A 116,686-nucleotide genomic window follows, 5' to 3' on the forward strand; every position below is an offset into this window, starting at 1 on the left:
TCAGCAGTTGCTCCTGGCCACGATGCAGATGCTTCCTGTTGGAACTGGGTTTAGTTCAGGACCAACATCACATTTTAGTAGGTGTCTAAGAGCACGGGAACCAGGTGTTGAAGCAGGCTCAATTTGCCTGTTGCTGTGTATCCTCCACCAGCTCCACACTGTCGTTTCATCTGGGGTGTGGGAATGGTCACCAATTACACCCTCAGACACGCTCTGTTCAGAAAACATAACTTTATTATTAGTTGCAATATACATTGTATTCCTTTAAGAATCCTAAACTCATATATGGTTTTTCCATTGAAAATACCTGTGGATGTATATATGTTTTTATATATGTGTGTGTGTATATATATATATATATAATGTATTTAATTGAACTGGAACACAACAGAACAAGAGAGACAACCTCAGAAAAAACTTGTAAAAGGAAATGTGATTCCAATGGGTTTGTGCTGGCAGTGTGCTAAAGTGAGTGGTATAAAAAGGACAGGCTAAATAGAAAATATGATGGGTTAGGCAGTGGGAAATGGCCTCTCAGTGCTACAGGTGGTAGTTACATATATAGTTGATATATACAGTAGTTACACTTTGCTATTGCTCTGTCACAAGTGCCACCTGTTCTCCAAGGCAGACCAGGCTCTCGTGCAGCTCTGCACAGCAACATTCATAAGGCTGGCTGTGCTCTCTGCAAGTGGTACCTGCCAGTTGGAAATAGAGTGTAATTACATTTTCCTCAGCAGCTGCTCTGCTCATTGCTAATCTGGTCAGCCAAGGAAGAATTCCTCCGGGGCTTGGTGAAACCTAACTGGGTCAGTATAAAGGAGCTTACAGGCAGGAAAAGGGATCAGCAACAGCGGAGAGAGCTCAGATCAGTGCAGATCAGTGTCTCACCTGGCCCAGGCTGATTTGTTCCTGGCTCCTTCCCTCTGCACTCATTTCCCCACCTGCCAAAGAGCTGTGGCCCCTCTCTGCTCAGCAGCCAGCCCAGGGGTCTGCGGGGTCAGCACGGGCAGTCCCAGCTTCTTTTGGCTAGGTTCCCCTGTGTTAATTGACTCAGAAGGTCAGTTCAGAAAACTGGCTGAGGGTGGAAATACCTGCTGCTGTGCCATGGCTTTAGGGTAATTTGGCTTTCTTATTGTTGTTGTTCTTTGTAGGTTTTGTTTGGTAATGTGTTTTTTTTTTTTCAAACACAGCTCCTCCCCAACCCAAGTGCCACTGCTGAGCTTCGCTGTAGACAGAAGGACCAGTCTTCCCCAGATAATGTAATTTGTTTCCCTTTATTTCTGTTCAGCTGAAGATGTTTCTTGGGTGAAAGGGCACATTTTATCAAAGGCACTGACAAGGGACTTTCCTCTGCCAGGTTGGAGGGAGCGGATAGGCTCTGACCTTTCTGCTGAAGGGTCACTTCCCTCTCCCCTCCTGCAAAGTGCTTGTCACTTTGGAAGGGATGTAAAGAATGTGGGTATTGATTTAGTCCTCCTGACTTCCTCAAGAAAAGTGCTTTCAAAAATCCTATCCTTAAGTCATCATCTTGCTACTACCCCCGCAGCGTCTGTCACCTCTGGATCACACCCACTTGTTTCCCCTTCCAGCTGAAGAAGCAGGTGAGATTTATCACTGCTGTAGTGTTTCTCTTTGCTGCCTTTCTGTAGCGGTATCTGGCCAGGAGGGAGCTTGCTCAGGCAACAGAAGTTGCCTCAAGACAGGCTGCTGGAACGTGGAAAGCAGGTGACCTTCAGTGTGTCTTCCCAGAGTAAGTGTCACCAGAGGTTTAGCAGGGGCTGCTGAGAACAGCTGATTGCACTGGAATAAATATTTCAATAAAAAGCTGGCATTGCTGGGAGAACTACAGCTCATTCCTCTCTTTAGAGGCAAGAAAATAAAAATGCCAAAGTGCCTGGATCAACCTGTATAAAAGAGCTTCCCTGACTTGGGCCCCTTAGGGCAACTACAAGGACACAATCTGCATCCACACATCTCTCATCCGTCCATGCTGCTGGGACTGAATGGGACTGAGCCCTGATTCTGACTGTTATTGCACAGAGGTCCCTTTCCTGAACCTTGCTAGAACTGCTTCCAAAGGGAGAAGAGGTGGGTGACCCCCCTGACTGTCGAGGGATCCAGCCCTGGGGACAGCAGCTCAGTACACAGCAGTGCTTCTTGCTGCCAGGGAAGGCAGTGAGGGCTGGTTTGTCACTGGGGGAGATGCCCCATCCTCTCCTAGTGCAACATTTGCCTTCTCTTCTTGCAAAACCAGAGGGAGAGGTACAGGTTAAATTCCTTCCTTTTGGATAGTGCCAAGAAGTATATTCATGCTGGGGCCCATCACGCTGAATTAAATCAGCCTGCACAGCCACTCTGTCATCACTATGCAGCTTTTACTCTGTCAGTACAATGTCTCTGCCCTCATCTGGGGTCTAAACTCTTTCCTCTCACCCTGCTGCTAGCAGAGACTCAGTCAGCTCTAAAATTTGGCTTACCTGCACCACAGGCCCCATCCACAGGCTCCTCCACAGCAGCTTGTACAGCAGGGGCTGTGGATCTGTGGTACAACAAGGCAGAGGTTGGATGGATGACCACAGTCTACACTCTGCCTTCAGCTCCCCACACATGCTGAAGGGCTGAGCTCAGCCCCTCAGTGATCTGTCCCAGTGCTGACTAGGAGGAGACTGGGATGGGCTTGGACAGGATCTCTGCTCATGCTGTGGGTCTCATGCTAAACCAGTGGACCATGAGGACACCCACTGCTACTCCCCACCCACCAGATGCTCTGCACTTCTCTCTAGCATTATTTTCAGGACATTTTCCAATTGATGAAGAAAAACAACAGATTATGACTGTAAAGTTATGGTGAGAGGACCGGATCCTGGTAGGACAACATTGTTCCTTGCCAAGAGAAGGAATGATTAACTCCTTCCTTACTATCTTCCCATTTCTTTCCCAGCTTCCAGCCACCTCTATATATATATATCATATATTATATTACTATATTCTCTTATAACTTTGCTTTTTCAGTTTCAGTAGCACAAGTGATTAATTCCAAAAGAAAAATTAAAAAAAAAAAAAAAAGAGACAAGAAAAAAAAAAAAAAAAAAGGAAGGAAGGGAAAAAACCTGTCCCTAGGAATATTTACACAATAGTTCATATTGCAGAGGAGATGGGGTTTGATGTGGGGGAAAGCATGGGAATTGAATGTGCTAAATGGGTTTGATTCCACATTCCTGCTCTTCCCTCTGGGATCCTTCTTGGATGGTGAAAATCAAAGCACTGTTCAACACACTTTCCCCAAGTGCATACTCACAGAGGATGTGCAGGGAGGTGGGGGAGACATCTCTATGCTCTCCCCTGGCCTGGTCTGCCTAAAAAGGTAGTATCCAAAGGGGTCTGATCTTGAAAATCAGCCTTTCACCTTCAGAGAGCTGCCAGCTCCATCTTCAGCCTCTCCTCATCATCCAGCACCTTCGTTAGCGCTCTCCTCTCAAGGACCAGGGTTTTTAAGGTACTGGATGGTGGGGACAAGGGACACAGCTGGCATCAAAACCATGAAGTGGAAGATACTGATTTCTTTTACATACCAATATTATTGCAGTATAAACACACCCCAGTCACCACAGCAAAAGGAGAGATGGGGAAGCTGTGGAGAAAGTTTGGTGGGTAAAGGAGCATCCCACAGCTATCAGTTCTTCTCCAGATTAGGGCAGTGGCCATTTACATCAGCAAATAATGCCCTACCCTGAGCCTCTCCCCCCACCTTCCCTTATGCTGTGTGTGATAAAATATTCCAAAAATCCCTCCATGTTAGCTCTTTTCCCAAGAGATTTCTTGTAAGAAAAACATCTATTCCTAGAAAACCCCAGTAAAAGCTGCAAATGCAATTGCTCTTAAGTATGGCTGGTTTCCCCAGCTGCTGAGACCTTCTGGCCAATCCATGTCAGTATTTCTGTGAAGACAGAGGTAGAGACCTCAGGCAGCTCTTTGTGGAGGGCATGATAGGCTTCCTCATACACCTGCAACCAGGGAGAAGTAGAGATTAGCACAGAAAAAATAAATCTGCATGAACAAAACAACCTTCAGTCCCCTCTCATCAACACCCAGGTCCAACACATCCTGCCCACAACTTGTCAGGTTTTTTTCCGAGATGTAGCAGGTTATGAAATCAAGGAGATGCCACTGGTGGTGCTGGCCCTCAACAAGCAGGAAGGTGCTGTATTGGCTGCCTGACTTCTGTGGGTACCAGAGAACCCTGCTGCCATTCAGGAACATAATCCATGTCCCAGCCCCATACGTTTCTTGCTTCTTATCCCACTAAGGAGGAGGAAATACTTTTCATGCCCTTGGAGTGTAAAGGAAAATGGGGGATGTTCCCATCATGCCTTGGGCAATTTTACTCCCTTTAGTGCTCAGACCATCCAGTTATTTTTCCGATGACAAAAGCTTTCCCTTGGTCTCCCAGTCTCTCTTTCAGGTTTATTTATGTGCTAACAATTGATTAATCAGCTCTGGTTCTCTTGAAATGAGCAGATGCGAAGTGGCTTTTGTTGTCCAGCATTTTGGAAAGACCTTCCTGCACTTTTAACGAGCCTTACATGAGGTAAGGCTGGTGCTTGCACAGTTGGCATTGTTCAGAAGAGCTTTTTGGGTCAACACTTTACTTGCTTATGAGCCTTGCTCAACTTCTACACCAAGCTGCTTCATGTCCAAGACATCCTCTAGGCACACAGCCAGCACTGGGGCAGGCCTGGAGATTGCCCACCACCCCCTGCCCCCAGCCTGGCTGTAGCTGGTGAAAGGCCACCACACTGAGCCCAGGGAGGTCTGAGCTTGGGCTAGCTTCAGATGGAAGGGGCTGTCACCTGCCCATCCTCACTAATCCATCTCTTGGCCTCCAGCTCTCTGGAGGTCAGCAGGCTCCCTGCCCCTGAGAGTCCCTCATGCCAAGTATAATCTCCTAACAGTCAAGAAAACAAGATGACCTTGAGTGTTTTGTCCTGACTCTGCACGGTGTCCATCAGCAGATAGGAGCCCCTGATATCGCAGAGCTTGTCGGAAGAGCCGTGTAGCACCAGGATGGGCAAAGTCAGCTTGGGCAGAGCTCGCTCAATTCTGGCAATGGCATTCATCAGCTGGATGACAAAGGAGACCTTCATGCCACCATGGTAGACCAAGGGATCAGATGTGTAAGACTCCATCTGGCAGGGAGAAAGAGGTAATTTAAGATTAACAATATTTCATGCATATGAGAAAAAGCAGGTAAGTCTGGCAGTGAAGAGTCTTCCCTTGGCTTGCACAGCCATTCCATACTCTCTCAGGACGTCCAGCCATCAGAGTCTAGGTTAAGGTACTGCAGCTTACCAGCACTGCTCACACAACCTGACATGCTCTTTGCTGCATGTTTCTCTCTTATACCACTTGAAAGTATTCAAGCCACAGCTTTTTGAGAGGAGCTCCTGCAGGGAAACAACCAGTGTTGGACAAGACCATTCCCACAGGGGCACCTGCCTGCATTTTTCTCCTCTGCTGTGCCCTTCTGTCATTTCAATGTGATATTAATTCTACAGAGAGTTCTTCAGACTGTGTTATTTGAAAGCTGATGTTCTCCAGGGCATTATCATCTCTGCTGAGGGCTCAAATGTTCTCTTTCACTGTCAGGGGGTGGTGACCATGACCTATACCTACAGACAACTGACAGAGATGACTGCAAAGCCAAGGGGTCATCTCTGGCTGCAAAGTGTGACAGACAAGGCAGCAAATGATGGCATTAGGTCATAGGCAAAAAAAAAGTAGTCAACGACTTGCTCAGCCAGATTGTGAGGGGATAAAAATGCTCAAGAGCTGGTGTAGAAAGTTGCTAGGAAGGAGTAGTTACTGCAGCAGGCAAATCTAGAGTAAATATTTGTATACTGTATGTGGAGACGGCCCACACAGACACCACTATCGCAATATTTACCAGAATGCTTTGATTATGGGCTGGTCTCTGGCACAGCCTCCAGTTTCTCCCAACCCTGGCAGATGTTTATAGAAATGATGGTTATTTATAGGTTAGCTGAAAACAGTCTCCTTCTCTTCTCAGAGGCAGTGGAGTCTGCTTGAATTCTACCTTGAAGGCATTGACTTGAGGTCCTTTTGCCTGTGCCTGCTCTGAGGGGACCATGGGTAGGAGGTGACCCAAGAGGCCACCCAAGGACATGTAGCCATGTGTAGGCACAGGCAGGCACTGCAGGACAGTATGGACAGAAAGGTTTTGGGGCGGATTCTGTCTTCAATTTGCCGTGAGATGAGATTCTCAGGGTGGCAGAACAGTCCATGGTGGGGCTTTCCCATCTGGATGCATTCACTTGCCAGAGGGTTTGAAGCCAGTTTCCCCTGTTGTCATCTCAAATGTGCTGGAGTACAAAGCACTGGAAAAGGAGGTGGCAGTGAGGCACTCTGGTGCTCACAGGTCTTTCCTCATCACTTTCTTATTTCCAGTCCCCACCATCTCCCACTGCTTGAATCCAGCATTCCTATCCCTATGTGCAGCAAGAGAAAGATGTAGGGGGAAATTTGGGACTGTTAGTGGCTGACACCATTCAGACCCAGCCCACAGTACAGAGGGTGGGCCAGGGAGAGGTAGCTGTACAGCCACTCCACTTTGTACTGGAGTTGGACTGAAAAAGTCCAAGTTGTCATAGAACTCACTTAGGGATCCTTGGAAGTGTTGGATTTGATTAAGGCCATTGTTGTATTTTGGTCTCTGTGCAAGATTATGGCTGCTCTGAAGTGAGAGGTAATTTTTGGCAGGGAGACAAAGATAATCATCACACCTCATCATATAGGATATTAAACATGGTATCTCCCTTTCAAAGAAGTACGAAGTACGTGCGTGCTGAGGGTCTGGAAAACTGCTTGTAAGAGGCAACTGCAAAGACCAAACAGTGACTAAGACATTGAGTCATTGTAAACATCCCCTTCTCCTGCTGGTGGCCCTGAGAAGCAGAGACTGAACAGCTCTCAGTCATTTCGGCTCCCATGGACCATCCTAGTGCCCAACCAGCTCCTTGGTGCAGAAACCTCCATCTGCATCTTTCATCTCCTACACTGTTCCCTGCTCTCCAAAATCCTTCAAACAAGGCAAGAAGCTGCCTGTGTTTAGAATTGTTCCCTTGTGAATGTGCTCATGAAAAATATTCAGCTTTGACTTTCAGAATACCAAAGTGCCTCATGGGGTGCAGCTTGCTCTCCTGTTGGCAGCTGGGTCTACCCTGACATGCTCAGCCAAACATGGTGACTTTTCATTAGCTTTTTGAGCAAAACCACTGTCTTGCATTGGCTGCTTAGCAATTGGCTTCAGCCTAATCTGGACCTATGTCACAGTGTTGTGCTAAAGCAACACAGTTTTGAGATGGATGAGTTTTACTATTTTTTAGTTTGGTGGGTTTGTGTGGTTTTTCTGGGTCTTTTCCTTTTTGTTGTTGTTGGTTTGTTTTGGTTTTTTGTTTTGTTTTTTAATTGAATCCAATAAATAAGAGACTTTGCAGGAGGATTCAGGAGGGATAAAAGGGATAAGTGGATAGATTGACAGAAGGTTCCTTCCCATGGAGTAAAACAGTGTTGATGAATTCATGTGAGCTGGCCCCCTCCCCAGCCCCATAAATGCTAGAAGAATGACCTAAAGGGTTTCTTTCTTTCTCTTGTTGTCTGAAAGAGATGATGGTAGGAGTAAAAAAAAAAAAAAAAAAAAAAAAAAAAAAAAAAAAAAAAAAAAAAGACCAAACCCTGTCCTAGCCCAAAATGATCAGGACTGCAGGGGCAGTATCCTGGTCCTAGTCAATGAACAGGAATCCTTGTCAGAGTTAATGCTAAGTGCATGGGGTGAGTGCCAAGCAGCAGCTCTCTGGGGAAGAAGGAAAGACAGGGAATGGGCTTTATGTTTTGCAGGCTACAATCTGCAAACCCTGCAAGCCCAAAACTGCTGTTGCTACATCAAGCTCTGAGACAGGGTGCAAGAACAGAAGGTGATCCCAGCAGAGCCAGTGACTCCTTCCAGGCACTGTCAGGCAAAGGCTTTCCAGAGTCTCTCAAAACAGCTCTTTTTATCTTTATGTAATTCTAAGACAGCAGCAACCATTCAGTTGCTGCATCGTTTCCACCCATTTAGAGGTCTGCATCTCCTCTTGCAACCTCATCCTATGTGGACTTGGCAGGAACAAGGCTCAAGTCAGGGGGGACAATTCCACTAAATCAACAGCAGCTAACAAAGACTAGTGAGGTAAAGAGGTTTCTGCCACCGTGATGTCATTCCTTTTTGGAATAACAGGATTGGTTTTTAAGGTTGCTTCTTGCTCTCTTTTTTCTCTCTTGTGTTTGATACAGCAAACATCAAACAAATGTCTCTATATCATCCTGTGTTTTAGTCCCCACACCCTGAAGACAGCTTTCTGGGAACACAAACTCATTAGGAAATTCTTGGATGTTGTCCCAAAAATATTTCTAGTGAATAGAAAGCTGGTTTGGCAGGAGTATGTGTAGCATATAAATAATGGATGTTTCCAGCACATTGTATGCTTTAAATCTGAGTGTCTTGAATCCAAAAGGAGAGCGGAATGTGCTTAGAGGCAGCCAGAGGACCAAAATACTGTCTTATCTTCAGTAAGTGCCTGGAGCCTCAAATCCTGCTGCTTGGAGGGGGTCAGGAAAGCACTTTACATCACTACCCACAGCTGCTGTGTCAGCCGTGTGCTCACGTATAGACACAGAAGCACAGCACAGGGTGTCTCATTTGGGAGATGTCTCCATTATAGGCAGGCTCTAATGAAGCAGACCTACACCTTTATCCAGTGCAAAAGGCTCTCTCTTGCTCCATGGAAAGGGCAGAGGAAAAACCATGCTCCAAGGAAGCTTTGGAGACTTGAAGCATCACAGAGCAGACAAAGCAGCAGCAAATACGTGGTTAGAAAGACAACACAATAGCATTTATTATAAAGTGTGTCCAGTAGGTTGCTGTGGTGATTCCTAACATCACCACAACACGGAAGTGCTCAGTCAATACTGTGTGCCAATTTCAGGAGCTCTCTGACACTTTCCTAAATGCATTATTATTATTCAGGATATCCCTACATCATCACTTTTCTCCTACAAAGCTATCCAGTGCAGCAGTAGCAGAGGATCCAGCTCTTGGAGGCGTATTTAATGCATCCTTAAATGTTTTAAATTTAAAACATCCTTTAAATGCAGCTGCAGCAGAGTTCAGGTGTCACACAACAAATCAGTGCAGAAGCAGGCAAAGACCCACGTGTCGCAGACACACTCACTCTTCAGGTAGGGAATAAAGCTCTCCAGTTCCTCTCCTCCTCCAGAGCACTGATTGCTTTTATCCTCTAAATACAAATGTAGATGTGAAAACTTTCCTCTGTGTCATTTTAGTGAACCGATTGTCTAATTTAAACCTTTTCTCTGAATTATATGCAACAAGTTATGGCAGCTGAATGTAATTATGAACAGGTTTCTACAGCTAGATTGGAGTCAGCCTTCTTCCCAAGCATATATTTTGTGCAGCCTCATATGGTACTTTCAAGCATATGTCACACGGTGCATCAGCGGATGCACATGATCTCACTCCGTGCTAGTCCTGCCTTCTTTTCCTCAGCTCCTTAGATCTTTGCACCTCCAATACAGTGAAATCTTATGCTCTGTTCAAGGATAAGTGAACTGAAAGTCATTGAAACAAAAACCCTTCTGGCAGTGCCAAGAAACAACCCTGAGCTTTGAGGCTATTCTGGGAAACTCTTTGCTTTCCAGTTTTCTGAATAGGTGAGCCAAAGATGTGGGATATGCTGAGGCAAAATGCACTGCACTCACACAGATGTTGGCACCGTCTTTGCACCTGATCCTTTCTGTTTCAATTCTAATGCTGGTCAAGCTGCCTCCCCAGAGAAAGGCAATTTATTAATTCCTAGTTCAGGTATGAACCATTGCATGAACAGCAGGGAAAGTTACAGCATTTGTCAGTGAGACATGGGCATGGTAGCATAGGAACAAGTGACCACTTTGCACCAGCTAAGCTCTTGAGACACTCTTGAGCACCATTCTCTGTAATTCAAGAAAAACGGTGCTTTCTCAAATGCACCAAGTTCTGAGTTTAGCCTAAGCACCTTCATCCACTTACAGTTTGTGACTCTCTCCTTTCACTGCTCCCACAATGGTGAGAAGGAAAAACCTTCATTAGGTGGCAGTTGCAGAAGTTGCAATTATTTTTGCAGTGATGTAATGAATAGGCTGAAAAAGTTATTACCAGGAGTGAGTGTGAATGGGAGGTAAGTTCCCAGGCTATTGTGGCACAATAAAACTCAACCCCGGGACAGTTCCATGCACATTCACAGTGGTGTCTGGAGCTGTGTTGTTACAACAGCTGCTTCAATTGCAGCTCCTTAAAGTATTATTCTTGGGTGCAGCACGAATATATCATTTGTTTGGAAAGGCTGTAGCAGAGTCAGAGTGTGATCCAGGAGACCCTGTAACAAGTTCTTTGGTTCAGTCATGCTCTTTTCCTCTGTTGGAATGCATCTGGCACAATGTGATCCTGGTTTGGAAGCAGGAAAACAAATCTCCAGGACTGTGGCGTTTTGCAGGATTTCACCACAAAGAGCAGGGGTGGAAAAGTTGACTTTAGCAGTGTGTTTGCAACCTGAGTTGGGTGTTGCTGCTGTAATGAGTGGTGGTGGTGCAGCAGAGATAAAGATATGGCTCCCATGTGCTTCCCACTGCACCCGCAGCTCTCTGTCATGTCTGGTACCCAGAGCAGCTGTGGGTGCAAAACACACCCCAGGGAAGAGCAGCTGGTTTCCCAGAGTCTTCTGTGAACAGTCAGTTCCACTGGCTTCAGAGACACGTCACCTTTCTACCAGCACAGATTTTGCCCTCCCGATTTAGCAAAACACTTGTGGGTTTTTCTAAAAGAAAAAAAGGCGGGATTGGGACAAGGTACCAACTATGCAGTGACTTAAAATGGCTTTAAGGTTCTCACCTCTTTCTTGTTCCGGGAAATTGCATTTGGATCTATCGATCCCAGTGATAGGTTTGGGAGCACAAAGTTGAGCACTTTTGCTGCAAAAACCTGTGGGAAAGGGAAGGAAGCAGTTGAAGAGCCAGTTAGAGGAAGAGAGGGAACATAGAGGCCCAAATCCTGAGCTGATGGAAATCAGCACAGGAGTTAAATAGTTGAGAATTGTCAGCTAACTCTGGATAAAGATCTGTCCTATATTTAAAACACTTCTCTTAATGAGCAAAGTGTTTAAACTGCTCCTGGGAGCAGGGAGTGGGTGTGCAAGACTGAAATGCCGTCAGCTGTCTGTCCTCATGCAGCAGCAAAACTTCATTGTACTGTGCCTTTTCCTCATTCTTCAGTTAATTTCTGAAAGGCCTCAGTTAAGTACTTTGATAGGAAAAGGTCATTTCCAACTCTCAGAGGGCTGGGTTTTGGTGTTTTATTGCCCTTTTCTTGCTGCCACAGTTCTGATTTCAGGCTGCAATGGTAAGTGATGTTGGGTGCCATTTGCAGCTGTTGCCTAGGCTGCACTCATTTTGATAAGCCTATTCTCTGGGGAACCTGTAAATAAACAACAGCCAAGTGTGCATGCATTGGCTAGGAATCCATTGCTCATATGTCTCCTGGGAACAACACACAAAAGCATTGAGCAGCCCAGGCTGGAAACTACTGGTAGAAGAAAGGGTAACATCTTTCATTTCAATAGCAATACAAGCACACTGATACCAGAATTCTCCTCTGATCTTTGATAGCTGCCTTTAATTAAGTGATCACTGCTTAAGTCAGAAAAGACACAGTTAGTGTTCATTGGTCTGGTTTATGGCCCTGTGTTGTTCACAGCTAACACTTGGAGGTAGGCTGTCCCCTATGCCCTGTGTTTCTGAAGATGCCTAATCATTTCTGAAGCACTCCCTGGCACTTCAGATCGCAGATGACCTATGACAAATTAATTATGATATTAGAGGAATAACATAAGGTTGAAGTCAGTCATTGAGGAGTGAAAAGCAGCAAAGACTCATAACAGGTTTGGGAACACGTGTACCTTGGGGTAGATATGAGTAGGAACCAGTGTCACTGTCTGTCAGTATTCTGAGCCCCTCACTGGCTATGATGTTGTGTCAGCAAAATTAATTTTCTCTACACAACAATGCAGGTATGAGCTTATGATTATCCAAGAAGGAATGGGGTTTTCCTCATTTCATGTTAACTCCAGGCAGTGATGATTTGAGCTATGCACCTTCATCTATCCTAGGCAGATTATGGACTCTGAACCTGATGACTATCATCTCTGCTAAACTGGAGAGAATAAAGGAATAAAGAAAAGAAAGTTTTGATATAGTACTTTCTTCCAGTTCAATTACACCTTAGGAGAAGTCCTTTGTAGTGTTACTTGGTGCAGATTCAGTCTGGACAGTGAACAACATGATGCCCAGAAAGCAACAGAGGTGAAATGGAAAACACATAAGGTAAAGAGAGAATATTTTTAGTGAGTCCTTAAACAATAGGCTGAGGGTCAGTACAGGATTAAACATCAGGGAATATTTCATAAGGGGTTGTGCTGCCCAGCTGATTTCAAAGCTTTCAAGAGCAGAAAATTTAGAGGGAGATGCTCTTTCACCCCTGCTCTGCCCTTTGCCAATGTATGTGGCTCCTGTCTCTACAGCCTTTGAAACTGCAAAGATTCAGAACTGAATTTTGTCCAGGTCAGTTGAGAAAAAAAGGGGAAGGCAGCAAGATCCGTCTCACTCTACTGGATTTGCAACTGGATGCTTCCATCAGGACACAGGATTTATAGGGCATTGGTGAAATTGTGTTTCTGTAAAGACCATCATTTGTTCTTCCTGCACAGAGCCTGCAAACATGCTGTGCTTCTGCTGCTGCCAGAGCTGGCTCGGCAGTCAGGGAAGGTATTTCTAAAAGGCTCGCTGTTATTGTTGTCTTGAGCCTGCCTTTCTTCAGGCCAAGGTAAATTCTTGCTCAGCTGGAAACTTCCCCAGCAAAGGGATGAATGCAATGGTCCTTGGGAAATGGCCCGGGGCTGAGAAGTCATACCAGTTCCAAGGGAAAACTAAGCCTTTGCTCCTCAGAAGCACAATCACCATGAAATGTTTTTTGACTCTCAGAGGAAAAAACCACACAGCTTTATGGGAAAATGTGGCTTATACAGGAATACTCTGCTTGTTTTCAATCCTTCCTCTTGAAAATACCTTTTCAACTCACAAAATGATTTCAACTGAGTGTGACAGAGCAGAGCTATTTCAGGAACAATTAAATTTTTATCAGTTTTGAGATGCAACAATAGATTTGAAAGAGAAAGAAACTGACTGTGCTCTTGTAATACTGCATGTGAGAGACTTCTAGGAAAGAGACTGTATAAAGAGCTCCAAAATACTTCAATTAGAGAATAGGATTTCCTACCTAAATAATGCATCATTGCATTTATATCTTACAGGGAAATAAAGCAGCATCTGGTGCAGATCTGCAACAAAACAGACTACAGTAATGCTAGTTCCCACAGAGCAGGTGAGTCCTGGTTTCAAAAAGGGCTTATCATCTAGCAAAAGGTAAAGCTATAGCAATATTTCTCTATTTTCTTTGACTGGAAAGAAAAGGCTAACAGTGTCTCTCATATTCAGACTTCTTATTGTTTTTCTTAATAATTATTCTTTTTCACTTTTCCAAGTAAGAAGAAGCAGGGGCACTGGTGCTCATGGGACACTTATGCCAGATCTAGCCTCACCCATGAAGAATCAATAACCAGCCTCCTAAAACCAGACTTTGATACTCTGACTCCTATTTAAATAAGTTTACTTATTTAAAGTTAAATAATCCAGTAGACTGGATGACTTCAGGATTCCAGTAGACTGGATGACTTCAGGATTCACTTGTCTTAAAATTAGACTATGGGAAAGCACTTAGAAGGAAAATATTGTCTAGCATCCAGGTGGTGCATATCTCAGCAGGGTCATGCATACTAAGGTGAGAGGTCCAAATGTATTTTCTTCAGTGGAAAGGAGGTGATTAGAAAGCACTCTTTTTGGTGCTTGCAATAATTTGTGAGGTCCATAGATGGCTTTGGCTACAGCAGAAGGTGAGACAGGATTATATTGAAAGCTGAGGCAATTTGTCTCCTTCTTCACAGAAGGAAAAAAAAAAAAAGGAGAAATAGCTTAGAAGTAAATCAGAACAAGAAGCTAGCCCTAGGAGAAATGTCTAAGGAGAAAAGATAAAGGAAGGAGTCCTGTGGGAATTAGAGGCTCTGTCCTTCCTGCTGGTTTAGCTGCTCCTTCCCTTTGCTTCCAGCTTCTTTTAGGATTGTTGTTTATTCATTTGAAAATGCAAAAAGGAAGAGAGAGCTGAGGCCCAGTTGCTTTGCAGAACTTCCCTGGGGAATACCAAACTGGGCAATGCAATTGTGGATCAGAAACAGCTCTGGAGGGCAGATGTGAATGGAAGGGGGGATAAAGCCTAAACACAAACCAAAAGAGATGGTCTGGACAAGAACCATCCTCAAGCCAAAGAGGATGCAGATGGGCCAGTGATGCTTTAGCTGGAAGCCTCTTTTGAGGCTCATAAAAGATTTCTGGGACTCAGGAGCTCTAGTTCTGTTCAGAAATTGGTCATCCCCCAAATGTCAAAAATAACCCTGGCCTGACTTAGCCAGCAGCCTGTGTTGCAACTATACCAGACTCTGCATGAGTCAGGAAGAAAGCTGTAGGAGAGGAAGAGAGAGGGAGGCATTGTGTGGGCTGCCACAGGGTGAGGTGAAGAAAGCACAGTCTGCTACCACCAGTACCCAGCTCTTGCTTAAATAGGTTTTTCTGGACAGGTTCAGGATTCACTTCCCCTCTGAAAAGTAGGTAGAACTGTGGGGGAGGCACTTAGAAGAAAAGCACTGACTGGTATCTGGGTGGCTCAGACCCCAGCAGGGTTTTGCATTTCAAGGCCAGAGGTCTTAATACTTTTCCTTCTGCAGAAGAGCAAGGTGACCATGTGCAACGCGGGTTTGCTCTTACCTTGATGGGAGTAGCGACTTCTGGGCTGGCTACCACTAAAGGAGAGATTAACAGCATGCCTGAAAACTCACTGGGTCGCTCACTAGCTGTCAGAATGGAGATGGCTCCCCCCTGCAATGCAAAATAACAGCCCACAGCTTAATACAGGTGCCAACATCTTGTTTGTATAGTAATCCTGTTACTGGAAGGGGTTTAGTCCAAGCAAGCAATTACTTCTGCCCCACTGAAAGTGCAGTGTGGTCAGCAAGGAAGGCTGGAGGGGTAGAAGCACTGGAAGTGTCTGGTTTTTCTGGGGGAGAAGAGATCTGGTTTCTGCTCTCATCCTATAAACCCTCATGTCACACTGAACTCAACTATGCATGCAATGTCCATCAGCTCCTTGGGATGCCTTGTGTCCTCCTTACTTAAAAGGACTAAGAAGCAAGAAGAAAATGTCTGAAGTGGTAGTTCAGGTGGGACTTGAAAAATAAGTTGAGGTTTATCAGCTCGGGATTGGTGCAGCATTGGGAAGATGCTGTGAAGCCGGGCTTGCTATGTGCTGTGCCACAGGTAACCTGGGCAACAGCAATGCTGCCACTGGCATGTGAAAATCTTCACTAATTAATGGGAATCAAATACTCTACTCCTCAGTGTCCCCAGCCCCTCCAGCCCCACAGTGTTGAGCCAAGGGGCTGGCAGCAAACACCCAGCCCATGGTCCGGAGCTGAACGACAGCCAGACTGAGACATCCTGCATGAGGACAGGAGCTGATGGTGAGGGGTGCAGATGGAAGGGATCCAGTGGGCTTGCTTGGGAAAGTTTGCAGAGGATTAGTTGCCAAGGGAAATAATTTGGTGAACTTCCACACTGCTGGAGAACCAGGGGCTTGTTAAATGGAGCAGCAGAGAGAAGCATCTCAAAGACCTCACTAGGAAATTGCTCCTTGTTACAGTGGCTTTGGAGTGCAGGAGCCCTTCAGAGCATGCCATGCCTTCTTATGCAGGAACACTTATTTATCTGAGCACAGACTGACTCTCAAAGTACTTATTCATTTTCCTCTTCTCTGGGAAGGCAGGGAGGGCAGATCAATGACATCAGTGGGAATACTGTTAGCTTGAATAAAGGGATTTGGCTCGTGCTGTCAGAATCAGGCTTCAGATTCTGTACACCAAATCAGTGCCTTTGTTTTTGCAGCCTTAATCCCTGGTACATTTTCCTGTTAGGTTGTTTAACAGAATGAGGCTACAGGGTATTTTCATGTTTCATCCCCGTGCTGCTCACAAAGCTTTGGAGGGCTTAACCTCCTGGTTACTGGTTAAAATGAAAGGAGAAGCCCAGTGCTGCAGGGAGTTGGTGAGACTTACCACATAGCCACGGGAATTAATGGTTGTGTTAAAAAACAGGTTTCATGTTGTAAATGGCACTAATTAGGGCCATGGTGGGAGTAGAAAAGTAAAGGACTGTCTTTACTCAAGGCAGATCTCAGGGTTATAGCATGCTGGCAGATCAGTCAGTGAATGAAGTGGAAGGTTCCTTGTAGTTTTGTTTCCCTGCTGTGGAATGAGTTATTTCCTGCCATCCACATGAGTACCACCAGACTATGACACATGTCCTGGGTGCTGCTGGGAGGGGTAGGGGATGGTGCTTACCATGGAGTGCCCCAGGATGAGAACAGGCAGTTCAGGGTGCTCTTTCTTCATGAGATCAATGTGCTGCAAGCTGTCCCTGATGAAGACGTGGAAATCTGAGACAACCATACGATCACCCTCACTCTGCCCATGGCCAACTGCAGGGGAAAAGGAGAGCACACAGCTAAATCACTTGAAGCAGTGGTTACAGTCAAGAAAGGACCTGGCAGAAATAAACCTGTTGGACTGTTTTGGTCCTAACTTGACCTTCTTCCTGCAGTCATCTCTCAACAGAAAAAAGTGCTGCAGAAATGCAAAGGAAACTGCACAAAGCTGTCAAATTCCATACATACCTGACTTAAAAAAAAAAAAAAAAAATCATAGAATATTAAGGGGTTGCAAGGGGCCTCTAAATTTGGAATTCTATTCCCTCATATTTCTATCTGCTCTTCAAAACCAAGAGTACTGATTTACTTCTTGCAACCCCCAATATGAGGGTGAGGAAGGGCTGTCTTGCCTTGCTGATGGGTCGATGTATGCTAGGAAATGGGGATTTGCCTCAGGAATCATATGCTTTGGGTCTGGCGGCTCACTGTACAGCTGTGACTGCTGTGTAGCATCTCGGCAAGAAAGATTCTGAAGACTATATACAATTGCTATTAACTTAAGGGACTATGAACACTGCCTTTTCCAGGGCCTGAATGTGCATAGGCTTCGCATTCCTGCTTTTTCTCATGATACCCTGCAGCAGAGGGTGGGCTGGAAATCTCCTCTGTGAGAGGTAAGGGGTCAAGTGATAGAGGCCGTAACTGCCTGCAGTGGTGTCTTCCTCCTAAACAAGTTAGTGCAAACTGAACCACACCTGGACACTGTTTCCTCATGCTGTATCTTGGAATTATCTTGCCTAATGGAAGGGAAGGGGAAGATTAAATTGGGAGATGGTGAGTTGCCATGGGAACAGTGGCATCCCTGGCAGAGGTGGAGCCAGCATCACCACCAACACAGCCCCAGGCAATTTTGAGCTTGCAAAGGCTTGAAATTAATACCACCTTGGGGAAGCAGTTTGCATACTTACCTGACCACACATGCATGTTATTGTCTATCAGAAATAGGATTTGTCCTTAGAAACAGCCCCTTTGCTTGTTTCTGTTCCATGCAGGTTGTTAAGGAAAATTGTGAAGTGGAAAATGCATCCCACCCTATGGGTTAGGGTATAGGGGTGTCTTAAACATCTCCCTTCTGCAGAGTGTCTCCTTAGGCCTTCTCCCGTGGGCACTGAGGCACATTTATAGACACAAAGGGACAATGACTTGTTAAAGAAGGTGAAGCTGATAATTGTTGACACACTGGATGGTTCCCCTTCCAGTGATCAGCAAAGAAGAACACTGCTGACACAGCCATAAAGGTAGTTACATCTGCTGGCAGTGGTCATACCAGTGGAAATCAGAAGGTCTCAACTTTTTTGTAAGCCACCCAAAAAATCACCTTGCAAATTAGGCAGAACTTCTAATAAAAAGCTGGATGAAATTCACTCTATCTAGGAAAAACTGAACCCCAAACTTGGTTTTTTGTCCTGTCAGGTGATCTCTGTGGCTGGGTGTTTTGGCAGTGAAGGCTGCAATCAGCCACAGTGGCTGCCAAAAAACCACACACATGTCACACTGATCAATTATAAATAACATATTACCAGTTCTGCTTTCCATGCATACACTCCAATTCCTGCTAAAATATGCTGCAGCAAGCATCCTCCATGGATCAGTGACCAGAAACAAATCAAAGAGCAAATTAAAATACGAGTCATTATAATCTCCAGAAGGGAAATCATGTGTGTGGCTAGAGGAACTATTAATTTTAAACTGGTTTTTGTTACAGATGGAAAGTGAGCTTTTTACAACTTTTATACACATCCAGTCCACTCACTTTATGGTCCTCAAATGTGTTATCTCTGCCTACTATTCAACTCCAAAAGTAGCAGGTTAATATGAGTTGAACAGTCCAGAGAGAGGAACATTTTCCCTAATGGAGCTCTGCACTTCAGGTTTTATTTTATTTTCTCCAGTGCTGCCTCACTTTCTCCTTGTCTGCAGTGCTCAGACAGCTGAGCAGGCAGAAACAGCAGACCCCCGTGGCCCAGGTCTGTAAATGGACCATGACTTCTTGCTCTGGAACTGTGAATCTTTGGTCTATTTTTGGGTGAGACAGAGGCAGGTCTGGAAAGCCTCCTTGGCTCTCAGCGTGGAGAATTACCCCTGCTCCTACCACTTAACAGTGACACTACCACATAACAGTGACACTGCTTGTAACAGTCAAAGTAATGATTGTGGAATCCAAGAAATACCTGTGCAATGCTATGACAAGTTCCTCTTTGAATTTTTCCAGGATTTGGGTCTTTTTATTAATAAATTAATTTAATAATAAATTTAATAATAACCCTGGTTTTAAATACTAAACTCCTGTTCCCCACTCAGATGGCACAGAGCAAAGCCTGAGCAGCAGTCTGTCTGCACATGTGGGAAAGGAAAGCCAAGCAAGTCTTTGCTTTGATACTATCCCTGCCCCTTGCACAAGATTAGCCAGGGGATATTGCTAGGTCACTGTTTTCTGTTCTTCCCCTCCAAGAAACCAAACTTGTTCCCTCAGTGAATGAGTATATTGCAAGTTTGAATCCCCCAGCTGACAAAGGTTCAGGGTGAGGAACTATCCCCTTCTATCAGATGAAAGACATTTGCACAACTAAACATCAAGAGTTAAGAATATTGATGTATTTTTCTCTGATCTTTTGCCTTTAGAGCTGTTAAGAATGAAAGGTCAGGTTTATCCTTGATGTGAAGCTATTAGCTTTGGGTTTTGCTGGGAATGAATCTGCTGTAGTGATTCCACAGTGCCAGTGGCAAAACAGTGGGTGCAAGAGGAGAGGAGCCACCTTCCTCCAGCAATTGGAACTAACCAGAGACTGCTCTGCACCCAAGTGACACAATGCCAAGGGTGACCACAGAGAAGTATCCCAAGAATCACAGCTCCATGAGCTCCTCATCACAGCACTCCCACAGGGGCCCCTGGTTTCAACAGGGCAGTGTGAGGTGCAGTGCACAGAGCTGTGACTGCTGGTGCACATCCCCACGGGCACACTCAGTGTCCAAAACCTTTTAAACTGTTTCACATCTCTCTGGCTTCACACCCAGCTTGTGTGGTTTACTGCTAGTACTGTGTTTGTGCAGTGCCTCAGTGATCATTTCAGGTTGTGTGCACTGACCCTTACCACGAGTCTTTAAAAGTGGGAATCCAAACCACATATTTTCAAGTTGCAAATCTAGAATTAGAAGGTTTAAGCATCCATTTCCAGCCAAACACACCAGCAAAATAACATACTTTGCTCAAAAATCTGAATAAAGGCTGTGATGATGTGGCCAAATATGTCATAGTTATTAAATTCTTCCCTCTGTTTTCGGCATGAATACGTTCAGACTGTGGTTCTGCCACTACAGTCAAGAACAACAACTTAGTCAGTCCTGTCAGAAAGCATGACTTCAAAGCATGATTCTATTTATGATTATAGATCCTCCAAAACTACACATCTCTCTGGATATAATAATACTGATGCCTGCACAGGAAGACAAAGCTGAGAGCTCAGGGATGCAGTATTTGAGGGTGTGAGGTCTCTGGGGAGTCTGTTATAAGCGTGCAGGTATGACTCTGCCTGCATAACAGATCCTGTGACCCTGGAAATGCACACTTCTACAACTCCTTTCATTCCTCAAATTCCATATTCTCTCATGCTGTGGGGCTTGCTTTTGAAAACCACTCCAAAGCAGCCAGGGTCTTCAGCTGACATTGGCTCACCTGTCTCAAAAAAGGTTACATCCTGGTCAGATTTGAAATACACTGAAAAACATGTAACTAAAAAGCACAGTCCAACTTCACACTTCTTTCCCTTTATTGAAAGCCAAATGAGAACTGCCTGAAGAAATAAGCAGCTCTGGGCTTGTTGGGCAGGCTTATTCTGATGAGGGGACCTGGTCTGGATCTACAGCAGCACGATGCTTTTTTGCTGGGGCTGTGAGGCCACGTCAGAGGCGAAGAAATCTGTCCTTAAATGCAGTAAAGAAGACAAGCAGAATATTAGGCAGAGAGGAGAGCTTGGCAGTACCTGTCTCTGCACCCTGTGAGGTGTCTCAGCAGCCAGCCCTCCGAGGCACTGCAGTGATGGGCAAGTGTGGCAGCACACCCTGTCCACCCTCCAATACCTGCACTGGTTTTCTTCTAAACACTAACTTTTACAACAGCCACACACTATAAATATTTGTTTCTCTTTCCAAATGCTCAATCCTCCTGACAAAAGCGGAGCCTGACCCTGGATTCTCAGGTGATGACTGAACTGACCCTCCAACCTTCAGCAGGGACATTTTGCTATGGAAAATAAGGTGATGGGAATGCAGGTTAAATGTTGAGTTCAGCTATGGTGCTGTAAATTCACCAATTTCTGTGCTGTTCCTTAAAGATTACAGTCATTGGAAAGCAGAAATAATGCACCATGTTGTTTTTTCAGCCTTTGCCCCCTATTTATTTTTATATTTTTTAATGGAAAAGCCATAAAGCAAAGAGAGAAGACAGGAGAAATCTGCCTAGGGAACAATAATTTTTCAGGAAGAATTTGTATCTTGGCTTTTCACATATTTTGATGTTTCCAGCTTTGGGGGAAAGGGGATGATTTGGATCCATTTTTATTGTAGTGAGGACACCACCACTGTAGGATGAGATGTTCTCCCTGGCCAACTGATGGTAGAAACAATCAGGAGGAATGCAGGGGTTGCCTCCTGCCTCAGGATTCATCAACACTATCTGTTTTCCTCTCTAGAGGCATAACTCCAAGATTTTAGAGTGGGAGAATCAGGAACAGGCAAAGCCAGGGGTTAGGTCAGGAATTCCAGGCTTACCACTCCTTCAGTACAGACACATTTTGAATTGCAGTGGTACTAACAGAGGAGTGTCAGGAGTTTTCAGTGGTTAAAGGTGAGAAGTGCCACTGCTGTAAAGTCAGTGATTCCCAGACACAGCTGAGGAGCAGCTCTGGTACCACAGAGTCCCACACTGGAAAGAAATGTCTTAATAATGGCAGAGACGCCATTGCCAAGGCTTGGTGCTGGAGCATTTGATTTAATAAGCTGGGGCATGATGTGATTCAATTCCCAAAGTCCTGCGGTAGGCCAGAAAAGGTGATTTTGCTGCTTTAGCACTGGCACTGCAGCAGCAGTGGGCAGCAGCTAGTTACAGCACAGACAGTGGTGTGCAGAGAAATGATTTTTGTTAGAGCCCACAGCTAAGCTCAGGTTGAAGACCCTTTTCTTTCACTGCCTTGTTCATCAATAAGCTTGTTGGAATCTGACAGGTCCATTTGAACCAAATGTCCAAATGGCTTTTGGAAAAGAAGCTATTATGTGTTTACTAGCTTTTGGAAGGATTTTTTTTTATTCCTGAAGTCCTCTTCTTCTATTTTCTGCCCAAAATTGGAGATGGAAGGACCTCTCACCGGTGTTGGACACTGTGATATGGGAAGGTGAGCTCATCTCACCCTTTTTTGCTCTCACCTTACCACAGGTCATGCTGCTGGTAAGAGACATGAGAATAGTTGTGTCCTGCTTGCTGTTCAGCTGTCTGGTATAGGAAAAAATCTCAACATAATTAAAAATTCTCATAGATGCTTTCCCTCTGCAGGTGGCCCACACAGAGGAATGAAGCTGGGTCTGGAGCCCACAGGAGGGAGATGCCAGTGACAGAAATGTGGATGGTTCTTATGGCACATAAGGTCTAACATGCCAGCCTAAACCCTCTCCCCATGATCTTCCTGAGCTTGTGGCAGCTTGCTCAGGTGGGCACCTCACCATGGTGATTCCCAACCTGTCCCAAGACTCCAATGTGTTGGGAAAGGACCACTTCAGCAGCTTGTTTTAATATCCAAACTTCATAGACTGTGACAGTGACCCTTGCCTGCCTCTGCTTTTCTCTCTGCCCTTTATAAAATGCATTCAGGCTTAGAGATAACACTTAAAGCACAAGATACAGCAGATACAGTTTTCCAAAGTGTTTCAGCTTTAGCAGCCAGTGCAGCAGTTAAATGAAGTGTGTCACAAGGCATTGCAGCTGATGCCTGTATTTATGAGCTCTTCTGAAACTCTGAGCAAGGACTGCCCTTTTTTTTTTTGGCACTTGTACAGCACTAGCACCACAGGGCATTACCACAGCAAGATGTAAAAGTAATAATTAACTCTAATCCCAGCATATAAGGCGGCATGGTTTTGCAGAGGAGGAGTTAGGAGAAAGCACATAGATGGAGAATTTGGGGGAAACGATACACAGGGCAACAAAGCAAATGTTCTGTGAAGCCTTGATTTGCTGCTCGGTGACTTTTTAAGGTTTAATGAAAAAATTATTAATGAACTAGTAAACACTTCAAATTGTCATAACAGCTCACTACTGAAAAAACTATACTTGTTTTGTAATGATTTAAGTACACATCTTTTTCATCAAGTGAGCAAAGCTCATTAATTAAACATACTGGATTTCAAAGCTCTCAGTGTTTAATTATTTGTTTAACAAGCAGTACATCTAACCCACCATTCAGACACACAAACAACTAAAACAACAGGAAGAAGCTTCAAATCAGGACAATCAACATCTGGAAAAGTCAACAGACTGTGCCTGTATTGTCAGTAACATGTAAAGCAAATGTTCCACTGGCAGAACAAATACACAGAGGAAGCACCTCAGAGATCACTCTGCAGATTCCTGCTCAACAAAGCATCTTTCTTGTCCTCAGAACATACTTATACCAGTGAGGGAGCTTGTTCTGGTTTGATTTCCCCAATTTCTTTCCATTCTTCAACCAAATCAAGTCTGATGCACAGAGGGCAGTATGAAATTTCTGCCCTCCATCTGTACCTACTCTGCTTTCCTGCATGTGGAGAGCATTGGCAGCAGGGCAGAGACACATGACCAGGAGAAAGCAGGGTAAGCTGTCCTAGGATTTAGGACACAGGTCACAGTCCCTTGACTCTGATCAAGCTGCCATCTAGGTCAGCTGCTGTGCTCATTTTGTAGCTAAATCTTAGAGGTTTCTCAGTGTCCACCCAACCGAGCCTTAGCTGTGCACTCTCATCCTCTCCCACACTCTGGTTTCTACTGGAAGAAAAACCAGTTTGACACAAGCCTGTGGTCTTTTCCAGGAAGGTTACTTTCACATCAAATGGAAACCATCTTTTGGGAACTAAAAGGAGAAGATCCTCTCAAACCACTGCTTCCACTTTTACATTCTTTGAGAACTTGAAATATAGCTCAATGTATGCTTATCCTTACCAACATCTGGGTAGTCCTTGGGCATCTTTCTTTGACACCACCAGTAGGGGTGCAGTGAACACACTGGTTTTCCCACACAGCACATATATAGCCACTAGATACGGTACCCAACAGAATTACTTCTTGCTCTGGGTGTTTTATGTATGAAGCATGTAACTAAGAACTACAGGTGGATTCTGCCTCTGTCTGACCAAAAGAGAGCCTTATCCTGAGGGCACAAGTCCATCAGCTTCCCTCTTCCCTTCCAAGGTTAGGAAAATAATTTTCCTTTCAGCATTTTCTGGGTAGTTTTTATTCACTTGCCTCACACAAAGAGTGCAGCAAACTGAAAGCATTCTCCTCCCACATCAGAGACACATTTGCAGAGATGAGATATTTTTAGAATAGTGCACACAGAGATATATTGTTTGTTGTCTTGGTTAGGAAAAAAAAAAACAACACTCAATTTTCCATACTAAAATTATTTGTGCCTTATTGCTAGGGAGCAGAGAACTACTCCATCTTTTAGCATCTTGCTAAAGCCATTTGAAATCTTTTCTGTACTCCAGGAATGACAAACAAAATGACCTGGTACACATCAGAGGAGTTGTTAATTCTAGCCAACAAGGCAAACTGTTTCTATCAATGTTAAGAGCCAGTTCTTCTCTAATGGATACAAACATGGTTCTTTTGGCTTTAGAAGACTTGCCCATTTCTAATGCTGTTGCTGAATTTGGCTCCGAACTGCCGTTCCTTAAAAGTCTTCCTGGAACATTATGTTGCCCATGAAAACATGCTGAAAAAAACCATCTGAGTGTGTTGCAAAATAAGGAGCTGCATTTACAAACAGCAATCACTGTGGCCAGGCTAGAAACCTAAGTATCTCCTGGGATGCCATGAGATGAAGGGGCCATGACAGTATGAAAATCTGCACATGGCAAGATCATTTCCCACACTGCCTGGGGTGGGGCAGATATGTCATCCCTGTCACAAAATCAGGAAGCTGCTGTAGTGTGGCTGGTGAAGCTAAGGAGCCCACTTCCTCTTCCACAAAGCACATTCACAACAGTATTCCACTTTCTTCCTCAGCGCCTTCTGCAGTGCCACCTCCCAAGCCAGCCCTTAAGAACATAAAAGCAGAGGACAGCTGGCAAAAAAATTATTTTCTACCAGGCTACTGGGATCAGTGGTTTGAAAATGTTGCATAAAGCCATTGCAGATGGCTGAGTAGCTGTTGAGCTCCTCTGCAAAAGAGTTTCTTTTGCTGATGAATGAAATGATTCCTGTCTAATCTCTTCTCCTATGGGATGAAGATCACAACACAGCATAAGATATATAATCAGCAAAGTACAACTTACAGTGGCTCTAAAGAGTCAGAGGCACTGACTAATCAAGCACTAAGGGATTTTATTTAGGGCCTATAATAATTTTTATAAGGCACTTTAGTTTTTAACAGTTATTCTTGCAGTTTTGCATTGTGATTTTGCTCTCTTTCATAAGGAACACATAATTTCCTGAAGTATTGGTGAGGTGACTTTATGTAGTAATGGAGTGAGTCTTCAAAGACTTATTCTGGCATGACATAGAACCAGTATCAATGCCCAGATACTACAGAAAAAAATGTATGGACTTTGCTGGAGTTAATCCAGGGTCTCACAAGCTCATATGACCTATATGCTGCTGATCTAAGAGCAAAGAAGAGCTTTTTTTCTGGTCTCCATGTATGACTTCAGATATCACTAATGGTAGCTAGGGTTTCACCTTCAGTGGAAGAAGCAAGCAGCCAAGGGGTATCTCCCTGGACATTTTATTTTAGCTTTAAAAACATGTATAATTTTATTCTTCTGTTTTAATCCCATAAATTAAAAAAACAAGGGTGCAAACTGTACTTTTTCCTAGCTGAAAACAAGGATGAAAATCCACTTGCGTTAACTTTCTGATCCAAGTTCTAGTTTTAAAACAGCTGGGGCACCAATTCAAAATGTCAGGATTTTCAATGGAAAAGCCAGTGCTGGAGTGGAACTGCACACTCCCCTTCTCCTTCCCTGCCCATTTATTCCCAAAGCACAGCTGTGGGCTGGCTCTCCAACACGCACATGCTATTAAGTCCTAAATGACAGCTTGTTTAACTAGAAAACATTTCCATTTCTTTCCTTAACAAAGGCCATTCATTTCTTGCTCTTCTATTTGCTTAAAGATGGCTCCATTTGCCCTGCCTGAGAGTGTGCACAGCCCTCCTGACTCTTCCCTGCCGAAGAGTGCTCCAAGTGAGTGACCCTGCCCCGGGTGGCTGAGCAGGGACCTTGCCCCACACGCTGCCGCAGCATCCACCCAGTGCTTACACTGCAAAATCCAGATGTGTGCCTTGGGGAGTTCTGTGCTTGAGTAAACCATGAAATCAATTAATCTTGGGAAAGACAGATCTACTTCTTCCCTGCCAACAGCAGTTTAGGCATCATGAAGAAAAGAAGATGAAAGCTGGATCATGTAAAACCTCCTTCATGCTGCTGACGAATGTCTTGGGAGATGGACACAACTTCCTTTTAAGCTCTCTTCAAAAGGTTCCCCTCCATGCAGATGACCCATTGGGGACCCACATCAATAACAACAAAACCAAAAAGAATTTAGAAGAGTCATTTTTCATCTGATTTATTTGCATGTTAAAATAAACACGAGTTCCCATCTAGAGCAAGGGCTCCCAGTGGGTTCTGTTTAGTCTGTGAGATTCTTGGCACCAGAATACAGCATTTCTCGATTCCAAAGCAACCTTGGCACAGAACTGTTGGTTATATAATTTTTAAGCAACTGGCAAATGAATAATAATGTTTCTAAAAAGAGTGACTCGTGTTCTAGGATACCAGTAAGGTGTTTTACCAATTACTCTGCCAAAAGGTCATTAACAAACCTGCGATCTCAAGGCCCTTCATCCAGGGTCAGCTCTCTCCATGGGTTGCACTTCCAGTTCTCAATCAGCCTGTCCCAGAAGTAGCTTTCCCACAGAGTTAAAAAGATTTTCGCTTTTTGATTCACTTCTTCGTATTGCCACATGGCAGTGCCACCCTCATTAGATGGGATTTGTCCCTGTTCCTGACAAGGCACGAAGGAAATACCACTCTCCCAGAGCCGATAGCTTTTTATACCCACTCTGCACAAGCTCAATGGGTGAGCAGCAGGTGGATTATTTGAAATAAGGGCAGGCCTTTTTAATTTGGTTGGGGTGCTTTTTTGGATTTTTTGTTGTTGTTGTTTTTTTTAGCAGGGTACATCCGCACAGAGCTGCAGCTCATTCAAACCCTAACAGATCTGACCGGGAGCAACATAATTAAGGAAAACCTCCTGATGAAGCAGGTCTGCCAGGGCACATTCCTGGGTGGGTCAGTCCTGCCCACTGTGCCAGAGTATAAATGTTGCCAGTTGGTTCATGGCTGAGTGGCATTTAGATGGTGCAGGGGGGAAGTCACGGGGAAGTGGCAGGGCAGAAAATAGCTCTCCTAAATTTGTCTTGCAGCAAAGCTGCTGTCCTTTCTTGACAAGTAGAGGTTGGTTTCAAGTTATTGTTTCAGTTGCTTTTTACCACTTCATACCCTTTTCTCTGTAATTCTCCACACTGCAACTCTGAAATTCTCCTCACTGCATATATATTTACCAAAAAAGCCAGGATCAAACAAGCAGGTTATTGCTTTCTGTGCTCTATTACACATTTCAAACCACGGCTGGGTGACAGCAGACAATGAATCCTGGCTGGCAGGTCTACAGTTCAGTAAACAAGGCACAGATACAAGTGTTGATCTGTTGAAGGTTATAGACCCATGTGCTGGTTTTGAGCTATGAGAGCTACTTCACTATCAGCCAGCAAGGGTGAATTTGCAACTCAGGGAGAGCTCTCTACAAAATCTGGGCAGGAGAGGTGCAAGGTTCATGAAAAGGCACAGGACTGTAGCCATAAGTACAGGTGGTATCAGGCAGGATCAGTTCAGAAGTGTCCTCTGCCTCCTCTCCCTTCCCCCAGCCCTCTACTGAGCTGAGCATGAACTTGGCACCATGACGGGTCAGGCTGGCCGCTCTGTAGCATTAGAAAAGCTGCCAGGATCTGTCAGCAGGCTTTGTCTTGGATAAATTCAGAATCAGAAAATAAATGTAGCATGGAGAATGTCAATTTAAAGAGATCTGGGTTGAGAGCAGTAGTCTTTGTACCATCTACAATTCAGCACATTTTTTTAAAATTTTATTTTTGTAGCTGAACAAGAATTCTCAGATTAGAGAGTACTGCCAAGCCCTGAATAAATCCCAGCATTAGAGATGCTGTGGGTATAACACTTCTCCCCATGAACTGAATCTGCAGACGGTATCTTCAGAGAAATTAACCCTCGAGTGCCACAAGGACAGGCTCTGTAGCATCAGTTTCAATGCTCTGGGAAATCTCACTTTGTGGTTAGAACAGGTTTCTCCTATTGATGGAGCAATACTGATGAAGGATGGAGTAAAGTACAGGCTTAAAATAACTTAGAATGGCTGACACAGTAACTTTTCTGCATTGCTGGTGAAGTGGTCAAGTTTCCAGGTGCAATCCTGAAGACAAATTCAACCAAAGGATGTATAACTAAACTACCAAACTAGTCAAGCAGCTTGTAATTACCTGACATCTGATTGTTTTCCATCCACAGCTCATTCCTTAGCCGTTCTGAAAGCATGTGCTTAGAATTTGGATATAAGGAAAAGCTAAACAGATGCAATTTAACCTTTCTTATTTTTCTCTCATCCCTTTCAATATTGGTGAGATGTTTTATTATAAGCTGCTCTATTCACTGGCTGAATCTTTCTCTCAGCCTGTGAAGAACCATTTATAGTAATGATTTTGCATTCTTGGAGCTCAGGGCTTTTCAACTGCAAGCTCTCTGGAAGTGGGTCAACATCACATTCAGATATTTTCATGAATAACCTGAGATATACTGAGGTTAAGTGTTATTCCTGAGAGTCAAGACAAACCTGTGGCAGAGCCAAGTGGCAGTTTCTGAACACCTTCTTGCATAGTCTACTACTGTGATACAGAATGAGCCACATCGTGATCTGAATCATGCAGGATTGATCTGTAAGAGATACCCACAGCTAAAACTGCAGGACTGTTGTAGCATAACAGAACACAGGCTAGATTAAAGTGATGTGAAATCCAGGGAAGTCTTCAGAAATATAAGCAGAAGAGCCTTTCTAGTGTAGGTCACTAAAATTTGGCCACAGCTGGCACAGACCAGGACATGCTCCCATCTGAGGACTAGATGTTACTTACAGAAATGGGCTGATGAGTTCTAATTTGATGTCTTAGTACATAATGAAACCTAAATCCCCCCCATGGCAGTTGCCTCCCTCACTTCCAGAGTGCACAGAAGACTTCAGCGCACAAAGACTTCAGAGCTCCACACACATCTTCAGGTAAGACTTCTTCCAGATGGCCTTAGGTTTTGTGAGACTTTGAGCAATCCTCATTTTGTTATTCCAAAGAAGGCTCAAGGCCAAAAGGAGTGTTACTGGGATGCTGGAGAATCTCATCTGGGTTGGAGAATGAACCAGAGGTTAACCAGATGTTTTTCTTTACTTTACTTTACCAATGGCCTGAGAAGTGAAGAGGATCGCACTGCTAGAGGCTTTCAATTATCAAGGTTCATTTCCTAAAATTCTGAAATCATTCTCCCAAAGCACCAGCTATGATTTTATAGTTCTCTGTACACTTTAAATGCTAAAATGGTATTTTATTCTCAAAATACTAGTCCAAGACATGCTAGTTTTTTGCTAAAAGAGGAAAAACAGCCTTAAAACCTATGAGTCAAATCCCGGTCCTACTGAAGTCAATGGCATTTAGCTACTGCCTTCAGAGGATGCAAGCATGTATTCTGTGTGTAGTGGTACAGAAGCAATTAAAGCTCAAGAAATTAAGAAGTAAATCCCCGAACTACATAAGAATCACATTATAAAAACAGCTTTAAGTTAGAGGCATTCTGAGAGAAATGAGAGGCTGCAGTGCTGAGCTGGGCACACACAGACTGGCACCATCCCCGAAGGGGAGAGAGGCAAAGCTGGTGGCATCTGATCTCTCAGTACGGATCAGGTGATGTCTCAAAGAGGAAAGGAGAAACAGAACCAGAAAAGGCCCATGGGATGTGTGGTACAGAAGTGAAAAACATCAGTTAATGACAGCAGTTTTTGTACATGCTCTGCCAAGCTCCAGAGACAACCAAAAGAGAAATGTTCTGAACTAACATGCTGTGGGTAACTACTAGATGGAGAAGAGAAAATACATTGGTATACAGCCCTAATGTGGGCAGGAATACACTGGCACAAAACTTGATGACCTTCAAAGAGTCACAGGAGCAAGAGCCTGGAACAGCCTGCTTAGCAGCAACAGTGTTTGCTAGCGATCAAACTTGGTTAAAAACTCATCTTTGATCATTTGTGAAGAAGACAGAAGGGTCCTGTTTGCAGGAACAAATGCCTAGAGAATTCAGGGAGTGTCTTCCTGCCTGTGATACTAACTGGAGTATGTCTTAATAATCAAATAAATTATCTCTTTTACATTCAAAATGAAAGTGCAATAGGAGAAGCACTATTAAATTAAATCCACCAGACGTTGTATAACCAAACCTGTTTCTCTGCAACAGTTGGACTTATTGAAGAGGGAAGAACCTGAATATGTGAATCAAAAAGGATTAATTTTCCTATCATTCACTGATTATTTTCCTTGTGGGGCTTGTTGCTGAAATATGCACTTATTTGGAGGCACTGATAGAGAACATTCTGTTTTATAAAAAGTCTCTACCTCTTTTGTTATTAAAAAAAGTCTATCAGTTTTAGGACTTCTGAGAGTCCCTTAAAGTGTCTGCTCATGGTCTGTAACAAATTAAGTTACTCACAGGAAAATCAGCAGGGAAGAAATCCACCAGCTGGAATTGGACATTCCAGCTCTGGAACAACATGCCACACTTTATGAATGAGCAAATAAACAACAAACACTAGAACCACAAACGATGAAAAGCAGTATAGGGGCTGCTTCTGCATTTTTATTTTGTCAGGTGGAGCTCTGGAACTCAAGAGCTTGGGTCATGAAGGAACAGGAAGCTGTGGAAGGTTGATGTCTCAGAAGGAGCCTGGAGCTGGCTTTGACCCTGCACCAGCTCCTAGCATTTCACACCATGCCAACACATGTGGTAGGTATGCTTGGAGTAGGCCCAGGGAATCTGTTAATAGCAACTTTTGGTGAAAAATAGGCTGAGGGCCACGGTTTTGATCAAAACACACAAATGCATGCAGCTTAAGTGAGCCTTCCCATGACTTCAGGAGGTTATAAGGAAAAAACCATTCTCTTACCATAGGTTTTGGAAAGTTTTTCTGCTTTAGTGAATAATTTCCCCTGATACTGTGACCGTTCAGTTCAGCAAGAATGATTTTATTCTCAGTTTCCAATGTAGGCAAGGTACAAAGAGCATTAGAAATGAAGACAAATGGCAAGTTCAGGCCAGTTATTTACTGGTTATGTTTTATTTCTCTTTGTAAGTCTGCCTGTCCTTTGCCTTTGCATGTGCAAATAAGAGCTTTCTTTGCACACCACACTCCTTAATAAAGCTCTTCTCCAGGTTAGGGCTGAAACAGGTACTAATCTGAGCTCGACTAATCTGAGCTGGACTGTGCTCCTTTGGCTCCTGTTATTTATCTAAAAAGATACTGAAGGAACCCGAAAAATGTTTTAATCCAACTGGAGTTATATAAACAAAGTATGTTTTTTCCCTTTACTTTTCATAGTGTGTTCAGTAACTTGAAACAGTCATTTGTATCTCAATAGGATGACAAAGTCCACACCTGCATGAAGATACATTTGTAGGTGAGGAATCATTAGTAGTTAGCTTCTGAAACAACTTCATCCAAAGTAGACATATTGACAAACAATAGGAAAGCTAGACACGTTAATGAAACACTGTTGCTATGGGAAAATTGTCCCTGTAAAGGTGGAAATAAATACACTTTCTTTTTCTCATATTGCAAAAATGTCAAAAAGCATTTCCTTGAAGATGAAGATGTCTTTAACTGTAGGTACTATTAAAGTCTGCTTTTAAGAAGGTCGTTTTTTCCACCCATTTCAAAACTCTCTATATTTTATTTTTGGAAGCAACATCTCAAATACTAGCAGCTAGGATGCTTTTCAGTTCATAGAAAATAACTGATGCTGGGACAGATAGTGATTATTTAGTTCAAGTCCCTACTCAAAGTGTTTCTCATTCAACCAGGTTTTTCAGGGCCTTATTGAGCTGAGTTTTAAATATCTCCAAAGTTAGAGATGTCCTCATCTCCCTGAGTCCTGCTCCAACATTTGACTGTCCTCATGGTGAAAACATTTTTCCTTGTACATAATTTGGATTTCTTGTGTAACTCAAGTCACTTCCCTCTTATTCCATCACTGGGCACCTCCAAGAGTCTGGCTCTGCTGTCACCACATGCTCCCACTGGAGACTTGTAGACAGCAACAAGATCCACTCTTCTAAGCCTAAATAAGGCTTCTTAAAGCTTCCTTCTCTCCTAAGGCTAAATAAGCCCAGTTTTATCAGCCTCTCCTCGCATATCTTGTTCTCCAGTGCCCTAATTGTTCTGACAGCCCTCCTCTGGCCTTGGTCCAGTATGTCAATGTTTTCATTTTACTGGGGAGCGAATTGGACCCAGTGTTTCAGATGTAGTCTCAAAAATGCTGAATGGAAGAGAATAATCTCTTCTCTTTGGTTGCTGGCTATAATCTTTCAATACAGCTCAGTATGGGGTGGCCTTCTCCACCACAAGGTCACATTGTTGACCTATGTTCAGCTTGTCTGCAAGGATCCCCAGGTCCTTTTCTGCAAAGCTGCTTTCCATTCATCCAGGGACCAGCCTTTAATGGGCTGAATGGGCTTTCTCCACCATGGCTGCAGAACACCCCAAGCGCCTTTGTTGAAACTGCATGAGGTCCCTGCCAGTCCCTTTCTTCTGCATGTCAAGGTCCCTGTGAATAGCAGTCTTCCAGCATATACTCACTTTCCACCCTGAAAACTGGCTGAAAGTGCTCTTCATCCCATCATCCACATCATTAATGAAAAAGGTCCACTGACATTATATGCATATTTGTTATTCTTTCCCTTAAAGAATACAGATCCCTCTGATGCTTCTTGAGGTCAAAGTCCCTGATGATATGAACTAATGTTCTGTCACAGAAGTCAGTAAAGGAGCAAAGTTTGAAGCAAGTTTGACATCTGTCCAGTAGCCCCAGATAACAGACATAGCTGGCACCATGAAAGGATCTGTTCTCTCAGTTTTAGCTCTAATAACCATCTGGTCCTTGTCCTTCCACCCTCAAGCATCTTGCATGCAGACGTACGCCTACAGCCTGCAGAGCTGGTTATGGGAGAGCAAGTAAGCTGTTGAAAACATTGCATGAGGTTGCCAGCCCTTCTGTACTAATATGAAATGCAATTACAAGTTGCAGCTTGAACCTGCTTTCTGACATAGTGACAGAGTTATCCTGGATTTACATGAGCAGCTGTGAAAGCATAATTTGACCCTTCATTTGGGGATTAATTTACACAGGTAAAGACTGAGTACAGATGACAACTGCACAGGATCTTGAAACAACAGAAGCAAAACAACAGATTATAAGATGAAATGAGCTGAGTTCAGTCAGGTCTATTTCCTGTTTAGTTTCTCAAATTCACCAAAGTGAAACCTTTTCCAAAAAGAAGAAGTTTTATTCCTGATTATTTGGACTATTCATTCAAAATGCCTATCACCTAGATGCAACATGATCAGCACCACACACTAATTCAGTGGTCCACTTCTCTTTATCATGGAGTGTACCTCTTATCTGAGAGGCAGAACTGTGGAAGGGAAACCAGAAGGACTCAACCCTCATGGGAAGAAAAAGCCTTTAAAGTTTCCTGAATGAATGACCTATCCTTCTTCTGTCACGTTGTCTGTCTGTCAACAGTTAACAGTTAACAGTGGCAGGTTGAGGAGCAAGGTCTGGGCAGTGGGCAGAGCTGACAGTCCCATGCTCAGCCATTGTGCTCTAAAGGGAGCACTCTGTTCCTTCTGCTGCCGTGTCTGCACTCACTGGGACTGTTGTTCCAGCCTCACGCCTCCTTGTGTGAAGGCCAACAGTGAGGCTTTGTTCAAGAAGCAGCTGCTTAGAAGATGTCCTGTCTCATGGAATGACCTACTGACATTTCTCTCCCTGCTCATTAGTAAGCAGGGAATAATTAGGAGAACTGAGGTGGGTTGCCTGGCCCATTTTGTTTGGAGTAAAAAGCCAGGCCCTCAGATCCCAGTGTGCCCCAAAAGGGATTCCCTCATAAAGTGGGGCTTTCAACAAAGCCAGGGGACCTGGCTCTCCCACATCTTCTTATCATCTGATGGAGTTAGGAAAGAGAATGGCCCATGCCAGACGGTGGATGAGACAAGACTGGAGTAAAATGTGTCCCAGCTCTGCTTCCCTCAGAGATCACGCTATAGCTCTGCTGGATGACAAGTGAGCTCAGTTCAGTCAGGGCCTGAGCCAAAGATTGTGTTCGACTGGATGACATGTTGTTTATCCAATAACCTTTTGTTCCAGGGCAGATACAAAGCGGTGAGGAAATGGTTGAGCAGTTGGGAGGAGCAGAGTAACTGAGGAAACCACAACCATTGTTTTGAAATCTTTGCTGCAGCCCAACATTATCATCTACTGATGTCCACATATAGGGACGGTAATGAAGGAACACCTGCATTGTCTTTCCCCTTATCCCAACAGCTGCAACAGCTGCCTGCATCCAGCTCTGGGTTATAGCACAGAGCTTACCAGTCTGTCTTACCTCATTGACTGTACCACAATTAAATCTGACTTAAAAAATAGTAATTGGTCAGGGTCAGATAAACAAACAGATTGCTTTGAGCAGCCTGGGTGTGGTTGGCAAATTTTCATAGCTCAGAGTAGATGCCACTACGTGTCTGATTTCAGGCACTCTTTCTTCTATGCAACTATGCTAAAGGTGTATCCAGTCCTCACAATTTCCAAACTCCCTTGCCTAAAAGATAGGTGCAAGACTATGTTTTCCCCACTTTTACATCAGCAGGGAAGTCCATGAAACAAATCAGGTCTCATACCCCTGAGTGGAGTAGAGAGGAAACACTCCTGAGTATCCCCTTCACCTTTCCTAACCCAAACATTTAAAGCAAAATACTATGCTGCTGCTGCGTATGTGTGCTCCATCAGACACATCAGCTGTGTGGAGCCTTACTGTTTCTTTATTTTTAGTTTGCTGTGGTCTAGCTGCTTCCTGACCTGACAGTGTTGTTTCATCCGCCTTCACACACAAAAAAAAAAACAAAGGCTGCATTTGCCTTTCCAGGTCCTGGCTTGTGGCCTCCTCTAGAGCAAGAGATACCACAGGTTAGTGCTTTCAAGACTCACCCTGAGTTTTCTTTCTGTTGTGTAGCTGCTCCTCCCAAATGGAAACAACCCTAAGTGTCCTGAAAGATGCCATGTGGTGCATGCAGAGATTTGGGACCATGTGATCCCAGTGTGGATGAAGGGTGAGGGCTGAAGCAGTAAAGTCACTGCAGAGATCACTTCGCCAGGGCAAGACTGGGCTGCAGAAGTCTGTATTGAACTCCTCAAAAATAACAGGAATAATGTGGAAACCTCCATTTAATAAAGCCCATCTCAATGTGCTTACAATTGCCTGTTGTGCCACAGGATACTCCCCTTGGGCTACACTGTGTTCTGATACAATTATGGGCACATTTCAGCATCATTTTGTTACAGGAGGTGTATCCAGAGGACTTTTTCCTGCATGAGCTGTGGTCACTCTGGGAGGTACCATATCACAACCAGCAAAATAACCCAGGCTCATGCAGCAACCTGGGAGAAAGCACAGGTAAACAGACTGTCCAGTTGAAAAGCTGTGTTTAAGAGCTTGTTCAGTGCATGGGAAAAGCTGCATCTTAGTTGCAGCAGTAATTTTGCCTATAATTTCAAAGAGGGTAAAACTGAATGACCTTCCTGACTCCATTCCTGGAGACTGCCCTGAAGCCTGCCCAATCACAGTGTCAGGGAATGCTGCTGTCCAGAACATTCCTGCATGCTGATGTACATGAGCTGTTACTTCACACTTGCAGTGCTACCCTAACTCTCATTCTTATTAATTCTGACATCCTTCTCGGTTCCCCCTCCTGGTTTGACCATGTTTAGTTCTTTTTAATCTTTCTGTGTATACCAATCCTTCCCAGTGCTATGAATAAATAAAAGCCTTCTGTTCTCATCAACAAAATGGTCTTTTAATGGTTGCAAGAACAACACAGCAATCATTTGGAAAAAAAACCTAAACAAAAGCAGCTAATATTTGATGCATTTAAAAATCTCTGCTCCAGCTATTTTCTACATTTTACAAATAAATCCTTCACTAAAAAGAGAAAGCTGTGAGAAAATTAATGGAGAGAAGAAGCACCAGTGGGTGTCTGAGAGGGACCTGCTAAGCCATCAGAAATGCTCACCACACACAAAGCAGCAGCAGCAGGGCTGCCAAAGCAAGCTGAACTTCAGTTAGAAACATCTAAGGAATGTGAATAAGCTGTCAGAGCTGCAACCTTTCCCTCTGCTTTGATCTGACATTAAACATAACTTGAGAGTGGGAAATTCAACAGCTTCAAAAACGGTGAAAGGGTCAAAGGTCTTCACGTACCAGGACAGGTAGAGGGTTTATTCCTCCTGAAGAAAGCAGGATGGAAGTGAATCTGATGGCTAGGAATGGCCACCAGGGTAGGGCTGAGTATTTCATCTTCCTCATTTTCCTCATGTATGACAGACACAATGCCCTTAAGTCACATGAGCAAGCCCAAGTTAAAAAGAGAGATAATTTCAATTGTGATTAAAAAGCGTTAGAAAAAGATAAACACATTTTTGTGGTCCCTGTATCTTGGAAATGTGTTTCTGACTGCTGTTAGTTGACATACTTTTGAATGTGAAATTGTGGTTTTTCTGGGCTCTGGCCACGTAATGCAACCATAGTGCATTAGATCTCAGCAAATGAGATGTTATAAGAAGAGAGACAAGGATGGCTGGAACATCATGTGCTTTACCAACTCAAAATGCTTGGTATAAGAAAACAAAGCCACATTCTCTAGCCTTTATTTTCATTTTCCTTGGCTCTCAGCTTTACAGATCCCTAAAATGACTGTGTTAATACTAAAGGAACTGCAGTCTGCAGCTGACTGAAGAACTGTAATATCACTTCGCTTTGATGAATCCTCCACAGGTATTCTTTTTAAGAGAGCATTCCTAAGTCGATTGCCAATAACCTAATATGTTTGTCTCTCTTCTGTCATCAGCATCTTAACACAATAAAATAATAGTATACAGAAATGAAGTTGAAAAAGTGAGATGTTGTTTCAAAATACCCAAACTTGCAGAAATAGCAAGGTCATCCCAGCAGCCTTAGTTCTGCCTTCATGAAGCTGCATGCTAAGCAAACCCAGAAATCATGGGAAACAGTTACCTGCCTGTTAAAAACACCTTATAAGAGACCACAGGAAAAGAATCCTGTATTACATAGAAATTCCATTTTCCTCTTTCACAGGGTTGATATTAACCAAAGCCATTTAATATTAGATGTAAGGCAGAGGTTAAGAGGTCTTCTGGAATTCAATTTCCACTATTACCATGGATATGTATTTCTAATACATATCTATGAGATCCAGCAGTCTTGTGATTACAATGAAGTATCCCAAAGAGTAAATGTTCAGATCCTGACATACTGAGAGAAGTGATACCTTACACAGGGCCATACTAAGACACAAATTGGAGTGCAAAGTGTTTGTTACTTTGTGAAGCACCTTTTTGGTGAAGGCTTGCGTAAGAGGAAACACTGATGCAAGAGCCTTTGGCAAGATTTCGAGCCCATGTGTGAGCTCCTACAGGGTCAGCAATAAAAATGGAAATTATTTTTCCTTCTTTTGACTGAAGGATAGACACGACATAAATCAGTCAAGTCACGCATACCACAACCCTTGAAACTTCCCAAGTCATTTGGGAAATCACACTTGCCACACTGTGAAACTGCATTAATGATCTCATGGATAATGCACCTGTATTGGGAATTTTATCCATGAGAATACCATAACCAGAACAAATATCCAGGTCAGGAAGCCTGTACTGAGCTCATACAACTGAGAGCCATGGTATGAGGTAAGGAACAGACAGCTATTACAGTGCTAACACAATTGAATAATTGATATTACCCAAAGAATATCCAAAGGAAGGGACACAAAGGGGAAGACACTGCTGAAGTGATTTGGAATAGATAAAATAGTGGAGAAAAACTTTATACCTCCCAGTCTGACCCGAGCAGTTTTAGCAATGGAGGCATTTATGTCCTTCAGGTCTCACTGGTATTTAGCTCAGGCTGTAACTTGTATTTCATCAGAGTTTATCCCTGGTGGTTGCCTCTTTAAGTGCAAAGATTATTATACAGAGCATAAAGATGTTAATTGTCTTTCTAACTTACAATGAATCAAGGCTCAGTTACATCAGCTCTTTGTGTAACACAACTGTGTTTCCATTGTTCTGTTTTCAGGTTCCTTTTCACTCTCTACTCTTTGCTGATCAGGAAAATGGAATTTACGAACAAAACTGTAGGTCTGACAGTGAGAACAAAGTTGTTAACTGACCTGAGAAACCAGATTTGTACTAATTGCACTGCTTAATCCAGCAATATTACTGTATTAAAAAAAAAAAAAAAAAAAGACCCACCTAAAGTATTTATGTTTCTCTAGTGAAAAAGATATTCAATAAAAAAGAGAGCAAATAATCACACAGCACAAAACATGCCTGACAGGGACATGCACCTCAAAGACCTTTCTCCATTAACAGAGGAGGCATTCTCTGTATCAAATCCATGCGATAAATACAATGCTTTATCATTTCTTCTAGATTTGTTGCTTTAATTATTGCTATTTTAACTCTACTCCTTAAAACCTTTATCAAGCTTTATGGGAATGAGAAGCTAAGGCATGGTGTTAAGCATGCACAGAGAGCAACTGCAATCCCTGACAGCCTCATGGAGACTGAACAAGTTGCTTGTGTGTCCTGGAGTTCAGTAACTTTTTGCATGGACTGGGTGTGGTCTGCTCACAGCAGCTGCAGGGCAAGCAGCATGTGGCCTGTTCCATCCCCCTTTCCATGAACATACAGATAAACAGAGGGGGATGGAGACACTTCTTACTGGGATTACTGCAGGCTCCTGGTAGCCTACCTCCAACTCAGAAGGAAGTGTATCAAAGTGACTCAACCCACACTTAGAAACACTCTGCCTACACACTGAGAAAGAGACTGAGGTGGTGAGTAAGGATATTTCTGCATGGGTCAACTCTTTGCAAAGCCAGCCTCAAACATGGCATGTGATCAATTGTTTAAAAAAAAAAAAAAAAAAAAAGGTCACATGGGTTTTAATTATTTTCCTTGCAAGCTGTCTTGAGGACTAGATATTCTCTTTTTCAGAGAAAACATACGAGTCATTTCTACACATCAAGTACTGTGACCAAAAGTGAGTCACGAGAGCAAGAGCAAGGGAAAGCCCTGGTACCCAGATTAAGTAAGGTTTTGCCTTTCCTCTCACAGATAAATGGTGCAATGACTCGTGTACATTCCGGATCTTCAAACTCAAATTAAACAGTCCTGTCTTTGAGGAGACCTAGGGGCAGGTTTGAGTCTTGGCTTTAGCCAAGTTAATTGCAGTATACTTCCCAATGTTAGTGGATAATCTGCCCAAAGAACATCAAATTTACACCAATATTGCCATTTCAACCTGTCAGCTCAGAATCTGGCCTTGCATTTTGTCTGCTGTCATCATCAATCCCATTGACTCATTTTGCTGATACTGATACTGACAGAGTGGCTGTCACAGGAAACAGTAGTTTGCAATGATAAAATCAAAGCAAAGATCTCCAAGCACAAAGAAGTTATGAAGTTGCAAGTGTGACCTGTGACAGTAGGCTACCAAAGACCCAGGATAGATGGTTCAAATATGTTACTGGGATGTCCTGCTCCATGCCCTGCAGGGGACCCGGTGACACGCAGCACATCTCCATCACAGCATGGGGCACAGAGCAGAGATCTTCAAGCCAGAAGAGGGAGGAACAGTTAAGTTTAGCTGGCCCAGCATTGCCCCACCCTGTTGGCTGAGGGCCAAAGGGGTGTTGCTGTATTGTCACAGCCTTGCACTCACTCAGGCTGGTTTCTCCTCAGAGCTGAGGCATGCACAGCCAGCTCCAGTCTCTCTGCTGGACCATGGAGATGTGCTCAAAGTGTCTGTGATGCCTTCTTGTCTCTCTATGTTCCAAGGGTGCAACTGTCACATTGTATCAGTATATGAAAGCTATGCTGAAATTTCAACCTCCCATCTGGGATCACTTAGGACATTGACTGTGAATCCAGCAGAAATGGTTCCTAGTCCCACTTCCACAGAGAACAATAACACTTCACGCCCAAGAGACAGGTGAAAGAGAAACAATCCCTTAGAGTGAGGTCAAAATAGCACCAGCAGTATTGTCAAGGGCAAGGCTGAAGAAAACTCAAAGCAAACAGGGTGCAGGTCTTGACAAAGCTACAGATAATCCCTTTCTCATTTATGTCTAGTTGTAAATATTTTATTGGTTCTTCTCTCAAAGCTGAGTAGCTGTAATGGCATTTATTTCAGCAAAGGCCTGAGCTGCTGTTAATCAAGTACAGTTTTAGGCTACTCACCATGGTCATGGGCAAAGACAAACAAGTTGAGTCCTGTCAGCTTCTGGGCCAAGTCGTCATAGCGGCCGCAGTGCTCCCCGGCGCCATGGGCGATGAACACGAGGGCCCTAAATGGAGCATCAATGGATATAAATCATTAACGTGGCAATCAACCCACAAAGGCCTCAGGGCTGCAAGGGAAACCAGTGCATTCAATTCAGCAACAGCATCTCAGGTATCAGCAAACACCAGGCAGATGTAGAATTTGCAGAGGTTGAATACAGGGGAAACCACTGACCTGCCATCAACCTGGCCTTCAGCAGGTTGTTGTAGGATGGATTACAGGGAAGGCAACTGCTCATGGGACAGAGCCACCGTGGTCTGCTGCAAGTTCAAGATGCAGATGGGCATCAGCATCAGTCCCTGAGCTGGGTGACTCCATGGGGCTTGAGACTCTACATGGCTCCTCCAGGGTAAGTGATGCCATCTGTTTCTTTTGGGACTGGTATCTCTCTGTGAGTCAGATACCAACACTGGCCTTAACTTTATAACTTGAAACATTGTCTGATGCTCCAGAACACTCAAAGGTGGAATTTCAGACAAAGAATTGGTCTCCAGAGTTTGGAATTTTATCTTTTGAACCAGTTATGGTAATTTTACCATTCCAGTTTCTGCCCCAAAACAGTTGCATCACTTCTATGATTAAAGTGACTCTACATAGCCACTGTGCAGAGAGAGATAATAAAAAACTAGTCTAATGGACACTTATTTTTGCAAATACTTATCTTTGAATATTACAGTTTTATGAATAATACCTTACTTTTACTGGAATATCATCAAATGAAATTGACTGAACTTGAACCTCCCTAGTGTTTCTGCTAGATAAAAGGTGTATAGAGTTGGGCTAGAACTATAGCAGATGTAGCAATGAGATTACAGAAATTCTGCTGGATTTGACAGGTGACTATTTAAAATCCAGCTTTAGCAACACAAACATAACTTGTTTGTTTAAAAGGATCGTTTGTTGATGCAACATCGGCAACCACAAAACAATTTGAAGGATACAAGTTTTACATTTTCAGTAGATGAACAGTGAAATATTACAAGAACTGGCAACATAAAACAATAACAGTAGTTAACAGCTCGGGAATTCCTCAGCTTTACCTTGATTGAGGTTTTGAATACCTTTTTAGACAGTGTATTCACAGCAACAAACTGGTTAGATCTTAATACAATTAAATTTAAAAAACATGTTGGATGATGTAGAAACTCCTGTCCTAGCTCTTTAATTAGCACCTGCTTCAAAGTATTTGCTCTGCTGGACAATTTGAAAGAGCATCCATCCAGACCAGAAGGATTGTACAGATTCCACTGCAAACACAAGAGAAACAAGGCAAAGATGCTCTGGTATCTATCTGACACCAATTAGCAAGGGTGAGGTTAGGTCATGTACCATATTTAACTTGCTGTGCCTTACAAATCCTCTTTAGTGTCACTGAAGGCTGCAAAACAACCTGTGTGGAGCAGTCATTCCTTCCTATGTCCTTGTCTCTCATCAATTTATTTGTCAAGTTATCAGTACTTGACAAAAAGATGCAGTACTATGACTTTGTCTGTCAGCATCCTTCTAGATGCTGAGCCCTGATTTTATGTGAAACCAAGTGAGAAAACATAAAAATCCAAAGCTTCAGAGAGGCAAGGTGTTCCTTTTGTTATTATTTGTCTGAAAAATACTGACTCAAACCTGTTGGCATTGTTTGTGCCTTACTCCAATGACAGTAGCTGTTGAAAGGATTTAGATACTTTCCAAAGTTTTGTCCTATCAATAATCATAAACAAAGCATAAAATTTCCAATTTGTTACACTGAAACAAAATCAGCCTTTCCTGTTGTTTAATAACATGTGAGAGTGGCTTTACTGACTAAAAAACTAGGTCACATATACACAGCTCTTTAGCTCCAGCTTTCAGATATAACACAAGGGCTGTACATTGAACATGACCTCCAAAAATTGAAATTAGTATTGAGTTTCATCTGAAAAAGGATTGAAGGATTTGGCTCTTTCACTTAATCTCTAATTTTCCATTACAAAATAAGTTAGATTTGGCAAATAGTACCTGAAGGTAGTGTAACAAATAAATAATGTAACATATTTTCACTAGCAAGCTGCCAGGAAAATACAACAATTAGATTGACTGACAGCAGTTCTTTCCTGCATGTAAACATTTTTGCAGATATCCCTTCTCTTAAGTCAGAGTCTTCTCCCTTCTTACCACGATGGCTGGAATAACAGAATATCAGAGACTGCTTTCAACACAGTGATTTTAAATTAATATAGATCCTGCAGTGTTTGAGATTTTGCAGGACTGCAGTGCCTTTCTGTGCAGCCTCAACGAGAATTTTGTCCAAAAAAGGTTTGTGTCGTGGCCATGTATCAAACTGGTAATGGGAAGAAATTTCTTCACCTCCAGCTTTTGCAGCTGTGCTGCTGAAATCCTTGGAAGTTGGCACGTATCTGGTAGAAAACATTGCTCACAGCCTGCAAAGCTCTCTGGAAAGTGACCTGTGCCTGAATCCCGGCTAATTCTAATGTCTCTGACCAGAGGCAGGGAAAGCTCACGTATCTTTGAATGTTTCAGCTGCTTTTGGCTGATGGAACTGTGATTGCTGAACATCTCGAAATAGCTTTGGCACCTGCTCAGGAAATCAGCTCCTCACAGAGCAGCAGGACTCCCCCGCGCCCAGCGGGTGTGTCTGCACACAAAGCCAAGGTGCGAGCTGGGCATCGCTAAGAGCCCACGCTCTGTCTCACCCAACTCTGCAACAACAATCACGTGCTATTAAAGGAAACCACTTTATTGACTGCTGTTTGCAAAAGCAACAGATGGTTTTTGCAGATTCCTGCCCTTCCCGTAGCCTTTATCACCTCGTCCTCCTCCTTCCCCCTCCCCACTGCAGGTTTCTGCCTCCTGGTACTGCACAGCTTGGCAAACAGATGCAGTTGCTTATCACAAAAAGAAGGCAGAATAATATTTGTCTTTGCTGTTCAAATCAACTACTGACTGTACTTAGCTCTCTTCCGTGAGGAGATGATAGGCACCCATGACATGTCCCTGCTCCCACATCTCCACGTGTGCTGGTGACCCCTGACTGGTGTCAGTCCCTCCCGTATTGCAGCTGCAGCCGGTTAAGCTTTGTAAAACACAGCAATACCACACCCGCAGTCAATACAAAGCACCTGCAAACACCCTGTCCTTTATTAGGGAGGGTGGGCCGTGTCCAGCTGTAACACAGTCAGGTGCACAAATCCACAGGAATGCGTTGTTTTTCTGTCCTGCCTCTTGGAGAGGCCACTAGTTGGTCCAGGCTTTAGCTGTGTCCAACACTTAGGGCTTGAGTCCTGCTGGGCCTAGGATCCATGTTCTTGCTCTGCTTTCAACAAAATTCACGTTGAAACTGAACTAGACAAAGGAGGTTGCAAGCAGGATAGTGTGACTTTAACATCTTGTGTTCTCTGCGGACAGAGCCACTTCTCTGGGAGCCCGTGTATGCTCTTTTATTGCCAGAAAATAACCCAAAACATTAGGACGGAACCAAAGAACGGAAGACAAGCTTCCTGTGACTGCATATATAAAAAATGCAATCTTCTCCACCCCATTCAAAAGCATCCCTCTTCAGAATAATATTTAAGCGCTTGCCTTAACCTCAGGAAACTTTCTTCAACACATGAAAGTCAACAGAACTCTCAAAGTACAGGATGAAAGTTAAAAAATTATTTATAAATGCTGTCCGGAACAAGGACTGATTTAATCACACTCAGATGTGATTTCCTGAATCAAGCCCTCACAACTTAAGCAAATACCATGTTATTCTATGTTAGACAACTGTGCTTTTCATTTGGTCTTATGGATGTTGTTACCAGAACCAGATCAGCTTTAACAAAGAACATCTGACTTGCATAGTTTTGAATTCCAGACACTAAATTCATAAAGTAATTTTTAAAAACTAACTGACAGGAAAGCTCTGAGCCAGCTAAACTGCCAGAAAAATGACTGGCGTAAGTACTACATTTTGTTGCGTTGTTTGAGCTGATTTATCAGTTCCTTTGTAGCTGAACAATTAACTTTTATTTACCAAAAACTGGTGATGTTTTTGGACAAGCAGCTGGATAGTTGCTCACAGATCTTTCAGTGTGTTGAAAATGTTGTGTGTGTATTTTTCTTTCAAAGTACATTATAATGGAAAGTCCCTGAAAAGTGTTCATTCTTGTGTTAGCTGGGTGAATGGGCCTCGCTATAAGGATTAGCTGTCTATCATAAAATAAAATTTGTTGATGTTTAGGTGTCAATCTAATTTTCTACCATTGGTATTTGCTTAAAGATTACAAAAAAACCCCCAAAAAACCCACCACGTAATTTTTTTTTTTTTTTCACTATTGGTGATCTTTTCCTTTTCCCTGGAGGGTTCTTCTGCCTCTTGCTTTGGGTGTAAGACCCGCAGTTTGGAAGGGGGTTATCTCTGTATCTGCTTTTTGAGTCAGTTTTTGCATTCTTTTTTCTGGAGGTGATTTGTGCCCTGAAAAGACTTAGGCCATGTGCAGGGGCTACAAAAAGCTATAGCAATTTTGGTCGTTGTAAGAAATAAGAGACAAAGTTCCTGAAGTCAGTCCAGTGTTGTTACAGTAAAGTGCCTTTACCATACCTGTTGTAGGGCTGTCTCTGTTAAATACCATTTATCTCAGACCTACTGTGATTGTAATTGCAAATGCCTTTCCTAAATGTTATCTCTGTTAAATGATACTTATCTCGGACCCCTTTGAATCGCCCCTGCTGCTCTGAATGGCAGCTGATGACAACACCCAACACACAAATAAAATACCCCCATAGGCCTTGGCCCCCAGAGGAAGTGGATTGATATCTAAAAACTAAAATAAGCAAGCCATTGCCCAGACTGGCCTCCAAACTACATCAGTGAGCAGACAAGAGCATTGGGCTACCTGCTGGGGCTTCATGTCTGGTCACCATAACTTAGAAAAAAAAGTACCCTCTCCGCAGGACCACCCTAGACTTTCCAACGAGCCAGTGTCTTCCCAGGGACTCTGGTGAGGACAGAAGGCCCAGCTCTGCCCTGCACCAAGGCTGAACACCTCCTCCCCTGTGTCGTCCATCAGGAGCAGCGGCCGTGTGCGCAACCCCTCAAGTCACCCACCTAGAGCTGATCTTAATAAAGGCATTAAAAAGGAGCTGGTCACCTTGCTCATTTGTTTTACTCATTGTTATGTATGTTTGTGACCTACACAGTTAGCCAAGAGTTCAGCCTAGTGGCTCCACTTAGACAGGAATATTCATGGAGTCAGGTGTGTCTCTTCACTCCATCCTTCTGCCTCTAGGAAACATCTGAGTTACGTCCCCCTGAAGGTGCAAGAGGGAGTGACTTTTCTCTCAATTCCAATCCATGTTTCAAGGAGGTGTGACACCCAAAAGCTTTTCTTGGTCTCTTGCTCAGGTTTTTGCATTCTTAGCCTCTGCCCTACTGCCCCACAGCTTTGCCATGTTGGCCCAGGCTCAGGGGAGCCACCTCTTTCTAGCAGCTCTACCACTATTTTTCCCAGTTCAGGGAAAAAGCAAATCAGAATGTCAATAGCCTGGAGCAGAGTCTCTATCAACCTTCTTTCAAAATCACAGACCATACAGCATTAGCATGGATACTTCACAGAGCTCTGAATCTTGAGTAGTTTATCTCTGGGGTTTAACTCCGAGAAACATGCATGAAGGAACATGTCAAAGGAACCTGCACTGTGCTCACAATACACAGTTTCTGCTTGACTATACAGAGCTTGTGGGGGTGGAGGGTTCTGTACATTTGTGTTTGATGTGGCTTGATCTAGATTAGTAGAATCAGTAGCTTTATTCCTGTCTAGATCTTAAATTGGCAATTAAAAAATAAGCCTGTTCAGCAAGTTCTGCTTCCTGCTTTCTTTCCTCGTTTCCTCATTTTCTCAGGCTTGAAAATTCCCATGCAAGCCCCACCAAAGGGGCTGCTGTTAGTTTAAGCACCATCTTCCTGTCTTACACCATAGAGATTTAGGGCTCTATCTTAAAATCTGTGCCTGCTTCTGTAAGCAACCCTCTTGCAACATGTCTGCAAGCCTGGTCTCATCATACATCTCAAAATCACAATTCCTCACAAGAACAGAATCAGGAGGACATTTCAGAACTCCCATGATGTTCAGAAGAAGTAACTTGGCTAAGTTTTCCAACCACCTCAGAAAGTGCAGACATCATTAATCAGTAGAGCAGAGACAGTTAGTACAAATATATTTCATAATGAAAGGTTCAACAGGATCCAGCTAGAGCCAGCACAAAACAATGTGGAGAAATAGTTTAAGCTGATTTATTGTAGTTTTTCAAAAAGCAAGCTATTGCTGATAATAACTCATGAGCAGTCTAATACAGGGAGAAGAGATGAAGGAAATTTCAGATGGGGGTAGAAGAGAAAGAATTATTGGGTCCTTTCAACTGCATAGCTCTGGGTAAATCTCTGCAAATGTAACATTTAAGATCAACTGTTTTTAGTTTCAAGAAGGCTTTGAAGTAATATTTCAGGGGACATGAAGCTGAGATCAGAGGTGAAATGCCTGGTGTGTAGCTTAAAATTCATGGGTTGGATCATTCCAACCCTTTCTTGGATGAAACTGAGGAAGAAGGGGGATTCTAGGGTTACATGGACTGCCCCAGGGAGACACTCCTCCACTTTGGTATCAGAGACGGGATTTGCCTTGGCAGAACTGACTGCCAGACCTGCTGCTCTGAACCTGCAAGACAGAGAAGATCCCTGGAGACTTGGGCAACCCAGGGTTGGATCTGAGCTTTCCCACGGCTGCTGCCCTTGTACAGAGCACAAGAAGCCTTCAAAGGAGGATTAAGACTTCTGTTTCCAACAAGGCAAGAGGTAGGCATTGCCACACACACAGCACTGAGGACGGGATGATGTGGGAGGACAGAATTGCTCCAGGACCTGACTGGAGGAATGCTGAAACTGGACATCCCAGTCCTGTGCTTCACTCTGCTTCACCCCTTGCTCAGTACAAAGGTTACAAGGGAGATGAAATGGAGGTCATATCTCCCAAGAGGAGCTACAGGGATAGATGCACAAAGTAGTCAGCGTCTGTCTGAAAAACGTGTACAAAACATTGCTTAAATAGAAGACATCAGCTGCAAAATTCAAGTAAATCTGAAACAATCCCCGAATTTTTTAGATTAGCTTTAGTGGAGGGAGAATATGCCAAGAAACGAAAGAGTTTCTGGCACAGATCCCCTTGGAAATCAGGAAAAGTAAAATATTTCTGGTTAGTTTTATTAAAAATTCATTTTGACTAGGAAGCAAAGTCACTGCAGATGAGTGATGGCTGCAGGGCCACCACTTTTAATGGAGCACCAACAGACAGGGAGTAAAAGCAAGAACAGTTTTTAGAGTCTCTCCCTCCTCTTCATTTGCACTGAATGTTTAATGACTTCCAAAAGGATAAAAATGAATGTTTAGCCAGTCATGTAACAGTTTCTTCTTGAAATCAAAATGCAGATACTGCCTAGTGAGCCAAAGCCTTGGAAATAGAAAGGCCTGTGTAGTGACATGGACTGTCCTTTCCAAGCATGAGAAAGCTGCAGTTGAAGGGCAAGAAGCTTCTGCACTGTCACTATCAATTAAACTCAGCACTACTGACTAGTTCAGGACTACATCTGCTCTCTGAACAAAAAAAGGTTTTTTTTTTTTGTAGAAAAGTATGTCTGTGTTTCAAAGTAGCTGTGCAAAACCAGATCCTTTTTACTGAACTCCCTTGAAGTCTTGGCATATTCAGAACATTGGAACCTGTTCCAGTGACAAGTCATTATTGCTGCTGTAAGTTCATAGCCAGACAAATCCAATTCAACCCTTCAAGGGGAGCTTCCTAGAAAGGAACAAGGTGTGCTTAATTAAGGGATGTACACAAGCCATGCAAGAATGCTCGCTACATGGCATCCCAGCCACATTTGTACAATTTAATCTCACTTTTTGGCATAGCACAGAAGATGGAAATGGACAGCAGTATTCATGTCTTGAGGTGAGGAGTTTTGTATACACCTCTGTAGCTTCCAAATGATGAAAATTATTTTATTTTGTAAAGCCGTCCCCCTGGTTAGATCCACACAAGTACATGGTAATGTTTAAATCCTTAGGAACATGCTGCTTGCTCGGTTATTTTCAAATATTTGTTATGAAGGGCTTGTAGTTTGAGAGGAATAATCAAGTGCTCCAGAGAACGCCACATCTAAATGTTAAGTGGCATTTGCTGGAGTCCTCTAAGATAAGTCTGCAGATTTCTCCTGGCCTCAATTCTTTTGCAAAGTACTTTTCATGCAGGACAGCACTTGTAGTCTGAACCCAGGTGCACCAGAGGTTCTTCATAGTCAATCGCCCCCCAAATCAATGGTTCTTAAAAAAGGGCTTTTCCATTATTCAGACTCCAGCCATGACTCTGGATCACCTCCAGTCTCAAGCTGCTATTTCAGGGAGTGGATGGTACAGACAACTCATGACCAGCAATACTGAAATAGTTGCTACTGGAAGAATTCAGCTCAGCACCCCAGCACCTGTGCAGAGAAGAGGCTGAAAAGCACACACCTGGCACAAGAGGGTCAGAACATTTCTGAGATATTCCTGCATGACTGAAGTACTTTGAACAGGCATTTGGGGATTATGCTCACTAGCTTGGAATCACAGAATAGTTTGGGTTGAAAGGGACCTTAAAGATCACCTAGTTCCAACCCACCTGTCATGGTCAGGAACACCTTCCAGAAAGATAGCTGTAAATAAAGGAGCAAGAAAGGACATGACACTTTACCTGTTCTGTGAAATCAAGGTACTATGTTATTGTAACTTTTTAATGAAGTACTGACTGTGCAATTCCCAGTTGTATGGCAATGGTTTAAAGAAATACTTCAATTCCCTGAAATAATTAGACTTAATAATTCTGTTTGTGGCCAGGCAATTCCACTACTAATGTGGAACCCTTGATTACTTCCTGCACTGAGTCAATTGCCCGTCTTCACTTTTACCTTCCTGATCCAATTTTGTCAGCAGTCTGTGTTGGCAAAGATTTTAATTAGTTATTCTTAACTAACTGACAAACTCGTTATAAGTTCTGATGTCAGAGGTTACATGGGTGTCTAAATTGCCAAGTTTTTCCAAATGATTTTCCAAAATCTAGGGTGGAATTATGCCATAAACTCAGAGAGAGAAACTCAAGGATTGATTTCTAAATCATAAAGGGTTTATGCATGTTTTAACATATTTTGTGATTAAACACATTAATTTCCAATGAAATCTTGGCACATCCCAGTCCTGCACTTCAGCCTTGCCCAGCTATGAGACGAATCTTTGCAGCAAGAGGCTTTATAGGCTCTGTCAAAATCAGTATCAGCAGCTACTCCTCTGGGAAATTAGGAATGTCACAGGCAAAGCATTTGCCAAGGCTTTCAGCATGTTCCAATTAATTTACTATTCCATGTTTGCTGTAGACCTGAGGTAGGAAGGAAAGCTGAATGTAAGCAGTCAAACATGAGACATGGAATGCTGCTAAGACAATGATGACTGCAACAGGAGCTTTAAAGGCTGAAATGTTTATTCATGTTTTGAACCAAAGTGAATTTCAGTTAGAGCTGAGGTGCAATGGTTTACCTACTGATGACTTAAGAGTTGGATACAGACTTCACCCTATAGCTGCCAAATTGATATGTGTTATTTCTTGGCTGCACTGAGCTAGTCTGGATGACCAAAGGCTTTAGCTATTGCAGGCTTGGCTCCTAAAATGTTATTTCATTTCTGACACCAAGGCAGCTTCACCTCTCGCAGTGAGGGCTGCCATGCTAACACAAATAAGGAGCCTACCTGCCATGAGTTTTAATCACTGCCTCTTTGATTTGCTCTCAAAAAGGGCCAGATGTAATAGTCTTAAGCTCCAAAATGTGAATGGAACCTGTCCAACTTGAGGTGCAACTACTAGAATAAAGATGGGTGGTAACAACAAAAAACCAGAGTATTTCGTTAGATGAGTCCTTGGCTGCAATCATTTTAGGTACAGGCAAAGAAAGCCAAAGGCATGTGAGATGTCTTTTCTGAAAAAAAGCTTAAAATAGAAAAGGAAATCAATACTCATTTACAGTATCTGGCAGTCACTGAACCAAAACATACATGTACACCTACAGCTGAGCAGAAATAACAGCATTTATTTAAACCACAAGCTGTTATTCTGCTGCAGGAATGCTGTGTTTCATGTGGAACACTTCATCAGAGACTGTACCACGTATTTCTGACCATTTTTAAAAAGCCTCAACAATATCCAGAGGAAATACTTTCAATACCACAGTTATTAACCCCACCAGCCGGGTAAGCTTTGGCTCCTTTGATTCCTGGCAAACAAAGAATGGGAGCTGGTGTGGAGGAGAATGTGCCCAGCAGGAAGCAAACCTCTGATGGGCAGAACCCTTAAATAATGCTTCAAAAGAGAAACCTACACCTGTGTGTAAGAATGAGGCAATATTTTCACTATGCAAAATTACAGGCTTCAAAGGAAGGAATAGTGTTTAACAAATCAGCATTCCCAAAAGTGAAATGAAATGTAAACAAAGTGAATCTGCTGACTGCTTGTTTTTTTCCATTCTCCAGCTCTGAGGAATGTGACCAGTAAATAAAGAGGATAAATAATAACAGCAGCTGGCTTTTGTACAACACTCCTCATACAGAAAATGAAAAATGCTTTACAAATGGTGCAACCAGGCCACTTACAGAGGTGACACACGGCAGAGATGAGTGGCACCTCAAGAAGTTCTCTGATCCATTACGCCATCCCAAGCAAGGATCAACCCCTCTTCCCACTGCCACATAAACTGAAGCACAGAGGTAAAAAAGCCTTCCCATGGCAAAGCAGCATGCCAGAGACAAGGATGGACACACAGAATGAGTAAAAACCTGACTCTAAAGCAGCCAGCAGGAGCTTAACAGCAGAGTTAAGATATTACTATGGGTTCCCTGTGCTACATGCATGGGACCACAGTGAACCTGGAAAGAAAAAAGTAAATTTTAAAAAATCTTTCAGTGCTAATGAATTTGTGGGCATCTAATAATGTCAGAGAGATGCTCTGTGCATTTTCAGGACAACCTGAGTTGAGATGCTCCACACTCCTTGTCTGGAGAGGGAGAGAGCATGACTGAATGCTGATTGCTTGAATGTTTTTTTTAATAACATGAGATTATGAATGCTGCTCAGAATACAGATTTTAATGCTCCAAATATTGTAGACTAGCTCTCACATAAAATTGAGAAAATTAAGAAAAAGCTTAACCATTAAGTCAGCTAGATGTTATCTTACAGAAATTTAATTACTTACTGCTTCCTTGTCACTCTTCATGCCTTTTGCCCAGCAAATTAAACCATTGCAAATTTCTGGAATTGACAGTTGAATTTGAAGGCCCACTGAGATAGTTTTGAAAATAAAAGTTTAAAGTATGTTGAAAAGTTATAAAAATAAGCTTATCTTGTCTGTTGGTGAACCAACTAACCTAGTGACATCTACAGCAACTTAAACCAAATTCTGTTCTAAAGAAAGGCCAATGATTTAGGTCTTATTCTCTCACTCTGCAAGCTTCAAGCTTGAGCAAGGAAAAAAGAAAACATACAGAGGGAGGCATTTATCACGTGTCAGACAGACATCTGAAAAAGATCAGCAATCTTTTTGGATAACATATCTATAGTGGTTTGTACATTTTCTCCTTACCTATCTATACACAATACAAAGCAAACGATTACTACCCTGTTACTGCTTTAGCCCAGCCATCAATATTTTTTCCGCCTTTTTTCCCTGTTCTTTCTTTTCAACAATTGCTGCTGAGACAATTTACTTGTAGCAGGACAGCAGCAAACAACTAATTCATTGCTTAGTAGATTTTATTTAAAATCTTTCTTCAAACATCAAGCCTTCTTCAACCATCAGCTGCTCAAGGAATAACCTACTTTCTCTAGCAACTTTAATCTAGAGACTCCAGCCCCAATTTTTATCGCTTGACTGGATGACTACACATTGTACAATTGTAGACAAGGAAACAAAAGTACAGAGAAATTTTAAGTTTGATTCTGTAGATCATGGTCGTGTCTAATGACTGTCTTGACCATGTTCTGTCTGTTCTCTGCTTCTCATTGACTTGTTTTTTCTGTTTTCTGACACTAAATTCTCTACGTCTAGTAAGCTGCCTTTGCTGTCAGTTCAGTATGGGAAGATTCAGAGGCTTCCAACATCAAGTGAGTGCCTGCCAAACAGAAATGAAGATAGTTCCTGGCTGGCAAGCCAGTGTCTGACACAGAAGTTGGGACTCTTTCATGCCAGTAGAAGTACTCATGAAGTTTGGTGTTACTCAGGCTACTGGGACATTGAAAACTGCTACAAAAAAAGCTAATTCCTTCAGACACAAACATACTGCATCTGCCTAAGAGGAACAAACACATTCTCAAGCAGAGAAAGGCCAAGACCAAGATCTATTCCCTCTTCTGCTGATTGGGCTATCCCATAGGAGCATGCTTGGAGGTGAGTGAATCTGACTGCAGTTTTGTGGCCCCCAGGACGGCTTTCACCAGCTGTTCCCTTCCTCACTCCAAGGCCACACCTTGGTACCACTATCTGGGCATTGAGTCTGGTCAGCTTAGGGATGCCTTCCTGCCACCACTGCCCAGTGACTCCTCTGAGTCTGGTTGCTTTAGAAGATGTTTATGGTTGGGACTAGCCCAAGGTTGGTATTTGGGACTGCTGAACCAGTATTTTTCTTGCAGTTAACATAAGTGAAATTGCAAGAGGAAACCCTGGAGTAGATATAATTTTAATGATGTCTAAAAACTTTACTTACCCTGGTGTTTGCTAATTTCCTTCCTTCCTGTTATGGATAATAAGCCCTACTGACGCAGCGTCAGAATGTCTGTGCTGAAGAGTACAGGACAGGGATGGCTGGGTGTAGTTAAGGATATAACTGGGGTGGGATGAGATAAGGGATCTGTCTAAGCATATCTTTAGGAATCCCATGGGCAAAATGCAACATTATCTCCTTGGATACCTGGAATAATCAGCCATTGCTATCAGGGTTGTGTCACATCTCTTGGATAAGGGACAACAGGAGGTTTCAAACACTGATGGCTTCCATTCAAGTGGGAACACATTGGGACAATGACATGCCTGAACCTAGGGAAGGTAGCTCAGCCAAATACGTCTGCAGGGACAGCTCTTAGAACAATGCAATTTCCCTAGAAGAACACTGAGATCAGATCTTTGTCCTGGCTCAAAAAAGGACCAAGTCACAGCAGTCTGAAGGGAACTTGCAAGGCCAACTCTTCTGCTACAGACATCTAGAAAAAAATACCCTCTTCCAGCCAGAACAGCTGTACCAGCCAGTTCTTGTAGTTATATTCATAGTGATCTAAAAGAGCTACTGTGTGTTCCCAAAGGATGTTCCAAGAGTGCTGTAGAGAAACTGAAGCAAGGAACAGTGTGCAGCTCTTCTATTATTATCACTAAATCCACATATTCCTTATAGCAGTCAAGTAAAGTGCTTTTGCATCTGGAACCCTGATATGATCCCTAGTTGTCTGCTTCAGCTGTTGTGTCACTACCAACAAATACCTGGTTCAGAGCATTCCCAGTTTGATGAGCTGAAGAAGAGGTCAGTGAAGGGTCTTCCCAGGATAAAGACACTTGGAGGGACCAGTAGATCTCTAAATGCTGAGTGACCAACTTGGGCATCCATCGGAGTGGTGGCACAAAGTCAACACTGATCATCACACTTGTATTCCAACTAAAAGCAAATGAACTATTTGTTTTACAGATGCCAGGTTTGCTTATCCTTCAGTCTCTGGCAGAATAACGAGCAGAAAAATGATCTTTACAACACTATCTCTAGACCATTTTTCTTCTTTTCTCCTATTTCTACCACGGCTTCTTATATTCACTGTGCTGGACAGCATTGTTTCCAAATCATCAGGTGGCACACAGAACTAACACTGATTTTTCTTTTTTTGCTGCTCTCAGGATCAAGATGAAATATTACTGCTTTGAGACTCACAACAGGGAACTCCAGAAGTCACCTTGTTCCCAGACACTGATGCCACAAAGTTGTACACCTGTACTCAGAAGCAGATCCTAACAGGGCAATGAACAAAAGGCATGGTTTAATTACAATTGTTATTCTATTTGCTATTCACCTTTTTCCTTGGGTTCTGTGGAATACAAAGCAGATTTGCTAGTGTTGGACATTCCTGTGGAGGCTGAAAAGAAATCATGCTACTGAAGAAGCCTGTTGGAAGTATCTGCAGTGAGAACCAAAGCTGCTCCCCTGTCTGTCAGAGTCCCTCTTACATGAAGCTGGTTTGCTAATTTGCCCATGCTCTGGAACCACATAAAAAATCATAAAAGGATGCCCTCATTCACAGTGAATAAGACAGTCACATGGAGCAAAGATAACAGAGGCATTAAAGGAACACATACACAGCGGATGAAAAGAAGGGATGCTTTAGAAACTCAATAGCAATGCAGCAAGCAAAGCCTGGAATGTTAATTTGACAATGATCATTGTTATTTCCCTTTGCAGTGTGTGTGATGGGATCAGAAAAACAGAGGGAGCTGAATTCATGCTATGGCAAACTGTGCTGATGTAAGTCACTTTGCATCCTACATATTTGGCTTTGTTTTCCACTTGACCTCATTAGTAGAAACAAAGTGTTCTTCAAGAATGACACTGAATTAGAAACTGCTTTAAGTATTTCTAGAGATTAACACAATACATTATAAGTAAAGACATTATGATCAGTGACTTGATTTCTTTTGCTTTGACTTCACTTTGGCTTATTTATTTATTCATTCACTTTGGAAAGGTCTGAAAGTCAAATTCAATTTTGTCATTTGCTCATGCTGGGAGCTATGCTGTTCTTCTGGAAATGGCATGGAAGTGCTGGTAATGAGATGCCAAAACCATCATGCAATATCTACAATTTAAGGGCCAGTTCAAATACAAAAGCAGTTTGTATTTCTGCACCACAGGCACATCTGCAAAGTCTTTGGGGAACAGAGAAATCTGTTTTCTCCTTATTGGCTTGGCCTTTCATTACTAACAAGTCAGAAAGAATGGCAGGCATTCTTCAAAGAGTAAAAGAAATGTAAAAAGTAAATAGAGAACTGGGTGCTTTTTGTTTGTTTAATTTTGTGTTTCTAAACACATCTCAGGTGTAGAACTGAAAGAACTCTTACAAAGGCACTGTTTACTTGGACAATTGCAATTCTGTTTACTTAAACTGTGGTCACGATGTCTAAAGTTGAGCCAACCCATTCCAGTGTACATTAACAATGGCCCAGGAATGCCTCTGTGACCCACAGGCAGAGAACCACGGATCCTGGCAACTCTCTTAGTCCACCTATAGAGACCACTCTGTGAGAGACAACACTCAAGCACCATGCTAACTAGCCGGGTAATGATTTCTCTTTGGTGACTGAGGAAGCTCAGATTCATAGATGTCTGGAAATTACACTTTCAAATGTATCCTCTAGCTTCAAGTGTCTCAAGCGCCCAGCTTAAAGTGACTGATCTACCAGGAGAGACTTGGACATCACTCTGTCTGAAGTCAGTGGCAGCTGCAGCTATAAGCACCTTTGAAAAAATTACTCTGAGTCAATAAATCTCACAGAATTTACTTTAGGTCAAGAAGAGGGGCTAAAAGTTCCCCAGAAAAAACTATTTGGGTTTAACTATGCAGTGACAAGAATGGAGGAAGCATCTAGAAAAGGCTATCAGGATACAAACCACAGAGGAAGAAGGCCACCTCTGAAGTTCCCCAGGCCCTTTAGAGGCCTCAAAGGAAATGTCTTGACTTCTCCCAACTTTCCTTCCCCTTCCTCATCAGCGTCTATTCTTAGCAGCTTTGTCTGAGAGCTGGGAATAGCACATGATTGCTTAATTCCTCACCTCCTGTTACCTCATATTTTGTCTCAGAATGCTCAGGGTGGTGGCAGAGGTTTAAGCCTTGCATGGAGCTGTTGTTAATATTTACACAATGACTGCTTACCCATTAAGTAGGGTTTCTTTGGCTACTAAGACGTGCTACAGGCATGAGATCAGTCCTGTTCGGTTCAAGTGATTAAATTTCTCCAAACAACATTACACAGTCCTAAAATTGCTATGCCTTGCCCAGATCTTAAGCATTGCATTCAGCAGTGAGCACTTGGTGCCAAAGAGTTACCCGTTTTCATGGTCCACAAATTCTGTGTTGGCATAAAACATGAAAATGACAGCAGAACATACTGCTTTTTCTTCTCTACTGCATTCAGTAAGACCACTTAATTACACTTTAAGATAGAACTGGCTCAACAAGTTGGCCAGCTTGCAGGGCTGCTGGCTGGGGAAGCTGCACCTGCACTGCTGCCAGCAGGCAGCAAGAGAAGATGACACCCAGGCCCCAGCTCTGCTGTTGGGAGTGACTTCCCACAAAAAAAAAAAAAAAAAAAAAAAAAAAAAAAGTGGAAAACACTGTCTTTCTTCTTCCTTAGTCCCATTACTCCTTACTCCATCTACCCCATCTAATCATTATGACATCTGAGTGCCTTTGTGTGTCAGCTTCCTGTGAAGTAATCACCTAAATCCCCCTCTGAAACAAAGCAGACCCTGCTGAGGAACTCACAATAGGTGCCTTTCACTGGCAGGACAACCTTGGCCTCAGTGGCACTTATAACAAAGCTTCCATATGTGCACCAGTATGGGCTGATCAGTCAGATCAACACCACACAGGATCAGAGCTTGGGTATTTGTGAGCATGAAGCAATAAAGCCTCACAAAATTTCTCCATCTTCTTGAAAAAATAATTTTTGGTGTTGTTTTTTATTTCTAAATATGCTATAGCACATGAATCTGCCACAGACTTTTATCCACATTTATGAGTCTGTTTAAGGAGATAAAAAAGAAGCACGAGCTCCAAGGGGTGATGTCTGTCAGTTATCCCCACTTTCAGAGACTGCCTGGCCATTGTCTGCTCTTCAAACCCAGACTAGGGTTACTTTTTAATATTTCCTTTGGCAGACATCCTGGGTTTTCCCCCTCCCTGGGGGAGGGATCAAGGGCAACAAGTTCTATTCTAATAGAAGACAAGTCAGTGATGATCTTTGGGCATCTGCAGTGAAGAGGTATTTCTACAGCTCTAGATGGGATTAGGCACATAATGGATCAATGAAAGGTCCCACCATTTGATGGTTATAGCATCATTCATTAGAGTTAAGATTTGAACCTGAATCAACAATTGAGTTAGAAGATTGAAAGAATTGCTTTCAGTATTTGAAATAAATTGTAACAGGCCTGTAAAAGTCCCCTGAGGTGTCTCTTTTTCTCTCCCTATACATATATAGAGAGACCAGTTTTGCTGAATGTTTAAAATTAGATGAAAGTTGCCCAGCTTCTATACAGGAAGAAGAAAAAGCAGAGCTTCTTATGTAAATTGAAAGGGAGCAAAATAATGTGGTTTTGGTTTGCCTATCAAAGCACTTCAAGAGCATTCTTGATCGCAGAATCTAGGCGCTGACTTGTTATTCAGTCACTTACCATCTCTCTCATATGCAACAATTCATGAAGAGCTAATAATAAACAATACGCCCCCTCCTTACACATAAACATGCAAACACACATTCAGGAGCTCCTTGTAAATGAACAACACTGATCCCATCCACTTTTCTTGTCACAAAACTAGGACAAGCTCACTCTTAATTAACTGCTTGGTGCACAACCACTAAAAAAAATTTAACTACCCAGAGGACTTAGACACAAAGTTTTCGCTCTCAGCTCCTTATCATTTCTAGAACAAAGACCCATCCACCCAATACTAATTTGGTAAGAAATTAAATGTGATAAAAAAGCAGTTTTCACAACTGAGTGATGAATGGTATGGGTAGTTAATCATTAATTACCATTAATGATTAATAATACAAAACAGCCTGGTTTCACTGTAGAACCTTGATTTTATAGCATTATTTTTCTGTAAGGGCAATCTTCAGGTTGATGCAAAGACTACGTAATGCATCAGTGCCAAAAACTTTTGTCCTTGTTTCTGAAAGGCAGCAAGTAGAAGCAAGTATAAAATACTCCATAGACCAGGAGATCTAGAACCAGACCTCTGTCCTACAGCCCATCCTGTGCAATGGAGCTATGGTGGGGTGGCTGCACTGTCCTCCCCTCTCGGGACAGTATATTTTGTTGCTTGCTCGCCCTCTATATTACCTGAGTGCTAATCCAGCCCCATGTTATTCCCATTGTCCTTTAGTTTTGTAGGCATAAACCCCAAGGCCAACTAACTTGCACCTGTATCCGTCTTTCAAACCAGCTGCAGGCTGGTTTGGGCAGAGGATGGTGTCTAACCTGTTCATCAGGATAAAGGGTCATCAGGATAATGTTTAACTCTCTACAACAGATTGAACAACTTTTTCCTGTGACTGTCTTCTAGCTGTATAAAATCAACACAGCTCTTCCTCTTGGCTTGCAGAAAAAGAAAACAATTAAATAATACCCAGATTTTTATGAAGTAGATACCTACATAACTAGTGGCAGCATAATAAATACATGCCAAGCCAGCAGATACTGGAAGAAAAAAGATCATAACTATGGGAGCCACAGCTGATCATAATTAGCACAGCAAGCTATTAAATTATTTAAATTATGATGAAAATATTAGGAAAAAATCTCTATCTGAATCTTTGTGTTTATTACACAGGTCAGTTTTGAAATTACAATTGCTGGTGAGAGAGCTCCCTGAGGCATTTGCTAAGTATAAATAATTTAAAATCAGTCAAAAAGCAATGCGGTCAAACATTATGCCTGTTGCCCTGCTGTAACTATTGAAACTGAACTCAGATGCTTACGTTAAGTTTGTTGACACTGAGAAAATCAGGAAGAGTGAACATCCCAAAGCCTGTATCCCTGTCCTCACTGACTGCCTGTGCTTTTAGTTTGGGAATAGTTGTTTACTGCTGATAGGCAGCAGCCACCTGCCAGAGCCACTTGGTAGAATATTGAACTGCCAACCAACCAAGCCAGCTGTGCATGGAATGACAGTAACTCCATGTTTTATATCTGCAAGGCTGACTCGAGCAAGTAAAGGTTTGAAAAATGCAATCCCTTCAGAAAGGACTTTCTCAGTTGAGAGAAAGCTCTTTTAGGGGCTCTATAAAATGCCATGTACATGGCCCTGTAATGCCAGTCAAGCTATAAATAATAATTACATAAAGAGAGTCGTATTTAGTGATAGTAGAAAGGACAGTAGACAGGGATAATAGAAGGGACATTTGCTGGAAAGCTCACCTGGGAGATGCTGCAGGCTTCCAATACCTGCAGAAGAGGTACTGCCCATCAGCATTGATGATATGGGGCAAATCCTTGTATGGGATGTTTTGAGGACTCCGCTTTGACGAACTTTCCTCTGGCATTCTGGAAGAATGACCTGCAAGGTGTCAGAAGAAACAAAACATACTTTAAAAACAGGTGAAGACAAGATAAAAGCTGATGAGCTTAGCAGCCAGAGACACTCAAGAAAGTCAATCAGTAAGGCAAGCACCACTGATGGGAGGCTGTTTCCAAAACCCCAGCCGAAGAGCCTTCAAAATCACTACTTTAAAACAGAAATGTAGCAACTTTTTTTGTTCAGAAAAGGCTCACATTTAGAGGTAGAGCACTGGGATGGGTAGGGCGGGGGGAGCAAGAAGAAGGGAAGATCAATCCACCATCAGTACTTCATTTACAGCTTTCTATTCCACACTTCTCCCATCGGAGTTTATTTTGCATCATTTTGTGAAACGGATCCGAAGAGAATATTTTAACTGCAATCAGGAGCAAATTATGCAGCAATCGCTACAGATATGAAAAGACAGCTGCATAAAAGATTTATCTCTGGCGGAACATGTCCAAAGAACAGTGGAGGGTACACAGCAGAGGTATCTGCCACCGTGTCATCATTAAGATCTTCTCACACATCTCAGACAGGAAGGTGGCGGCGGCGAGGAGCGAAACATTTCCAGGAGAATTTGCCACAAACCTGCTTTCATCCTGTGCAAGGGTTTGCATTCTAGTGAGGAGCCGGCATCGCAAGTCAAACGCAAGCAGACGAGGCTTTTTGCATTCTCGCTGTGGAGCTGCGTTCACAGCCCGGCAGCCCCGCGGTTCCCGGCGGGCGCCCGGCGCCCCTCGCCCCGGCTGCTCTCCACGGCTCGCTCGCTCTTTGAGGAAAGTCGCTTTGAGGAAATTCACCACTTCTCGTTCATCACTTTTTTTTTTTTCTTCTCAAACAAATTGCGTGTGCGGGCTGAAGTGGCGGTGGTGGGAGGGGAGGCTGGGAAGGGCTGGGGAGAGGGAGGGCTGTCGGGTGGGAAAGCTGCAGTCCACTTTCCAGAAGCTGCTGCACGTACATCAAAGGCACCTTGAACACATGCAGCTGGAGCAGCTCACAAAGTTCCTGCCGCGGCAGGTTGTTTGCAACTTTACTTCCTTCCTGCCACTTACAGTTCGGAGGCCGCGACGACGGGGGGAGGCGAGGGAGGGGGAGACCTTTTCTCAAAGCGATCCCCGCTGCGAAGCCATCTCTCGTGTGAGCGCAACTTCCCCAGCCCCGCGCTGCCAGGCGGGGAGCAGGAGGGAGGGGAGGAGGAGGAGAAGGAGGAGGGAGGATCCAAGCACCGACGCGATGCCAGGTCTCCAGCCCCGCACACGCATCCTCCTGCCGCGGCCGGGCTCGGCGGCCCCGCGTCCGCCCGCGGAGCCGAAGCGCGGTGGCTCCCCCGCACGGTGCGCACGGGCTGCTCCCGGAGAGCGGCGAGAGAGCGGCGGAAGGGCGGCGGGTGGGCGGCTGGAAGGATGGAGGACGCACGGATGGAGGACGCACGGATGCATGGATGGATGAAAGGATGCATGGAGGGGCGGGCGGTGCTGCCGCACCCTCCGCTGGGCCGGGCTGGGCCGGGCTGGGCGGGCAGCGGCGGAGCCCCGCGGTGCCCCCGGGCCGCCCGGCCGCGGGGAGGGCGGAGGCACGGCCGCCCCCTTCCCCGGTGGCCGCCCGCGGGGGCTCCGCACACGCTCCGCCGCCGCCCCGCTGGGCTCATGCGGCCCCCGCGGCGCAGGGGAGCGGCTGCAGCGCTCCCGCAGCCCCCGGCACCGGCATCTGGCCGCAGGAGCGGCCGCTCGGCTGCTGCGGGCTGGGGGACGGCGGAGACACCCCGGAGGCGGGGACGGCTGCTCCCGCACAATCTCAGAGAGGACATCGTGGAGCCATGCTGCCTCCTGGGCATCCCGGTCCGAACCGCTTCTTGAGACGCCGACACCAAAGTTCGCTGTTTGCGTTTAATGTGCATCTCTTCAGGCTTTGAAGCCATACTGGGGAGATCGCTCAGATACTAGTTCAGAGAAGTGCCCAAGCTTTGCACCCTCATTCGGGGTAAAGGCCATTTATAAACACAGCACATGATTTATACTCACATAAATTATTATATTACTATAGATTATATGCAATACATGTGCTGCTACTCTGTAATGTGAGATCTATTTGGTGATATATGATATTTGCTTATAAAAATTGTCACAGCAAGGTTCCCTGAAGCCAAAATAGCTCCCCAGCTTCAAGGCATCCCAATACAGAATTTTGTCATTTAATACTGCTAAGTGCTTAGCATTTATTGAGCACAGATTCATGCCTTTTACATTTCATCAGCTCCTTTCATTTTTACATGTCTACATATGCTTAGAGGTCTCAAGCCTTTCTAAGAAGAGGCAGCTATTAACCTTATTTTTAAAATGAGGCAACATGGTCATCAAGTGCAAATCTGTGAACAAAGGCTGAGGAAAGGAAAGAAATACATGCTAACACTAATAGCAATAAATGCAAAACCTCTGAGATGAGCCATATAAAAATAAAAAGGAAATCAAAACCAGATTTTATTTTATTAATCTTTCAGTGTTATTTATATTAAATGCCATGGGGGGTGTTAGTAATAAATGGCAAAAGCAAAATTATGTGTTCCTGTAACTGCTGTTGTTTGGGAAAAATAAACAAAACCAACACTTATGGTTGTTTATAGTAAGTGAGATTTAGGTCAGATGACACTTAAGCAGAGCCCTGGGAGCTATACCTGGAGCTGTACCATTTACTAGGCCAGTTACTATCTAAGCATGAATTAAAGACCTATCACAAGCCAGCTCCATAGCTGGTAGAAGCAAGGACATATATAACTATTTAAATGATCCAGATCAGATAATAACTGAATTAAGAAGAAAAGAAGGAAAGGAGCCTCTTCCCCTGCTCAGGGCTTATCTGCCAGGAACACTTTACTGCTTCCCTACAGCCATCCATGAAATCTCATGCCAGGAATAGGCTCCTGTCCTGCTGTGGTGCTGGGAATATTACAGTTCCCAGGGCCACAGAAGGGTGGAAGGAGTTGAGGAAAAAATATTTTTTTAAACTTCTGGATAAAAATAGCATGTCAAGGAAAAAGATCTTTGTTGGGACACAAGGGCGAGATCCTGACTTTGAGAGCCTGCCCTGGTCAGTGCAGATATATGATTCCCTTGATACCCTGTTAACCTCAGTGTTGCTAAAATTGGAGGCAGCATAACTGGTGCAGCCTGCCCTCTCTGCAGGCCCAGATCCTCACCACAGGCCTGGAATGAAGACTCAACCAACAGCTCCTTCTCTTCTCACCAGCTTCCCTAAGACCCCAGGAATCTGAAGCCATTTCTTCCCATGGAGAATACACACTTCCCCATCTCAGTGTTAACAACATAAAAATGAATGAGGAACCACTGCTAACTTGTTGCTGTATTATTTTGCAGAGTTTTAGCTGTGAATGGAAAGCCACCAGAGAAAACTGGATTGGGTCTGAGGACTTCATGTACCTGATACCCAGAGTATACACCAGGCTTCAGCAGAGCAATTACTGCATACTGGCTCCCTGTGAGAAATCAAAGGGATGCCTGAGCATGCAGTATTTATGAGATTGTAACATCTTCTCTTGTCTTGGTAGAGTGGAATATGTTTCAGAAATACAGTTTAAACCAACTTCTAATAAAAAATAGATTCACACTTGGTGAATCTTTACACTAACTCAGCAATTACTCAATCCTTGTAGGAAAGGATATTTGGTTTAGTAATGGCTGAGCCCTGCCTAATTTAAGTGTCTCCACTGACCCCCAAAGAATGCACAGGAGTATAAAGAAAAAGGGTACACTTTCAGACAATGCAAATTTTAGGAAAAGGATCAATTGCTGGAATGTCAGAGTAAATATATGTAATGAAACTTTATATCACAGCAAGTGAAGAGACAGAAGAGAGAGAAAAGAGAGAGGAAAGAAGAGAGGAGAGGAGAGGAGAGGAGAGGAGAGGAGAGGAGAGGAGAGGAGAGGAGAGGAGAGGAGAGGAGAGGAGAGGAGAGGAGAGGAGAGGAGAGGAGAGGAGAGGAGAGGAGAGGAGAGGAGAGGAGAGGAGAGGAGAGGAGAGGAGAGGAGAGGAGAGGAGAGGAGAGGAGAGGAGAGGAGAGGAGAGGAGAGGAGAGGAGAGGAGAGGAGAGGAGAGGAGAGGAGAGGAGAGGAGAGGAGAGGAGAGGAGGAGAGGAGAGGAGAGGAGAGGAGAGGAGAGGAGAGGATGATGGGCAAGAGCACAGCAGGTTGGTGTGTAGCTCTGATAGTTGGATAAGGAAACAAGGAACAAGGACTTAATTTGCAGTTAGGCTTTTGTTCCCAAAATGAATTTTTAATGGATCCCATCCTGTTAGCATGCAAAGATAAATAGACTATGGGATCCTTCTGCTCTTGTTGATGACACCAGGTTCCTAAATTTTAAAGCAGTGGTTTTGTTTGAGAAGTAGATTTGGTAGGCTATGTGTGCTAAACCATTTGAGATTTCTGCTCACCAGGACCACAAAGTGAACTTTTCCTGACAAGAAGGAGGAAAAAAAAAAATCAGAGGACGACAGAATAATAAAATACATTAGGAGTATGTGGTTATGGAAGAATGTGATGCAAAACCAGAAAAATGCTGGAAGTTACAGTAGCCAGGGAGCAGCTGGAGAGAGCAACAGACAGCACAAGCAAGAGAACATGTGGGAAATGATGGGAAATGAAGCATGAAGAGGAAGAACTGACATCAAGTGAAAAGCAGAGAAGCCAATGCCACTAAAGCTGTCAATTTAACGTAATTGATTTGGATTTTCCCCTCTTGTTGGCTGATTTTTTAAAAAATTATTATTAATCCCTAGATGGAGTCCATTCATTCACCTTTCCTTATTTCTGTAATCTGCCTTTGCTTTCCTATTGTATTCCTGAAGTATGGGAATGAGTCAGGAGTGGGGGCTGGGATGAACTGTTCTCATTTTCCTGTAAAATATCTATTTTAATGATTTGCAGCCAAAAGAGAAGCTTAGTGTTATCCAAATCAGATTGAGGAAGAAAATACTAGAGGAAAATACTGTATTGATCAGGTTAATCTTAATGTCAGGAGGAATTATAAGTAGCTCAAGATTGTTCTACAAAATTCTACAGCTTCATTGACCTCCTCACAAATTAGTGTGAAATGGAGAAAGGTTGAAGGGTAAGCACAGGAAATACATGAGTCTCACAGAAATTGTTTGCAGGCTTCCACTGATTTGTTGCCCCTCAGTAATCTCACCTTCCCCAATCAGTAGGAAAATTATTAGATTAAGCTACAAGTGGTTTAAACTTGTAAACCCAGATGTAAACTACAGTCAAATAATAAAGTAGATTTACCATAAATTTTAAATAAAAGGAATTAGTTGTAAAAATAGTCGTAATATTTTGTAGGTAAGAAAAATTTGCAAATCATGCTGTCATGAAAAGTCACAAATCTGTGACTTGCAAACAGTAGCTGTATGAGTGGAGTGATTAGTATCTTGCCTGTGCTCCCTATTTGACAGGACAAAAAATATAACCTTAAAAATACAGTAAGTGAATATCAGTTTCAGCCTTTTAATCTGATGTACAGAAGATTACCTATCCTACATAGATGCTAATTTGAGAACTGCTTGTTTTAAATTACAGAAGCAATGCATATTTTGTTGGGTGGTTCACTTGTTTTGGGGTGGGTTTTTTTGGTTTTTTAAAATTAAAAATCCCACAAGATTTTTAATACCAGGTTCTGAGACATTCTTAGTATGAAAAGGGAAACATCTTCCAAAGGCAGGAAATTCAAAATGAGAGTGGAAATTCTGCCGCCTTTTTGCTTGAGAACAGCTCTGCCTTGGGAATGAATAGGTTTTTACAGAGGTCTGGAAGTGCATAGGCTCAGCAGAAGTGTCTCAGCTCAGTTCTGCGTGTGGCCAGCGCTAGAGGGCACAGCCTCAGCTCTGCTGGACAAGGGCTGCATGTGGGCATTGCAGCCCTACCAAAAAACCCTCAGCTGGGTTGGTTTGGGTTGTTTTTATTCATTCTACCCTTTATCAAGAGGTTTTCCGTAGGCCCTTTTGTCCCTTTTTATTTTTGCAATTTCTAAATACAAGTTTCCTGTACTGGTATGTAATTAGTCCAATTCTCCCTCTGGATTTATTCACACCACTAGACTGAACTTCAGTGGTTTACCAGAAGGGAAATCCTGCCCTTGTCAACGTGAGCACCGACAGCTTAAAGAATTTTTTTACAGAATGGCATTTCCTTGCATATGGCCACAGTAATGTTCAGAAATGTTGGTCACCTTGGCAGAAAAAGGATTTTGAGGGCAGAAAACATAATCAAGAAGAAACTGAAGGAGAAGACTCAAACCTTTGAATTTTTATATGCATAAAAATCAGAGTAAGACGACATTATAAATTTTCTCTAGCAGGAATTATGGTCTCAGTTTTGAGGACTAGCTGACCATTTCTTTTCTCATTTTTATTCCTAAGGTTGACTGTATAATCCACTCCACAAACCCAGCATTATTATACCAGGGCTAAATGCTACAGCCAAAAGCTAGCACTACCCTGCCATGGTTAGAGTGGCGCTTTATTTTGGTAGCTGAACTGGAAGCACTGACTGGAGAAGGGTTGTTAATGTGCTGCCTTGCTTTTCTGGCTGCTTTGCTATTGACAAAGCATCATTTATCACGCTTTGCATTCCAATTTTTCTTTGCAAGTTTTCCAGCTCATCATAACGTAATTATGTTTCTGTTTCCTTCAGCCAGGGGCCAATACTTTCTTTTGCTAAGACAACAGCTGCATTGCACAACCTTGATGAATCCCCATAAGGGTAAAATGAGTCTATGGTGCTTATTTCTGCCTTGGCAACCCAAATGTTCAAGCTCTTTTTTTTGTGACAAATGCTGTTCTAAAATGCACCCAACCCTGATGCTTTCATAGCATTTCTCAAAATTAGGTTTTGTATTGTAAATTAGACATGAAATATTAAACATTCTCTCTGGTTTGTAATTTGAAAGGCTTCCTTTGTAACATTTATGTTTATAGTGTTTATAAGTTATAGACTCTGGGATGGAATTTAGAAGGCTGTAGTTACTGATGTGAAATTTGTGTTTTGAATGAATTGACTTTGTGTCACTACAAGCACAATCTGGAGGTCTGGTTTATGTCCCTAAAAAGAATCATAAAGGCATCTTTCATGGTACAGGTGAATAATTTTCTTGATTATGACCTCAGTTGCTCCAGCCACACTGTGACATAAAGGTAATTATAGAAACCCCGTCTCTGAAGGGCATTAACTTCTAGTGATAGAAAAAGACACATAGTATTTTTACCATCATTTGTGGAGATATTTTATTTAACTCTAATGTAGTACTTTGAACCTGAAATTTTAAACTACTTCAGAAAGGAAGAATAATTTTTGTATTTTACATGGGAGAAAATTTTGTATTTTATATTGGAAAACCATAGGGCAGAGAAAAGTAGAACTCAATGCTAGAGGCAAGATGAGGGCAGAATCCATTCTTAATGCTCCTGATTTTGTTTACTCAATTACACTAACTCCCACCTCATCTCAAAATCTATCAATCAGAGCACTGTGTAGAGTGGAAGCAGCAACTTTTTCAGCCTCTGAAGATTGCCCAGCTTTGTAAATATATGTGATATTGTGGCCTGGACAAAACCACAGCCTGGACAATTGCATTCTTCAGGGCAACATTTTCCCTACAGTCTTGCTTTCTATCGTATTTTTCTGGTGTTAGTACTCCTGACACCATCATTTGAAGATTGTTTGCATTTATACATAAAAATTACAATAAATCTATAGGTGGAGACAAGAGTTTAACTGATATGATCAGCCTTATGAGCCCTATCTGTGTGCTCCATGATCTAGGGATTCTTTGGGATACTTGAGAGTATTTTAGTTTTGTGATATTTGAGTTCTGTCCACCACATTGGACACTGATGCAATTGCCTGGAAAGCAATTGTATATTAGGTGTGGAAAGGAACTCTCCCTGCCCTGCTAGGGCAAATTTCTCCCAATGGTTCTGCTGTTGATAAAAAAAGCAGTGGGTTGCTTGTTTTGGAATGACAATGAACACCTGACTCATCAGAGGAGATTGCCTTGTGCTCCTTCTTCCTTATAATCCTGAGGCAAATTATGGCATATTTTACTTAGATATATTTTAGCTTTTATTTTCATCTATCATCAGTTTCTTTACTCAGTCCACTCATACTCAGTGTAAGATGTGCCTTCTCTTCCTGATTCATGTATAGTAATTACTTCCTAACGTCTGCCTAACAGATTTTGTAGGAAAAGTAACTCTTCAACTATTAAGAAAAAAATAATCATGAAATCTTTGAAATCTCTATTACTGGGGTTTGTTATCCACAGCTGACTGAATTCATTTCCCAGCAATGGTTCAGCAAAACAGCTGCATTAGTTATTTAACTGTGGGCCTGATCCTTCTGTTGCTCAGACTGATGCAGAGCAGGAATAGTACCAGAGGAAAAAAAAAATCCCTAGTGTGAAATACATGTTACAGAAAAAATTAAGCATTGTGCTATGGAACAAAAAAAGAACAGTAGCAGGTACTCTGCCATCCTGGTATAGGTGTTAAGCAGGATCTCAATGTCTTGCAGAAACCTTATCCCAAATACACTGGTAGCTCCTGGGAGAGTTCTTTTACTTTGGTAACACCAGGTGACTAACAGAACAGGCCCAGTTGTGCTCAGTGTTGTGCCTTAATACCATGAAATCACATGTGACCTATTCTGTACTAAGCACCAGACTCGTTACTGTTTGCATCTGGTTCATAATTGTTCCCTCTCAGTTATTTAATTTTCACAGTGTCTGCTACAACTACTTTATACCTTCTAGCACAGGAAAATGCACTCACTGGTTTTACTCCTAGGCTGAATTAACGCATATGGTAATTGACCCAGGGGTACATGGAAAGGAAAAGTCAAATGAGAAGCACCGCAGTGAAAAATGGGACAAAGCATCCCAAAGTATCTCCTGTATAAGATGGAAATGCTTCTTGGACAATCTCAGGACACAAAGGAACGATGACCAGAGCCTCCTGTGCTTTAGAGGTGTGTCTTCCATCCCCAGGGCCATCAACAGCTGTCATTTGATCTTATTGTAAATTAGTAGCATGTACTGTTGATAACATCAAAAGTTACAATATCTGAGACTTCACCCCCAAACCTCATCCTGTTTCCTCCAACACAAGTGATTGATTGTATCTTGGCTACAGCCACTGACTCTCATGTAGCAGAGGTGTCTGTGGTTTGTTTGTGCTGTGGAGTCAGTGGCATCTGCAGCTGCTGTGGACTCATCATGTCAGTTCATCTTCCTGCTGCAGACTTGTTGGAGGGGATTCCTGAACTCTTGCAGATGGGAACCTTCCAGCTCACAGTACTATGCTCTGACACCAGCATGTGTTTATTTTCACTTGTTGATTTTTTGGGTACATTACTGAACCTTCCCTGGAGTTACAGAGTAAGTTTTAAAATGGAAACTAAGGTTTGGAGATGCTGAACTTTCAGACACAAGATGAAGGACAGCTCCTGGATGGAGGTATTTACGTGAAGCTCCATCATTTCTAGACCTTGGGAGATTTGAGGAAGACAACAGTAGATGGGAGGCTGCAACATTCAGCTCCAAAGCTGGAGAGTCTCTCTTTCCCTCCTGTGCCATGAAATGTATACAAGAAGCACTGACTAACACATGTAGCCTCAGCCCCATCCTGAGTCCTCTGCCTTAGTTCCCCAGCACTTGCAGGGATGGGGTTACAGCAGCAGCTATGCTTTAAAACAAGGAGAAAATCCTAGCCTTTAGTTTTGTGGGGCTCAGTCTGAAATGAGACAGGGTTGAGACCAATCCAGGGATGTCTGTTGGAGCCCAAAGCTTCCTTCTGCAGCCTGCCAGACACATTCCCCAGACTGCACCCGGCAGTGCAGATCTCTGCTGTGGCTCATCTGCCTCCTCCTCTGTGCCCAGTTTCAAATCTCTTCAGCAATATGTTCTGTAACAATTAAGGATTTTGGGGCAACTCCATTAAGATCAGAAAGATATCCTTCTGCTTTGAAATATGTGAGCATGAATGATTCATTCATCACAGCACTCCTTGGCCATTCTTCTCTATCTGATGATCAAAATATATTTTTAATTATCAATCAATCTGAGGGTGTTTTTTTTTCACTAGACAATATCCAACTGTATTGTAAGAGACATTTGGATTGAGGCAGAGAATTTGGCAGCAAGATAGGGAACATTTGGGCTTTCGACACTTGGGAACATATGGAAAGAGGTTTGGAAGATTGCCACATGGGATGTAGCTTGGAAGATGCTACATTTCTTCATCTTTTTTTTTTTTTTTTCTTTTTTTTTTTCTGAACAGAAATAGAAGAAATTTTACTTTTTTTGAAAGATCCTAATTCCTGTTTATTTTCTTTGCTGCTTCAGGATAAACCACTATAGTCAGCTGCAAGGTTTGAGCAAAATCAGTTGAATGTTTATGGGTAACTGTAGGTGGCAATTAAAAGAATGGTGATATTGCAGATCTTTCCAAGTTTTTACCTCCTAATTCATGAGAACCCTCAGAGGTGAACTCACAAAGCTGCAGCCTGGTGACTCACATCACCGGGTGGAGGAGGATATCTGCTGCTCAGCCCGTGCACCATTTACTGAGGGCTGTGAGGGTAAGGCCCTACTGGTGGTCCTTCCTTCATGCTCCTGCTGTCCCCATCTGTCTCCCAGTTACCTGGACACCCAGGGTTGGACATACAGTCCAGGCTGTCTGTGTGTCTCTAGTGCAGAGTTTCATCATGTGGCTTGGAGCCTCAGCACTACATTACAAATCCCAGTCACCTTTGGGACTGCATGGGAATGGAAGACAGGAACCTCTTCCAGCTCTGCACTCATGACTGGACATGTTTGAACCAGCACCATCTTCACGCCACTTTAGGGACAAATGCCTCATGCCCATGATGGGAGTACCTGCGTCTCAGAGTTATTGCCTCTGCTTGCCAGAAGAACAATGCTGCTTTCTGTTGTTGTTGTTGTTCCATTGTATCCCAGGTTGGGAGACTGCAGCAAATGCAGAATTTATTGAAATACACAAACACGTATTTGCACAATTGGCACTCAGACCCTGCAGCTTAGTAAACGCTAATTGATCTCTCAGACTGCTAGGAAATCATCATTATCCTGGTTCAGCAATGAGAGACAAAACCCAAAGAGAGTGGCAGGAGTTTGTACTGAGTGACAGAGCAAGAGCAGACAGAACTGCAGTTTTCTTTGGTATTCTGAACTGTAAACCACCCAAGTTTGGCAAGACTACATCTGAAGAGCAGAATTGATGCACCTGGGGCTTTTCTTTCAATCTCTGTCTCCAACAGCCCAGCTCAGGGCAGGCTGCAGCTCTCATCCCACCTGACTGCTCAGATTTCCTTTCCTTGAGAAGTAAGAGCAATGGAGAGGAGGTATGTGCCAGCTCTGACTGCAGCAGGAAGCTCGAACCCAGCCTAACCAGCCTGACAATGCATTCACTTCTGGGAACTGGGAATCATTCTCAGACACTGTGTTTTGGTTATAGTCTGAGTGTTTATTGTCCATGAAATCATTGCAGCATTTTATCTTGCATTTTCTTGTGAGAGTTTGTTTCAATGCTTGCAGCCAAATAATGACTAGACAGGTCAAGTTCCTGTTATTTCTTTGCTGATGGGATGGCAGGGGTCACTAAGGTATGTCTAGGTGAGATGCAGGCTAAGAAGATAACATTCAGGATCAGGAAGAGAGCATGGAGGCATTGGTGACAAGAGCAGAGGAAGGAGAATCTCCTCCAAAGGTATTCAAAGACTTGTAGCAATAGCTTTCAAGGACTGACCACATAAGCCAGAAGAGCAAAAAAGATAGGAAAATCCCTAAATCATGTGGATGGGATTTGGTTTAGAATGAAATCTCTGCTTTTCTGAATAAAACCTGGAAAAGATCGTGTGAGCTTCAAGTGTATTTTTAGCCTTATATACAGAAGCTGAACATTTCTGAGCCAGCTAAAAACTGATTCAGAATGTTTTAATATTTTACTTCTTCTCAAAAAGGACACTTTGATGGACATTAGTTATTCCTATTTCCTGTGGCCATAACAGCCCCAAGTTCGGCTGTTCTGAGGATGCACTTCCCTTACTGAGTTTCAGTTTTGGTGTCCATTTGGAAATCTTTTGACTCTAACACAGTTACATACATAATTTTCTAAGACAAATTAAGGAGCATTAAAACTAATGTATAGGCCAACCCTTCCAAAAACCTCATTCAGTTACATGCTTCTTTGCATCTTCATTCCCATCTCTACTGATCTAAAAGGATAAAAAGGACTATCCTATCAGCCTGTTCGCGCTGTCTGATTAACTGGCAGCTATCACAGCTCTTCTTTTGCTCTGTTACAGTTTCATTTCCAGAGGAAAATCCCTGATGGATACTGAGCCTCTGGATTGTGGCACCATTGCAAATTAGATGAGGTTTCTGTTTTTACCAAAGGGCCGGCAGTACCTCCTTAATCAGGCTGTTTGTTCTTTGGAAATCAGCAGATATTTTGCCTAAAAGCACCCAGCAGTGCAGTGTAACTCAGTAATAACTGTTTATTGGGGCTTAGGAGGGAAGCCCCAGAAGAAAAACTGTAGGTGCCCTTAGAAGAACTGATAAGTGGTTGACTTCGAGGGGTTTCTTTTGTCTTTTGTTTTAAGATTGCCTGAACTTGATGGAGAATCATTTAAAAGACAGAAAGACCTACAAATTAAACAACATCTAGCTCCTAATGTGTGAAACTGCAATTTGCATACATCATGGAAGCTGCTGAGTTGGTCCTTATTACCTCTCCTGGAGTGTTAATTTAACCACGACTTTCTCATTTATTTAAATGGAAAAGCAGCGGGTTTCTGGCATGCCACATTATCTGTCAGGCAACCTGGGAATCAGCTGACAGAGCCAGAAAGAGATTTCAATTCAGAGAGACTGCAGGGTGCTGCCACCCAGACCTGTGGTCACAGACAAGCTTCAGATTGCCCTTGGCCTGTTCTAAAGGTCAAAATTAACCCCAAGGAAAAAAAAAAAAAAAAACAAATCAATATTGAATCTGGACTGTCAGAAGACAATAGATAACACTATTAAACTTGAAATCTCTGTATTTCTGATTTTTTTGTCCCTATGTACCCAGACTGGCACTGTTCATACAGATATGATAACTGAAACATCATTACTGGTTCTGACAACAAATGGTTTGTTGAGCAACCATTGTAATGTGGTCCAGACCCACCCTGAGGGCTGAAGGCACTTGGGCTCTCTGCCCAGCTAGGAGATGCCAAAGCTGCCCACACAAGGATGTGCTGGGAGCAAGGAGCAGCTATGTCATGAATGATGCTGGTGCCACCAGCCATTGGCTGAGCCTGGAGGCACCTCCACACTTGGCTGATGCCACGTGGATGAATGAACACGCCAGAACTACTCATGAGGGAAGTAAGGCAAATGTGACGTACCAGCTGCCAAACCAGAGGCTGCCTCACTCTCCAGAAAAAGAGGCTGAGGAGCCCCAAGAAACTGCTGAGATGGGAGATGAGAAGAGCAGTGGCCATTCTGGGGAGTCACCCATGAGCATGGAGTCCCCAAGCATGAGGGTCTCCTCTCCAAGCCATGATGATGTGCCACCATTTAGTAACACAAGTGTGTATTTTTCAGAGGAGAATGAGTTCTGAACCGTGGCAAGAGCGACAGAGGAGATGAGTTCAGCTTAGAACCTTGCCTGTGATGTTTCAGTGGCAGAAAAGAAAAACCATGTCCTGACGCCTGCCAGAGTTAACAGAGCTGATGTAGCTGTCCTCTGAAGTTCAGCTAGAACTGACTGTGACTCATGGTCCTGCTCATGGCAAACAGAGCAAAGCTTCACCCATGGACACTTTGTGTGCACCCACCCACCAGAACAGTGTCCTGCTTTCGGAGGAAATGTGATTGTTGTGTAGCTGTTCTCAAAGTCTGGACTATGGTAAACACATGGAAACTGGTCAGATTTTCTCCTAAAAATAGGGCTATTTTTCCAATAAGTGAATCATGAAAAGAATTAGAAAGGAATATCTTTGCTCATGCAGCACCAGCATGTTCTGTATGACTGGTGTCATGCAGATACTGTTCTAGAACATTAAACTCAACACATTTCCTAAACACTGATATATTTGTGGTAAATGTGCCTTTTCTGTCTCTGATGCCTACTCCTTCTCGTTGTTTTAAAATACACTGTGCTAAAAGATCATATGTTTGTGAAATTATCACAGTTACTCCTCCCTTTGGTTTTAGCTTAACAAAATTCAGGAAATACTTGTCTTCACCCACATCTCAGCCATTCATTTTTATAATAAAAATCACCATGACAACATATAATGATATCAGAATGAAAGGATTATGACTTAATTACATGAAGAAGGCGAAACTAGGCTTGGCATAAAGCAGAATAAGCTTTTAATTCCAGCAAAAATATGGGGGGCACACACTCCATTTGTGACATCATGAAATGCTGCTGAGAGCTGCCCAGGGGTTCCCCTGCTGCATGACAGGGTGTCCCGGTTAATTCAGTGAAGTGTAAGAGAAATACTCATAATTTTCTGTGCAATAAAGAGACATTTGCCTTAAAAGTGTGTTTTTTGTGAAACAGATTCATTATAGAAATTATTGGAAGAAATACACCCATAAAGGAAATATGATTATTAATGTGGTAGTGGACTGGTTACATATAAATAAAATTAACTATATAAATTCTCCATTGTTAACCAGCATCATGCTATAAATTATTCCAAGTTAGAGGAGAACAGGGAAATTTATTGGATATGGTCCATTATTATCACAGCTGTGGCATTTCGTCAGGACACTGTTCTATCTTGGCTTCTGTGAGAACTGTGGTATCAGATTGGGTATTTTTATTTCTAAGATAAATCTGAACTTTTAATAAGAACAGTCTGGGAGTTCAGACAATATATATCTTTGTTACCCGGTCTATCAAATTCTCTGACAAGAATAAACTTTAATCACTGGGATTTTTTTCCTAGTTTTATTCACAAACACTGTGAAATATGCTTTTAAAATAACGTACTTTCATTTTCCCTCTAAACCAACAAACTGCTATTAGCAGTTGAACATTTCTGCACACTTCCTCTGTGGATTTTAGAAAAACTGTAATAAAATCATCAGACTAAAAATCTAGATAAGGAAATACATTTCATTTTCAGTTTTCTCATCAGACATTACGATCAATCAACCAATTGGCATGGTGAATAAATAAATAAATTAGTGCCATTTAAAAAAGAACATTCTGAAAACCTCTTAATGTCTTTCTCAACTAAAAGTATTGGCTCAATATTAATCAATTTTATAACTCTAAATCCTGCTTAATCTTTTTCCATCTTTGCTTAAACATACGGAAATAAAAATAGTGTATTATGGCTGTCTCTGTTCCTCTTTAATTTTCAGAGTACAAGATGTACATCAGAGCAGCCCCACTATTCTGGGCCATTTTAGTGGATCTGTTTCTGATCTACACCAGCACAAACAAGAAGATAGCCATAAAATATACAGACAACACTTCAATTTGGTCAGGAATCCTTTTGTGTACAGCTTCAGCTCTTGGTGATCTCACAGAAGGGCAGGAGCATCAGTTCAGGAAAATTTCTATCAGCTATAGAGACAGTGGCCTTGGTTTTGAAAATTACTTGGATAGGGTCAGGAAGCAACATCATCTACTGTGGTTGGGTAGCCACACCTCAGAGGGAGGTGGGTGTTCCTGTGCTGGAACTGCTCCAGCCACCCAGGAACAGCTGCCACCCAGAGATATGCCTGGTTCTGTGCAAGGTCTGTGAGGGACACCATTCCTGAAGTGGTCACCGACACCAACTGTGGCTGCACCACCCCAAAGCAGAGTCTGATGCTCCCTAGCACAGTGCCTGGTAGGCAGCAGGGCAGGCAGCACATGGACAGGGGGTAAGGAGCATGGCACTGGTGCCTGTTGGCTGTGCCCTAATGTGCCCCTGTGCCTGACATTAGAGCAGCTCCTCATCCCAGCCAGGAGCCCAGTGCAAGGCTATTTATAGCCCTGGCACCTCACTGTTACCAGGAGCCCTGTGCAGCTGTGTGAGACCTCTGCTTCCCTCTCCCATGCACTCTCACAGGCCCTTGCTGCTCCCAGCGTCGGAAAGGTACATTTAAATTCTATCCCCACTTGGAACAGGAAAGGGAAGGATGTTTGGTGTTGAGACAGAGGGGCAATGTGGAATCACCAGGGCCAAGCTTGCTCTAGGTTGGTGAGTGCATGAGAAACTTGTGGGCAGTGATCCCTGAATGTCTTGAGGAACCCTTAAAGGTACTGCAGAGGAGCATAAACACAGGGCCAGCTGCAAGGGGGAGGAGGTTGTAGGATCCACTGCTGATACCAAAACTGAGCCCTCTCTGTTCCTTACAGTGCCTGTTGTGCAGTTCATAAAGGAATTGTAAGAGATTCATTATTAAGTTAGGACAGGAACCATTGATCAACATCAAACTCGGGGTCTGTTTGCAGCTATATTGGGTTTGTCAGCAGTGTGGAAATAGGATCAGCCCGCGGAGGCAGAAATTTCAGTGCCGGAGGTCTATGCACAGCGGGGAGATTTGAATACTCCACAAACCTGCAAATATTTTGCATTGCTTCCAAATAGGAAGCTCGGAGAAACTCTTGCCTTTTCCATCAGGGTATCTCTATGTGCCTGGGACTGATCCCTGCCAAAGGGATGAACATTTTTAATATGAGGGTTCAGTAGGGATTGCAGATTTAGGAGATATTAAATGTGTATATCAGTGCAGGGGCCATTTTGGAGGTGGTGGTGTGTTGCTGCCATGGGGTTCTCTGAATTTTCCTTTCTGTGGATATGGACATACCCACATGTTTACTTGGTACTGATTGAAATTGGAACTGGAGAAATTCAGTGGCAAGTTTGGATTCAGACTGTCACAAATGGAATATTGAGATCGGCTTATAAGGGTTTACAATTCGCACTTTATTCTAATCTCACTGCTGAATGACAGGATTATTAGAAGCTTTTACATACTAGCATTTGCTCACCTGAGGGATGCATGCTCCAGAGTTATGTAAATATTAACAATTAGAGTTTACAATCTTTTGAAAAGATGCAAAGAGAGCCTAGTTTGCACAGTTATTAAATTATGTTTCTTAAGATTGTGATACAGTCCTGTTTACATTAAATTATATAACCGTTCCAGAAAGTGAGTCTTTCCTATACTAGCCAGTATATTTAGAGAAATGTAAAAAAGAGAAACCCTTAAGGCCCTTCTTAGGCTGCTTAAAGAGCTACTGAAATGCATTTTAGAGATACATTTTCCTTTTGCTGGCATCTGTCATAGTAAAAACTTGTGCATCGTCCTTCTGTGAATGAGCATTTCGCCATTTCAGTTAGTTTTTATATGCAAGAAAAATTATCTGCATAAGTGAACTGTGAAAGAAATGGGCCTGGTATATATATCTTTAACTTCTATTCTTCCCATACAATTAATGCACATATATGGCTCAGACTGGAGTTTGTTCATAGGCATCTGTTTGCCACATCAATTTTCTACTTAAATTGTGGGATTCTTTTCACTACTTCACTGAGTCTTGAACCAGATTAAGTCAGGTGAAGGCACATTCAAAAAGATGGCCTATAAGGTCTTTCATTTCCAGCTGCTTTGATTTTTTTCATGAATCTATAACAGTTTACAGAAAAAAAAAGTCGGGTATTTGCTGAGATAGGATCAATATTAATCCAATCCCACATCTAGGCTCCTGTCTCGGCAGTAAACGGAGCTCAAACTGTCAAATCTTCCCAGAATCATAAACTACACAAAGGCTTTGAAAACTGATCAAAGCATCTTCAGGTCTCCAATGGTCAATCATGCTCTCAAACACAGTTTTCAGAGCAAACTGCTTTAAAAATCTCCCTGGTATGTACCAAGTGTCTCCTAGCTCAGAGAACCTTGTTGAGTCTCATTTTATTTTTATTTTAAATTAAGAGCAATGCAATAAGAAGGAAAATGAAGCTTCTGCAGAAAGGCCAGGCTGTGTCTGTTGCAGTCTGAGTGGAGATGACTGCAGGCTGTGCTGGAGAGGGATGCTTGGAGCAGCTGGGTTGCAGGGGATGCACACGGGGGAACACAACACTGCCACAGCTGCCTGCATCTACAAAAGCAGCTTGTACGTCAAGCAGCCTGTCTCCCTACACTGAGAGCCTCCTTTTGCACTACTTGCAGACTGTAACAAGCTAAGAAAGTGCCCATGAGCCTGCCTAGCAGCACATCCCAGCAAGAGCAGGCCTATGCTTGGATACAGTGAAACCTCAGAGTGTCTTGACTCAGGCTTCTCAGTAGCAGAAACAAGGTGCCACAGAGATGGAGGGAGAAAAATAGTAAAAATTTCTCTCAGAAGGATTGTTAGACTTTATCTTATGTGGGCCAATGATGCAATTTGATTTGTAGTGTTAGTAGTTTCAAAACTTCAAAATTCCTCCCTTCCTGCCAGGAAGAAATCAGTTTAGATCACCTGAACTGTACCTGCTATGGAGCTGATCCTGGGAGAACAAGAGGGCTGAGCAAAGAGGGTTCTTGCTATTACTTTAATAGAAGGTGACCTCATCATCTGTCAAATCTTTTAGAATTCCCTAAGCTATTTAAGGCTGAAGTTTTACCTTTAGAAGTGATGCAGACACTTCAGTTCCTACATTACACAGTGAGCTGAAGCAGGAGCTGGGCTTTTAACTTGATTAGATGCCTTTGAAAGCCTGAAAATCTTAATTCTCTAAGTAACTGGCAACTGACTGAATATGGAAAACTTCCAGAAAGGTACCCTGGCTGCTGGTAGCTACAGTGATACTTGAAATACATCCATGCACTAAATGTATAATTGTTGCAGAGAACCAGAGAAGTGTTAGTCACACTTACCTGTATGCCCATATGAACATAAATTTCCTAAAAAGAAGTAGTTGTTTTCCCACTTAATGTTCTGCCACAAGTCTGTATATTTTATCTGGACACAATGGATGAAATTAATTCAAGAAATCATATCTGAGTCAAAGCAAGAAAGTAAGTATTCCCTGAAACTATGAGTGACCTTTTCAGCACAGCTCTCAAGCCATAGACTAGAGATGCTTTCCAGTCTGACTACCAATAACTAGCACTTGAATTTGCTTTTTCAACCAATTGGGCACCTAACTGATGTTGGTTTAGTCTGTGGATTTCATCACAATTTGTCACGTATGACCATATCAGTAGTCTTAAGACAAAGTATCTAATTTATCCCCTATTATCCCTGAAAAGAATGAAGAAAATTAGATTGGATTGACACAATTTGTTCTTGATAAATAGGTGCCATAACTGCTTTTATCACCTTGTTACCATCTAAATCCTTATAATTCAATCACATAATAATTTCTTCTGGCATCTTTCCAGGTGTCAGAATTAAGAGAATGATTTTTATCATATAGATATAGGAACATCTATAATTCATTGGAAGCTTCCTTAAGATATAATATAATACCTTTCCCTTGTATCAAGATTAGCATCATTATTTGCTCTTTTTGAGCACTGTGGGATCTTTTGCACGGTTTAAAATCTTGATCTTAAATGCCAGCACAGCCTTCATAATTGAACTCTGAGATTATAACATTATTACCATCTGGGTGCTGATTTCTGCCTCACTGTGGCTGTCAGCCAAATGTCATAATGCATACAATTAGCAGATTTGCTTCTCAGCTTACTGATAACAAAGGAAGCACAAATAATTCATAGGCAGAGGCACTGGCTCTTTGATGTGATTGAACTCTGATCCTTTCAGCACCTGAAGGGAGGCTGCCTTAAGGCAGGGCAGCCTCATTAAGGCAAAGAAAAAGTAAGGAAAATAAAAAAGAAGAAGGAAAAAAAAAAAAAAAAAAAAAGCAGAGTGGGAAGGGGAGGATGCAGGAGGTGCCCCCCACACTGGGTGCTGTGACCTCTGCTGAGCCAGGTCTCACAGCTCCCACCCTCCCACCACGATAAGGAAATAGGAGATTCCTCAGAAAAAGACAAAAAAAAATCTATGTCCTAGACAAAAAATACAGACAAAATAATGTCTCCAATTACAGGGTAGCTTTTTTTTTCCCCCCAGAGGTTGGGGGAAATTCCTGACGAGCTACTTCCATCTGGTTTACAGTCCCTTTGCACTGGGGCAGTTCAAAGAGCCTGCAGTGTAACTGAGAATTGAGGACAGCATTTATTTATAGTTTGATAGCCTCATAAATGCTGGAGAGCTGAGCTCACAGCAGCGTGCTTCTTTATGTTTTAAACTGTTCATGCAGCACACTACTACCTTGCAAAGTGTATGCTGCAGCTCCTGCATACCATTATATATGGCTCTTCATAAGGCTCATGGCACAAAGGCAAAAAAAGAAAAGCTGAAATTAGACTAACTAAATAGTTGATATAAAACTTAAAGTAGCAGAGAGAGCTGGAGAATAATTAATAGCCCAGCTCTCAAATAAAGTAACATTCAATGGAGGTTTGCACCTAAATCCATTTTTCACAGTAGAAGAAAAAGTATCCCAAAATTCTGAGTAAGGCATTAACTCTCATTTCAGCTCCTGGTAATGTTATAAAGGATTTGAACATTGCACTGGAAGTTTTACAACGAAAACTCAGCCTCTGTCACAGTCTCAGAGCACTGTCTTGCTGCAAATTATATCACACTTATCCTCTCTTTTACTATCAATTTACCATCTTTTTCCCTCTGTAACCTAGAGGGAAAGCAAAGCAGCACTATTTCATCATTAGCCTTTAATAGTCTTTCTAGTGATATAAAGGAGAATATTAACATCCTTCCTATGACCTCACCTAAACACTGCTAAAAGCCAGGAGGGAAGTGACAAGTTTGCAGCTAAAGAACAGGGATGATTTTCTGAAGTTAATTAAAGGATTTCACCCATGGGTTTTAATCCTGTTTTCCTTTTAACCTTTTAGCTTTAGTTTCCTCAGCTGTAGAATGGAGAATGTAGACTCACATGCAAGTCAACAGCACGATTTTGTTGAGTACAGTTCAGTCAGGAGCTGGCTGTGCTGTCAAAGCACAGAGATAAAGAAGGTGTGTTCTGACAAGGAAAAGCGAATTTTGTCTTCTTGCAGGTGTGAGGTAACCACACTCTTTTTACAGCTCTGCCTGGGGAAGCAGTGTTGCTCTGCAGAGCTTAATGAGGTGGGTGAAGACAGGTTGGAGGGTTGCAGTCATCCTGCCTGGAAGGTGCAGACTCTTTGCACAGTATGAGGTGATGGCTGGGTAGGGACCAGGTCCAGAAGGGGCCACCCCATCTCCTGCTCTCAGTGACAGCTCCCGGGGAGGGTGCCCAGAGCAGACCTAGCAGCTTTGAGGTGGCAGAGGAGACCACCTGCCCTGAATGCAGATGGGTACTGCCCTTCATTGCCTGGGCACTGGGTGTGGAATCAGATTATTGTCCATCAGATATTAATACCTCAAGTAGCACATAAATGACATGAGCTATCTTTTGGCTCAACATTGCCATTGCTGAGACCTTACCGATGAAAGAGCAGAGGAGACAGCTGCCAGGGTGTTGTGCCAGATGTGCTGACCACTGGTATGAACAGTTTAAAATTCACTACTCTAATGAACAGTGACAAAGTGTTGCTCTTACAATAAATGAAAACTTAAAGGTGATCAGCAAAGGAAATTAAATCATAACTCAGTTCTACACACAGCTTCTTCCTGATCTATACAAAAGTGTGGGCGAAATGAGAGTGATTAATTATCTCACTTGTTCTTTGCATTAAAAATACACATTTTGACCATTATAGAAAAACTGAGAAATGCATGAAGTTCTGACATCATAAAAGAGAAAGAGAGAAGTTGATAACTTTGGAGGAAAAGTCAGGATTAGTCAGATTGTGAAACAGGATTGGGGCTTGTTGATGCTTACTAACTTACTAACATTTTCATACAGCTGGAGATGAGCAACCTGGTTCAATACCCTAGAAATCATCTTCTTTAAGATATCTGTGCTTATGGTTTTGAGATGGTAAGCACAATTTCTGAGATATGGGGAGGTTCCTTTATCAAAATACAGCGAAGATCAAACATTACAAAGTGATGAAATAGCACAAGGGGAAAACAATAAAATGTCTAATTATCATGTAGGATAAAAACAAGAACATTTCCTGTTTCATGAAAGGCTTCTACTGACTGTAAAGACTGCTCCAGAGGCAGTCAATACAGTAGTAAGACCCATGTTTTCTCAAATGCAGTATTTAATTTCAATGGAGAGAAAAAAACCCCAAGATTTTTAAATACCATCTCTGTATTTTTTGTATTCAACTTACTGTTTTGATTGAATTTTAAAAGTATCATAAGAAGAGCTCAGAGCTTGGCCCACGTCCAGATGTTAATGTTCAGTCTTCCAGATCCGTATTTAAAATCTGGTAATAACCCAGTTTCATTTCTTAGATTTGTTGCTTCTGGTTCCATATTTGGAATATGGAAAGAATGGATCAAATTAAGGAAATGCTTGGCTTTTAAATTAGCATTCAAAGTGAGGAATCTACCTAACTTGTAGAATGATGACTAGTTCCAAAAACATCTGAACAGTTAAAAGAGTAGGCTTGAGTTTGGTGATATAGCTGTAGATTTCCTTTCCACCTGGGAAATAACTGTAGTATTTTTAAAGATCTCTCTATCTAAATCTGTAGAAAAATCTGTTTGCAAAAATACCTTTAGATGAAATTTCAAAGAATTTCACACACTCATTTTTTATGTTGATACATGTTTCTTTAATGAAACTAAGACTTCTCTTAGTGCTGCCAGGATTTGAGAAAACCAATTCAACCCATGATACAAGCCCTTGATCCTGCAAATATTTAAGTTCCTGAGGAATGTTGCTCTTTTCAACAGACTCATTAAGTACTTTGTAGCATGTTTACAATATGTTTCAAACATGGTTATACCAGAGCTTTAGGACTTGTTCGTGTATTGGTGATTCATGACATGAGTCTTTTATGCATTTCTAAAACAGAACTGTCTCAATAACATAGTGCAGCCAAAAACTGTGATAAGGACTGGTATCCCTCAAGTGATGGTAAATGTCATTCTCCACTGAAATTCTACACCTGTACCTCATATTCTACAGAAAGACTAATCTAATGAACAGTGACAAAGAGATTCGCTAAAGGATCTGCCTTCAAAAAAACCCCAAAAACTAAACTAAAAACCAAACAGAAATGAGACCACAAATTTCCATTTTTCCCCTCATAAAAAAAACCTGGAGGGAGTATGTTAACAATTACAATTTAATTTAAAATATCCCTTGAGTTTACAGTGAGTGGAACCAAAACTGTGACTCTGCAGCACATAAATGTCCTGCTGAGAAGGAGGACAGCTTGAAGGCTGGCCTCTATTTACTGATCCTTTACTTAGTCCAAAGAAAACTGGTAGCAACTCTGCAGAAACCTATGCTTTGGCGTGAGAGAGAAATGAATCTGGCCAGTTGGACCAAGTTGCTTCCTTCCACTTCACTGCTAGTGTCTGGGGATAAAAGCTGCCTCTACCCATAACCCTGTGTTGACTCTCTCAATTCAATTTTTATAGGTTATGAATCAGGGTCAGGGAAAAGAGGGAGAAGGCAGTTGAAAAAGGCTGCTTTGAAGGGAAATATGTAATTGTCTTTAAATAATCACAGAATCTGGGGGTAGTTATTGAATCCTGAAGGTCATTTGAGGTGTTGATTTTTCTTATATTTTGTCTTGGAGGCCTTGAACCTGAGACGTCACCATAATTTTGCACAATTTTATACATTACTGATTCATATCACATCATACAGATGATTAACTTGAGATAATTACAGCAATATTCATTTGTTTGTTCTTATTGGACAATATTATGCTTCTATCTCCAGAAACATTCTCAATGAAGGACCTTGAGTTCTGAGGATATCTAAAGAGAGGAAGTTTGGAGTTCAATCATGAATTACAAGGCTGAGGAGAAGAGAAAGCAGCGCCATAGCTTGACTTTATTGGAGCAAGTAAAGAGAATGAAAGAATCCACAGAGATAGTCGATGTGGTGCTGATTGCAGAAGGTGAGAAATTCCCCTGCCATAAGGTGGTGCTGGCTGCCTTCAGTGCCTATTTCAAAGCCATGTTCACGTGTGGCTTGGCAGAGTGCACGCAGAGGGAAGTGGTGCTGCACGACATCTCTGCCGAGAGCGTGTCAGTGATCCTGCACTACATGTACAGTGCGGACCTGCACCTCACCACCCTCAACGTGCAGACTGTCGCCCTGGCTGCCTACTTCATGCAGATGGAAGAGGTCTGCAATATGTGTCAGAAGTACATGATGGAACATATGGATGCTTCCAACTGTGTGGGCATCTACTACTTTGCAAACCACATTGGGGCAGAAGATTTATGTGACCAAGCGAGGAAATACATGTATCAGCATTTTGCTGAGGTGAGCCTGCAGGAAGAAATACTAGAGATTGAATTCCAGCAGCTGATGACTCTCATAAAATCAGATGATCTGAATATTTCCAGGGAGGAGAGCATTCTGGACCTCGTCATTAGATGGGTCAAGCACAGCAGAGAGTCACGTTCAGAACACCTTGTTGAGCTCCTCAAGCAAGTGAGACTGGTACTTGTCAGCCCCTCCTTTCTTGTGGAAGCCCGGAAAAGGAACACAATTATTCTGTGCAACTCAGAATGCAATGATATGTTCGAGGAAGCACTGAAAAGCATCCAACTGTCCAGCCACCCCTCCCTCAGCCTGCGATATGGCATGGAGATGACGGATCTCCTTCTCTGCATCGGCAATAACTCCCTTGGCATCAGGTCCAGGCATGGCAGCTACGCAGATGCCAGCTTTTGTTATGCTCCTGTGACACGAAAGACTTACTTTATTTCCTCCCCAAAGTATGGAGAGGGCTTAGGATGTGTTTGCACTGGTGTTGTCACGGAGAAAAATGATATCATTGTGGCAGGCGAGGCAAGTGCTGTCAAAATGTCTAGACAAAGGACGAGGAACATTGAAATTTATAGGTGTGTACCCTCTGTCAGAAATCTCCTAATTATTTTAAATTTTTACATCTAAATAATGTCCCTAGGGACAAAAACCAAAAAAGACCATTGCACAAAGCATTTTTACTTGATTTGTTTTTTTCTTAGAGATTTTGGCTACTTTAATCAATTTGTCACAACTTATTTCCAGAAGCTCTGAGTTACCAAATCTTGATGCCTCTTCTCCTGAAAGAATGAGGAGTTACTCTTGTGGTATCTCTGAGTAAATGAGCTCAATTAGACCAATGCATGTAGATTTTATATTCTCCTTACCCAAATCTCAGTATTTTCCTTGGATACTTCTTTTCTAAGTCATTAGCAGGTGGAAATGAGCCAAGTGAATGATCCAATTAACCCAGTAACACAGAGAAAACATGCTTCTCTGTTGATGTTGATGATAGTGCTTCACAGATTAAAGATAATAATTGATAGCTCAAAAACTTCATTCTGTTTTTACTTGTATCTTTTTCAGATGCACATATTTTAAAGAAAACCAGACATTTCCTGAATTAAAGATAAAATTTTAAAATGGTGACAGCATTTTCAAATGCAAATGCCTAAATTTGAGGAAATAAATTCATACTGAGGCAGGTGAAGTGGCTTTCTTTTCAGCAGTGTTGAGTTCTCACTGCTCCCACTAATTTCAGCAGAAACTGTGATTGAGCAGCACATGCAGAAATAAGTAACTTCTTACCTTAATTAGGGTCAAATGTCTTTGAAAGGACACCTAGGATTCCTCACATTAAAAATGCTTGATCTTGCAAACATTGGGCTTGATTTTATAACTTCTCTGTGAAGGAGAGAGCTCCTCTTTTCATTGTACTGAGTAAACACTGACAATTAAAAGGGGCAACATTTCCAAACAGGCTGATGGAGACCTGGGTGAACCAGGGCATTTACAACTCTGGATTTTTTTTCCTACAGATACCACCAGCAAGGAAACCACTTTTGGCACAGTCTGTGCACCACTCAGCTCCGTGAGCTCTATGCACTGGGCACTGCCCACAACGACCTCTATGTAATAGGAGGGCAAATGAAAGTGAAAAATCAGTATCTGGTCACAAACTGTGTGGAGAAGTACTCCATGGAGCAAGGCACCTGGAGAAGCACGGCGCCTCTGCCAGTACCATTGGCCTGCCACATGGTGGTGACAGTGAAGGACAAGCTGTACGTGCTAGGTGGATGGACACCACAGGTTGAGAATTGTGCCTATTTACTTTGTTTGCTGTGTGCACTAACAAGAACTGTTGTGTAATTTTACAGTCCTTCTTGCATGGGAAAATACATCATTGATAACAGAAGAGTAAGTTCCTCACATTGGTCTGATTAAACATATTCTGTAGGAAAACCAAACAGGGTGAAGGAGAATAATATCCATCTATGCCATCCTCACTGTAAATACCAACATCAGGAAGGGCAGCTTTTATTCACAGAGATGTGGACAGTGGGCAAGAGGTTAAAATACATCTCATTTGTCATTAAAGGTTCCATCCTTTCTATTCTGTATTTACCATCCCCTTAATTTTTCTAGATATAATAAAAAATGTAATTTAATTGTATTGGGACCCTGAACTGTGCCTGTTTTCAAAAAGCGTGTACACAGGTACACTTCAGGGACAGATATATATGTGACATTTAAATTTCACCTTGATTTCTCAGGAAGCTTTCATGGTTAACTAAAGTTAATTTCTTTTATTTCAATTACATTATGTTTTAAAAGAAAAGTCAAATTCTCTGGGAAACAGTCCTTCAACCAATCTATTTATTTATTTCTGTTGCATTATTTAGCCATGTAAAGCTTTCAGAGGGATTTCCAGCAGGGCCACAGATACATGTTCAGTAGTACAGAGATTATACAGAGCTATGCGACAAGGAAGCTGGATGTCAAGGGCAGTGCTCACTCTTTCCAGTTGCTCCCAGTGAAAAATATCTTTTTATAAGAGTCAAGATCCTTTTTCAATTTATTGCTTGGTGAATTTTAAATTTAAGTGCTCAGGAAAAAGCCCCACATTCACTTGACAATGAAGTGGAGCATCTGTATCCTCATTGCAAGATGTTCAGACTGTCATCACAATTCAATGGTTTCTGTCCTCTTGAAATAAATTACTGTTTTAAGTATTTAGAAGTGAGATGCATTCAGCTAAACAGGACCTCCAGATCTTTGAATATTTTGAGTGCAGGAGTCCCCAGGGAGGCAACAGAAAGACCAGAGAGTATTTCTGACACAGAAACAACTCTGCAAGGGTATCTCATATGTAAAGAACTAAAAACCACTTAATGTAGAAACAATCTGTCTGTAAAAAAAACTTGAACTGAAAGATATGTCATATAACAAAGATAGATGTTGAAGTCAGACAACCAGCTTTATTAAGCCTTTTTCCAGAACAGACTGAGAGAGGGAAAAGTGGCTTAGAAGCACAGGTCAGGAATATTGAGCCAAAATTAATTTTTTTAAAACCTACCTGAAGTGGATACCTGCCTGCCAGTACCATCAGTAAAATGCATGGGTGTCTGAGTTTATACAGAAATACATTTGGGATGAGCAGATTAACAGCAATTGATCAAACCCCACAGCTTTGTCAGATTATGGCATACCTGCACAGACCAGAATAAATGAGCTAAAGTTCTGAAAAAAGTGCTTTAAGACCAGCACTAGAGAGTGCTGAATTATTCTGGTACCATCTATCTTCTCCCTGTCAGATGCAGTGATCCTATATGTGGGGTTACCACAGCTGCACTGGGAAGGCAAATGAGCTGGCTGAGCCAGGTGCTGTCCCTGTGCTGGAGCAGCACTGAATGTTCTATCAATCCTGAACAAACACTAACAACAGCACTGACAGAGTGCCCTAAATGCATGTGTCCATTACAGGACAGAGATAAATACATGTTCCCTTCCCACTAAGGCTTTGTAATTGACAAGACAAAGTCAAGCCAGGACATAAAATGACAACTTATGAGGGCAAGGACTCTCTCACAGCAGTGCTGCTTTGCTCAGCATTGGTCTGGTCCCTGATGCCAGCACAGTTAAAACCCAAAGTGACTCCAGCCTTGGTAACTAGAGGCTGTTATAATGGAGGAAAATGTTTGGTGAGGCTGAGAGGAATATTTCAGACCCTTGAGACACAAGGAGAATGTTACCACAAAAATGAGGTTGGATGTGAATTTACAGCATGTCAAGTGGTCTCTTCTCCTAAGTACATGTTTAGTCTGTGCTGAAAATACACAGCTCTCAAATACCCCTTTCAGTGAATAAATTAGTGTTTCACACTTATCACAGAGAAAGAACATACCCCAGGCACTTACAGGGAATAACCAAGGGGCTTTATATTTACTCTCTAGCTTGCCTCCTACTATCTTGTCCATGGCATTAGTGTTGGACAGGTCTTTTGGGAAAGAAAAGTAACAAGAAAACAAGGACACACGTAACACCATCACAAACAAGCAAAGTCATTCTCTCCTTCTCACTCTCTCTATGTGAAAACTTCCATCCCAAAATATTTCAGAATCCTCCCTCCACATCCCACTGCTAACATTCAAGAGTGTTGTACCCAGAAAACAGCATCTGAATTTCCTGCATTGTATAAGACAGGCAGAGAAGCAGGAAGATTAGAGAGAACAAGAGGAGTAGGAGTGAGTATAAAAAGTGTTATGGCAACAAAGATATAGCAAGAGGGTTAGGAGCTTATTATGAAAATTATCGAAGTTACAGCTGTTAAACAACATCACTGTGGTTAGGCTGACTAAATAAACATGCAAATCTTTATTAGGATAAGATATATAAATAAAAAGAAATAAACAGGTAAATAAATAAATAAATATAGGACTGAGAAAGGCCAGCAAAGTACCTAACTGAGACTCCTGGTATAGTCTGAGTAGTAGCGGAAAGAGATTACAACATTTAGCAGGAAAAAAAAGACAACTGGTTTTTCCTCATTATTATTAGGACTATACAGCAGCCTTGTGGAAGGGGGTATGTTCTTCCAGAGCTGGGAACGTTAACCCTAACCCTAACCCTGAATGTATTGTTAGTACCCAAATCCTTGCCTCTGTTGCTGCAGGACATAGATACCCACTTATTCCTTTGCCCTCTACAGCAAACTCCCAGCCAGCAGCCATGGGTGCTGCTAAACCCTGGGGAGTACAATCCCCTGCAGCTGTAATTGATGTGTTTATGCTATTTATCTGCCGAGCTGTCTGCTGTGATTAATTGCCTGCAGGCACATGTGGAGGGCTCCGAATGTCGTATGATTATATGGCTGTCATATTTCATACAGATGGATCTGCCTGACGAGGAGCCGGATCGATTAAGTAACAGAACGTTTCGGTACGACCCGGGCCAAGACAAATGGACAGAGAGAGCTCCAATGAAGTTCTCCAAGTACCGCTTCAGCACAGCCGTAGTCAACGGGGAGATTTATGTCTTGGGTAAGAGGAAACAGATTTTTAACAGATAGCACCATGACTTTTTCTTCTTTCCAGCAGTTTTTCTTTGTGAAGTGAAATATCTCACCCTTTGTTACGTACTGTAGGACAAAGTACCTTGTACTAAATGGAGAGTGTTTTTCTAAAGTTATTTGTTCCCCACATTATTTCTTCCTTCTGTAATTCATGTAGATTCAATTTGTGAATGTGGAGTGTTCTGGATTCGTGCAACAAAGGTACTTCACTTTTTAAGATACATTTCTTTGGTGTATTAGTGTGTGCCATAAATAATAATGAATTTCAAAAGGTGAGTAGAGAAGCCTTGAAGTACAGGTGAGCAATGAAAAGCTAAGGAATATATGCAGCATCGTGAAGGAAAGGCAAAAGGATAAAGAAAATTTTGATTTCCCAAAACCAACATCATGAGTGTCTCCTGATAAAATTCTGTGAATTCTTCTCTTCCACCTACCTCAACACAATGCGGTTGTTGTTTTTTTTTAATCTAAATATTTCCTTCTTTCAAATTTTGATTGAATCCTTTCAGGTTTTGTGTTTCAAGACAGTACTTTGACCAAAAGTTTTACAAGTTGGGGAAATGAGTTCAATAATCTCTTACCTACCTCAAAATCTTTTGCCCCAAAATCATATTGTAGATAGATATCTGACTGTAAAGTTCTTGGAGAAGCAGGGAAAAAAGCTCATCCAGTCAATCTGCAGGTGGACTGTGAGTGATTCATGCCCTTCCATGCTCCCATGGTCTCACGGGCAGCTTTAGGCATGAAGAAAGCAGCAATTCTATCAAGACCTCAGGACATTTCAATCCCCTCTGCTTCAAACTACCCCTACTTACAAGCTTATCAGAGTGAACACAAAAATACAGTCTTATCAGCTTAATACACCTCCTGTATCAGGGTGTTCTGGCTTTGTCTAGGTTGTTACATACCAGGGATAAAGCAGAGTTTGTCCCTGCCTCATAATACAGGAAGTGCTTCGCAGAGGGTTATACAGAAAAGGGTGTCTTTGAGGCAGCAAAGTGGCTTTAATGCTGCATTTGTCTTTTAGTAAAACTTCTTTCTCTTAAGTGGTTTGAGAGAGGCCCATAGGCACAACCGGGAGGAGGAGTGAAAGAAGCCCATATGGAAAAGTGAGTTCTGCAAACAGAAAGTCATGTCATTATTGTCAAAGGTTAGTGATGGAGAATGTCAGTGTGCTGTTAAATAATGAGAGTGTTGGCTGCCCAGGTTCAAAGGTGCTTTGAAAATGTGGAGACTTCATGCTTCGTAAAAGGTTAAATACATATAATTATTTATACTGACACTGGTGCTCTAATGGGGTAACAGAAGCAGCTGGAATAGCTGGGAAGAGAACAGCAGCATTCATGAGCTTCAGTAAGAAGCTCAAGATCAAGACCTCGAAGGCTGTGATGACACAGGGAATCAGGGAGCAAAACAAAGCAGCCGCCTTGGGATGCATGTGATAAAACAAATTGACAGTCTTCTTCACAGCTAGCCTGACACCGGCACAAGGAAAAGGAGTGGCTAATGGGAAAAACAGCATTCATTTTCTTCCCTCAAAATCTCACAAAGCAAGAAGCATACGTGAGAGATTACAGTAATGAAATGTACAGATTGAAAACAAAGCACAGCCTTAAATGTGGAAAATGCCTGTTTAAATGGCACTGAGGAAAGTTCATGGTCTCATTGGCCTTCAGAAGCATTTTGCTAATTAAAAAAAATAAAAAAAAGCCTTGGTTTTGTATGTGTAGCAGCCAGTGCTGCAGTATTCAGGGAGCTGAACACTAACTTTAATTCTTTCTTACCTGCTGGCCAATACCAGTAATTCTGTGTTGCTACAATCTGATCTGCACATGGGCAGTAACAGGGTTTTTCTCTGGCTCCATCATTTTGCTGGTTCACACACCTTCCAATGGCAGTCTTTATTTGAGCCTATTCCTAAGGGAACCAACGCACTTCATGCTTAGTTTAACAGTTTGCTGCATTGGACCCTTCACTCTTGCCACTAAGTCTAACTAAACATTCAGAAAGGCAGTGCTTGTTCTCAGTTTTAACAGTGTAAATCTGGGGTAATTTCACTGTAATGGACAAACTTGCTCCTGATTAGTACCAAGGGTTACTAAGCTCACACGGTGCTCCAAGCAACAGATTTTTGAGAAAGATTGGGCTATTTTTACCATTACATTTCTGAGCCTGCCTCCCTTCTGATGCTCTTCCCACTCAAGGTGTAACTGCAGCAAGTACAGACATGGATGAGGTACCATCAGGTATCAGGAATAGGAATATCAGTTGCAGAGAAGACATTTTGACCTAGGTCGGGGTTGCTTTCACAAACTCTCCATTGACAGTTTTCACAAACACTGTGAGAACTTCAACATCTATAAATCTGCAAAATTTAGTTGAAACTGGCCAACAGGCACAAAAGCTATATAAGGTAGAGAAATAATGCAAATGTAGATAGAGAACACACATATAGTTTGAGGAATTGCATGTCTTATTTTCTTGGGAAGTCAAATAATATTACAACTTATTTTTTAATTGAAAGACAAATCTGAGGCAAAAAAGATTGGTAAACAAATTCTGCCTTTGAAATCCACCTGCAGGAGTATGGGTGGAAACGGAGATTTATCTGTTAAAATTCAGAAGACAACGTGGTTGTTAAATGTTAACCATCACAGTCTGAAAACTCTGTGGAGAGATTAAAGCATTTTCCAAGACCTCTCAAAGTCATGAAGCAATTTCCAAATGAACTCTGGCGAGAAAGAGTGATACAGACATTATATTGGCATCTTACTCTGCAGACACCACACACAGCCTTATCTCCAGCTGTAAACTCACACTCGTCAACTGTGATGAAACCTCATATAGAAAAGCTACATTGCACAGTTTATCCGTGGTGACAGGTTCTTGTCACCGTGTGAGTTCTCAGGCTGTGAGGTGGGTCCAGTTCCCCTTTGGACACAATTGCAATGGTCACCCTGGCTGGGGGAATGAGCAATTCATGGCATTGAGAGGAAGGCAGTGAAAGTGTTCTGAATCTGGCTCATGTGGGATTTGATCGTGCAGATGATGTTCAGGAGAGAATGGGAATGGAAGGAAGAGAGGTTGATAGTGACAGAGCAAAGAATAGCAAATGCCATGCAGGTAGTAAAACCACTGCAGGCTCCCCAAAGCTGTGGATCCCTTGGACATCATCCCACTTCATAAAGAGTGTCAGGCACTCTGGGAGTCTAGAAAGAGGCTGTCAAGGGTGATTTGTGCAAAAAGACACATTCTGAAGAGGATCACAGCTCATAGGTTGTTTTCATGTAGTGGCCTCAGAGATAGCTCAGGCATAATGACTAAACTTTTGTGCTATAGATGACAGAGAGACTTTTGTTGAATTTCTGCTATTGCAAACCTCCCCAGTCCTAATGGAAATTTCTCACGGTGAAGTGTGTATGCACAGAACTTGGACATCTAACAGGCTCCTGTGCAGACCCAGTCAGGGGACACTCAGTGAAAGGGCCATTCAGAAGCATGGAATGGCACTGCTTGGATTCCTACAGGTATCCCCCACTTCACCTACCACTATTGATCCTTTTGGGATGCATCATCTCCACAGGCATGCTTCAGTCTGCAGCCAGCTAAGGAGATCCACTGGAGGCTGCAGAAGGCCAAGGAAGGAAAGGAAGGGAGGCAAGGTGGAAACAGGTAAATGCAAGACATGTTCTGTATGCCTGGAGGACCACACCATGCTTCCCAGGAATAAAAACACGAAATAAAGAGATAATTCTAGCTGGGGACATAGTGATGCAGAGAGATAAGATTTCTTTCAAGCAAGTCTTGAAAACAAAGTGCTTAAATGAAGTAAGGTTGTCAGCGCTTTCCAGCAGGATCTCTTTACACAGGTGTTAGCACATTGAGGGACTCTTGGGCATAGATGAAAACTCATTGCAGAGAAAGTTGACCCTCTCTCTAATGTTTGTGATGTATAAATGAAATTTATATCATAAATGTGAAGCAGAAAGAATTGAATACTAGCTTTGAATAAGATGAAGTAGTAGATTCTTTGACAGACAAATCTAATTTTTGTTCTCATCCATGTAGGTGTAAATCTGTAGTAAGTAGTCTGCTGATGGCAGTTGTGTTGTGACAAGATCATTTTATTCTCACCCAGATCAGAATCTCATGCTTAGCCTTTGAAGTGTTAATTTCTGAAAAGTCCTATTGGCACAGCACAGAGTATGAAGTCACTGTCCAAAACCCCTTCCCAGACTAATTTCCAGCTCCAGCATGTAAAACCCTAATGGACTTAAATGGAATTATTCTGGAGTCACACTGATGGAAGAAAAATGAGAAATAGATCAGAGTTTTTGGTCTGAGTATTGTTCAAGAACCTGTACTGTGTGTCTTAATAAGCAATCCTGTAACATAATTATTGTCTGTTTGTTGTGTAATGTTCTTAGAGAATCTCATGCTATTTATACACCATACATAATCCTCATAAGTAAATGAACAGCATTTCCTAAGGCTCAAAATCCTTTCCCCTATTAATCTCTTTTCACTGGTCTCAGCTCTTTCTCTCCATGTTTTCCCAGGAACATAGCTATATTTGTTGGAAAGACCAAGAAAGAGCAGTATTGTGTTCTTAATGACACAGGCAATTGAGACACTTTTGGAAGAAAACCAGATGGGAGGGCCCTATATAAGGTCATGCATTTTAATCTCTCACTTAAAAAATATCCTTTCTAGCTACTTCTCTGAAAACATATCACAGCCAACATACAAATTAGGAAAATTTATCCAAATTAAGCCATTTGAATTGCCATATTCATTACTTATGATAAAATACACTCTGTAGAACTAGTGTCTCTGAAATACAGGTCACTGGTAAAAAAAAGTTGTATCACTATGACAGTTTTAACCATGTGTTGCTTTTATGCTGTATAATTCCCGCTTCATAAATAATAATGTACTGAAGGACTTAAATGAGAAATCCTATTAGGGAAGATCTAGAAACCAAAGAATTTTTGTTTATCCTCCTCAGACTGGCATCCTACTTCTTACACCTTGGGGGTTTTTCCCCCTGGGTTCTTGCTGAAAGCTTCTTTTAAGTTTTAAACAGTTAAATGAGGTTCAATTAAATACCGAATATCTTGATCATAAAATACTTATTTGAATATGTACTTTGGGGTCTCTCTGGAAAAGAAAGTGTGTGTAGGAGGAGCTGGAAGGAGACATTTTAGCTTTCATGCTTGAGTATTAACTGCGCATTTGAATAACACTTTCTTTTAAAATAAACACATCTATTTATAAATATGCTTTGGACTTCTGACAAGTAGCAGCGTATGGGTCTGATTCTAAGCTTTGATATCTGTGCAACAGCCTCCAAGGTGTCCATGTGCAGGGAGGAACAAAAATAGGCAAATAAATTGGTCTGATAGATGAGATTGAAACTGCTTTCTGCACAAAGTTAAGTACTTTCAAAGGAAGTGAGAAAATGCATTTCATGAGAAAAGAAGGAGCTGAATCTGAAACACTGAGCATGCTCAGGAAGACAATAATCTGTTTTATCAGCTTCTAATCAATCTTTTGCCCTCAATGTCTTCTACAAGCTGCATTACCTCATCTGCTGTGCTGTGGGTTACCAAAGGATGACAGTTCTCCTTGGTTTTATCCTTGGAAGTGCCTGCCAGGGCTGGTTTATGGCTCCCTCATTTCTCTGAGACACCAGCTATGCAGCCCTGCCTAGCAGAGAATGAGAGAGAAATGTAATTGCTGAGGCTCAGTCTGACTGCTGGTAATGAAGGGAAATGTTACATAAGAGATTAACACTATTAAATCCATTGTACATTCCGGAGACCAATTTAATAATGAATTACTTTATGGGAGACAAATCTTGGATTTCATTTGCTTGCTGAAGAGTTACTATCATTTTTTTTTTACCCATTTCCCAGGTTCCTTTGATAAAAATTCAAAGAGGCACTACTAAGAGCACAGGTTGCCTGGTATTGTGATCTGAGGACTCAGTTATAGGATAAAGAATAACACTTTATTCTTTATCCTATAACTGAGAGCACTAACAAGTCTTGATCATCCTGAGCGGCATCACTTGGGGCCTCCCCCCACCCCTTTTGCCCATAGATCCAGGAGCATCAATTAAACGCAAGCCTGAGGGGTCAATTCCTTCTGTGCTTTTGCCTGACACCTGCTGGTAGGGCATCCTGCAATTGCCCATCTCTGGTTCTGTGGAGCTGTGCCCTCACTATGAGCTCATTGCCCAGCTCAGTTTCCCTTTGGAAGCAGCTCTGCTCTTCTTTTTCCCTGACACGCTGCCCTGTCTGAGAGACAGCAGTGCATGTCTAATTTCAACCAAATTATGAGGTGTGAATCTGGCAGTCAGTCTCAATGGAGCACAGTCCTATGTGTACCCCCATCCACCTCGTAGGTGTTATTTTGTTCAACCATCCCCACCCCGTCTATGCAATGAGCAATCTAGACTTACATCTGTGTGGTTTTCCTAGAAGAAAATAAATTGTCACTGTTGGACTTGGCTGCCTGGAAAATTTAATTCCATAAGAGCTTGATGTGGATGAGACTTAGACGTGCAATTCTTCTGTGCCAGTGCCAGCTTTATATCAGTGATATGGATGAAGTCAGTGGATGCTGGACTGTTCCCTGTTTCTTGTAACTCAACTGCATGTCAGGCTCACTCCTATAGAAATATTCAGAGATATTTATAGCAGTCCCTTTGCACCTGCTGAACTAATTATTCACAGTGGCTCTTTACCACTTCACCATCATTTATAGACCTCCCCCCCAAGTGCTGTGGTATAATTAAGGCTGATGTGGCTCTAAGCTGCATTTGGTCTTCTCCAATGAGCAGGGGGTAAGGGAGGGGCAGCTGACCCCAGCCCAAGCTGGGTGCTTTGCCTTCAGCAAGATAATGTGCAGTGTGTGGGTAGAGCACTGCACAGAACTGTGCCTCATTAAAATGCTGAAGACATGCTAATCACATCACCTGCTATGCCTTGCCTTCTTGCATCAAAGGCTTGCCTTCTTTATCCTGACTTCTTAATAAAGATCATGCATTTTATTTATATATTGATTTTACTAAGGGAACTTCATGTTAAGTTTAAAGTCCATTAGTACCAGTGCTTACAGAGTGTCCTTGAAAGTATGTCTAATTCCAGACTAATCCAAGTGTGATATGGAAAGCTCTCAAGCATTAATGGGTTGTGGAACGCAAAGGTGGGTTCAGTGGTTATTTTAGTCCTTCAGTGGCATCTGAAATATCTCCTAGGAAAAGCGCAATTGTAAAAAGCTTAAAGAATTAAAAGGGTGTATATGTAAGGGATAGGAAGACTGAGTTCTGGGATTTGATCTTCTCATATGATCAATGTGATAATGACAGAAATGTTTAAAACTCCCAGTAAGAAATCCATCTTCTCTGCACGAAGGACATGTAATTGAGCTTTAGACAGAGAACTGAACCAGGTGGGGTTGAATTCACCTGCTCTGTTCATGAGTGCGGCTTAACAAAGGACCTTCCCCACATTATGGGCACGGAAATAGGCATTGCTGCCCTTGGCACACCTGCTGGGACTCCCAGGGGGCTGTGACCCAGGTGTGTTTTACTGACCCCATCTATAGTTTTGGGTGGTTTAAGGCACATTCTCAACTACACCATGCACTGCTGATGGATCATTTAGTGTCCCTCAAATGACCTAAGCCCCTATTCCCTCTTCTGTATCCTGCCTTAGCTCCCTAAATGTCACCCCCATTTTTTGTAGAGGCTCCTGTAGGAGCAGAGCATGAGCTCAGTTTTTCAGCTGCTCTATCCAAAGAACCTGAGATTAAGACAATCTTTGTGGTCTTAACTATAGTTCCTTATGTCTCCACTTGCATTCCTGATGGTTTCATAAATATGAATGAAGAAGACAGTAGGATAGGATGATCTGGATTCTTGAGTGATGGAGCAGAAAGTGGCCAGAGTTGTCTGACACAGCATGGGGTTTTTTCTGCCAATTTGAAATCTCACATGGTATATACATTGTAGATGGTGAATAGCCTGGTTAATGTGAGATTCCTCCACTAGGTTGTAGATTTGAATTGATTTAAATTTGAGACTTTTTTTTTCTCGTTGATTTATGTATTCAGTTCTTTGGAAAGAGTCCTGAGACAACCATTTCCATTAGAGGAAAAAATATACTTTCTCACAGGAGTAATTCTCAACTTCTACATCTGGGAACACAGAAAAACAGTGCTCAGAGAGTCCGATATCCACGGCACCTTTGTTAGCAACCTGTCAAGTGTTAACATTGCTTTAAGAGAGGAGGTTGAGGTTCACAATTTCTTGTTTTCCAGAATTCTCTTTTTCTAAGCTTGAAAATTGATTTTTACTCCCCTCTGATTTTTCCTTCTTCCTTTCTATTTGCTAAGAACTCAGTTTTGCTATTGTAAACTGAATATGAAATTGGATTTAGCTGAAAGAGCTGTGCAGGGTTTAAACAAAATTGAGATCTTTTGTGCCTTCAGGACTGTCTCTGATAAAGACCAAAAGGATTAAAAGAGGTTAAATATAAGTTGCTTAAACCACCCCGTGAAGGTTTCATAAATACTTGAAAACATGTAGTAGGTCTGAAATTTTTGAAAAGATGCACCAATAGGTCCTGGAAAACTACTTTTCTAAAAACTATACAGGAAAAATATTTGGCGATGGATCTCCTGGACTGGCAGCTGAATGTCTTCATTAACAGGTAATGGTTGTGAAGTTTTTTTGCAAAAAATTACTGACTCTTTTGTCAGTTTTGTACCTGATTATTTGTGTTCTTTCTGAAGTTACCTTGCCCCACAGTTACTCTATTTAGAAAATGCCAATAAAAACACAGTAATAAATAAACACCTATTATGCTTCTAGAAAAGTTCAGGGCTATTTTGTTCACCTCCCCCTCCCTGCTTGAAATAATAAGGCAATCAGTAAAGTTATTGGTTTCTGACATGCTGCATGTGTTCCCTAACTGGTACCATTTATTCCTCTGATTGAACAAGAACCTCTCTCATTTTTCACTTGAAGACTTTTCTTTTGGGTGAGTGCATATTCTTCAGTGGGGTACAGTAACAACTGGGCTAATTTAAAAATATCTAGCTTGACAACCAGCAGCCATCTGTCTTTGGCACCACAAAGCTGTATTTTGAAAGGGTCAATTTAGTCTGTGGGGAGTTTTAATATTATTGGTTCCCAGTTAAAACTGCCTTGAGAATCTCTCTCTGCATTACACTGCAGTCTGTGGACTGTACATAAACTGGTGGCAAATTGTCTTGCATGCTGTAGTCTGTGAATCTGCCAATGGAAACTGTACAATCAGAAATGCTATGAGATAAGCAATCAATTAAATAGCCTTACCAATTAAAAATTTTTATTGGTTCTTAAATTTTTCTTGATAAATTTACGGGAATCTTGTCCTGTCCTAAGAGTGGCACCTCTTTCACAAGGCATGAAAGAGTAGTGGAAAAGACTGCACAGGAGAGGATAATGCTTCTGGCATAAAGAACAAATAAGTAAATGTCTGAATTCTGAAATGCCCCAAGGAATAGCTCAGTGAGATTCCATCATAAGAAAGGCTCAGCAGGGTGATGCTTCCCTTTTTGACATGGAAATGATTAGCAAAATTCCATGACCACAGTTAATCTCTACCTCAGCTCTCTTAGGTGAATCAAGCCTCAGCAAGGAACCCATCAGGGCAAATGCTGCTCTGATTGAGGGTGTTAATACTGAAACACATTTAGATGCCAGCCTGGTGTAAGCACACTAAGGGGTATCTAATACAAACTGCAAGGACCTTGCTGGTGGGTATTGAGGCAAGCAAAGATTTGCTGTGCTGGAAAAGGTGATGAATTCCAAACGTGGTGAAGGTTTTCAATATCAAATATTGAATGAAACAAACTACTGTTAATTTCAGCCAGAGGAAAACTTTCTGCTGATGATAACGGACACTGAATTTTAGTCTAATTTTGCTGCACTGATGCAGGTTTAACTGATTTTATCTTTGTCTGACTCTAAAATACAGATCAGGAATACAGTGCTGGCAAATTTGGAGTGTTTCAGACCCATTTATAGAGAGCTTCCTCTTGCAAACACTTTTGGGGAATGCACAAAAGATTCAAAGAATAATACAGTCCACTTTAAGAGGTAGATGGAAAATCATATGCAAGTAAAACTTGGAGCACTAGGGGCTCATTTTTCTGACAGACCAGCTTAATAGCACTAGGGCCAATATATTGTAAAAGCAGCTGAACCAGCACAGGTTGCACTTGCAGTCCTTTCCCTTTGCATATGCAAGGGCATAATGACATGCTTACAATGCATTTTGGATTTGCACAATTGAGCAGCCCTACACGTGTATCTGGAATGCCAGCCTTCATGTGGAAATGGCTTGCCTATTGCAGTCATTTTATGTTTAAAAGTAGTCACAAACACATACATGCACAAAAGAATGTCATCAGTGCTCATTACAGAGTATTGTGTCCATTGGCACAGATGGAAAACCTGCGTGGGCACGTCAGCATATTAATTCCTGAGAACCAAAGGCTGTAAATTCAAAATGTAGATTTGATCACTGGAAGGGATTTGGAAAGGCAGAGTTTGCAAAGTACTATCAAGGCACAGTGTTTCCAGTGTGCACAGGGATCTCAGGTACATCTGCAGCCTGCCCCAGCAAAAGGAAGCTTCCTTTATTGAAGAAAACTAAACAAAAACCGCAAATAATGGTTGGTAACGGGTGAGGGTCAAATCCACCAACAGTATTTGAAAAATAGGTTTTGATCCATTGCAATTTGTCCAGCAAATAGAACAAATAATTATGACAATTTCTACCATATGGGAAGAAAACAAAACAAAATACCTTTGTGTTTTGAAGACATTCTGCTTGTCCTTCCTTTGATATGAGACTTCAGAAAGGATCTTGCTTTGGTGTCTGTAGATAACGTGCTGTAGATTCTGCTTTGAGTTCTCTCACAAACTTCTGAAGCTGCAAAGAGGAAAGAGTGGGAGATGAGAAGATGTAAACAGAAAATGCAGCCAGCAATGTATTCTACAGCAGAACGTGGGACTGCTACATTTGACCTGTGTATCTTTTGCAGGAGGAATTGGGTGCCTTGGTTATGACAGAGGACAGACACGGAAATGTCTTGATGCAGTGGAGATTTATAACCCTGATGGAGACTTTTGGAGGGATGGACCCCCTATGCCTTCTCCCCTCCTCTCCTTACGAACAAACTCTTCCAGCGCAGGCTGCGTGGAAGGGAAGCTGTACCTCTGTGGAGGATTTCATGGAGCAGGTACTGAAATGAGTCCAACAGTCTCTGTGCAGTTAAAATCAGTTTCACTGGACAGACTGACCTGATGAGTGATCAGCCCTGTCAGGTGGCACTGGCATGCCCTGGAGCCACAGACCTGATTCTGCCCTTTGGACTGCCAGTTCCTAATGTCAATATGAATTGGGTTCTGTTTGACTTTTGCTTTTTTCCTTAACAAAACACAAACATTTAAGGACGTTTCTGAACTGCACTGAACCTGTCCAAATCTAAAACCTCAGCAGAATTATTCTGCATTTACACTTAGAGTCACAGAAATGAGGAGCTTAGTGTTTTATGGACATTAGAGAACTTGGGTGTATTTGTTTAATACTACTAAGATTAAGACCCTGTCCATCAGTCCTTAGCCATGTTATCTCACTCTGCCTACTTAAATGTTTTTTGTAATCAACCTTGAAAAAGCTTGTATACTTAATGAGTACCTGGATAGGGAACTGAGATACAAATAGACTAAAGTTCCAGATCTAGTGATTTTAAATAATCCTAGCCCCATGAACAGCTTCCTTCTTTTAAGTCTTCTTCCTTCCAATTTTGCTTAGCTTTATCAACATCTCCAGTGCCAATAACCTGTATTTTTTTTTCATTATAAATGCAAAGGATTGCAAAACAAGCACACTTAAATGATTCTGCTACATACAGCTGCCACCTCAATTTCCTTTCTAGGAGAAAGCAAGAGCACAGAAAGCAATAGCAGTTATCCACTGCTAATAAATGTCATGTCAGCCTCACTGTTGACCAGGAATGGTCACATGGTATCACTGGGATATATATCATTCTCATTACACTTTTACTTGCATAACAACCTCTAAACTTAAAGCTGCTGTTATTTTAGAAGGATGATTTTCATCAACTAATTCACAACTTGCCTTCTGCTTTCATTTGCTACTGTTAGAGGAAGCTGCTTCCTGAAAACAATTGTTTGGCAGCTCCCTAGCAGGCATTTTCTCATGACATCTCTGATAACGTCAGAGAAATTGTGCTTATGACAACTCACTTGTGCCATTCTAGTTGTCTTTTTCTCAGCAACATTATGAAAGAGCCTAAAGTTAGTGGATAAAAATTTCAAAAGGCTAATCAGGGGAAATGGCTGAGTCACCATCCCTGGAGGAATATAAAAGACATGTAGATGAGGAACTTGAGTACATGGTTTAGTGGTGGGCTTAGTGGTGCTGGGTTAATGGTGGGACTGGATGATCTTAAAGGTCTTTTCCACCCTAAACAATTTGATGACTCTGTGATCATTAGCACTGAAAAATGAAGCAATTTTATTCCAATTTTGTGACTAACAGATTAATATGAGATTTTCTGACTACGGTAAGTTCAGAGCCATAAAAACAATTTCTGTGCAATACCACCACATTCTGTCACTGAGTCATGTAGAAAAGAGTGGTTGTTCTGGGAGAGGTTGAAAGTGAGGTTGAAAGAGAGGTTGAAATCCTGTGGATTTCATGAAGGCTGTCTTTTGTACATAATGCCAGCTCAGTGGGGTCCTGATTCCTCCCTCTACTATTGCAATCTATATCATTATGTATAGAACTCCTCTACACTAATAGTGTTACTTAGATTGGAAAACAAGAAGTCAAAGTTAGAAAATGCCAGTTTTGCAGTTACCTGTGCAACCTGAATTCTAATCTCCTACATGTGCATCCTGTACAGCAGTAAAGTAGTGTTTAGCTGTGTCATTAGACATTGCTATGGTGTCTATAAACAAGCCAAAACAGGAGTCTCACTGTCAAATCAAGCGCAACCACACAGTTTAGGAGTTGAGAGGGACTCGTGTGTTAAAGACAGGCTTCTTAATGTGTCTTTCAAGTAACTATAGGAAAAGGGCTTTCTAAATGGTCACAACAATAACAGCTTCTAGCTACCATAGTCAAGACAAGGATGGGCAGAGGCCATAAGCTGAATATGAAGATGTCACCTGGTTAGCCTCTCTCCCTGGCTACATGTTCTCTGCATGCTGGAAAGGGCTCTTGCCTGAGGTATTCTTTGAGGATGAAAGGTGGGGTGAGAGAGGGTTATTACTGTCACATGAGCTTGGAGAGGGTGACTTGGCTCTGCACTTTCACAATTACAGCTGCTCAGCAGCTTCAAGGTACAGAACAGCATGTGCTGCTGCTGCTTTAGTAGAAGAAAATATTATTTTAGAATGTGTTTGTTTGGTTTTGGTCTTTGGGCTTCTTGGCATGTCACTTTGATTTTTTGTGAGGGATGCAACTGAAAGAGGATATTCCAATTTTACAAAACATTGTAATTTAGCTTCATCCGAGTGGAGTTCTTGGAACAAGCTGGAAGCACAGCTGTAGTCTTCGGGTTTTCTGCCTGCTGAACGCCAAAGTGCTGCTGTGATCATTCAAGAATAAGCACAGCAGAGGAAAAAAAAGAAAAACAAGCCAAAATCACTGCTGCGATGAAAGTCTTAGCCTATGGGGCTGAAACGAACTCCTTTGATAGTACAGATCTGTCCCAATCTCTTCACCTTCATTTGCCTTTGCATTTGCTTAAACCCACTCTTGATCCAGCAGGAAGTTCACCTAGTAAAGACACTGTTGCATGTTAATTTTTTACAGGTATGTCATGTTCTGTATGTCTTCCTGCATACATATAGACCTAAGTGGATCGTTAGAGTCCAGGGATGCTGTAGCCAAAGCTGAGAAGCAGCTGTTAACTGCTTAAAGGGCCCTAAATTTGGAAGAAAGGATGAGTACTGCTCTGCTACCATATTTTCTGAATGCCATGTGACAATTGAAGTTTTGTGATGGCAGGATTCCCATTCCATATGTATTGCCTATCACAAGTCCTTATCTGCCTGGAGGGAGGACAAATGATGCAGCCCTAACATCATCCCCAGGAGAAAAGAAAAAAACCTGCAGCTACTCAAGAGGGAAGTCAGCTTGGCCAGCTGACAGTAACAGTAAGAGTCTTTCTAAAAGATGAGTGAACTCCAAAGTGTGTTCTAGATTCCTCTGAACTGCAAGGAATATTTTTCAATGTTGAGATATGTTGGTAAAGCTTGTAAGGCTTCCCCTGCTGAGGCTTGCTCAAATTAGAAGCTTGTTCAAAGCTAGCCATGGAAGAGGAAAGGAGATTAATTCAACTGAAGCTTAGACACTTCCCTGCAGTGCCTACACTAAGACCTTGGTAACCCCAGGCTCCCTGCAGCAGATGGAGAACCACAGACACTTCAGAGGGAGATTCAGATCCTTGGTGCTTTATATGTGCTCTGAAGGAACAGAAATAAATTCAGAACCCTGAGGAGCTCTACTTCTCTTAAAGCTTCACGTTTAAAACAGGATGTGAGGGACTCCAACTTGGCTTACCTAGGACAAACACATCAAGAACTTGGTGTCTATGGTTTGATGGTGCAAACACCTGAGAGACCTCTGTATTGTTATCACTAGCTGATGAATGCTATGTGTTTTTACAGTCAGAAGTACCCAAAAAACCCATTTCTTGTTTTGAATTTGTTTCCTCCTTAGCAAGACTTGCAAAACTTCATCTGTTGGCCAGTAGTTTACACAAATTAGCTCATTTTCTATTAAAACTACCATGGCAAACAAGAGCCATTAACCTGCTTGTCTCAGCTCCAGCTCATGAAGCCTTGTGTCGCAAATGTTGTCATTTTCTAGCACTGTTGTAGCATTCCTCAAGATAATCAGACACGTTTTAAATTTTTTTCCATTATTTTATAGTTCAGAACAGAGTGAAAACATTACCCCTAGTATGAATACTCAGCAGGGCTCAGTGTGCAATAGCCAGCCAGATTTCTGCTAAAATACTGCCACATTTCCTGCTGTGACTGTGGATTTGAAACCAGCTTTTGCAGCCTGACTGTACAGTATTCTTGTTCACATATTTTATTCTCTTTTCAATGAACAAAAACCTGTCAACCTGCACAGGCTGACAGCTACTAACATCAGCCTGTGCCCAGCAGAAGCAGCCTCATTAGCACACCTCCCTGGTGGAGGGAGGAGCAGCTCTTCAGGTATGCACGATTGTACCCTTATAAAATGCCTGCCAGATCAGGTTTCCTTTCTTTTTGACTGGTTCTAAGCATTATAAATATGTTTTTCTGGTGAAAGTAATGAAAGAAAGGGTGTGTGCCTGCTTGCTGGGACCATGTCATCTGCTGTCACTGGTCACTTGTAGCCTGTATCTGCTGGCTGGGGATTGTAGCTTTCGTTCCAGGCTATATAGATGTTGGTCCAGCTGGCTGTTTCATAGATTTGAAAGGAAGAAACTGAAATCCAGTGGATTTTTTTTTTTTTTAACTCAAAGCATTCTGGCTGTATCAGCAATAGTGTGGCCAGCAGGAGCAGGGCCGTGACTGTCCCCTGTACTGGGCACTGCTGAGGCCACAGCTCAGATCCTGGGTTCAGTTTTGGGCCCCTCACTACACAAAAGACATTGAGGTGCTGGAGTGTGTCCAGGGAAGGGCAGTGGAGCTGGGGAAGGGGCTGGAGCACAAGTCTCCTTGGGAGTAGCTGGGGGTGTTTAGCCTGGAGAAGAGGCTCAGGGGAGACCTTATGGCTCTGCAACACCTGAAAGGAAGATACAGCCAGGTGGGGGTCAGTCTCTTCTCCCAAGTGACAAGATGAGGAAACAGCCCCAAGTTATGCCAGGGAGGTTTAGATTGGATATTAAAGAAAATTTCTTCACTAAAAGCACTGTCAAGCAGTGGAATGGGCTGCCCAGTGCAGTGATGGAATCACCACCCCTGGAGGTGTTTAAAAGCCATGTAGTTGTGGCACTGAGGGACATGAGTTAGTGGTGGCTTGGCAGTGCTGGGTTAATGGTTGGACTAGGTAATCTTACAGGCTTTTCCTAACCCAAACGATTCTACGATGTTAATTAAAATGCCACCTTTACTGTGATACTGTCACCCACATGACATCAGCTGATGTGCAAAGTACAGATACAACCACCTCAATGCAAATTATGAAATGTTTAATACATTTGCTCTTAGCAGCACATATCCTCTACAAGGTCTTGTAATTTCATCAGATAATGGGGCTTGTTGTGGAACTGTCTGTCTCTGAACTGGCAGCTTTGCCATCTCCCTCCTATGTAGCTTAGGGCAGAGGAGGTGAATGTACTGCTTCCCTCCCATGTATGCTGAAAATTTCTGTAATGTGTTTAGTCTCGTGTGGGACCAAAGCTGCTTAATCCAGTTTTGTTATTTACTTAAATAATACTTGATACTTCAAGTAATTTACTTGAAATTGAGTAGAAATTAATTTTTTCACTTGAATAGTGTTACAGCCAGAGAAAGGGAAAAGGGAAGAAATATCTATGGAATGGACATACAAGAATCTAAATTATTTTGTGCTTGCAACTGTTACCCAGGATAGGTGACAGTGACACAGAGTCCTATTACTTGTAGTAATTTTGATTCTTAAAAAACACCCAAAACCAAACCAAAAATTTACCATGGATTAATTTTCTGTCTATTCTTCCTAATTTACATAATCTGCAATCCATGCATTGGAATAGAAGCAAGTCTGCTTGCAGCAGTGCAGAACTGTGTAGCAATTACTGTATTCCAGCTGAACTAATGAGGTTTTATCTCCACACTGCCCACTCCTAACAGTGGACTAGCTGAACAGTTATTTGACTAATCTCCCATAAAAGTTGTTCCCTTTAGTCTCCTCTATTATGTGATTTAGATGGAGAATCATTCTAGTGCTTGTTTTTTATTATAGTGGTTATGGAACATTACTGAAATTAAATATAGACATATTAAGGAGTCTGGCACAGTAAATACTGCACTTGTGAAGCTTGGGGGTTGAGAGATCGGAACAAAACCTGGTTCTCCAGCACCTTCCCATGTTCCCAGCTAAATAAAGCAGAGGTTCAAACCCCGTGCTGCTTATCTGCAGCACTGTTTGTTTCCCTCTGTTAAAATATAGCGTGTGCAGATGAATAATTAAAGCTCTCCTGCCCACAGTTGCTGCCATTAGAATAAATATTCCCACCAATGGAAGGGGTTATAATTGTAGAAGTAATTGAAGCTTATGTTTACCAGAAAGCCCTGGGCAGGGCACCGCAGCAGGCCGGGCACTCAGCGGCCCGTCGGGCCTGAGGGGCGGCTGTGGGGAGAGACGTGTGGGCAGCACGTGAGCGGGAAGCTGATTGGGTGGTGAGGCGCGTGGGCAGCACGTGAGCGGGAAGCTGATTGGGTGGTGAGGCGCGTGGGCAGCACGTGAGCGGGAAGCTGATTGGGTGCTGAGGCGCGTGGGCAGCACGCGAGCGGGAAGCTGATTGGGTGGTGAGGCGCGTGGGCAGCACGTGAGCGGGAAGCTGATTGGGTGCTGAGGCGCGTGGGCAGCACGTGAGCGGGAAGCTGCGCGAAGAGACGCGTGGGCAGCAGCGCTACAGCCGAGCAGCCAATGGGCGCTCTTCTTCTGTGAAGCGCTGGTAATGTCCGGTGGACACTAAAGGCACATAAGTGAGGTGTTTCCTATACTAGATTCCCTCCGCATATTCCAGGGGGTTCGTGCCTGTATTCCGCCTTGCTACCTTTGTATTTTGCTCGGCACAGGACTGTGCTCAGGGCTGCAGGCACTGCCATGGCTCTGCAGCTCACCAGCCACATCCATCCCAAAGAACGCAGCCTGACCTTTCACCAAATTCTCCCCCAGCATGAGCCGCTGGCACTGGGAGAGACCTCGGCAAACGCTGCCTGCCCAGGGAGGGCTGCTCATCTACCCTGCTCATTAGCTGCAAATGTGCTGCAGTAAATGAGGCCAAATCAGGTCAGGGGAATTGCTGGGCAGCAGCACCTGCTCATTTCACGTATAAATTTGACCTTCTCACTCTCTGGAACCATGATATTAGCTATTCAGTCCTGCTTCTTGCTGAGCCTCACTTGTTGTTTATAAAGGGTTAATGAATGATTAATAGATATTTTAATGCATGTTAATTAATTGCTGAAGAGGTCAATAGGTTGTTTAGAAACACGGCTTGTAGCCATGTATGACATCTATTGTGTTCAAAAATGCCTGTCGCACACACAGTCTAAACATATTTTATATCTCCCATAAATTATATATGAACCTATTGTAAGGCATTTAGAAACAGTGTTTCAGGATGGGCTGAGCCAAATAGTTCTTACTCTGGTTTGCTGTTCTTACCCATTTGAGTTGATACTGCATTGACTTGCTGCCTCTGTAACCCATGCTCCTTTGATCCTGCTATCACGTACTTGTAAGATTGAAAGTCCTTGGCTGTGAACAGCAGGCAAAATCTGGAAAGATTTTAAAAGCTTAAGTAGCTGAGTCAATCCCAAGGATAACAGTTGAAGCAGCTGAATTAGAATCTCCCTTCTATAAACAGCCCGTTCTTTATAGATATATATATATATTGACTTTTTAGTATCCATTGATTTGTGAGTGAATGGGTGGATCATGCAACTATGCTCCTGAAGAACTGCACAGCAGATCAGGAGGAGAGAGGACCTATCTCTGACAATGAATATCTTACCTTACTCCATGCAGGTGCTGGGAAAACAGGAAGCTGCCACAGTGGTAAATTCAAGCCCCAGCCTTCCTCCCAGCTTTGGGTGTGTCTGATAGGATACACTGCCTTGGTACTTCACATCAGGAAGGCTGGCCCGCATGTTAAACAGCCAAGCCATGTTCCCTCTCCTGTGTATTCTCTGCCTGCTCCTGCCCACAGGCACAGATGATGGATGTCCCTGACCTCGTAAGGGTGCTGGCTGTGTCTCACTAGCGAGGCTGGTGGACTTAGGGAGCAGCTCACACACACAAATGGGATTGAAAGGCACTGACTTGATGAACTTACTCTTTTTCTTTCTGCAAATGAGGAGCCAGGACATCTGGTAGTAATGATCTAAATGCACTTCTATGCCATTGCAACACAAATATGAATTCCCAGGTCACCTAACTCTGCCTCATGTAATTATGAAAGCAGCAATTAGTGGTGAGGAAGAGAAGTAGCAGAGGCTAGTCTCATGTGTTTGAAATCATTCTCTGGTACAGATAATGACATGAAAAAACAGGTACAAACCAGCAGTGGAGTCTGAACTGCTTCAAGGCAGCTTTGGATGGCTGTTTGCTGTCAAGAACTGGGCAAACAAATGGAAGAAACAACTGAGCAAATTTTTCAAGGACTGTTGAATTGGCAAGCACCTTGTGATATTCAGGTGCTTTTCTCCATGACAAGAGCAGAGCAGACAGCAGTTCAACTGCTACGAGTTTGGTGTCTTTTTTTTTTTTTTTTTTTTTTTAATTTATATAAATTGATTTATGGCAAAAGAATACAGAGCATATTAAGAACCTTCAAACTGGAAAGGAAAAAATGTTGTATCAACCTGAGAACCAACATCAGGAGGAGCTCAGACAAGTGGTTTGTGTGACAATGTCCCAGGGCACAGAGCTCTAGGACAGATGTGACCCTGAGGTTTTCCCCAGCACAAGGGTGGCCCTGCTCTGGATAAAGTTGCTGAGGTGCTGCTGGCCGTCTAACAGATGTATCAGTGTGGCTCTGTCACTGCTAGAAGGCAGGTGAACTTGTCCCACAATACTTTGGATATTTCTGCCCTGCACTGATGCAGAGGCATCATGACTTGTGACTTGGCACCTGCTGTCACTGTCTCCACAACTCTGTGTCCTCATTCCTATGCTGGAGCAAACTTCCCAGCTGATGCCAATGGGCTTCTGGAAGAAAAAAATAACATACCAACCACATTTCAGCAAACTTGCCATCGATTTAACTCAAGTGAATGGAAATTCAGAATGATTTTTTTTTTTTCAGTTCAGTCCTCTCGACAATGAGCAGGCTACAGCAGAGTGAATTTATTTGTCTTGGCTTACAAACATAATAGCTTCATGGTTAGTAGTCCTGGATGAATATGGATTTTCTACCTGCTAAGCATATTGCTTAATTTTTCTACATCTGCCTCCTTATAGCCCTCCCAACTCAAAACCTAATAATTGTACCTGAATTTTTAGTTACAAATGAGAAAGAAAGGTTAAAAAAAAAAAAAAAGGTAATAAATACTATTGTCATATGGAAAGTTGTTCCTCCCTTCTCAGCCTCTAAATCAGAATTGGAATATGGTTGAAAAAAACAAAAAACCAAAAACCCCTGACAAAACTAACAAACAATAACCCAACAAAACAAAACAAACTCAGATGAAAAAGCACATCAAATATTTATGTTGCCTGCAGTCATACTGTGGGACTTTCCAAGAATCGTTCATCCTGTTTTATGTTCAGTCCTGATTCAAATGGCATGAGAAAACTTATGGCATAAAATGAAGTCTGGCCGTATTTGGGGATTGAATCACAAACATTTCCAAGAAAAGATATGATTGTGTATATGGAGTGCAGGCAATCACTTACTGAAAATTAATATTTTTGTTCTTTCTGCACATTCAAAGAAAAAAATGTGAAAAATTGTGAGAAAGTGTGTTGTTCGCAGACCAGAATATAAAAGTTAATTTAAAGATTAGACTTATTTTGCTTTGACTACTGTATTTGCATATATAAAATACAATTTTAACACTTTGAAATTAAACATTTTTAGGTGTAATTTAAGTCTTGTCACTAGGAAGAGATGGATTTGTAGGCTCATTGTTAACCTTCAGTCTGCACTTGTACATCAAGAAGGTGAAATTGTACCAAAAGAGTTCTGACTCCTTTTAACATACCACAGTTCCAGGTGGGGATTAAGTTACACTGGGATTAATGATCCTTTTGCTGGTTTAGCATCTTTCTTTCCTGAGTATGAATAAATCACTGTTTTACTGCTAGAAAAGGATCTGCATCAAGGGTAGGTTTGTACAATTGGAATAATCCTAATACAAAGTGGTTTAAATCCTGTGCAGAAAAACACAGTGTTAGAAAGTTTCTTAAAACTTCTCATGGTTAAACAAGAATGTGCAGGAAAACACTCCCTCATTTTGTAGAAATGAAATGAACAAAATAATTTCATTAGGTAAGGTGGTTCTCTGTGAGGCAGAGTAATGCTATGAGGACAGAGTCGTGTGGGGTGGCTTTTAAAGAAGGTTATGTCTGTAATATAGCAAATTTCTTTATGTAGATGTCACATGATTCTCCTGTCAGTAAAACTGTCTGCTAAGATATTGCCCTTTAAAAATTGCAATTAGATAAGGCAAATCAATGAAGAAGAATCAGGAATTATTTGTACCTTCAAGCTGTTTATTGGGATTAAAGCCCAAATCCAGCATTACAGCCTCGAATCAAAGGTGCTATTCTCTTTGAAAAGCATCGTGTTTTCTGTTGCTTTTACCAATAAAAATTAAGAGAAAAAATAAATTTAAAAATAAGGCTTGAGAACTTAAGTTTTTCAGCTCATTTCTCCTTTAAATAGGAAAGGTGCAATGTTTTTTCTGAAGTATGACTATTTTGAGCAGTTCTTTGCCTCACATGACCTTTCTCATCTAAAGGGTGCTGTTTAATTTCCTTTAAACAACACTAGAGAAACTTGATTTTCTTGTTTAAAAAATATTACTCTTTTTATCTCCCAAGAGTTAAGAGTTAACTAACACTTCATGTGCTGAGAAGCAGAATTTCTAGCATGGAACAAAACCAGTTAGAATATCCCATAGATAAAGGAAACAAGGGACATAAAGGTTGAGAGTCACCCAGGTCAGGAAAAAACACAGCAAGGCTTGTAAGGAAGAGTTGCTAAATCTGCTTTTGATGTTTTAATGATGATTTTTTTTCCCTGAAGTGTTGCAATCACTCACAGAATGTCTTGATTCCAGCATTTGATTATTTTTCCTCTGATTGTCTCATTTTTGTCATCATCCATGCCAAAGAAAATCCAGGCCTAAAATTTATTGCATAAAAGAGACGATCTAATAAAAAACCCCACAGAGACAGGAACCTCTTGTGTCATAGCTTTGGTCTGTTTGTATTTCTGTATTTGCTTCAGGAAAAACCTCTTCACTCTTGCAGGGTCATACAGGAGTTTGCTGGTACTGGTACATGTTATTTGCTGGTTTTCAGTCATGTCTTCTCCCTTCACATGTAAATGGCTTTTTTTAGCAGTTTGCTGTCTCCTATCTTGAATGGGTACAGTCTCTCAATGTATTATTCTCCTACAAAGTCCAGCTTCAATAAGCAAGCCATCATAACTTGTTTCACAGAAAGGAATGGAACAAAGATTATTCAGATGAGACTATATCCTGAAATCTTGCTCAAAGCTTCTGGAGAGTAAGCTTGTGGAGATCTATGAGAGTCCTAGAGGTCTGGCTTTGTTTGGACCAACAAAAATGATACCACAATAAATTGTGACACAACAGGGAAGGAAATGAGAACAGGTTGTGGAAGCTGGGGTAAAAATGCTGTGCTGCCCTCCTTTGTCCAGATGAAAGAGGGCAGTAGTGAATGGTTGGTAAGTGGTTTCCTCAGATAAGCATGACAAAAATGTGCAGAAATCTCCACAAAACTTGTGCAACATCCACAAATCTTGTGCATGTTCAGGACCTGCAGAAAACAGAACTGTCCTGTATCCACTCAGCAAGGCTCAGGACTTTGTTGTTAGCAAAGGGTTTCTGGTCTTGTAAGAATCTTAATATAGCACTGCTGGTTCTCTGCTTCATGGTGATTCTTTCATTTTCTGTTTATCTTTGTAAAAGGCTTCTTGTCTGGAGATTGGCTGTGATTTAACAGCATTCTTCTAACCTGCCTGTTCATGACAAATGCTTTAGTATTTCAGAACATGTAAAGTGCATTTAGAGCCTCAGAGGAGGGGTGTTCTGTCTTTATTTCTCCCTAAATCACAGGATGTCCAGACTGTGCACCCAAGAAAAGCCATAGTATTGGAGTGCTTCCTGCAGCCAGAGAATTGCATCTTGGTTGGGGGCCAAGAATAGAACACACTGCACACAGGCATACTTGTGAACAAGTGGCAATACTCTGCCTCTAAAAGATGAGCATCTGACAAGTGACTGCAGGATAAAATGCCACCTGCATACTTGTACAAAGATGGAAGAATTGATGCTTTTGTCATTGCAGCTGCACCTGGCACCCTGAGTGTGAGAACTGAATGCACTGTGGAGATTTCCATTTGCACTATTTCATTTGCTGTGTGTTGACAACTCATGCTCTCTTTGCACAGTGTTAGTACCACACAAATTACCTTTTAATTTCCCCTTTCAGAAGGTTCATAGTAACAACTGCCCAAACCTCTTTGGTCCTGTTTGACTTGCCCCCTGATGCACACTGCTGTTGTCTTTGTTTTTCAGCTCGCCATGAAGTTATCACCAAAGAGATCCTTGAGCTGGACACGTGGGAGAACCAGTGGAACGTGGTGGCCACCAATGTCCTCATGCATGACAGTTACGATGTTTGCCTTGTTGCTCGCCTGAACCCGCGGGATCTGATCCCTCCTCCTCCAGATTTAGTGGACCAATAGAAATTCAGTGACCCTCAGTGCTTCCAGATTTTGCAGATGTTGAAGGATTTGGGGAGACAAATGCTGCATTGGCACTGGATCACCGCTGAGTCCCACAGAGAGGAAAGGGCAACAAGTGCTTAAGGACATAATTGCCTTTGAGGTGTGTTTCTCTGATGATGCTTAATCTGACAGTACTGGTGCTCTGGACTTCTGTGGTTGAAAGCCAAGGTTGTCCAGCCTTTGTGTGTGGCTCTTCATCTTCAATCTGGCTGTGCATACTCCAGTGCTGGGTGAAGCCTGGGACCCTTTGCCTCACAGACAGAGTGGCAGCCCAGGGCTCAGCTCACAGCAGACATATGACAGAAGGCTCTAGCCAGGGAAATTCCTCATTTGCTGTTCATCCCACTTGGATCTACTAAGCTACCCAGGAAGCTAAGAAATAGATTAGTCAGCTGATGAAAAACAAGTGCCAGACTGTAATTGACTGATGCAAAGGTAAAATATAGAAAAGCCTTTGTTTGAAACAAAATCCCATTAGCCAAGGTCCATTAGCCAAGAACACCAGCTCCTGCAAACATCATCTAAAGCACAGACATAACAGTCAAGACATCCTGTCTTTGCTAATAGACCTGAACCTGTGCTAGTAGAAAACTAATCCTTTGGCAGCAAGTCACAAATGAGTCTTTCATTAGGGCTGGTAAGCAGTCTCTCCCAAAGACAAGAAGAATCTTATATTTTCACATAAATCCTATTTATTACAAAGTCTGGTATGACTGGGGTCTTAGAGCTCAGGAAACTTCCCTTGAGAGATTAATAAAGAGATCCAGACTAAAAAGTAATAAATTAGACCAGTATTATTTGTGTATCAGTATTGCAGCCACAGGGAAAGGAGATGTGTGCTAAACAATAAATGTTTATATAATAGGAATAGCTTTAATGGAGTAGCATAAGGCTAATTCTCTACCAACAGAATTGGCTATAATCAAAGGGAAGAGGAACAATTCAAACAGTGCTTCTGAAGGCAATGTTAGCCTTTATAGGGCTTGAAGACAGTATTAGAGTAAAAATTGTTACCAGTACTGCTATCCCATTTGAATTACCAATAACTATTCATCAGTTCTCTAGTGCCTACCTTGCAGTGTATTTGTCACTGCCTGGGCAGTACAGACAAGAGAACTGGAAATCTCATTGTGCTTTTGGGCCACGGTTGTAAATGACAGCTGCAACGCAGACTGAATGTCAGAGGCAAACATAAGACTAAACTATGATATTGAATGAGAATAATCGTTGTCAGCAAGAAGTGGCTTTTGATAACTACAAAAGCAGCAACAAAAGTGGAACAAAAAAAGAAAGGCAAAGAAATGAGGGTAGTTTACACATAGTTACTTCCAGGATTTGTATTTTAGAGCATCTCAATTTTCTCTTTCAAGCATGTTTTAGGCTGCAAAAATGCCAGCTTTTTTGTTGCTTTTTTCCCACTGCAGTTCTTATGGCAGAGGGAGATGGAGAGGATGATCCAACAGCCCTTTCCCAATTCTGACTTTGGTTATTCATTAATTATCCTATAAATATCCAGTGGGAATATTAAGCTGTCATGTAAAAACTGTTAGAAGGAAGATCCCTAAGTTTTCCTGATAACTCTAGTAGGACATTAAGGAATGCTCAGACAAGAAGAGACTTGGGGGGAAAAAATTAAGGAAAACACATAGAGAAAGAGTAAATCCATGATCCTTACAGCTAATTGCTTGTCTCCCTTTAACATTTCCCAAGCAGAATGTGTGTCACAGCCTAAACACGTACTCTTGTGTTTGCAAAATTTCGGTACTATTCAGCCATCCTTTTTTCTTTCCATTGTTCATATGTAGGTTATCACCTGCCTAGAACAGAGCTAGGACAACCATGAACTTCAGCAGTACAAATCAGTGACCAGTTCCTAAAATCTCAACACCTCTGGTCATCAAGTGCAGTCATAGGTGTACGATCAAGGGGGCAAATTTTGCTTTAATAAGTTTTTCAATAAAATCAGTGGAAAGTTCTTCCAGTCAATAACCACCCAATATTGCAAACTCTGACTTTCATTGTTACTGTGAAATAAGGGTAATTTTGTTTTAATTTCTCTACAAGGCTCTTAGGGAAGCTGGAAGCAGTGCTCTTGAGCATCCATTAAGGATTTCCTTGTGAAACTCAAAATTCTGCAACTGTACCTACTGACTTTGCTTTTTCCTTTTTTTTTTTTTTTTTTTTTTTTTTTTTTTTTTTTTTTTTTTTTTTTTTTCCTTTGAAGAAGATTGTTTTAAAGGGATTTTTTTTTTTTTTTTTAATCTTTGGTCTGTGCTCTGTGGTCTGTTTCTTACAGTTCTTGTGATTTAAAGCCTGGGCTAATCTACTGGATTTCAGTCTCTGAAAGACAGTCTATTTGGAATATTTCAAGGGAGGAAGGGAGATAGCTGCAACCTTTCATTAGTAACATTTGACCATGTATGTGAAACTCAGCTGTCACTCTAATTAAACTTTGATTTCAGTAGTGAGCTGGCTGTTTCTTTCTCACTTCATATGCTTTGCTTTTAAAGCTGATATTTAATGAGCTGGATGGAAGGAAAGTATATACTCTGAGAGGTCTGTCCTGATAACTGAGGAGAGTAATCACATATATTTTATATATTAGCCTTGCAATCAGCGAGCTTGAACTGCATTGGGCAGTTAACGGGTGTTTTTTATGCAGCATGGCCAAGTGACCTTCCCTCACCTGCACTGAGCATCACCTTTCCTGCTGCCCATGGGGTCTGACTGCCAATGGGGACCCTCATGTCCCTGTTTCTGCCCAAGTCAGAATATCTAGCACTATTCATCAAGCAGGGGAATGCTTTTTTTCTCAATTAAACATCTAGGATGGGGGCACTAATTTCTTAATTTTATGTGGGCCCTATGCAGTTCCTCCATTGTCCTTGGATGATTACAATTTCCAAACTGGTATTTGAAAGTGTAGCTTCTGTGAGGAAGGCAGAAGCAGAAAGCATGCTTATTGAGAGGTATACATCTCAGCCAGCATTCCTCTGAGAGTATGAGAATATGCAGGTCTGCTATGTCCATGGGTTATTTCACATTGTTGTGCAAGTCTTTAAGAGTCTTAATTTCTTCTG

At 42.3% G+C, this 116,686-nt stretch overlaps 2 protein-coding genes and 1 long non-coding RNA gene across 3 annotated transcripts; 2 read left to right on the forward strand and 1 right to left on the reverse strand.

The window, feature by feature from the left end:
• Positions 1–216: 216 nt before the first annotated feature.
• MGLL (monoglyceride lipase) lies at positions 217–62,029 on the reverse strand. Its single transcript, XM_066326675.1, is given in 11 exon segments — positions 217–4,007; positions 4,974–5,189; positions 11,003–11,092; positions 15,040–15,150; positions 16,668–16,804; positions 40,756–40,862; positions 60,137–60,275; positions 61,331–61,355; positions 61,357–61,452; positions 61,454–61,684; positions 61,687–62,029. Coding segments are annotated over 11 exon segments (1,518 nt in total). The 5' UTR covers positions 61,927–62,029; the 3' UTR covers positions 217–3,881.
• Positions 61,544–63,920, forward strand: LOC136365948 (uncharacterized). The gene is made up of 2 exons (XR_010744440.1): positions 61,544–61,612; positions 63,650–63,920. It is a non-coding gene; the product is annotated as an uncharacterized lncRNA (long non-coding RNA).
• Positions 63,921–84,231: 20,311 nt separating this feature from the next.
• Positions 84,232–114,897, forward strand: KBTBD12 (kelch repeat and BTB domain containing 12). The gene is made up of 5 exons (XM_066326672.1): positions 84,232–85,344; positions 86,287–86,557; positions 89,637–89,787; positions 100,923–101,120; positions 113,395–114,897. Exons 1-5 carry the CDS (start codon positions 84,275–84,277, stop codon positions 113,562–113,564), a joined length of 1,860 nt encoding a protein of 619 aa, XP_066182769.1. The 5' UTR covers positions 84,232–84,274; the 3' UTR covers positions 113,565–114,897.
• Positions 114,898–116,686: the final 1,789 nt, after the last annotated feature.

Source organism: Sylvia atricapilla, chromosome 11 (genome assembly GCF_009819655.1).
Source record: "Sylvia atricapilla isolate bSylAtr1 chromosome 11, bSylAtr1.pri, whole genome shotgun sequence".
In the NCBI taxonomy this organism is placed as follows: domain Eukaryota; kingdom Metazoa; phylum Chordata; class Aves; order Passeriformes; family Sylviidae; genus Sylvia; species Sylvia atricapilla.

What these genes read in the sequence shown, in the direction of transcription:
- KBTBD12 (XM_066326672.1), top strand. Translation starts at nt 84,275, where the DNA reads ATGAATTACAAGGCTGAGGAGAAGAGAAAGCAGCGCCATAGCTTGACT. An exon ending in AGGAACATTGAAATTTATAG is followed by an intron (nt 85,345 to 86,286) that starts GTGTGTACCCTC and finishes TTTTTCCTACAG; the next exon opens with ATACCACCAGCAAGGAAACC. An exon ending in CGGGGAGATTTATGTCTTGG is followed by an intron (nt 89,788 to 100,922) that starts GTAAGAGGAAAC and finishes TATCTTTTGCAG; the next exon opens with GAGGAATTGGGTGCCTTGGT.